This window comes from Haemaphysalis longicornis, unplaced genomic scaffold (assembly GCF_048455015.1).
Source record: "Haemaphysalis longicornis isolate Haplotype H1 unplaced genomic scaffold, Haemaphysalis longicornis Haplotype H1 scaffold_11, whole genome shotgun sequence".
In the NCBI taxonomy this organism is placed as follows: domain Eukaryota; kingdom Metazoa; phylum Arthropoda; class Arachnida; order Ixodida; family Ixodidae; genus Haemaphysalis; species Haemaphysalis longicornis.
In genome coordinates this window covers 45,983,997-46,128,175 of record NW_027526214.1, presented here as the reverse complement: position 1 = coordinate 46,128,175, position 144,179 = coordinate 45,983,997, and positions in this window count along the sequence as shown.

Below are 144,179 nucleotides of genomic sequence, written 5' to 3'. Positions count from 1 at the left end.
CGTGGACACCATGAGCAATAGTGAGCAGAAATAATGTGTGCTGCACGAATAATAAAGGACAAGAAAGAATGTGTTTTGTTTCAGTTATTTATTTCCCATAGAATCATCTGGAAAAAATCTAGACTTCACTGAAAGTAGTCACACACTCACAAACACACGCACACGAACAGCAGTCACAGGAGTAAACTTTTAAAACCGTGGCCCCATCTTTCAAGCCCAATTGAGCACTCAAAACCACAAAGCCACGTAACTGCAAACAAACATTTCTGGCTCTGTGCGCAGTTATTTGCCGTGACTGAGTACGGTGAACAGTAATGTTTTCATAATACATGTTTCAACAACATATCTGTACCAGGCCTTGCACCACAAAAACGAGGAAGTGACAGAGTCCATCCCATGTAAGTGAACATTTTGTGTAACAGCTGTTTCATAAGAGCGCGTCTTTACCTTTTGGGTGTTGGACCTTCCAGCCCAAGGCCTCGGGAAGCTGTTATGTTTAAAAACCTAAGGCGGGAAGCAGGAAACGCACAGTCTTTGACATATAAAAGTGAGACACCGACCATTTATATTACTCCTCGATATAAACGTTGTAAATCCGCATTCAACAACATTATTTGGGCTAAACATGCGCCTTTATATTAGCAATCTACCGTCTGTATTCGAAAAGATAAACCAAGCATGAGCAATTGAGTGAAAATGATTACCTCGCTTACAAAGTGCAACTGGTTTAAGTGTCTTTTTTCGTATGGGTTCGCAGTTACAAATGATACACTACTCAACACTGCATTTTTGGACATCATCATTACCATCTCGCACTTCTTGCCAGATAGTTCTTCCAGTCTTGCCATTTCATGCACAGGTAACTGCTATTTGCAAAGCCTGTTTACAGCCCCTTTGGTTGTAATTAAGTTTGCCATTGGATTTATTCTGGGTAAAAGAGGACACGTGACGTGTGACTGCACACTGTTTGCGCCAGCTTTCATCTTCACCTTCCATTTTACGCACGACAAAGGTACCAGAAGTGCCCCTTAGCTGCCAAACACAACCGAGAATCTGAAGACAAATTTGCATACTGGCAACAAGCACTCTTAATTATTGCCTGGTGGTGCACAAATCCAGCACCGTGAATGCCAGATACCTCCTGGGTTGTTGGGCATTAAAAAGGTAAACAAGGTATCCTGTAAGTTGTTGCACCCCAGCAGCGCCACGTAAACCAAAAAATGTGTACTTGCAAGCTTCTGGCCAACAAAAAGAATAACAAAGTACTTCGTGACTTGTCACACAAGACCAGCACCCCATTACCACCAAAGCGTACTTCCAACCTTCTGAGAATCAGAAAGGTGGACAGGAGGTTCTGTAAGTTGTTGCACACAAACAGCACCACATACACAGACAGAGCGTACTTTCTAGATTCCGGGAACCAGAAACGTAAACAAAGCACCTCGTCACTCACCACACTCTACCACCACCACAGAAATCATCGCACACCGGTTTTATCACAATTACTCTACACCGCTTATTTCGCTGTGACTGCAGCCACTTGAGCTGCAGGTGTAGCAACCTAGCGGAATCACGACGTTGTCGAGTCTGGTGTCGATTACACCATCCCGCTGCTAAGCATCTTTCTCAAGACGCTCCACATGAGCGCAGTCTCGAACCCAGTTTTCACGGGTCATGAAAGCGATGGCTTCGTGGAGAAGTCCTTTATCTTCAGCGAGAGTATGCCCCTTAACATGGCTCTACGCCATTTCAATAGGGTTGAATTCATAGTGGTAAGGTGGAAAACAAACAATGTCAAGACCAGCAACTCTGGCCAGGGCTTCAATCCGGTATCCAAAAAAACTTGTGTTTGTTCTCGCTAACCAGCCGTAGGAGCTCGGGCGTGAACTGGTCATCACACAAAAGGGTGGTTTTGGCAGCCAACCAAGACTGAATGTCGGCCTTGCGCCAAGACGTCGAGGGCAGCTTTCCGATTTGAACGCTGTGGTATGGGTCATTGTCCATGATAATAACACTCCATTGGCTCAGTGTTCGCTAGACGTTCTGCGAACCACTTTTGAAAGCGTGGGCCATCTATTTCACTGTGATAGTCAGTGAAAGCACTCTTTCCCGCACCAAAAATATGATTTTTCCAATCTACAAAGCCCTTCTTACTTTCAGAACGAAGGATGATGAGTCCACCACCTTTGTCGCGTGGTGAGTGAAGCCCAGTACTTAGGCGCTTGCGAAAGGCGTTTTCACGGGATAACACAGCGGTGTGTTACCACACAGTGCCCTAGCTGATCCCAGCTTTGACCCAAGTCTTGTCGACGTAGTATAAGTTTTGCGAAAATAAAAAAAATACGTGCCGGTTTTTCTTTGGGGAGAAGGGTTAGTTAAGACCGAGAAGGCATTTATTGCTTGCACATAACATCACTATACTATGCAGGCAAGTATGTTTAGTTTATTGTGGAAACCGCTAAATATAAAACTAAAAAAATGTATCCGAGCGTACACCGCACACAAGGATAACAAAATCCAGTCAGGGAGTGCTACCCACACAATATTAGAACATCTAGATGGATACTTGCCCCTTGGCTAGCTGAAGCAGAATAGTATGAAAAATACGAACAAGATACAGGGGTCTAGAAAAACGCCAGAAAAAAAAAACGCCAGCTTGTATCCAGAGCGGTGTTAAAAAGTTTTTTTTTGCAAAAAAATATTTGACTGCACGAGAACTTCTGCCTTTATTTTTTTATCTATAAATTACAACTGTCAAATACCCTTACATACAAAATTTGTGTTTTAATCGCCGCAATCGACATTTATCTATTTGCCCACCAAATCGAAACAGTAACCGCACGTACTGGTTCTTCTTTCGCCTTTGTAGATTGGTCCGCAGATAGTTCCACCGCCACACGATGATATCCTCCCATTCCAGAAGCACATAGTTACGTTTTCGCTTCCGAAAACCAAATACAACTTTATTCAAAAACCGCCGCATCTTTCTGACTCTCAGTTTCAGCAACCTGATGCCGGGGTCGCTCTTCACATCGCTGATGATCTGTTCTGCAATTGGCGCCTCGTTGCGAATGAAGTACTGACGCACATTCCGTCGGAGAGCAGCAAAGGTGAAACTGTCCTAACGCTGTGTTTTTTTGTTTCCTATAGCTGTAAGCAGTTTTCCTGTAGCAAAACGAATTTGCTTCCGCATTGGGGACGTCAGGGTGCCAAAAAAAACTCTGTCTTGACCGCTACTACCGAACGCGCGCTAACGGCGTTAAACTAGCTAACCTAACGAAGCGCGGAAACGACGGAGAGGTCGTGGTGGCGTTAATATAACTTGGTCGTACCCGTTGCTACCACTTGCTTGGTTTGTGTTCACAGCTTTTGGTTGTGTTAGCGTATTGAAAATTGTTTGCGGCGAAATAACTGGTGGGCTATCGGACGGAAAAGAAGCGGCTGTGGATGGAGATGCCAAGTTTTTTCTTAAGAGAAGCTTTTCGCCACCAGTTGTGATTTTCGCAACCAAATGAAAACGAAAAAAAGTAATTCGTACTGTTTTCACATTTTGTGGCGAATAATGGGTATTGTCAATGCAAGGCAAGAAAAAATATATATAATTTCGAATTCCCTAGCCTATGCCCATAAAAGAATTTTTGTAGAATTTCAAACTGCGCCGTGAAATGGGGTTCGGCCGGCCACTTCAGCTACCCTCCCGTAGCATTCTCTCCAGTGCCACAGGGAGTTCTTTCCGATTATAGCTTTTTCCTTTGGCTCCCGGCCTACTCACTTTTCGAAAAGGCCTACAGCACCCCTTAAAAGCTACTGCTCGCGGCGGCTGTCGCCGTGAGATGGCTTCGCCCACCTACCCACTGCTTCCATACTCCCGCGCCCCTTCCCTGCAGAATGGCTTTGGCCCCGATGGCTATAGCTACCAGACTGCCCCTGCATATTTTCCGACAACCTCTCAGGCACTCCATTAAAAAAAAGCCGTACTTTCAGCCCAGGAAACAGGCCTACCTGTACCATCGCGTCTCCCCTTAGACTGCACAGCAAAAGGACGCCTCCGAGTGATCACCCCGTAGAGGGCATGAAGAAAGCAGAGTGGAAACTTAACGACCTAATAAGAAGTCGCAAGCCTTTCTGCGGTCATTATTTTATTTATTTATTTACGCATACTGCAGCCCCCAATTTGGGGCTATGGCAGGAGTGAGCATTCACAGAACATAAAATAACAAATGAACAGATCAACAGAGCAATAAAACAAAAGAACAGTTAACGAAAATCCGCAAGGGCAAGTAAAAAATTTTCCAGCGGAAGGGAGCGAGTATCACCGGACAATCCATCCCAGAGTTCGGCAGCGAAAGGAAAAAAACTAAATTTGAATGTGTTGGTTCGACAATAGTAAGGCTTAATATTATGGCGGTGATTACTTGTAGTTATGGATGGCGAGGCAAATGAGATGTAGATATTGTGAGACATGCGATATACCGAATAATAAAACAGTAAAGCAATTTCATAGAATCCTTTAGTCGGCGCATGCGTAATGTGGTGAGTTCAAGAGAAGACATGGCAAGGGAAGGTGAAAAGTAGCAATCATAGCGATTACAAATAATTCTGATAGCTTTTTTTGAATGGCTTCAATACAATCGATTTCACCCTTCTTGTGTGGGTTTCATACGGGGCATGCGTAGTCAAGTACTGGACGAATCAGTGTTTTATACATTAGTAATGTAGTCCTTTTTGGGGATTGGGATAGTGTTCGTCTTAAATAACGCAACTTTTTAATAGATTTTGTGCAGATAAAATTAATATGCTGAGACCAAGATAGATTGCTGGAAAGAACAACACCAAGATATTTGTATTCTGTTACTTTTTTAAGGGGGATCCGTTAAACGAGTACGTGAAGCAGGAAGGGGACTTACTATTCGTGGAAGACATAAGCACAGATTTGTTAAAATTGATACTCATTTGCCAGGTTGCACATCATTCACAAAAGTTAGTAAATGAGTCATTTAGACTATGATGGGCTTCAGGAGAGTCGATGGTTTTATACAAAGCACAATCATCCGCGTACATACGAATTTTAGAGATGGCGTTATTCGGCAAATCATTTATGTACAGTAGAAACAGTAACGGGCCAAGTACAGAACCTTGTGGAACGCCTGAACTAACACTAACAATGTCGGAGTCAGTTGAGTTATAACAAACTTATTGCGAGCGCTCAGAAATAAAATTAGAAATTCAAGTAGCTAGTTGCTTGTTGTTTAATATGGTGTTTAATTTACATAGTAATTTAGAGTGAAGTACAGTGTCGAACGCTTTCGAAAAGTCAATGAATAGTGCATCAACCTGATTACCAATGTTTATGTTACAAGCATTGTCGTGCACGAATTCGGTTAACTGAGTAACAATATTATAACTACGTTTAAATCCATGTTGGAAGCTAGACAACATATTGTTAGATTCGAGAAATGCAATATTTTGTGTGTATATAATATGTTCTAATAGCTTCAGGAATGAGGGGTAAGAGAGATGGGCCTGTAATTGCTCAAAACTTGCTTGTCACCAGATTTATGTAAAGGTACCATCTTGCCGTTTTTCCAAGATTTGGGAATGGTACCAGATTTTATGAATTTATTGGAAATTATTGTACGATATTGAGAGGTCGAAAGAGAGTAGCGAACGAGAAACATGATAGGGATACCATAGGGTTCATTACACTTTTTAATGTTTAAATTAAGTATGAGATTTAACACGCCCTCTTTAGTTATCATTACATCGCTGATTGGAGACGCTGGATTCGAGGTGGAAAAAGAAGGAACAACCACATTGTCGACTGTAAAGACAGATTGAAAGAACGAGTTGAAAGTGTTCGTAATTTCTGCCGGGTCATCAATGATTTTTTCGTTTATTTTGAAAGAATTGCCGGAAGCATCGCAAGGCAGGACTGAGCGCCAGAACTTGCGGAGATTTTCGGACAGCAAACTTTGAAGTTAAACACGAATAAAAAAAATCTTTAGCTATATTTTTCTGCTCTCGAAGTTCCCGCTGGGCCTCGGTAAACCTGATAATACTTTCTGTATTTTTAGATTATTTGCAATTCAGAAGTCTCCGGACTTTACGATATAAGTGTAAAAGATCGCGGTTCATCCATATAGCATCAGCCTTTTTTTTTAGTCTTTGTAGGGATAAACTCTGTAATGCGTGATTTTACTAGCTTTTCAAAAGTGGTAGTTTAGTGTATCAATGTCTCCTGAAGCACTGAGTAGCACAAAATCATCGTACGCATCGGCCAAAGCGTCTAAAACAAGAAGGCCATCCGCAAGTTCAAATCAGTAAACGAAGTGAAAACATATCGCGGTTTATTGATTACGCATGCGAGGGAAGCGAGAACAGGCTAATGGTCAGAGAGGCCATCAATTATTTCGTAGTTAAAGCCTTTATCCGAAAGGGCGGAGCTTAAAAATACGACATCGAGAACAGCATTCAACCTGGTGGCACCATGAACAATTTGAGTTTAGCCGAAATATACTGTAAAGTAGATAGGTTCTCTCTAATTATTAATTTCGCGACAATCCCACGTACGGGAAGATTAGTGGATTCCTGGGGCATTAAAATCACCCATGCGAATGAAGTTCGATGCACTAAAATTGCGCTCGTACATGAAGTTATTAAGAATCTGTAAGGTTTCAAAACTAGAGGCAGGAGGCCGATAGAAAACGCTAACGACAATTGCACATTTTTCGAGGCAAATCTTTCACCAAACAGACTCGGTGTCGGCTGGGCCTGGAATCACAGCAAATGTTAAGTCCAAACGGATGAGGAGAGCAACCCCACCCCCTTTTCCTACGAGTCGATCGGTGCGAACTGCTATGTACTCTGGGGGAGTGAACTCGGATTTGAGGATACCATCATGAAGCCACGTTTAGGTTATGCAGATGAGTGAGGCGAATACGCTGAGACAAGGGAGAGAAGGCTAGGGATTTTTTTATTACGCTCCTAGCATTTAAGTTTAGAAGGACAAAATTTTCATTCCTGCCGGGACGACGTCAACCGGAGACAACATGCTCTGCTTCCGGGGAAGATTCACCAGGAGACGAACGCAGTTCCGAACAGGATGCAGCCGGGGAGGGCATCGCATCGGAATTATTTGGAAAACTAGCGCTTTAACAAGTGAATTTAGTGTTTCATCCCATTTGTACAGATCTTTGTTTATTAGAATATAATCAAACCTCAAACCAGTAGAACACCCTATATCACGAAAAGCAGCTGCGGCGTCCCACATTTTTTTCCGCTGAGCACGAACTCGCGGAGAGAAATTTTCGTTAATATAAATTTTAGTTCCTTTAAGCATTGCAACCTTCTTAAATATGGTCATTTTATCCCGGTAATCAAGGAGCGTAAGTATAAAAGGAATGGAACGCTCTAGTTGCGGTCTGCCGAGTCTGTGACAACGTTCAATCTGGGGACATTCAATCTGCAGCATTTCAGTAAAAAACGACTCAATCTTATTTGCCAGACGATCACCGTCTTCGAAAGCTTTTTTGTCAGCCCATAAATAACAATATTGTTGCGCCGTGACCGATTTTCAAGATCATCAATCTTGGAAGCAAGTTCGGCAATGCATGCGTTAGCCGACCCGACAGAAGCAGAATTGGAATTGGAACCTGTGGAAGCTTTTTCCAAAGCACATACCCGAGCCTCGAGTGCGTCAAATCTGTTGTCGAAACGGAGCTTAATCACGGAGCAATATCACTTGCGATTTGCTGCTGAGTAGCCAGCTGTTGCGAAAGCAAAGCAGCGACATCAGGTTTGTCTGATATAGTACAATCACCTATTTGGGAACGTGCACTGAGCTCAGGGTTCCAAATAAAACTTCCAAATGAACCAGAAGTAGGACGAGCGCTAGGTTGCCGGTTTTTAGTTCCAGGCGCAGGTTTAGGGGGGGGGGGATTAAGTTCGACGTCACCACACAGTAAAAGACTGTTAAAGAAAAACACTGCATCAGAACATGACAAAACAAACACTTGTGGGCAGAGCAGCAGCAATAAAAAACGGTCATCGCTACGGACTACGTACGCGTCAGGAAAGTAACATACCTGCATCAAAAAAGGCATCGTTTTAGCATAGTGTATTCGTTCCTGCCACTATGCCCACTGAAGTTGAAGCTGACGGCCGGTTCCTTTATAGCTTCGCAGCGGGTGTCACATGCCGTGCGTTGGCGATGATTGGATGATCGATGACTGCGTTGAAGTAGGGCGCGGAGTGGAAACTTTGATAAGGCACACGGCTGGACACGTCGCAACTTTCGCGCACGGGGGCGATAGGAAAGTCCAGGTGCGTGCCGCCACCGAAGACCACATGACGCCCCAGGCAGAATTGAACGGCAGAAGGTGATGCATCGCTCAAACCAGGAACGGCACTTGCGCAGAGCGGGGATCTAATCAAGCTGACAAGGATCTACGTCAAAAAAAGGCATCATTTTAGCATAGTGTCGTCGTTGCTGGCACTATGCCCACTCTATATAACTCAGCACAGAACGCTGAACAATGTTCAATTGATCATTGTCCAAAGATCAGTACTGCATTAGGCTGACGCTGATATCCCGAAAGAAATGCACGAGAAGTTTTGTCGCTACCGGTACAATAGGAAAGCTAACTTTCGACGCGACAGGACTCAACAATATTCCATTGTTTCTAAGGCACCGTCTAGTAGAAGGTCGTAATTGTAGAATTTATTTGCTTTCACTTGCCTGTTTACGTACCCTGTCTAGGGTGCGGACGCAAATGGCAATGCTATCAGCAGAGTACAAATTGTTCTTCGGTTAAATTGACCTCTGCCAGTGTAATGAAAACTACTATCCATCTTTCAACTGCGCACTTTTCTACTGTTTAAAACAGAGTAACGCTCACCCTGCGTAATCTGTAGCATGTCGTATGTCTGAATCAAAAAGAAACCCCAATGAAGGCAATGTAAAACTCATTTCTCTCCGCCCAGTTGTTAGAAGTGTAGAATTACGGATGGCCGAGCATTAAGAGTGACTACAGCGAACAGTAGGCCATCAGCCCCGCGAAAGACATGAGAACATGCCGAGCCGTTTGTCCAGAACGAGCTGTCTTTATTTTCCCAAAACGGCCACTCGCTGCTGTGCCAGGCTTGCCTGGCTGAACATAAAACTATCAGCGCCGCGTGGGTGCGCTGCACTTGTGCTAACATTGTAACACTCCTCCCCTCTTTGTAGGAAGACTACGGGGAGTACCTATTCACTGGTTTCCTAGTCCTCGTGCTACGTCGCAACTTCGCTGTGCTAGGTGTAGGCACGACAGAGTAACTGTCCACATGCACACCACTGTTCAGCTCAGTCCCGTCACTGTCCATGGCACAGCTACTCCCAGAGAAGCTATTTCCAGGTGGCTGTTCCTGATGAGGCACTTCCGAAACACCTGGTGCATGGAGAGGTGGCGGCTCCATTGGTGGTGGAGATGCAGCGATAGCAGTTTCAGGAGAAGTCAGATGTGCGTCTGTCTGCGCAAGGCGTCAGTGGTCACTGTGTCGGTTTCCCAAGGTGCCATCTTCAAAACGGACACTGGCTGATGACGGAGTGACGTGCACAACACTGGCAAGCACCCAAGGTGTACCCCTGCGGACGTTTCGCGCATACACATCATCACCTGGCTGCAGTGGTGGAGCCTGCCGGGACCGTCTGTCGGCGTACAACTTCTGCTTGAGTTGTATGAGAAGTACAGATGCCTGCAGGCTTGGCCTCAGGACATCCAGCAGAGTCTTAAACATTCTTCCCGTCAAAAGCTCACATGGTGGCCGTCCTGTAACTTCTTGTGGTGTGGTCCTGTAGTGGAACAGGAACCTGGAGATCTGCATTGGGAAGTTCCCAGAGCCATACTTTTTGAGTTTGTTCTTCACAGTTTGCACAACTCGTTCAGCCGCACCGTTTGAGGAAGGGTGATACGGCGGTACGACCATGCGGCGTATTCTATTTCGAGTTAAGAACTCAAGGTACTGGGCACTGCTGAAGGCAGGACCATTGTCGGACACTATGATGTCAGGCAGGCCATGCTGAGTGAATGCAATTCTTAAGGCAGAAATGGTAGCTTCTGCAGATATGAAAGACACAGGAAAGACTTTTATCCACTTTGAGAACGCATCCACAATAACCAAGAACGTGTGACCTAGGAATGGTCCCCCAGAGTCAATGTGAAGTCTTGACCACGGTCGCTGTGGAAAAGTCCATGGCGTCTGCTGAACCGGCTGTGCAGCTCGGTGTTGAGTCTGGCACGTGGCGCAGCTCTTCACACTGTTGGCAATGTCATTGGCAATGCCTGGCCACCAAGCGTGGCTCCTGGCAATCATCTTGCTCTTCTCGATACCCAGGTGGCTGGCGTGAAGAACGCCAAGAACTTGGGCCTGCAATGATCTTAGAATCACGTCTCGTGAGCCCCAGAGTAGGCAACCCTCGTGGAGACTGAGTTCTCAGCTTCTGGTGTTGAAGGGGTTCCACTCTGGTCCCACTGGGAGGCTTTCTCCTTTTAGAAGAGCAAGAACAACACGACCGAGAACTGGATCATTCCTTGTGGCTTGCCCCACAACACCAGGTGAAAGCAGTCGCGGATATGCCTCACCCAGCAAGTTGTCAGCAGGCCGTGGTAATGCAATGGTGTCAGTTGGCAGAGGCAGTCTACTAAGAGCATCAGCGTGGTCAAGCTCTTTTCCAGGCTTGTATACAAGTTCGTACTTGTACGCAGAAAGCTTGAGAGCCCACCTGACCACTCGAGGCGAAGTTTGCACGGGAACTGGCTTGTTTGCGCCCAGCAGTCCAAGAGTGGCTTGTGGTCAGTGTGTGCTTCGAATGAGATGCCCCACAATTAATGGTGGAACCGATCCAGACCAAACACTAAAGCCAATACCTCCTTGTCGAGTTGACTGTAGTTTTGTTCTGCTTTTGACAAGCTTCTCGAGGCAAAATCAATGGGTTGTTCATTGCAATCAGCCTCTTTGTGTGCCAGGACTGCACCTATACCATAAGGCGATGCGTCGCAGCTGAGGCAAACAGGCCTGGCAGGGTTGAAATGCACAAGGACTGGGGCTGATGTACTCAAGTGCTTGCAGGCAGTAAATGCATCTTGTTGTACTTGCCCCCACTCCAACTTTTTCGCTTCACAAAGAAGCAAGTGCAGTGGACGAAGGAGTGACGAAAGTTTGGATAAGAAGCGCCTAAAGAAGTTGACAAGGCCAAAGAAACTCTGAAGTTTCTTGACATCTTGAGGCACAGCAGCATGCAGAATGGCTGCTACCTTGTCAACGTTCGGGGAAAGGCCTTCCTTGCTGATGATGTGCCCGAGATACTCAACTTGTGGCACGAAGACGTGGCATTTTTCAAGTTTCAGCTTGAGGCCAGATTCCTGAAGCTTGCTAAGCACAACACGGAGGTTGCGAAGGTGCTCAGCATCGTTTGCGCCAGTTACAAGAATGTCGTCGAAATAGACTGCTACGTGTGGCAGTCCCCTGTGCAAGTTCTCCATTTCACGCTGAAATATGGCTGGAGCAGATGAGACGCCAAAAGGCAACTGGGTGTACTGAAACAACCCTATATGCGTCGATATGGTGACGTACTCTATAGAGGCCTCCTCAAGCACAACTTGGTGGTACGCATCTCGCAAATCCAATTTTGTGAATTTCTCACCTCCAGCAAGCACAGTCCACAGGTCCTCTAGCCTTGGAATGGGGTATTGTTCTACTGTTGCCAGTGGGTTTAAGGTGACACCAAAGTCCCCACAGATTCTGATGCGTCCATCCCTTTTGGTCACAGGAACAATAGGTGCAGCCCACTTTGCCATCTCGACTGGAACAAGAATGGAATATCTTCTTAATCTTTGGATTTCTCGAGTGACTCCATCTGTCAAGGCATACAGCAGTGGGTGTGGCTCAAAGAACCGAGGCGGAGCATCTGAAGGAAAATGTAGAGAAGCTTTAGCACCCTTGAACGTACCCAGGCCTTCTTCAAACACTTCGGAATGTCTTGGACTAGGTGTTTGATGTCGGAAAGTGCGTGAACGTTCACTTCAACGTCAGAAACGCCGATGCCCAGCTCACGCATCCAGATGCGTCCAAGAAGAGTGGGCGATCCGTCCCCGATAAGAAAAATAAGTAGGTCGGCCTCCTTGCCATGAAACTTCACGCAGACGTCAGCTTGGCCTTGAACCTTTTTCAGTTCCCCAGAATAGCTTCGCAGAAGCACTTGTGACGGCTGGACAGGAACCGAAGGCAAAAGCTGTAGAAGACGCGACTTGGCCATGACGGAGACACTTGCCCCCGTGTCCACTTCCATGCGGAGCGGCTTGCCGCAAACGTCAACAGTGACGGTGAAAGGCGGAGGCGGCGTGGCGTAGTCAACTTGCCACATGTCGAAAACTTCTGAAGATGAAGTTCTAGCAGCGTCCTCATCGCGGACAGTATTCACACGATGACCATTTCTCGACGACGGTGAACTTCGTGCCGAGAACAATAGTGCCATGGAAGGGCTGTAGCTTTGGGCTTGGCTGTCCTTTCGTCTCGAATTCCAAACCTTCGCCAAGTGACCTCGTTTGTGGCAGTAATCGCAGACTGCCTTCACAAGCTTGCATTTCGATTCGAGGTGTCCGTCCCCGCAGCGGTAGCAGGTGACGCCCCCCGAGCCTGAAGAAACACGGTGAGTCGAGAAAGCGCTGCTCGTGTTAGCTTGGGCTATCTCGTCTGCGTCCTTTTTTGCTGCTTCAATTGCCAGGGCGGTCTACACGGCATCGTCGAAGGTGAGGTCCGGTTTTTTTCAGCAGTCTTGTTTGGACGTCCGCGCTGTCGATGCCACACACGATGCGGTCGCGTAGCAGGTTTTCGAGTTCAGCACCAAAATTGCAGTGCTCGGAAAGGCTCTTTATGCTGCGATGAAGTTGCTGACGGATTCCCCTTCCACGCGAACGCGCGAGTTAAAACGAAAACGCTGCACAACGCCAGACGGCTTCGGACAGTAGTGACTTACAAGAACTAGAAGAATCTCCTCCAGCGTCTTGTCACTGGGCTTGGCAGGATTGACCAAATTTCGGAGCAAAGCATAGGTCTTCTGCCCGCAGCAGCTGATGAATACGGAAGTACGCTTTTCTGGGGTGACATCATTGGCCAAGAAGAATGCTTGGAGCCGGTTCACGTAACAGCGCCAGTCGTTACCTACCTCTCGAACGGTTCGAGGTTGCCGAAACTTGGCATTGTGAACGGATGGCAGAGCAGTGTGGGAACGAAGACTCTGTTAAACTTTCTTTCATCCTCGTCGTCAGTTGTTAGATGTGTAGAATTACGGATGGCCGAGCATTAAGAGTGACTACAGCGAACAGTGGGCCATCAGGCCCGCGAAAGACATGAGAACAAGCCAAGCCGTTTGCCCACAACGAGCTGTCTTTATTTTCTTAAAACGGCCATCTGGTCGGCATCTGGTGAGTTCTGCTATTGGCCGTAAAATGCTTGAGTGGCGCATCCTGGCTCTGACGTCAGCTAGGGACGCGCGCCTCTGTCGTCTGCTATACTCCGCTTGTAAGGGGCAGCAGTGCCTGTGCTATAAAATCCCCACTTTGATGTTCTAGTGCAGTAAAAAGTGTATTTTAAATATTTCACGTATTTTGCCAGCTTCTGACACCTATAAATAGTTCCAAGATGTATCCTGCACAAGTTTGCAACTCATGAGAGAGAGCGACCAACTTTCTTCAAAGCATCGGCCAGATGATCGCGTGCAACCAGTTCTTTCTAGCTTATTTGTGACGTTCAGTTCCCAGAACCCCTGGATATGTAATCAAAAGGCGCAGGCCTCAAAACAGTGTTTTAGAGCTGCTCTTATGAAAGCTGAAAAGTTTAAAGCTACGCACTAAGGAGCGGGTCCCTATACACCGCACGTACCGCAAAACATAAAACGACTATTTCTTTCGTTGTTGTTGAATTGTATCAGATCAAAGTTTTTTCTGTGTCCAAAGCACTCATTTTTCTTTACCCACCAAAATGTCTTAGTAGGAGGTTTTAAATGTTAGAAAAGCTCACAATGTTTGCGTGGATATTTTCTTCAGGCAGTCAGGCATACACTACCTTCTTCATAAATTGGCTTTGTTATGGCTGCGTACAAGAAGGTGCATATCCGCAGCATGCGTTGTTTATTCACATCCAGATGAAATGAGTAGGTTTGGGCTACGCCACAGCAAAACAGCGCAGGCAACGTTGTCCAGAGTACTAGAAGACGGTTTTGCGTCCCCAAATTTCTATTGTAAACATCGTTATCGTAACCAATTGAATCTCAAACCGAACCGTTATGGCTTAGTTACGGTGTTGAAGGCTTGAGGTACGGGCTAAGGAAGGCAATAAACAGTATACGTCCCGGTTTTTAGCATACCATATCGAAACAAAAGAATATGTCCAAGATGCTCTTCATTCTTTTCCAACTCTTTCAGGCGTAAACAACAACTCCCGGCCTACGCCGTATAAAATTTCAATGAATTGAAGACAATTACTGTAACTCCCTTGTCGTAGGTTAAGGAGCCCGCCCCCTAACAAGCTCGACTTTATTGTTAAATAACATTTTCTTCTCCTCACCCTCCTCGTCCTCTTTGGTTCATCTTTACTATACGCATATCTGAATATTGGAATATGGGTGCAAATACGTACCGAAATATCTCTCCAGGTCTGAACAGACCGAGTGTTACTATATTTTGACAGTGGACGTTTATTTTTTTTTACCTATTTATTTATTTATTTAATATGCATTTAGTTATTTCGGTAACTTCAATGTCCAGGGGGGTTACAGAAGGAAGTGGGTTTTGGTACAAATAGTTGGAAAAATAACTACATAAAAGGGAAGTTAGTATCGGAAAAAATGCGAAGCTCTAATTTAAAAAACACGAACAACAAACTGTATGTAAAAATATGCAAATCTTCAGGATTTAATAAAATATTACTGTAAAATAGGAGCCTGAGTGCCGTAAGCTAATGGAAAACAGAACTACACTTTTGAAACGAGATGAAAAAAAATTTTAATGCCAGGAGAAGATAAGATATACAAACACACAAAGCAATAAACACGTGAGAGGTCACTACTATAGCAGAGATAAATATCGTTTAATTGCTGAGTGAAATGCGCACGCATCGGTGGCGGTAGCTATCGCGCTTGGCAGGCGGTTCCAGTCGTCTGATTTTTTAGGTATTGAGTAATGTAAACACGAATTTGTACGACCATGAGGGATGTTCACTATGAAAGGGGGATCTATGCGAGACGATCTGTATGCTGTAACTGAAAAAAGGTCATTTTTTAGCTGTGAGTTGAAGTTGTGGATTTTATAAAACAGGTTAGGCCGTGACAGCTCTCTAGGAAGAGAAAGCGGCGGCAGGTTTATCGATCGTTTCAATTGCAGGTATGCTGTCCTTGCCAGCATAATTAGATACGATGAAGCGTGCACTGCGGTTTTTTACGGATTCTAAGGGGTTAATAAGGTAGTCATGTACTGGGTCGCACACTGAACACGCCTACGCGAGTTTAGGGCAGATTAGTGCCTGGTAAAGAACTGGATTTTAGTTGCATAAAGCCATGAAAAAATTACGCCGTAAATATCCTAATGTTTTGTTAGCATTTCTTATATAATATTTAACATGTGTTTCCCAGGATAAGTTGTTAGATATGTGTACTTCTAGATACTTGTAAGTAGTAGCTATTTCAAATTGCTGTCCCTGAATCGTGTATAATGTCGGTAAGGCTTCAGCTAGATTAGTACGTGGCGAGATTCTCATCATTATACGTTTGTTACAATTTAACCGCAATCGCCACCAAGCTGTGGGTTTCCTCGTGGGCAGGTGGTAGGCTGAAGGCCGTCTTTGACCACGTGACGTCACCGTAGTACGATGGGTTGCAAACTGCAAAATGCGTAGAAATACTGATTGCACCAAAGCGTTCCGGTTGTTATCGCTCGCTGTTCTGGTGAGCCGCGGCTTTCTGCGGCCCAATTTACGTCCTCCGGGAGGTGACTTTCTGTGACGCCGCGTAGGCGGTGACCAGCGAAGTGGGCACCGACCATTAGTAGGTTCCATCCAAGCTTGGGGTTTCCTCGTGGGCAAGCGGTCGGCTGAAGACCGTCCGTGACCACGTGACGTCAACGGAGTACGATGGGCTGCAAACTGCAAAATACGTCGAAATACTGATTGCACCAAAGCGTTCCGGTTGTTATCGCTCGCTGTTCTGGTGTGCAGCGGCTTTCTGCGGCCCAATTTACGTCCTCCGGGAGGTGACTTTCTGTGACGCCGCGTAGGCGGTGACCAGCGAAGTGGGCACCGACCATCAGTAGGTTCCATCCAAGCTGTGGGTTTCCTCGTGGGCAAGCGGTCGGCTGAAGACCGTCCGTGACCACGTGATGTCAACGGAGTACGATGGGCTGCAAACTGCAAAATGCGTCGAAATACTGATTGCACCAAAGCGTTCCGGTTGTTATCGCTCGCTGTTCTGGTGAGCCGCGGCTTTCTGCGGCCCAATTTACGTCCTCCGGGAGGTGACTTTTTGTGACGCCGCGTAGGCGGTGACCAGCGAAGTGGGCACCGACCATTAGTAGGTTCCATCCAAGCTTTGGGTTTTCTCGTGGGCAAGCGGTCGGCTGAAGACCGTCCGTGACCACGTGACGTCAACGGAGTACGATGGGCTGCAAAATGCAAAATGCGTCAAAATTCTGATTGCACCAAAGCGTTCCGGTTGTTATCGCTCGCTGTTCTGGTGAGCCGCGGCTTTCTGCGGCCCAATTTACGTCCTCCGGGAGGTGACTTTCTGTGACGCCGCGTAGGCGGTGACCAGCGAAGTGGGCACCGACCATCAGTAGGTTCTATCCAAGCTTTGGGTTTCCTCGTGGGCAAGCGGTCGGCTAAAGACCGTCCCTGACCACATGACGTCAACGGAGTACGATGGGCTGCAAACTGCAAAATGAGTCGAAATACTGATTGCACCAAACCGTTCCGGTTGTTATCGCTCGCTGTTCTGGTGAGCCGCGGCTTTCTGCGGCCCAATTTACGTCCTCCGGTAGGTGACTTTCTGTGACGCCGCGTAGGCGGTGACCAGCGAAGTGGGCACCGACCATCAGTAAGTTCCATCCAAGCTGTGGGTTTCCTCGTGGGTAAGCGGTCGGCTGAAGACCGTCCGTGACCACGTGACGTCAACGGAGTACGATGGGCTGCAAACTGCAAAATGCGGCGAAATACTGATTGCACCAAAGCGTTCCGGTTGTTATCGCTCGCTGTTCTGGTGAGCCGCGGCTTTCTGTGGCCCAATTTACGTCTTCCGGACGGTTACTTTCTGTGACGCCGCGTAGGCGGCGACCAGCGAAGTGGGCACCGACCATTAGTAGGTTCCATCCAAGCTTTGGGTTTCCTCGTGGGCAAGCGGTCGGCTGAAGACCGTCCGTGACCACGTGACGTGAACGGAGTACGATGGGCTGCAAACTGCAAAATGCGTCGAAATACTGATTGCACCAAAGCGTTCCGGTTGTTATCGCTCGCTGCTCTGGTGAGCCGCGGCTTTCTGCGGCCCAATTTACGTCCTCCGGGAGGTGACTTTCTGTGACGCCGCGTAGGCGGTGACCAGCGAAGTGGGCACCGACCATTAGTAGGTTCCATCCAAGCTTTGGCTTTCCTCGTGGGCAAGCGGTCGGCTGAAGACCGTCCGTGACCACGTGACGTCAACGGAGTACGATGGGCTGCAAACTGCAAAATGCGTCGAAATACTGATTGCACCAAAGCGTTCCGGTTGTTATCGCTCGCTGTTCTGGAGAGCCGCGGCTTTCTGCGGCCCAATTTACGTCCTCCGGGAGGTGACTTTCTGTGACGCCGCGTAGGCGGTGACCAGCGAAGTGGGCACCGACCATCAGTAGGTTCCATCCAAGCTTTGGGTTTCCGCGTGGGCAAGCGGTCGGCTGAAGACCGTCCGTGACCACGTGACGTCAACGGAGTACGATGGGCTGCACACTGCAAAATGCGTCGAAATACTGATTGCACCAAAGCGTTCCAGTTGTTATCGCTCGCTGTTCTGATGAGCCGCGGCTTTCTGCGGCCCAATTTACGTCCTCCGGGAGGTGACTTTCTGTGACGCCGCGTAGGCGGTGACCAGCGAAGTGGGCACCGACCATTAGTAGGTTCCATCCAAGCTTTGGGTTTCCTCGTTGGCAAGCGGTCGGCTGAAGACCGTCCGTGACCACGTGACGTCAACGGAGTACGATGAGCTGCAAACTGCAAAATGCGTTGAATTACTGATTGCACCAAAGCGTTCCGGTTGTTATCGCTCGCTGTTCTGGTGAGCCGCGGCTTTCTGCGGCCCAATTTACGTCCTCCGGGAGGTGGCTTTCTGTGACGCCGCGTAGGCGGCGACCAGCGAAGTGGGCACCGACCATTAGTAGGTTCCATCCAAGCTTTGGGTTTCCTCGTGGGCAAGCGGTCGGCTGAAGACCGTCCGTGACCACGTGACGTGAACGGAGTACGATGGGCTGCAAACTGCAAAATGCGTCGAAATACTGATTGCACCAAAGCGTTCCGGTTGTTATCGCTCGCTGCTCTGGTGAGCCGCGGCTTTCTGCGGCCCAATTTACGTCCTCCGGGAGGTGACTTTCTGTGACGCCGCGTAGGCGGTGACCAGCGAAGTGGGCACCGACCATTAGTAGGTTCCATCCAAGCTTTGGGTTTCCTCGTGGGCAAGCGGTCGGCTGGAGACCGTCCGTGACCACGTGACGTCAACGGAGTACGATGGGCTGCAAACTGCAAAATGCGTCGAAATACTGATTGCACCAAAGCGTTCCGGTTGTTATCGCTCGCTGTTCTGGAGAGCCGCGGCTTTCTGCGGCCCAATTTACGTCCTCCGGGAGGTGACTTTCTGTGACGCCGCGTAGGCGGTGACCAGCGAAGTGGGCACCGACCATCAGTAGGTTCCATCCAAGCTTTGGGTTTCCGCGTGGGCAAGCGGTCGGCTGAAGACCGTCCGTGACCACGTGACGTCAACGGAGTACGATGGGCTGCAAACTGCAAAATGCGTCGAAATACTGATTGCACCAAAGCGTTCCAGTTGTTATCGCTCGCTGTTCTGATGAGCCGCGGCTTTCTGCGGCCCAATTTACGTCCTCCGGGAGGTGACTTTCTGTGACGCCGCGTAGGCGGTGACCAGCGAAGTGGGCACCGACCATTAGTAGGTTCCATCCAAGCTTTGGGTTTCCTCGTTGGCAAGCGGTCGGCTGAAGACCGTCCGTGACCACGTGACGTCAACGGAGTACGATGAGCTGCCAACTGCAAAATGCGTTGAATTACTGATTGCACCCAAGCGTTCCGGTTGTTATCGCTCGCTGTTCTGGTGAGCCGCGGCTTTCTGCGGCCCAATTTACGTCCTCCGGGAGGTGACTTTCTGTGACGCCGCGTAGGCGGTGACCAGCGAGGTGGGCACCGACCATCAGTAGGTTCCATCCAAGCTGTGGGTTTCATCGTGGGCAAGCGGTCGGCTGAAGACCGTCCGTGACCACGTGACGTCAACGGAGTACGATGGGCTGCAAACTGCAGAATGCGTCGAAATACTGATTGCACCAAAGCGTTCCGGTTGTTATCGCTCGCTGTTCTGGTGAGCCGCGGCTTTCTGCGGCCCAATTTACGTCCTCCGGGAGGTGACTTTCTGTGACGCCGCGTAGGCGGTGACCAGCGAAGTGGGCACCGACCATCAGTAGGTTCCTTCCAAGCTGTGGGTTTCCTCGTGGGCAAGCGGTCGGCTGAAGACCGTCCGTGACCACGTGACGTCAACGGAGTACGATGGGCTGCAAACTGCAAAATGCGTGGAAATACTGATTGCACCAAAGCGTTCCGGTTGTTATCGCTCGCTGTTCTGGTGAGCCGCGGCTTTCTGCGGCCCAATTTACGTCCTCCGGGAGGTGACTTTCTGTGACGCCGCGTAGGCGGTGACCAGCGAAGTGGGCACCGACCATTAGTAGGTTCCATCCAAGCTTTGGGTTTCCTCGTGGGCAAGCGGTCAGCTGAAGACCGTCCGTGACCACGTGACGTCAACGGAGTACGATGGGCTGCAAACTGCAAAATGCGTCGAAATACTGATTGCACCAAAGCGTTCCGGTTGTTATCGCTCGCTGTTCTGGTGAGCCGCGGCTTTCTGCGGCCCAATTTACGTCCTCCGGGAGGTGACTTTCTGTGACGCCGCGTAGGCGGTGACCAGCGAAGTGGGCACCGACCATCAGTAGGTTCCATCCAAGCTGTGGGTTTCCTCGTGGGCAAGCGGTCGGCTGAAGACCGTCCGTGACCACGTGACGTCAACGGAGTACGATGGGCTGCAAACTGCAAAATGCGTCGAAATACTGATTGCACCAAAGCGTTCCGGTTGTTATCGCTCGCTGTTCTGGTGAGCCGCGGCTTTCTGCGGCCCAATTTACGTCCTCCGGGAGGTGACTTTCTGTGACGCCGCGTAGGCGGTGACCAGCGAAGTGGGCACCGACCATCAGTAGGTTCCATCCAAGCTGTGGGTTTCCTCGTGGGCAAGCGGTCGGCTGAAGACCGTCCGTGACCACGTGATGTCAACGGAGTACGATGGGCTGCAAACTGCAAAAAGCGTCGAAATACTGATTGCACCAAAGCGTTCCGGTTGTTATCGCTCGCTGTTCTGGTGAGCCGCGGCTTTCTGCGGCCCAATTTACGTCCTCCGGGAGGTGACTTTCTGTGACGCCGCGTAGGCGGTGACCAGCGAAATGGGCACCGACCATTAGTAGGTTCCATCCAAGCTTTGGGTTTCCTCGTGGGCAAGCGGTCGGCTGAAGACCGTCCGTGACCACGTGACGTCAACGGAGTACGATGGGCTGCAAACTGCCAAATGCGTTGAATTACTGATTGCACCAAAGCGTTCGGGTTGTTATCGCTCGCTGTTCTGGTGAGCGGCGGCTTCATGCAGCCCAATTTATGTCCTCCAGGAGATGACCTTCTGTGACGGAGCGTAGGCCGTGACCAGCGAAGTTGGCACCAAATATCAGCTCGTTCCATCCAAGCTGTGGGTTTTCTCGTGGGCAAGCGGTAGGCTGAAAACAATCAGTGACCACCTTTCGTCCCCGGAGTACGATGGGCTGCAACCTGCAAAATGCGTCGAATAACTGATTTCTCCGAAGCGTTCCAGCTGGGATCGCTCGCTGTTGATAGAGTTTAACTTTGCTATTGCATAAGTGTACCTCTATGCTAAAGTACCGGACATGGCGGTCAAAGCATCTACAAATCACTACAAAAAATTATGTTCAATCAGTGTATAAGACTAGCCACCTTACAAACATATTTAAATTGTTCTCCTGAATCAGCAACTTGAATATATATACTTTCTGCTCAAGGGACACATATCTGAAGTTCGTTTTTTATAAATATGTTCCCTGACTATAACATTCCCTAAGCCAGCTTGCGTGAAGGTGCGATACACGAGTCGAGCGAAATTAGAAATTTTCGCGGCCGTAAATATAATTATTGCGGCTGTTTCAGCAGGGTTTTTCTGTAGAGACGTTGCGTGCTTGAAAGGCAGTTCGCAATCTTTTCTTGTTTTCTTGTAGAATTCTTGGAAATAAAATGGCAAATAAACACTACTTAAAAAATTAAAAAATGACAGGCCTTGTTTCTCACCACCTATTCAAGGTACCAGGTTTCTCTTCTGGAAAATTGTTCCCCCATTACTTTTAACACTTCGCTACCATTTTAGTTGGTTCCTTACAAAATACGTTCTTTACAAAAATGCCCCGATTTGCAGGTTAGTCGAGCATTTCGCCAAACTTTGAAACGATAAAAAAGGCCAACTTTGATTGTAATAAAGGTTTCATGAATTAAGGCCAAGATTTGTTTTATTAAAGGCTTAAAACATGTTGCCCTATTTTTATGGTTTACCACCTACAGACCACCTAGTATAACCGTTTAGAGTCATTGTGAAGATATACTAGATTGGTGGGTAGCGAACTTCTCCCAGCAAACGAAGGTGACAAATGGACAGTGCAGCTAAAAGTGCAGTAAAGTGAAATAAAGGCTTCTACAGGGTCCTAAAATAAACACAGAATAAATTACACAGCCTTTTACACGTATTAGAATATCGCAAGCTAGCGCACTGATATATTCTGAATTCATCTCCAAATGCACTTGTCAGCTTTTTTCTGTGTCCCATGTAGGTACACACAGACGATAAGAAAAGACTACCGAAAAGACTACAAACAGTAAATTCTTCTGACACGTAGACAGTCAAGGAAATATTTGTTTTAGCGCACTTAGCTGTTGGGAAGCTGGGGACGTCTGTTTGGAGGAATCCAAAAATGTCTACTGTAAGCTAGCGCCAATTGGAAACAATGTTTTTGGAATTTCTATATTGGCGAGAGCATAAGAACAATATAAAAGGGCTCATGAAAAAAAACCGATACAGTCGGGCTGCACCATATTAGGTACCAATCTAAGCCCAAACATCGAAACAACGACGGGTAACAAATTTTAGGCGAGAACTTCATGCTTGACACTGACATATAAAGCGATGTCACCTGCGACCAGCCTCGTCCGTGCTGGCACCCTTGCAAAAGTATATGAGGTCACAGTTGTATACCTGATGTATACCTGTTGTGAGAAGGATATTTCTAAGCGAAGTTCAGTTCCGTATATGGGAAAACAAATGCCTATAGTGCGAACAGAAAGATCATTTCCGTCATGGTTAATCCAACAACTATTTCATTGGTTCTTCTATATATTGTGTCTTAGCAAATACAATTATTTTCAATCATTTTATTCTCACCAGTCTTGGGAAGGCCATATTTTTAAATGTGCGTATCGGCATGACTAGTAGACTGAGCTACCAATCGTCCGTTTGTGGGCCAGAGATTTTATGCCACATTATGGAACGGTGTAGTGTATACTCGGTTGTTTTAAGAACGCATGGTCACCTCTATTTCTTTTGCATGGTTCTTTAGCTGTACTCCCACGTTTCGCCTTATGTTGCAGTCAATACAGCCACTCTTGCACATCTCTAAAATACTGCTCCCCGATCATATATTTTGTTTCAAAGATAGAAAATCACAAACACATTCCAACTTATGTTTCAAGTCTGTGAAAGAAAACAAATTTTGCTTCAGTGTGTGCAAACTTGAAAGCAATAATGATGGCTTTTTTATATTTCACAGTTCAAAATAGAGTAAAACGCAACACAGACATTCAATTCAGTGCAGTTTTCAAAATAAACCACTTCACCTATATAAACTAAAACCGACACAAAGAATAGTAAAGACGGGTGGAATAATACCTGAAATAAATTTAGCTGCGTATTTTTTACGCAGAGAAATGGGGTCTGACATTTTGGAAATTTTTGAAACAGTGTCGAGTTTGCGGCAGTTTTTTTATTAAGTAATACACTCGAAAATAAAGGTGATACCAGACCAGTCTAAAAGTGTCCGCAAAAACCTCCCTAAAACCGCTGCAATATTTGGTGAGTTATAGACGCAAAGGTTTCCGATTCTGCGCAACTTGTATTACGCACCTACTGCCGAAGTCATATAGCAAATATTTTAGGTAGGCAGAGAATGTAGCTCGGAAAATTGACTCACCAACTGTTTCCCCTTGGGCACGACGGGCTATATATCTAATTTCTGCCATCATTTAGGACATTGGCCGGTCACGCCTGTCTCATCTCTCGTGATAAAAACCCCATCCGGCTGTGACAAAAATGGGTACCGAAAAAAATGTGCAGAAATAAATTGTAGTACAGACCACGGTGTAATAACTGTATTTTGAATAAAAAAATCATGCTGTTTCGACAACATATTCATGGCTGTTAGTAGATCTGAATACGTGCTTTGCAGGGAAGAAATGCCGGATTCTTGAGCAGAATCCAGAAATTTGTACAGCTGCTAGAGCTTTTTCTGAGAAAATGCAGCTCCATTGTTTTTTATCCGTTGACTGGGATAACGCTAGTTAATTTACTAGTAGGGCAGCCAGCAATCGCACTCACTAAACAAATTACCTTGAAAACTTTTCAATATTCCTCATGTTCAGGCACATTTCAACGCGCGTAGAAAGGGCGTTCTTTTTAGGTTTATTTCGCGCACATGTCATTTAGGCGAGAGCGAAATTGTTTAGCGGCCACCACAGCGTCAGTCGACAGAAAGCAAGTCAGCATCACTGTTCTGGTGGTTTTCGCATCGCCGGTAAAAGGTGCGCTGGCAGTTTGAGAGGCCACATGTTGCTTGGGTTTGAATAGGTGTGCGGCTTAAAGAAAGGGTACCGACATGCATCTTGCGGCCTTCTAGAATGCGGAAGACGAAGTGTGTGAGAAAACCAAAGCGAGAAAGACCAATGGCGAGACTACCTGTATATTAGAGAGGGTAGGGCATGGCGCAGTCTGTACGGAGGAAAAGGGACTGATCTCTAAATCGCAGAGACTGGCTCCACACAAGATGGTAAGTTTCAGAGCTCCCGAGTTTCGGCGAACGTTTCTATACGCAATACATCAGCTCAAGTGCCGCAACTACATTTGCAAATAGCAGGCAGCATATCTTCTAAACATTTAAAACAGCCCGAAACATAATGAGATAATTTTCCTTCTGGACTTCACAAAAAAATTGTACAAATCAAGGTGCAGCCTATCGTACAAGAAAAAACAAAGGCTCGCCACAATACACCCCTTCGAAAGTCACGATACACCTTTGAATAATGCTTTTGCTCAGAAGAAAGTGGTGTTTGAGTGCCAAATCATTCAGGATACTTCGACCACGTGAAATGGCTCATGTTCAGGCTGTATGGCGCACGTATTTTAGGCTGTCATGGACGTCCACTTCAAAGGAAGTGAAGGAAGGGCATCATCACAGAACAATAACATATATTATTTTGTAAATTTGCGCTACCAATAAAATTACGTCAACTTATCACCCTGGGCGGAAGGTTGTTGTAACGTCGTAAGCAAACAACACTTGAGGCTAGGTTTGCGTGCACAATCATGAAGCAATTAGCGGTCATGGCCAGTCTCAAGAGATCTTGCGAGGGAGAGATACACGTACGAGCATTTTACATGGTGGGAACGAACGCGAAAGGTACATATTTTCTATTCCAAATTCTTAAGTGCCAAAGCAAGTATGTCACTCACGACAGTGAAATCTGTAAAAAATAAACAGCTGTAAAAAATGTGTGATATGGCCAAAAACGCCAATTTGTTTCCGCGTATACCACTTTTTGACACACCCTAGCAGCTGTGAACATTTCTACAAAGAAAGCGCTATTTTTTAGCAACTACGATTGGTTCGCCATGCTCCGATTAATATTTTATTTCAAAAATGTCTATGGATGCTAGGTTTTGGTCCATACAAGGATGTGAAAATTTCGGAGAGAGAAAAAAGAAAAAACTTGTTACGAACAGAATATAGTAGTGGTTAACTGATTCACCATGACTTTTTAGTGTCGTGAAAAATGGCGGACCGCACGGTGTTAGACGTTTCACTAGGAATGGCCCATCAGAGAAAAAGAAGTTGGATAATGCACGTGGTAGCAACAGTGACTGTGTTACAACTTCTTATTATTTGTGAAGGGAGGCAAAACGGAGCTGATTTAGCAATACAATTCTTAATCCTACTTAGTATGGTTAACTAAGCAATAGATGAGCGTCGCAAGTAAACCACCTATTTTATGCAAGATGGTTTGCAACTGTCAGCCTGAACCTATAGAATCTGCACAATTCACAAGGCAACTGTTTATTTATTCACAGCTGACGGTAAGCTTAATAATTTTTAAGCCATCCTATCAGTAAACGACCTGCTATATTAAGCGTTACTAATGGAGGAATACAAGTATGAACGAAGGAAAAAAGCACACAGCAAGCTTTATTTACAACTGGGTATATTTTCGTTGTATTCTTAACGGAAACTATAGCAAATACGATTATCCCGTCTAAGAGTTAGTGGCAGAGTTTTGGTTCCACGTGCAAGTTTTGCAATAGATTGTTGAATCTAAAAGTTGCTGTTAGTTTTTGTTGCAAACTATACATACCGTATATACAATGACAACTTTCAGTAGATACAGAATTACTCCAACGAATAATGCATATATGTACAGCGGAGCAGAAACAAATTTATAGACGAGCCGCAACAGAAAATTGCAGAAGAGTGACCCAGATTTTTTCCACAACCGTTATTGGAAATGTAGCTGTCGCATTACCTAGAGCGGCAGACAAGACGTTAAAAGGAAACAAAGAAGAGGTAGAGTATAAAAAAAGCATAAACCTTTGTGGAACAACACACAATTTTATACACAAGCCGCTATAAAACACGTGAAGTAAGATGTCCCCATGAAGAAGAAAAGATACAAGAAATGAAAGGAAGAAGAAACACGCCTAGAAAAAAAGTAGAGGGCTGGAGACCAAAATTTGTAATCAAATCATTTCCAAGAAAAATTTCAGAGTCCACAAGGCCAGCAGTTACACCCAATTCCTAAAAAAACAGGTACAGAGATAAAGACAAATTGGTATAGACAGAATTGAACACACTATATGTTGAGAAGAATCAAATTTGTTGAGACGAAATTACAAAAGAAGTGGGCAACAAACACCTATATTTACGCGAAAATATAAGTAATATATAGGTGTGATAAGTGATCAAATGTTTTACAAGTCATTGCAAAAACGAAGCGTGAGAAGACCTCACGGTATTGAGATGCCATCAGAAGAAATTTAGGGCAAGACGGCAAACTAACGCAGCTAAGCCATGACTTAAAATTTCAAGACAAAAAACTTATGCTCATAGAAGTGATTACAAGAAATGTGTTGCGAAGATTATAGATACTCCCTTAAACAAATGAATGGGGACGAGATCACATCCACTAGCGGCTAAAACAGAAGCTTTAGGGGCAAACAAAGATGGTTTCAAGCCAATAAAATTTCTATTCACGAAAAGATCTATTGTAGGAGTCGTAACTTAGGCGCTGAGCGAGTGCTAGGAGCTCTAAAGTAATCAAAACAAAAAAATATGATTGTGTAATACCCTGGAATGTAGACACGTTAAAAGAAAACATTTAGGGGGAAACGAATTATTCTCATGAAAAAGACGTGAGAACATAGGGGAGGAGCAGAGGGATTCTTTAGAAAAGCCAATAAAAAAAGGTTTGATTAGGCAATAGCCCGCTGTATACAGTAGTATTGCAACAGGTTAACACGATGGAGACGCAACATATAGGCTGGTCGTTGTAAAATAATATAACGTTGGGAGAGACAGAATTATTCACATGTGATTACAGCAATGCTGATGTAGTGTAAACTTTAGAGATGTGAAGTTAAGAAGTTATAGTGAAGCCCTCACAACAAATGTTGGTGAGACGACACACACTAGCCATTACAAAAAGTAATCACGGAAGGCCCACAGCTAATATACAAGCCACTACCAATAGGTTTGAGAGAAAAGACCCAAAAATTACGCCTTGAAACAAATCATTGAAAAACAAGACGCAAAGTGAAATACAAGAAATTTTAAATGTGCTGGAGGTTGTGATACAGGCTTTTATACAAGACAACTAAGCAACTAAAGGGGAGAAGTTGGAAAGATATCTCGAAGCTATTATATGGTTACGACGGTGAAGGCCTGAAGTTACTGACCAATCATAACAAGGAATGCACTATCTTGAGGACAATAAGACACTGGCAAGACATGACAAAAAGCTGGCGAAAATACTCTGAGTTATACACGACCTGTTACGAGAAAACTGATTGAAGACTCATAGATTTGCAAAAGGCCTTCCATGAAAGGCGCGGCGAGGAGATGCAGAAATATACATTAGCCATTAAAACAGATATTTGGGAAGAAGTTAACGAGTCCCTTACAAGCCACTTCAAATATCCTAGTTCTGAAATAGCACAGTTATGGCAATGTCATTACAAATACTTTGAGGTGAAGACTGAGATCTACCGATGTGAACTTACATAAAATTTGAAGATAAATTTACAGATCTCCAGGCATCTCATTACAAAAATGTCAGGAGCTAAAGACAAATCTTACAGACAAGCTATCCCAAGAATTAGTAAAGGAAAAGACCCACCTTCAATATGACGCACTTTAAAACTAATTATAAAATGGGTTTAGGCAAGCAAGTAAATAACAGAGGATGAAGAACCAGAAATTATTATTTCGCTTTTAAATCATACAATCTATTAGGCGAACCGATGGTAATAAAGAAGCCATTTAAACTTACGGCGAAAAGACCCTAAGTGATTTCCATAGTATCACAATACAGGTGACGGTCAGAAGACAAATGTTCACACATTTCAATATTTAATGGGTAGGTGAGGAGATCAAAGGTATAGACAAGCAATTGAATATTTACGGAGAGAATTCGTGGTGTTAATGAAGAGTCTTTACTAAGAAGTTCACAGTTACAGAGGTTACAGACAAGCCGCGTTAAAATATATGGTAGAAACAGTCCCAGAGCTATAGTCAGACTACAGAAAACATTTAAGATAAGGGAGATTTAGGCTGATTGAGAACCCTAGTTCTGCAAAAGCTTTTAGAAATTTTTACGTCCTAAAATATTTTTCGCAGAAGACATCTTGCGATGCACGAGCTCTCCAAACAACGTAATACGGATATGGCCATGATATATAACGAGACAATAAAAATGTAAGAAGAGAAATCCCAGAGTGCAGGCAAGCAATTACAAAATGTTTGTTGTAAAACGATAGCGTATAGGCAAGCGTTACAAAAAATTCAAACGCAGAAGGCAGAAATATACTCACAGGTCATCATTTAAAAGTATAAGGGTTTCAGGATCCGGAATTGCACACAAGGAAGTAAAATACGAGAGTTGAATACCTAAACGCTCAGACCATTGATGACAGCAAATGTATTGGTAGGAACGACCATAAATATAGACAAGCCACCACAAAATGTTTGTGAAAATTTGTGACAGTTTGAAGGAGTCACATAAAAACTACGACAAAAAAGGCCCAGGGTTTCTAAAGTCATATTTAAAAATCCGGGTCGTTGTGAGAAATGCAGTAGCAAGTCTTTAGAAAACCTGTAGGGGCGCGAGACCTAGAGATACTGTAGAAATGTTCTAGGGGACAGAAAAGACAAAGTTAATTACTAGACATGCCAACTTTTGTACTCAGAGGAAATCTGTAGTTATTCACTAGGGAAATAATCTTTCTCGGTGGTATCAAGGATTTAAAAACAGACTCAGATATAAAAACAACATATGAGCAATATACGGGAAGGGCACCCATAGTAATAGACAAGACCAACCAAAAGCATATAAGAGAAAATCAGCCACATTGGTAACAAGCCACTACAGACATGTATGGGCAGAAGACACAGTTTTAAATGAAAGCCGAAAATATGCCTCGCGACCAAACATCTAGTTATAAACAAGGTCTTGCAAAAATGCAACGTCTTACCTGCTATAGAAAACTAAATTTATTATCATATATATATATATATATATATATATATATATATATGTATATATATATATATATATATATATGTGTGTGTGTATATATATACATATATATATTGTCCCGAAGCCAAAGACGAAGCAGTTGTCTTGAAGGAGAAACAAACTTTTTGGAGTGAACTTGTGCTCCCCTAACAACTGAAAAGAATACAGAGTTGGGAAAGCAGCGCTCAACAAAGTGACTTGCGACGGGGAGCGTCGCAGAATCGAATACCCCGGCGTCGGCTCTGCAGGCTTTTTATCTTTGGGCGCGCGTGGTTCTCGAACCGTCGATTAACATAGAGAACATAGTAGATCCAAGCAGATCATTCTGGGCTGTTGACGTTAGATCGGAATGCTCTCCCTATGAGAACAGATAACACATCCGGCACAAAAAAAGAATGTAACACGCGCTTCCCTTGATACAGAGATAGCACAGACCTGCGCCGCCGGGCGGTAAAAGCAAAACACAAACAAACCCAATGCATGGTTCGCGGTATTACCCCCCTCTAAGAGTGCATCGACCACCCGATGTAACATAAGCGAAAGTCCCAAAATAAAAATAAAAGTTTGTGATCGTTCGTAGAAAGGTTTTAAGCGAACCATGTGGACGACTTCGGGCCGCGTGTTTCGTCGTGATGTGCCGGAGTCACCATCGGGGATCGCTTCGTAGGTAAGTTGGCCAACACGTCGTATAATCTGGTAGGGTCCCAAATAGCGTCGCAGAAGTTTCTCACTTGTCCGCGTCGTCGGATGGGAGTCGAAACCCACACACGATCTCCAGGATGGTACTCGGCGTCTCGGCGATGGAGATTGTAGCGTCCGGGGTCAACCAGCTTCTTGTCCATTATACGAACTCGGGCGAGGTGGCGGGCCTCCTCCGCACGTTGAAGATATCCTTGGAGGTCGGCGTTGAGGCCATCGTCTTCTATGTGCGGAAGCATGGCGTCGAGCATCGTAGTCGGCCGTCTCCCATAGACAAGCTCGAACGGCGTCAGCTGCGTCGTCTACTGGATAGCGGTGTTGTACGCAAACATAATATACGGGAGCACTTCGTCCCAAGTCTTATGTTCAACGTCAACGTACATTGACAGCTTATCTGCGATTGCCTTGTCCAGATGTTCTGTTACTCTGTTCATTTGGGGGTGGTACGCCGCCGTTCTTCTATGATCCGTATTGCTGTAGTGTAATATTTCTTGCATCACCTCTGGACTAAAGGCCGTTCCAGGCTCCGTGATTAGGACTTCCGTGGCTCCTTGTTGCAGCACAACTTGGCTTATGAAGAACTTTGCGACTTCCTGTGCAGTCCCCATCGGAAGAGTGGCGGTCTGCGTAGCCCGTCATGTAGTCTGTCGCCATGACAATCCACTTATTCGGTGATTGTGACGTAGGGAACGGGCCTAGAAGGTCTATTCCAATCTGTTGAAAGGGTCTTGATTAGACGGCGATTGGTTGCAGAAAGCCGGCGGGTCTTTTTGGAGGCGTTTTTTGTCGCTTGCAGTCACGGCAACTCCGAACAAAAAGGGTGACGTCAAATGTAAGGTGGGGCCAGAAGTACTTCGCCTAGATTTTTGCAATGGTGCGAGGTGTGCCGATATGTCCGGAAGACAGGTCGTCGTCGCACGCTTCCAAAATTTCGTCACGGCACTCTGCAGGGATGACAAGTAAATAATGCGTTCTCGTTCCGGGGCCGAAATTCTTCTTCACGAGGACGGAGTTTTTGCAGCTGAATGCTGACAAGTTCCGCTTGAACGCCCTAGGCACGGCGACACTGCGTCCTTTGAGGTAGTCGATCATGACGCGCAAGTCGGGGTCGGCACGCCACTGGGCGGGTAGGTCGCTCCCCGTAACGACTACGAAGAACGCGCTGTCTTCATCACAGTCTAGTGGTGGCGGGTCGACGGGTGCGCGGGACAGGCAGTCGGCGTCGGAGTGTTTTCTGCCGGATTACTAGACGATTGTAACGCCGAACGCTTGCAGGCGCAAGCTCCACCGCCCAAGACGGCCAGAGGGGTCCTTCAAATTGACGAGCTAACACAGCGCTAGGTGGTCTGTGACAACCTTGAATGGTCTACCATATACGTACGGGCAAAATTTTGAAATGGCCTATATAATTGCGAGACACTCATTTTCAGAGGCTCAGTAATTTTTCTCCTCCTTCGAAAAACCACGGCTGGCAAAGGCGATTACTTTTTTGCTACGACTTTGCTTTTGGATGAGAATGGCACCCAAGCCTATATCGCTGGCGTCGGTGTGCATTTCTCTTTTCGACGTTTTTGTCGAAATGAGCGAGCACGCGCGGGCTTTGCAGGCGTTTTTGCAGCTCGCAGGATGCGTTTTCGTCGTTTTCCCAGCTAAAAGGCGTGCTATCTTCATCAACCTTGTTAGTGGCTCTGCAATGCGGGCGAAGTTGCGACGGAGCGCCGGTAGTATGCACAAAGTCCGTGAACTTTTCGCACGCCCTTCGTGTCTTTCGGCCTTGGGAAGTGCGCAATGGCGGAAGTTTTTGCCTGGTCAGATAGGACTCTGGCGGCGTTGATGACGTGGCCCAAGATCTTCAGCTCCTCATACGCGAAACGACACTTTTCAGGTTTCCGCGTTAACTCCGATGTACGAATGGCCTCGAGTACACACTCTAACCTTGCAAGGTGTTCGTCGAAATTCCGGGCGAATACCACAACGTCGTCGAGGAATACGAGGCAAGTCTGCCACTTCAGGCCAGCTAGCACAGTGTCCATGACACTTTGCAACCTTTCTGGCGCCGCGCACAGCCCTAAAGGCATCACCTTGAACTCGTATATGTCATCTGGGGTTATACATGCAGTCTTCTTTCGGTCTCTCTCGTCCACTTCAATTTACCAGTAGCCGGTCTTCCAATCCATCGATGAGAAGTACTTGGCATGGCAGAGTTGGTCAAGGGCGTCATCGATTCGTGGCAGAGGGTACACGTCCTTTTTGGTGATTTTTTCAGTCCCCGATATTCAACGCACAACCCTAATGTGCTGTCGTTTTCTTTACGAGTATGACCGGCGAAGCCCAGGGGCTTTTCGATGGCTGTTTATTCTCGTCGCTGAGCATGTCGTCGACGTGAGTCCGGATAGCTTTCCGTTCGTGGGAAGAGTCACGATATCGTGACTGTCCGGTAGGTCGGGCTCCCTCTTCGGTTATAATACGGTGCTTCGCTAGGGGTGTCTCACGTAATTTTGAACTCTACGAAAAACACTCGCTGTAGTGATGCAGCAAAGCCAATAATTTGTTCCGTTGTTCTTGCGGTAGTACCGGATTTACATCGAAGGACTGCGGAAGCTTGAAGGTATCATCGGGTGTGCGTTCAAAGTCGGCCCCCGAGACCCCGTCACTTCCTTCTTGCGTTTCTTCGAGGAACACAATTGCATCTCCCTTGTCTAAATGCAGGTACTCTTCGGTGAAACTAGTGACCAAAACGTGAGATTGGCGTTGCTTAAAGTACGCAATGCCTCTTGCGACGGAGACAACACGGTCGAGAAGCAACTATTGATCACTCTCCACGATAGCGTCGATGTCAGAAGCATCATCCTCGCAGTAGACGGCGATCGTCAAGCTTGCGCGGGGTGGCAGGGTGACGTGATCGTCGACTATCCTGACAGCAGCATGCTGATCGGGGTTCGGCTGCGGCGTCGTGGAGTGATTGAGGGAAAAAGTTATCCATTTGGTCTGCAGATCAATTATTGCGCCATTGTCCGTCAAAATGTCCATTCCCAGAATTACGTCGCTGGAGCAGTTAGGCAAAATAACGAACTCAGCAGGGTACGTGGTGCCGCCTATGGTGACACGTGATGTGCACGTTTCACTTGGCGTTACAAGAGGGCCTCCTGCAGTGCGTATATGTGGACCATCCCAGGGTGTCGTAACTTTCTGCAGCTTCAGCGCGAATGGGCCGCTCATTACCGAGTAGTCGGCTCCCGTGTCGATGAGGGCGACTAGGTCAAAGTCGTCGCTGGACAACTGGACGTCGACACCGCTTTCCTCGATTTTCGGGTGGGTCGGGGAGTTGTGTCTCGGCTTTTGAGTGTTGACGGTCGGGCACTATGCGTCGTCATTCTCGTCATCTTCTTAGCGGTAGGCTCTGTCGTTTCGGGTACGCGTCGCGTCGTGTTGTCATCGGGTTCGGGAGTCACGTCCGGGTTAGATCGAGTCATTGGGCTGCAGGTACGGTGTTCGTTGCGGCCATGCGTTGTTGGAGGGTTTTTGTTTTTTCGCCATTCTGCAACTTCACCTCCAGAAGTTGCTGTTTTTAGATTCCCCCGTGTGGGCGGGGGGACCTTCCACGTGAGAAGTCAGCGGTGTTACGGCGGTTCGGCAACTGGTACCGGTAGGGCGACGGCGAACGGTTGAAGCGGGCAGGTCCTCGGTTAGTGTTGGACCGATATTCGTCGATCTCAGTATGGTGCTGGACGGGTAGGGTGCGTGGTGCGTCGACGGATAATCTTCGCAGACCGAGCCTCTTGTAAGGGCAGCGACAGTAGATGTGGTCGGCCTCTCCGCAGTTTTATCACAGCGGGAGATTATCGGGCGTTCGCCACACGTAGCTCTTCCTTGGCGTCTGGTATTTGTCTACAGGGCGTCGGCGGGTGGTATTGGACGGTGGTACGGCTCGGCCTCTTGAAGACTGGTTGGAGCAGGGCGGGGTTCACGAAGAGCTGTGGAGTAGGTCATCACTTGGGGCTGACGTGGTGCTTCTGAAGGCATAGAAGTTCCCATTGCCTGTTGAACCTCTTCATGGAGGACCTCACTCAGAGAAGCCACTTGAGGTTGCGGCGTCGTTGGAATAAGCTTCTGAAGCTCCTCCTTTACCACTGCTCGAATGGTCTCGCGCAATGTATCGGATCTTCCAGTTACGGCACCGATGGTCTCCGAGAACAGCGCGTTGACAGGGCGGTCGTACTGCCTTCGCGGCTACTGCCTTGCGGCCACCTCCATCGCGGCCACCTCAGACGCGAATTCAGCCACCGTCTTCGGTGGGTTACGAACTATACAAGCAAAGAGCTCATGCTTCATCCTCGCATTAAAAACCTGAGCTTCTTTTCTTCGGTCATTTCGAGGCCCGCACGGCGAAAAAGTGGCTTAATCTCCTTAACAAAGATCACGACAACTTCGTTGGGGTGCTGCGTTAGAGTTTCAAGCGAAAGCGCAGCTTGCCCTTTTCTTACAACGGTAGTGAAGGTCTTAAGGAACTCCCTTTTCAACTGAGTCCAGTCGGTCAAAGAACTCTCATGGTTCTCGAACCGATTTCGATCAGCATCTTCTAAAACAAGACGTGCTGGAAAGTTTCTTTGTCATCCCACTAGTTGACGATGCGGACGAGCTCCAGCTTCTCCAACCATTCTTCGGGGTCTTCCGCGGGGATCGTTCCCGGGGCTGCTGCAGGACGAGTGGGGACGTTTTTCCTTGCACCATGGTGTTGGTTGCAGCATTCCTTCTCTTGGGCCCTTCTGGCATGAAACCGAACTACTCGGGTAGCAATCCTTGCAGTCGGCGGCTTTCTCTGGTTGGACTGGCTTGGCGGCTTCCAGATGTCGGTGAGGGCATAAAGGGTGAGTACCCAGCACCTCACCAGATTTCACGAAGCCAAGGACGACAACGTTGTCTTGAAGGAGAAACACGTTTATTGGAGGGAACTTGTGCTCCCCTAACAATTCAAAAGAATACAGAGGCGGCGAAGGAGCCGTCAACAAAGTGAGTTACGTCGGCGAGCGTCGCAGAATCGAATACCACGGTGTTTGCTCTGCAGGCTTTTTATCCTTCGGCGCGCGTGGTTCTCGAACCATCGATTCACATCGAGAACATTGTACATCCAAGTGGATCTTCAAGCGCCGCAGGACGTTCCCGATCTCGCCCAGAAATTGTGCATGTGGTCCGCATGAAACAATACTTCTCGCGGTGATCACGCAATGCATCTAGCAGCGGACTACATTTCCCGCGCATAACCGTAGCATCGAGTCGATGCTTTTGAGGAGAGGGGGTAATGTCACGTGCCAGTCTGTGGGATGAGAGCATTAAGTAGGACAGACATGCTAATCCTCCGCGTGGGTACGTGCCGTGTGATGGGCACAGCAGAGGACGACGAAGGAGCGCGTTAGCTAGCGGTTCGTGTGCTCGGTTCTTGGTCGCCATTTGGCTAGCCACCAACCGGTGCTCTTTGCGTGTTTCCTCTGGCAAGTTAGGCACCTCGCCTAATAAATACTTTGCCCCTGCGTCTTCGCCAAAACAACTTCTCTGCGCCCCTGTTTGACAGGACGCAATTTATGGGGCGAATACCCAAAGGTAAACAAGCCATGCGAAAGCATAGGCGAGGCAAGATAGCCAATATATATTAGCAAAAAACAATATTGATTACGAAATAGCGAAGACAGTAAAAATGCAGCTGGAGAAAAGAGAAATAGACAAGTCGTAACAAGAATGAAGCGGCGCCTTAGAGTTAGAGGCAAGCAGATAATATGACACTTAGAGAAGGGGCAGGAAAAGCCTTACAGACACAACTTTACCGAACTTTGGGCGTAACCCCTATAGTAAAGCAAGCTATCTCAAAACGTAGCAGGGAGAAAAGCCAGACCGAGCAAGAGCAAACAAAAATGCAGCTGGGCGTGAGTGTATTACAACGATATAAAAGAAGAAATGCAAAGTAAACAAAGCAACAAAAATGTACAGGGAGGATTGATTGATTGCTTTATTATGGGTTGTAGCGCTCCAAAAGTACACAGATAATGGGGTGCGCCGTAGTGGAGGGCTGATGAATAATTCTCACCACCTAGGGATCTTCAACGTGCGCCGAAATGTCGAATGCGCCGGCGCCTTTTCTTTTCGCCTCCATCACAATAGCGGCTGCAGCGGCCGGCAAGTGAGCCCCGTCCTGTAAAAGTATTAAAGTAGTTTTGTACCAGTAGTATAAAAACTTTAATACAAACAATACGGTACACGATCAGGACTTATGGACGAACCAATAAAAATGCGTATGGGAATAAAAATCCGGAATCATAAGCAATCACTTACAATAAACAAAATGGGTAGAAGGCACTGAATGGTCTACAAGCCAACGAAGAAACTGTTTGTTGGCGAAGCCACTAAAGCTCAGAGAGAACTATAACTAGGGGGGGGAAGACCAAGCGTTGTTGACAACATATGACGCAAATTGTTAAAAGAAACACCAAGGGTCAGGAATTTCGGAACGGACGCCCACAGAATCCAAAAAATGAATATTAAGAGATTGATTTAAAGGGAAGCCGATACAAAAACATAGGAAGGGAGTGCTTGACAAATATAGAAGTTAATTCAAAACACTTGGCAAGAAAACCTAGCCCTGCGAAAATTTTTTTTTGTGCAGAGAAGGTGCAAAGGTTTACACAACGGAGAAAACTGGTCGAAAGAAGACGGCAAATAATAGTCGAGCTGTGACAAAAATCTGGAAGGAGAAAGTAGGAGTTTTGAGTCATAGACGTTTGCCCTTTATTTTACTGGTGAGGAACAAGCGTTATAGCAAGCATTTAAACAAACTATTAGGAGGACGCAGAGCTAAATTCGAGCGAAAAACAGTGTAAGGATGATGGACTGAGCGTTAAAAACAAGCCATTATGTAAGTGTGGAAGAAAAAAATCTACGTTGCTAGCCAAGCCATGGAAATTAAGAACTGAAGCACAGCTATATACAAACCACATACAGCTGGAAAAATTTCATTGTTATGAAAAACCGTTAGACGGAAGTGGATTCACACGGTCTCGCGCTCAATTTCACGAGCTTTCACGTCATTGTTCCAACTCGCGAGGCCCAGAGACAAGGCCCAACGCAGACTGGTTCAGGTTTTCCAAGGTCTGGCAATGCCAGATACAGTCAAAATCCCATTTAACCAAGCCCAATTTTAAGAATTTCCCGAACGGAGAAACACATTCGTATTCCCAAGCCGGTGCCTCTACTGATCAATAATGCTTTTATGAATTCGATATAGCTAAATAGAATCAGTGCCATTCCCGATATAACGAAGTATTTCGAGAAACAGATAGGTCATAAAAAGAAGCTATTTCGAATGTCTTTTTTCAGAATGCTGAAAAGATATTTGCGCCACTTCATAAAAATAAATGGATGCATCTCGTGTCGTTTTTACGGAGCTCTACGACATAAACTGACCTTTCCCAAGGTTCAATAAATGATAATAAATGGTGTCATTTGTGAAGTGCATTCAAGGAAAATTGATGTATCAATACCCCCGAAAAGGAAATAAAGAACAAAGAAAGAGCCATCTCAGGCAGCACAGCCGATCAGATTCTTGACTGGCCAACCTACGGCTGTTCTCCCGAATGCTTGGCTATCTGCAACGAATTGTCCAGCGCTGAACTTAATATAAACTGTTTGAAACGGCCACCATCCTCTCCACTCGCTTACGGCAGCCAATGTTCAAAAGTTGCTCAACTCTCTCTCGTTAACCGTAAACACAGTTTCACCTGGTCGAACGTTTCTCAGAAGTTATCTGGCGGTTCAACCACCGCCGATGAACGGAGCTCGCTCCAGCAACGTTCAATCAAAAGACATTCGACAGGTTTCCCGCCGCCGAGTACTCGCTTGTTGCTTGAAAGCGGGTTTAAAAAAGATGATCAGCTTGTGCTCGGCCACAAGAAGACCGCTTTGTTTCCGCTCGCCGGGGAACACGTGATGAATGGCTGTTATCAGGTTCTAGAGTACTCGTGTTTCGTCAGCAGCCGTTGTGCAAAAGTTATTTTGTAAACGTACGTTATCCGGTCTACTTATGAATCTTCACGCTCCTGCTCTTCGAAAGGGGAGCGGCTGATGTCTGTCACAAGTCTAGCACTGCCCGTGCCCAATCACTCGAATTCCGATGGTCATGCGTGGGTGGTGTGGGCTCACGCTCAGCCACCTAACGGTGTGCTGTATATACATGTACACTCATGGACGAATGAATGAAAACACAAAAATATTAAACGTAACGCTCTAGATGAAAGAATACCGATAGTGAAAACAAAATAATGGCTTGCTAGTGGTATATTTGGAAAGACACATTTTCAGTCTTTGTTGCTGTTATATAGCGGCGAAATCATTTCACTTGCATAGTAAGAAATCGCGGTATTTGTGTGTTCTGGTTCATATTTTCGTGTTCACGTTTTATTTCTCCATTATACGTTTTAGGCGATTCTTTATTCTTGCAACCTAACATAAATGTCGTTTTTTGGACTAAACAAGAAGCTGCGTAAAAGAACTCGTCCTTTGCGAGCCTGCATAGACACCTACCGCATTGGTGTAGACGCTGACCTTATTGGTATTGTAATTTTTGGTACAAGTTAAGAACCAAAGCTTTGTGACGAACTGCGACGGCGAGGAGGTTAACGAACAATGCTAAGTGCGCACAACACATATTACCTAGAGTAAGAAAGACCGCCCTTTTGGTGGTCTCTTGGCATTCTTTTTTACTTCGGGCGTCTAAATCACTGTACTCAGAACGTTTTTCGGCAAGTTTCTTTGCTAGTACAAGCCACCTTATACTAATTACTATGCCAAAATATGTATTCTATAGTGTCTGTATTTTGTGTTATTCATCGCGAGAGCAGTAACTAGGTGCACCTGGCCCATGTCGTGCCACCAAGCAACTCTTTTTGTCCACTGTCTGTATTGATGGAAAGGGGCAAAAATCGTATGTGCTATTGAACGAGCTCCTGGCTTTAGCACCGAAGTAGCGGTCAAGTCATGCGCTAACATGTGCCCGAACAGCGGCGGAAGCACGTGGGTTCCTGGACTGAGAAAACGCCACCCAACATGTTGTTTTTCTTGTGGTCGGTTTTAGTTAAGTATAGCTTGCACAAAATGTGCCGCTCGGGGGACTCTAAAGATTGCAGCAGATATACGCTCCGATAAGACCTCATTCAGGTTAGAAATACCGTTTTTTTTTCGAGCCTCCAGGAAATGAGAATTTCACCCGCTGAAGCCATATTACCAGTCAAAATATGAAGGCAACGATTCATATATAAACCACGTGGGCACCTTAAATTTTAGTCCCCTCATTGTTTCTGCAGAAGGCGAAGTGTTCCAGAACTTATCTTTACAACCCCTCAGACGTGACCAGTAAGATTGGTGCATAATTTTAGCGTATTTTAATAAAGCCCTGATGAAAAAAATAAACTGGTGTGTAAATATTTGTGATTGGTTTATTTCTTATTGATTAGGTGGGTTAACGCGCCTGCGCTACGAAAGCGATGACCCGCGCTGTAGTGGAGGGCTCCGGAGTAATTTGTCACCTAGTCATCTTCAATGTGCGCCGAATTCTCGAACATACAGGCGTTTTCATTTTTTACCTCCATCATAAGTATAGTTGTATGACGAAATCAGCAATGCAGTTTCAACGTTTCAGAAGAGCTAGCTTTTTTTGTTTGATTTCTAAGACTTTTGCTTGAGAGCATACAACTTCGTTTAAAGAAAACTAGTTTTAACCAAAGGTAATTGCTTAGAGGAACTCGTTCGTTCGGGGGTCTGTTACCTAATATCCGCAATCACCGGAATGTGTAAGCTGTCACGCACACACAAAAAGCCAGAGCAAGTCGCCGGTTCAGCTACAACTGCCAACCGGCAATTACAGAAATGACCCCGCCTGGGCTTCCCGAATGCTGCATAGACCAGTTCCGGTTACTTTAGGGTGGTCTACGGAACCATGAGGAAGCCACAACATCGCTTTCGCCAACGACTACCTGAATGCATAAGACGAGCCGAATATCACATCTCGGGCACTGTTGTAGTATTCGTTAGGACATTGAACCTTTACTGTGTGCTGAAACTCACCGTTATCATAGCTTCACAGCACCCGATTGCAGCAGTGACAAGGGCCGCCAAGGTATGGCGTTTCTCCATGACCGTGCGCTGAGATAATAGTGTGAACGTTTGCACTTATGCGCATTTGTGCGTCTTTCAGGTTTGCGTTTCTAGAACGTACAGTGTACGTGTGCGTTTTTTTGTGCTTATGTACTCTTTCCTTTTCGCCATTTTCATTCATCAAGCCGTCTTCTGTCCAGGCTCACTTCTCCGTATCATAAAGGTATTCCTCCCAGCCAGTTCTCCTCGCAGAAGTTACGAAGCAAACAACACACAAAAAAATGCTAGTGAATAATCCTGTGCGAGTAAAGTAAAGACTCACATAAACGCCCTACCGTTGACGAGAAGTTATAGTTTTACCAACCAAGTCCTTGAAAAAGCGTAAGGCGAGTGACACCTGCGACAAAGGTTTCCCTCAGTAATGATTACACCCCTGAAGTCTCGGATCACACCTTCAAATGATTGATGCAACATCACAATCCCCAAACGCGCCAGCGGAATGATTCAGGACTACCATGCAAGCCTGCGCTGAAGCAGGCCGATCGCAAATTTTGTCCGAGCTCAACAGCATTGGTAGGCACTCGTGATAGACCCTATGCAAAATGCGCCCCGCCATCTCACGTCGACTCCGGTAACTAGGTCCGCCATTTTGGTACGGTCGTTTGAAACCGAAACCAATTAGCAAAACATAGAAGGCGGGCATTGACCGCTCTTGGTGATGCACTACGATGCCGGAGCATTGCTTCGTGCCGCAGAGCGCGCAATGCGGAAATACCGGTTCAAATGGAGAAAAGGTACGTGAAGTTGTACGCTTTTGAACGAACTTTGTGACGCGAACTGTGCCGGCGCGAGCAACCTTTGTGACACGCTGGGCGCGGTGCGCTTGGAGCGAATATTTGTCGTTGGTTCACTAAGCGCGGCGGGGTTCCGTAGTCGCTGTCCGTATAAAAAATACAGCTGTGTTGGAGTTCTGTTGTCCAGCCTTTGTATTCTAAATGAAGCGTGAGCGTGCGCCGCCTATTCACGCTACTGACAGCGGCGCTCGACCGGGAAAACAGAACCCCACGTTGCCAAAATTAGGCTGTTTCTTTACTCGTCCCAGTGGCTCTGCGCCCGCTTCATTTCATTGTTAAATGGTACCGCTTAGCCCCTATACGAGCTTTTATCTTACCTAGGGCTGCAAATAAACTTTTCTTGCGGCACTACGCCGTCACGGCGCGGTTGAAAATTTCCTCTGTGGCGGGCGCACACGGTATGGGAGTGTGTTGTTGATTTCTTTACATTGCATTTAGCCGCGTATCGTTGCAGAAGTGGCGAACGCTGTTTTATGATGCTCTAACGGTGGAAAATTCGAGCTTTCGCACTTGGTTCCCGATTTGCCGGGCTGAAAGGTTTGTTGTTACGTCAAGTTAACTTGGTGCCCATTGTCATTCCAGCAACGATGTACTTACTGTCGAAAATTTTGCGACTAAAATACACTCACACCTCTAGTTTGTCACATGCTGCATGCATGCCTCCGACGTAATGATTGTGGCCATTGATGTAGGTAGCTGAGACAATTTTCAAGTTTTATTCAAAAAAAAAAAAAAAGAAAACGGCCACAGTTGCATCAGGCCGCCGCGCATCAGCTTGAGTGCTTTTGCGCTTTTGTGGATATAACTGTGGATATAAATGGAACAAAAAGAAGCATTCACGCACCCCTGTATGTCGCGGTCTAGTAAACACGACGTTGCCCAGCCTCTGCGTGCTTGCGAGATGACCACGGCGAAATGTGGCATGAATGCTTGCTGGTAGCTCATAGGTGACCATTCAGGTACCATGGCAGTCCTTGTTTCTGTCACTGGGGGGGGGGGGGGGGGAAGGAGCGGGAGGCTAGCACAACTGGGGCAAAAAACTAATTCTCAAAGCTACCAAGTTTTCTCCCAAGCGCCTGCACGGCACTTTGTTGCTGCTCGCATTGCTCCTGTACTCGACGTGCATCGAACAGACGCATTGGCAAGGGAAGGGCGGGGTCATTTTATCGCGGGCTTCTCCAGTTAATGTTTTGGACACTCGCTGGCTTGATGCCCTGCTGTCTCCGACGTCCCCACTGTTGTGGCAGCTCAGTGCACGCAAGCTCCGGTGGCGCCTCTTAAAACCTTCGGCTTGCAAAAGGGCGAGTAGGTGCACAGCAGCCAGGATGTGACTCCATGCTCCACTGCAACCCGCCGGGCACTCGCACGATGCCTCCCCAATCGCACCACTGTCCGTCTCAAAGGTGAGGCACACAACATAGGGCCGGCCACTTTTCTTCTGGGAGCAAAAGCAGCTGCTGAGCACATGGATGAGTCCCAACCTGCAAGAACAGAGAGAGTATCAGTAAATAACACTCAGGGAAGAACAGGACTAGTCCGCTGCAGTTTATGGTAAAGGGACAGAGCAGAAAGAAGTGGCCGCAAGGAACAGACTCAAAATGACCAGATTTTGTGTCTTGCTTAACACTGTTGCAAGGGCAATAATCTACACCTCAAACAGCGATTATGTCAAAATTGTTTGTCAAGTTCGAGCGTGCCAGTATCTCTGCATGCTTTGTTAATGCATTTTTCAAGAGAAGGAAGTTTAACACTTAAAAACCTCAGCGTGGGTAATGATGTATACCAGTACCCGCATAATCGTGTTCGTCATAACTTAAGCAAGCAATAATATGATTATCTGGAACTCACTTCCAGAATCTTTCGAGATAAACAGGTAAACATTCGGGCTATACCGATGACCCATCGAATTAAAAAAAAAATCTTCTAGTTCAGTGAGTTCGAGCTAACGAGGTTTTATTGTATTATCTATTCGTGCACACCAAAAAAATGCGCTTTAGAAACAAACACATCCACCCCACCGCCAAAAAAGGAGAAGAAAGACACACAAACAGATTTTTGCGCAGAGCATGCGCAATAAATAATGAACACACACAAAAAAAGAAAATTCAAGGCGTATGTGCGCTTTTGTAGTTGACTTCGCCGCAAAGCACGATTGCTTTGCGGCAAACACGCGGGCGGACGACCGTCACGGAAAACGGCCGCAAACTTCCCGTAAACATCTTCGCCAAAAATCATCCCGTAAATTCCATGTACAGCATTTGAAAATACCTAATCCACCCACTAGCGGTACGGTCTGGCGATTGTCGCTCTCCTCTTTCAGGGTTACTGCAACAGGGTCGCCGCTACGCATTGGCGTGGTAAACAACGATGAACACAGTGCTCTACAAATGCTCATACCGGTTAACTCGCGTCAAGTAAAAACAAAGAAGGATTTACTTACTGCGAGTCGCACGTGTTTGTCCGCACCGATGAAGGCGAGCAATGCGCCTCGGTGGCTAGGCGGCATGCCCTGCTCCGCTGCCGCTCGGATGGGTCTTTGTCGCGGCACCCAGAGTGGTATGAGTCTTCAGACACAGTCGGCAGCGCAGGCAAGTCCTTTGTTCACAATCCGCGGTCGAGAGCCGGAAAACACCGTCCAGTTTGAGCCATACCGCGTTACCGTCACCTGCTCTTCCACAGTAAACAATACGAGACTTCCCGATCGGCGCCCGTACCAATATGGCCGACGGTCTCGTTTACATCAGTGTTGCTAGATCACCAAGCAATTTCGCATAGGGTCTATTTTTCATTTGTCTGGTTATGACCGAGACAAGTCCAAGAGACCGCGTACGCCGCAGGGAATCAGAGCCAGAAACAGCGGCAGGAAGACAAGTCTGAGGTAAAATAAATAGCTAAGAGAGGTAAAATGGAACAGATCGTAACCCCGATTCAAAGACGTTTACTCTTTATCATCATCCTCGTGCAAGGTTTTTTCTGGGCGCTGCCATTGGCCAAAATAACAGCCTCATTGGCTTAGATCTTCGGGCCAAACTGGCAGCCAATCAAAAAAGGCTGGGATCAAGAAGGCAGCGATCGAGAAAGTTGCAGTTAAGATTCTATTTAAACTGAAATACTTGCGAACACAAAAATCAACGCAAATTTTGAAAGAATGATTCCTTAAAGCTTTGCATGAAAATACAAAGATCGAACTCTGCTGGTGGGTATGGCGCTGTGGTCGTCTCCGATCAGGAATCTATTTAAACCGGAAAGCTTGTGACCACCGAAAACAATGACAATTTTGTATAAATGATTTTTTAGATTCAAAAATTAGGCAATGTTGTGTGATCACTTTGAATAAAAACATTAAGTCGGAACTCTGCTCATGCATTTGGCTGTTTTAGCGCTGTCATCGCTGCAGATGTAATTTTTCCATCAACGAGTGCTGACGACGTGGTCGACGGGGGGGAGGAGGGGGGTTGCGCGGGCAATGGTCTAATTAGTGTCACATCATGGCCGCCACAGGAGCACTTATATTAGATTTTACCCAAACAGACCAACCGCTTCCGCTAACTGAGTAGCCAGAGTCACTGTTAATTATTTATAGTGACGCTGGCTAGTTAGTGAGCGGAAGCGGTTTGGCCGGTGGCGACGAGTCAAGACATACTGCTCCAATCCAGTGCAGAAATCCTCGTGTGTTGTTTCGCAACTGCAAGTGATCAGTCTGCCTTGATTGGAGCAGTATGTCTTGATTCGACGCAACCGGCCAAACCGCTTCCGCTCACTAGCTAGGCAGCGTCACTATAAATAAGAACCAGTGACTCTGGCTACCCAGTGAGAGGAAGCGGTTGGTCCGCTTGGGTAAAATCAACATTGACTGCTCCCGTGGCGGCCATGATGCGACTCTAAATATACCGTTTCCAGCTGCCGCGGTTTCCGTGTTGTTATTCATATTTTTTGTGCTTTATACCGTCGTAAAATGTGTTCGCCCTATGTGGATAAAGCCTGCTTGCCACATTTGAAACACGTGAGGATAAGCATAAACTGAAATACAGCGGGAAACGATCGAAGAACGGCGGCGTTTTCCTGTGCCTGGACAAAGGAGTGGGGGGTAAGTTCTTTTTTGCTGGACCTTTTCTAGCGCGACTAAGGTACCGCGCCAGAAATGTGTTATTGGCATGATTTCTCGTTTTCGCGTCAGTATCACGTTGTCTTTCGGGCTAGCTAAATGCAATTTACTGACGCTGGCACTGCTCGGTATATCTAGCTTTGCTGACGGACAGGTGGTGGGCGTAGTGGAGGGCCTTAGGAAGCTTGAAATAATTGCAGGTGCTCGTGATGACATCGTAAGGAATCGAGATTTTTTCTGCCGTATCCGGTTTTTATTGCATTAAGTCTGTTTCTATATGCGGCCGCGTGGTTTTACCGCACTTTTGTTTTATTTTGATAGCTGTGCCACTTCGAACAAAGCAAAATTATATGTGCCAGTGCTCAACATATCGAACGCCAAACCTCCCTTGAGAAAAAAGGAAACAGGAAATAGTTTGAGAGCCTTAACTTGGCAATAAAACTCTTTTAATATTTTTTTCATTGTCTGATTACTTGCTGAAAACCTTACCTGACCCTTTTTCGCGTTTTCTTTTCTTGTAAACTATTTATGCTTTCTTCAAACACTTGATAGTTCAGGAGCACCTAGGCGGAGTTTATTTTACACTGCTGTAAATGCTATCTACGCTTACATAGCATTGGTTTTAAGCACCTTTCATCAATTCTGTGGTTTGGAATTTTGACATAACCGTCCTGATAATAAAAGTCATTTTATGAGTGTGCCTACTTCTCGGAGTTTGTAGTGTACTGTGAGCTTTTGACTTTGGCAGGTAACGACGTTTCTTCTGATGTAACTTTTTCTTTGGAACCTTTTCATTTAAAAGTAGCTGGAGCTTCAGGACGTAGGCTGTCTGACAAGATGAAAGCATTACAGGGACGTACTGCATTTATGTGACCAATATAGGAACCCAGAAATAGAACTGCACCTCTAACTATGCGTTTTAGTGCTGTAGGGCCTTTACAGAATGAAATAGGCCGACCTAACTTGTGGGAGTTCTTTATTCTTGCACTACCACAGGAAAAATAGTAGTAGGTAGCCCTTTCAGCGGTAGGATGCTCTGGATGTTTAGGACATTTGAATTATGTTGAATGTAGCTTTTTATACGTGCAGAAAGTGAAAACCTGTTTTTTATGTTTTTTGCACATGACGTATTGCCAGTGCAAACCACGTTTTCTGGGTTAAGAGTCCTTCTATGTCTGCTTGAGGCTGGGCTGCTGTTATGTCGTTGTGCTAGTAATGTGAGCAAGCACAGGGTCACGCAGGTGCAGTACCAGTACTGAAGAAGTAATTGGAATGCTGGAGCTGGGGCCAAACTCGTGTCTGTGTAGCTGCACCAGCAGACACTGACAGGAGCATATCATATACGCATGCCTATCGGCCACAATAACCCCTGTATTGCTATGGACCCTACTGTACTACCATAGGACTGAGCATTAGGCATTGGATGTTGGAGGCAGCACCAGTATAGTGATGGTGCTTTGAGCAGACTCTTCTGGCAGCATAGCCTGCATGCTTCCAGTGAGTGTGAGCTACTTATTTGAGTCTCTTGTGGATACAGAAAGGCACTGTTCTTTTCTGTGAATACCGACTCCTGAGATCCTGCGGCGCTATCTATGCACTCAGTTACATGGATTCCTTGTCAGTTGTCAGTTAATCTGCCGGCTGTCTTGCAATGGTTCAAGCAATATAAAAACAATGGGAAGGTTACGCTGGGTGTGTGTACAAGATCCCGAAGTTATTTGTGAAGTTGAGTTGTGAGTTGATCTCTGGATTGAATTTTTTCCTTTGTTTTTTTTTCATTCACACTCACCCACCCCTTTGAAATAAGATCATGTCTATGCTACTGAGCTGCAGTGTTTGTTGCTCCTGGAGTAAGGCATCTTTGAGCTTCATTTATGTCGACTGCATACTGTGGCTGCTCAAAATGGTGTAAGCAAAATGCTTACATTATGAGCACTAGCTCGGTTGTTGTGGCATGAGCACATGAATGAGCTCAAATTCATTTTAACCACATAGATTTTCCTTGAAGGAAAATGAACTGTTACGCTTTCTTTGCCACCTTTTGTTTATTCTTGCTCATACGATTTCATGCCACCTTTTGTTTATTCTTGCTCATTAGTAAAAATATTTTTTTTTCCATCTAAATGAAATATCTTAGTGCCTGTAAATGTGTGCAGACCGAAGTTTACATTTTGGGTTCTGTTTTTAAATGAGGCATAGCCACGTGCTACTCTAGATCACGAGTTCGATTTCTCTATTCATAAGAATTTAAGATTTCATTTTTTCGGGCCAGTAAAGTGACCGCACATGTTCACAGGGGTTGTAATTTTTACGAGGCATGAACCGCCTGGTCATCATAATGAACATATATCTGGTTAGATAATGTACGAAGAATGTAAAAAAAACGAATGGTACCAAAAAACGTAAATTAGGTACAGTCGAAAGTTTGGTTTTTGCACTATAGGGTAATTCTGGTACCTAGGCAGCATTTACTGTATTCGCAAGTTTGAGACAGTGACAGCATAATGTACCCTTAGCTAGGCTCAGTGGCTAAGGTGTGGTGCTGAGCCTTTATATACATGTTTGATCTTGGCCACGGTGGCTGCTTCTCTGATGGAGGCGAAAAGCGGAAACACAATTGTCTCGATATTCAGCATGTTTCCCAGGTGCTCAAACTAATCTTGAGCCCTCCACTAATGCACGCCGCATAGCCCATGTGCAGCTTTAGCGGGTTAATCCCCGCAATCAATTCGACAGCGTAACGTAATCACGTGATTTTTATGAGAGCATTTTGGTTGGATGAGGGGCAAATGTTGCTCACAGTCCTGGCAAAGAAAATGCATCAATTGTACAGATGGGTAGGTTTACGGAAAGTACACCACGCTTGCTTGGGCTCCTGCATGGTCTACTTGAGGTAGATATTGGGGCAGCAAGGCAGTGCCCCATATTCTTTTGGCCGCAACCCCCTGTGTACCAGTTACTTTGTGTGTGCTGATACTGTGCGGTATTTAGTGTCCATTTATTTTGCGGCTAGCATGTGTAGCAGGGGTACCTGGAACAGTGCTTCATCGTTTTTTGATACCTCAAAATCTTTTCCCTCATTGATGCTTTGGCACAAATAAGATTTCGTTTCATGGTTGGTTATAGTCTTGGTCTTCCGATCAAGGTCAGTCTAAAAAAGCACAGACAACGTAGTCTATGCCTATTTTGAATTTTGCCCTTCCAATAATATTGCCAAAGACAACCACGTACCGTGTTTACTGAATTGTGATGTGACCGTGATTTTAGCATGAGCGGTGACTTCATCGCATCCAGAAAGAAAACATAAAACGACAAAAGTAACTGAAGGGGTAAACTTCTCTGTCGCGCCCAAAAAGAAGATCCACCAAAGTACTCACGTGTGGTCATTGGCATTATAGAAAAGCACATTTATTTTCCAAACACTTGGGCTAAATGCCCAACTTTGACACTTATAACTTCGCAGAAAGCCCATCTGTCTAGTGATATCGCTTGTTTTGAGCTGTATCAGTTCAACACTGACCGCAAGAGGCGTCTGCAATGTTTGGTGACGAAGGCAGCAACACCCTTTTGTAATTCGACCGGGCAGCTGTAGCAAGGCCCTCGGAAACTTTTTGGGCAGGGCTCGCATGAAAAAGGCACTCCAGCAGTAGCTGCCTTCCACAGATGGTCGATGTTGAATCTTTTGGGAGCTGCCAAATTGCCGATTTCTTGATCCAGTAAAATAGCATGGGTCATACTGAGTGCTAAACGTTGCTGTAACAATGGGAGCGGAAGAGGTGTTGAAATACTTGGGGGCAATGAAAGCTACAAAAGTACGGCGCAAAAACAAAAAAAAACAGTGCGCACGCTGTCAACCACCACAGAAATAAGCAAGGAAACGAAAAAAGCCGGACTTAGGTTGTAGTAGACCCGAACAGCTCTGACACATCTTGCTGACATGGATTGGGAAATGGTCAAAACTGTAGCCATTGATGACAATTTTGTGTATCATTTTAATTTTTAAGAGACTTGAGTCGTGGTATTCAATTGTAACGCGAGGGTTGACTTCAGGTTGCAAAAAGAAAACGTGTTTTAATCGACTAAATACACTAATATTTGTATTTGCATTTACCTATTTAAATTCAATATAAGAAATGTATGACATTTGTTCACTTCTATTGTTTTGATTGCTCAGCATACTTGAGCATGACAGCATCATATTACGTTTTCAGACTGCCTTTAGATGAATGAACTCATGTTGTTTATGGCAATTTGCTGAAACACTGATTGAAATTTTCAGAAACTACAAAATATCGACGCATCAGTTATGTAGACGCCCTTAATATACACCACAATTTTCCAACCCTCTCAGGGTGGCGCCATTTTCCTGGGATTCGTGTGGAACCGTGCAGACATTTCCCGGGGACCGCGTGAGCAGCCACTGCCCGAGCCACATGCCACCAGCCGCATTAGACTGCGTCTCGTGCGGCTCATTCCGACAACTTATCTTATTTGAAAATTGATAAGTTCATTTTCAACAGTTTGCAACCCACGGTTGAACAGTGCAGTAGAGACTGGGTAAAGGCGAGTGAAATGTAGTTGCATTCGAGGATTGCGTATCATGTACACAAGCTCCAAATGGACCGAGCTGTGCGTAGTCCTCCCCGAAATCGCGGTTTGTGAGCTATATTTCACTGAGACAGGTTTTTTAAAGTCAATTGCTGCACTCGACGCCAATAACTTACGAATTAGACGTGCTCTCATCTTCCCCGCAGAGCTGAGCTGTACCTCTTAAAAAGGGTTTGTTTTCGTTGGTTTCTCGTCTTTAAAATGAACACAGTTAACCGGTAGGGAACAGAAATTAGCGATAAATAATATGATGGGAATCAATAACTTTGCTCTAAAAGCAGCGTACGACAGCGCGTATTGTTGCAAGGGTGCTATGTCCAAATATGTTGAAAGGGGTGGGATGATCTATTGCGGAAGCACTCAGGAACTGAGTGCTTATCATAATCTGAGTTAGGGTTTTTAATACATAACGATCTTGTGTTTGATATTTTTTGTATACTCAACTGTGCAGTGACGCTAAAACAAGTGGCCTTTGCTCCTTGGTAATTTCATCCAAGGCATGCTTACCTGCATTCTGGAGGTAAAAATAGTGAAAATGTGGGCACAGCTGTTATATTCAAGAGGACTGGCATGAGAAAATATACCACTCAGAGGCCATAAATCTGAAAAGACAACATGCGACACAGTGAATTTAGAGCCTATGCACAGCATGGGCAAATCCGCCGTGCAATTCGTTCTCGCTCACAATGAGTGCGCTCTCTAGTGCACTGTTAACCTGTGGGTGCTGACTCGTTGAATAAAATTGTAGTTGCCAAAACCTTAGTGCTAAGACAAATCGTCTGGGATGCAATTGAGTAAGCACTGTTTGATGGTAATGGCAGTATCTAACCTCATCTGTGCTTTGTTTTTGGAAAGTTTATAGCTATATTGAAAACCGCGGAAGATGCAGCTTCTTCAACAAGTTCACGATGTGTGCTTTGAAATCGAGTCTGCGCTTAAAAACTCCCATACTTGGGGCAGTAGGATGAAACATAAATTATTATCATTTAAAGAAATGAATATTGCCGATGTAAATTCAACAGCAATTCGGCTTCATAGTCTTTTAAACAGCATTTAATTATGCCTGCTCAGAAACTTCATTGCAGCTACGAAGCACAAGTTCAGAAGTTCTTTTACTATATAAACAAGGCTTGCTGAGTTTTTCGTAGTATCCTTTCCTGTGCAAGTTTCTAACCTCTGTTGTTGGCTAGAAGCCTACTTTGTTAATAACTATGGGATAGAACAAGCTGACAATGTTCCTGACAGTGCTGCGGCACTAGCTCGAGAGCCAGCTGCTTTTTTCCCATTCACAATGCCAATCTGGAAAAGCCATGTGTGCATTTTCTTTGGCAGGTCCCTGGAGTCAGAGGGTTGCTGAAGTAATAAATCAGTCCTGACATAAATAAAGTTAAGCAATTATCACTATACAGACCTCGATCAAGAGCTTCTAAGTCGTCGAGGTAGTTATCGGTTTGTAAAGACCCAGTTAAGGTAGTAAGAAATTGTACGGCATTTTCTTGCTCGAAAGAAAAAAAAACTATTTTTTTAGATATCATGACATTTCTCAGAACATTTTGCTCCAGGAGGTTCTAGGCATTTTGCTTGCAAACGGTGGTGCTTGCATACTTCCCACCATGGGGTAGTGCATGGGCCGCTGCTGTTCTGTGAGCACCGCAGCAAAGACGTGAGTATTGCCGGCTGTTTCTTTTCATTGCAAACACAGTACACTGCTAGCCTTTAAATGAAGGTTGCAAACCTTTCTTACGAAGCTAATATAAAACACGCAACATTTCAGAAAGCCATATTTCTGCATTACAATGAAACCGTTGTTTTGAAAGTAGTAAACACAATGCTCAGTAAAACAGTGCGGCGAATAGTTTGTTCTTCGAAAAACATTATTTCTGGTAGATAAGTTGTGAATGCAGCCTGGCTGTAATTTTAGAGCAGTCATAGTTATTATTAAAAAGCGGTTTCTTTTAACAGTGCTGTGAATTTCATAAAAATACGTCGTCAGTAAGCTTGGAAAGTGCTGTACTGCTAAACAGTGAGTAGTCAAATGCATTCATGGATTTTGTGGCAGAAAATAGTTTTTCTACCTTCAGTTCTAAGACAACCGCTGGTGGATTTAGTGAGCAAGTACTGGTGGCCCCTCCAATACCCGTAAACACACATACGCACCTTCTTTGGCATCTTACTTTGTCAACTACGACTGCACACTGCAATTTCAGTGGGTGGAAAGCTCGTGCGAGCGTACTGAGCTTGTTCCCTGCCGTATCCGTGGCCTCAACAATATTGAGGCAGCAGAGCATTACAATCTTGGCAACTGACAAATCATAGCCGTTGTGGAAAGAAATTGGGCCTGTTGTTTTCTTATCTCCTGTGCATTTTTTTGTGGGGGAAAGGGGGGGGGGGGTTCAACACTGTGCGGACACCTAAGCGCAGAATTTCTCGGCGTGTGCTTCTTGCAATACCCTTACTTTATTGCACAAGACTAAAAAGGAAATGCGGTACTGTGCCGGAATTTAAACAACTGAAATAAAGCCCATGGTGTGTAGGCTGTAAAAAAGTGCAATAATATAAATACGGGGTCCATGTTTTTATATTTTCATGATACAGGCATTCCTTCGCTGCATTCGCACAAACCTTTTTACTCAGTTGCTGCTATGAGGCTTTTTGATCTTATTGATTATACGAATAAATGCTAATGTACTTAGGTGCACTGCGGCTGAGGTGCGCTGCTTTAATTTGACAAAGCTACATTTGGGGAAATGTAGTATTATGCTTAATAATGACAGAACTGTATGAATAAGTGTTCTCAAAATACACATTTTATTGGCATTGTTTTTTAAACTGCGAGATTGAAATAGCCTATTTTAACACACACTTCAGTTTGTTATGTAATAAGTAAAACTCGCCTGCTAGTTTTCCACAGTGGACTGGGAGCCTTAAAATCTAGTTACACAAGCACAGTTATCCCGCTAACCCTGGTAAACGAAAACTGAGCTTGACCACCTCAGTTCAGTTACGCTAACCGCAGTTGCCGCTGCCGAAGGTTTCAAAAATTGCACAAGTCAATTTCGATACTAGTGGCGGTGCATCAGCGGAGGCGCAGAAATCACCTGGCGTTCCCATGAGACGAAGACCTCAAATACAGGAACACCAAAGCTGCCCCAAGAGGAGCTTGCGCTCTTTGCGTCTCTTTCGCAGTCGGTCCAACCGCCCGTGAGCAGCAGCTCGTTTCCTGGTCCACCCGATCAATTATGAGAAAAACCTTAATTTGTAAATTCCGCTCATCGATTGCCAAAAAATTAGACAAATCAGGTAATTATGAAGCGGTTTCAGCACTCACAAACGATCTTCGCACACGTCGGCCAGTCCCGCAATCACGCCGGTGCGTCTGTCCGCACGGCACTGAAAGCGGCTCGAACCGGCCCACACCACGGCAGCAACAGCTTGTCCCCGCTATTTGAAATCAATCTGATAACAGGAAAGAACTTCCACATGCGAAGAAGTGGATGTGAGTGTGGTTATAAATTGTGCTATGTATTGTAATTCGCAGTTGTAGAGATAGCGCCAGTAAAATATCCGCCGCGATACTAATTTCCCAACACCGAACCGACCCAAGAACAACCTGGTCAGGAGCTGCTAGAGAAGCTCCTTTTTCGCCACGCACGAGTGCGTCGCGTTTGGGTCTGAAGCAACTGTTTAACGATATTTTCTTTTGTCTACACTGCTTCTCCTTTGGGTTTTATTGTAATGCTAAAAGTTTGTAACTTCTTTTTTGTGATGTTCACAACGAAGTGACCGCTCTCGACACACTTGGAATTTTGCATGTAACAGCTAAAACCGTTAAACGTAACTGCGGTTACTTCTGCCGTGTAACTAAGGTATTATTCTCAATTAGGGAAGGTTTGGCGACAACCAAAGTATATGAATATTGAAACAGTTTTGTAGACTTCTTGCCGAAACTTCTTGGGCTCCATAAAAATGTAACAATATTTTCTAATGATAACAAGAAGGACAAACAGCTACAATGCAGTTGCATAAGAAGAGCACCGTGAAATGAAGGAAAGCTGTTTTGCAAATGTTTTGATGTTGCAACATTCTTTGGATGCCTTTACAACAGCATGGCAGCTTTTAAAGTGGAAATAATTATTGGCACATCATGTAAATCATGCCTCGAACTCAACTGGACCTCTTTAAGTGTTCAGGTGAGCTTCAGTTGCCTGCTTCTACTCAGTGAGCACCTAAAGCAAGAACGAACACTCTGGCTATATCATCTTGCCCTTAAGACACTGGTAAGGTCCGCAAGGTTTGATCAGCGATTCCAAAGCTTGGTTTCATCACAATGGTGTTGAATCTACTTTGCTGAGTGCCCATTTTTTTGCGGCTCCCTTCCAGTGTGTCACGGGCCCTTGCAACATTATAGTGTTGGGAATAGTGAAAAATTCAATCTGCCCCTTAAAGGACTGCTGGCACAAAATTTCAAAGCACCGATGACTCCATAAAAAGGTTTCTTTTTCAATGGAGATATCCCTCAGTAAGGTTAACCTGTAACTGTTCGGTAGAACGCATTTTAAGTCATTTTTAATATGTGCATGATCTAAAAAGTTAGGGACGGATTCCCTTTCGACATCGACATCAGTGTGATGCCATGTGTGCCTTTGTCTTAACTGCCTAAGTGAGGGCTCCCATGATGTCTTCAAGGTGGCCTGCTCTGCTTGATCCTTCTGAGAAAACACAGATTCTTCAGTGTTTGTGCCAGTGTTTTCTATTGAACACAATTGTCGAGAGCCATGAGCTACTGGCCAGTCTTTAGAAATGTCTGCTGTCATCTTGGGGGAAAAGCAATGCCCAAAACAAGCAAAACAAAAGACAAAAAATTAAGTACAAACAAAAGAACTTGTGTTTTTCTTGATTTCTTTGTCTTATGTATCTCCCCAATTTGCAATCTCGTCTTTTGCCCCTTAGAATCAACTTGGCCTAGCCCCAACCCTAGAAAGTCTTCATTGGCCCTTCATTCTATGGGTTTGTTTGCTTCCGTGATGCATACAAAGGAGAGATCTTACTTATTTTAATTAACTTCGAATTGAACAAGTAGTGACAGCGACGTTTGCTGAGTATTGGTCATAGCAGGGGTCAGCCAGCTTTTCAGGCAGTCAGCTGGGTTTAATGTAATGGACACGGAGTGGGCTGGAGGGTACATTGTTTGTGAGGGCAGGGGGCTTTGCGGGCAAATAATTTTTTTTTTTGGGGGGGGGAGTGGAGAGCAGTGTACAAAACTATAATAACAATCCTTATCATTTTATTTATTTTCAGTGTATTTTCAGCACTGGTTATTTCAGCCCTTCTTTCAAGCTTAGAAATACGTGTTTGGCGAGTTGGTGCATCTTAACAACATTCAACTTGGCATGAAATATCACAGAGAGTAGCTGGTGAGAACAGGCGATGAAGAGCAGCTAATGTTTATGCAACGGAAAAACACACCTAATTGCAGCCCAAAGGTACGTGGCTCCGCTTGCATGAAAAAGTGTGAAAGTTCACAGGCTAATAAATACGTTCTTTCATATGAAGAACCGTTAAGATGTCACTGACACAGTCAGATCCGTTCTTTCTGGTGTCGTAAGCTTCCTGTATCTTCCTTTTGTCATGTATCACTGCACCTGGACAATTTTCACTTGCTTGAAGAACATCATGCATGCGCTTGCAGAGCTAGGGATGGGGTGATGCGCACTTGTGCAGTTCTCAAATCAGTAGTCATGTTCATGTTCACGCAATTGCACGTCCACGCACCTTCCAGTGTGACCTATGTCAACCTTTCCACATGAAAGAGGTATCTCATAGGCAATGTCCCTACACAGCAACTTGCATAGGCATTGGTGTGCTTTTTCTCGCACCCTTGACTATGAAAGGGACCTGCAGCAGTTACGGTCGACTACTGGGAATGTATTTTGGGGTAAAGTTTATTGTCGCAGCAATCACCTCCCACAAGATTCATAAAAATGTGTACGCTATGATGGAAGGTAGGTGCAATGAGAGATCGCACATAATCATTCCCTCTCAACTCATTGCGGGACAACGCAGTGAAATCGGTACGATCTCTCCTGGAGAAGGGGGTGGCTCACGGTATTCTCTTATTGGGCCTTCGATATAACGCAGGCTGGGGAGTTTTCTCCTTTGTTCCGTAACGTGGAGGGGTGTATTCCCGTTGTAGAGCAATAAAAAAGCAGGCATGGCTACCTGCGCGCAAGCGCACACTCAGGCTTTTTGAAGCAATAAAAGTTTGTTTTCAAGGTCTGATTATAAGGGAAGGAATGAGTTTGCCACTCACACTTCGTGTACACTCCAAACAAAAGAAACGCTGGGACTGTTCGTGCAGGTTCAGGCATAGAAGAGGTTGGTGCACAGCGCCGATGGCGGCAGAGCGTTACGAACAACCAATAGGACAGCCATGGAAGAAATGACGTAATTTCGGAGGTGCCAGTGGTGCATAACTAATGAGGGAAATTGAAGAGATTGAGGTTGGTATTTCGGTGTGTTTTACCGTGATTTGCATGCTTGCTGCTTCATGTGCACGTATAATATTTGGCTCAGGTATTTTTCTCAGTGTAATGGAAACGTCGCATAGGTTGTTTACTGCTCAAAGCAAGTTGCAGATTCCCTTTCGTCTTGCTTGCACTGCGGGGGCACATTCCTGCATGCTTGATGGGTGGTGAAAACAGCACCTCAACTCCGGTCATTCATTACCATTCTTATGGTAAGGGACATATTTTGGAAGCTCTGACACAAATTCACGGTTTTTATTTTCCTGCTCCTTTTGAGTGTTGCTGTTTTCATTTTGGGTTCTCTTTTTTAGTACTCTATGCGCTGCCACTAACGCAATAGACTGGAGGAATTCCAATTCTTTTGTCCTCACAATCTGCACGCCGAAGTGGTCCTTAACTTTGTGGAGGCATGACTTGCACTGGTTGGTGGAGATATGGAGTCCAGTACTCCTTTGTCCAATAAAAATGTTGTGGTATTGCAGCGACACGCATTTGAGGCAAACGCACGAGGCTTACCCCATTAGAAAAAAATCAGAGCTATAAAGCATGCAGAACAGCGTATTCATTAGGCAGAGTGGAAACTTTTTTTATGACATTTCTTTCGTGCATGTGCATCCATGTACCTCGGGTTGTGTTCATCCATCGCATAATAGGTTATACTCTGTGCCAGTCCTTGTCAGCTACTCACTCTCAGCGATTGTCAATATTTTGCCGTGCTTACAGGTGTTGTTTCAATTCACGTTTGCGCTCATTAGCAGACACAGTAATGCGAATAGTCATAGGCAGCATTTTTTAAAAAAGCGTGGTACTAGCAGGAATTTGTGTATATGAAAAGGCAGGATTAGGGCACAGTGAAAGAAATACAGTTTGGTTTCAAATTGAACGTCTCCAAATTTAAAGCTCATGGAAACGTCAAGAGGTCGTGAAGAGAAAATTCATTTGTCTTTGCTTAAATTTGTACTTGAATAACCCTTTAAAAACATAAATCCAAAATATTTTCGCAAGTTATTGCTTCAGGAAATTGGGAGACAACTTAAATTCTTGTTTTGAGGTGCATCGCAAGCGACCATGCGTGCATCGCCAGTTGGCAGCGCAACTAGAAGTGACGTCACATAAAAACAGTCAAAAGTTAATATTTTTGTGTATATTGTTCTGTGCAACTACAAACCCAACATTTTAAATACAGGGCACCCTTTATTTGTTACCAAACAAGTTATCTATTGACGTGACCGGTGTCGCGACCGCTCCTGTCGTGTAGCAACCATTATAACTCAGACTCAGAACTCAGACATAGACACCTGTAGAGGGTATTACTCAGACCTACTGGCTGTTTGTACGATTTGTAGCCAGTTTTACTGCTGAAGTTCACGTTGTGCTGTATTATCTTTGGAATCTTACCTATTTTATATCAAATGGTAAAACATCGTCAAAGCAAAAAACCAGTGCCCCATGTGCGATTGGAACTTAAGGCCGCCAGGCCAGCCCAACGTTACGTCTAGCATGCATTGATGTCAGACACTTTACCCACTGCCTTATCGACGCAAGAACCGCACGTGATAGAAAACTGCAGCATAAAAGCCGTTTCACATTTGTAACCAAGCACTCACGTGTGTTTTCATAAATTCTAGTCAACTTAGAGCTTTCACCGCCAACCTTTGGTAGAGTGTTCCTGCAGTGAGCCAAAGCGGAGCAGACCCAACCTATGAAACAGCGTAACAGCATTGTTTTTTACAGGAAACAGAAAAGGAATCGAACTGCGTGATGGTGGGACTCAGTGCTGTGTCCCTGCTTCTCGCTAGTTATTTTTGTGCTTGATGAGTAAATGACGGGTTGGTTTTAGGTTTCCACTACTCGAAGTTCCTTCTTCGATGAATGTGTAAGGTAGTAAATTCTCATTTTAAGCTTTTGGTGAGTTATCTCCTCAGGTCAGAGGTTTCACGTTCAAGCGACTCACATTACAGGCTACGTCAGACAGACGTCTGCAGTTCAGACTCCTGCGAAGCAGCGTAAATAGTTTACAAATACCCAGTTTACTTTCAACCTGCTTACTTCTGCCTTCGTCACAAGCCGGCATTGTTTATTGAAAGTTCCACCTTGTTGATCTGTCGCATCAGAGATTAGACATCCCCCGTTCACTTGCAAGATGAATTTCATGATGGTGCAGATTTATCTGACCCTTTGCGAGGCCGATGTGTGCCGACATATGCAGACAAGAAGAAACTGTGATTGGCTCCTTAACAAGACGTCCCTTTACGATTACAGGTGGAAAGCCTTAGTTACACATAAACTGCATTTTTTTCCCATTTGCCACTATCAGGCAGCAGAACGGTTATGTATTATTTATTAAGGTTCCACAGGTATAAGTACCCACACCACACAATGTTTAAAAAAAAATCTCTTCGCGACCCCTTTAATGTGCTTTTTCTGTAAGCACTACGCAGTTCTGAACTAAACTAAGCTCTGTTGTTGTTGCTATGTTTGTGTAATTTCAGGACCACAGAATTTAACACTCATAAAACACTGCTTGGTACTAGATCCACTAGGCCTGAATAAAAGTGGAGGACTATGCTGGCAGGTTCTCCAAGTCATCAAGTTACACCTTAGGTTATCCATGTAGGTGGCCATAAACGCATGAAGTACATACGGGGCAAACACAGATATCAAATAATTTAGCCTCTCTAGTAAACTAAATTGAGTAAAGGGGCAGCGTAAATAACTGGGTTTCTCAAAATCTTGGAAATATTGCCACTAAATGAATGAACAACACGGTTTCAGGGCCTTCTCCATCACCTTGAGCAAAAAAATCAAGCTTAACTTCATGTCTGGAAATTGCAGTTGAATATTCTTCCAGCTGCATCACCATACCAGACTTCCCAGTGAACATTTTGCTTTTGCTGTTTCCTTTGCACTGCTCCGCGTCTGAGCCACTTTTGTTCAGAGTGGCCATTTCTTCGCTTTACTTAGTAATTGTATTTTAAATATTCACCACTTCAGATATTTACCTTTTTTTGCTAGCCAAAATCTTTGTGTGCTTCTTTTGAGGCACACTGTAAACGTGAAAAAACAGTCAGCTTGTTTGATGAAGTATTGAGGGAAAAAGGAAAGCGTTTTTATTGTGGCAACACAAACTGGTTTCTTAATGTATAATACAAAATTCAGTGAGTGCAATTCGAAGTGAAGACATTTGATGCAAACCAGCACAAGATTGAGAAAAAATGATTCATTTGCAAAGGTCAGCCTCACTGATTTTGTCATGTGTTCATTTGACACATATATTTGTTGATTTGTAGATGTAATAGTAAAATGAGAGCAAGATAATGCCGTTGTGGGGGTACAGTTGTCCTTAGAGTGAAATAACTTGGACAGGGAAGCTAAAAAAGACAGAAAGAAGTTGAAATATGGAGGCAACTTTTCTCGCTAAAGGATGTTTTAGGTAGTTGTTCACACGCATTCAGTTGTGTCAACAGGGCTGTTGGATTGCCTTGTAGTGGAAAGTTATCTGGATCACTATCAGTATCTGCTATATATACCTTAAAAATGCGGCCTGCGCTTGGCACCTTTGAAAAAAAAAATGAAATTTTCAGCAGTTTAGGTATTAACTCAGGTCATGTCGTTGAATTGAAACAGAAAAAGCTATTCACCATCTCATTTCTTGCTACACATGCGAAGTTGTGGTTACCATCTCCATACGCAAAAAGTGTTGGGTGAGCTTCTGTTACTTAGTTTCAATTTTAAATAGCTTGAGGTGTCTGTCCCCATTCTTGTTCCAACCAAATTTGGAGTCAGTACACTGGCACGTTAGCGTTTGGGAGCATAGTGCCTCTACGGTCAAGAAATTACTTTTACAGCCTTAATTGTACTGGCGCGGAACCAATTGCCCAGCTCTCGTTAATATTGCAAAAAGCTTGCATAGTTCGAATAGCTGATTAAACTTTCTCCCCCAAATCAACAGTCTACAATTTGAAGCTGTAGCATTTCTGCTCACAAAGACGTTTCAAATTTCTTTACAATGAAGTAATGCAGCTTAGCTTTAAATAATTGAGTTGGGGCCTATGCTGCTTTTTGGAGTCTGCCTATGCTGCCTATGCTGAATATGCTGCTTTTTTACCTAGAAATAAGGCAAAATCATTGCAAGCGTAAATTATTCTGTAGCAGTGTCTTGCTTGTTCTTTAGGCCAGCAAACAAGTCATTGTAAGTGAACTCATGTCCGTATGCACTATTTGTGTATCGACTGAAACATTCTGGCAGCAGCCACCGACCTGTGGGAAACAGCCGAGCTGTGCATCATGAGTAATGGTTATGAATGAAGCATAGTTTAGCCGCCACCGAACTGTGGGAAACCGCCTAGCTGTGCATCATGAGTAATGGTTTTTTAAGAAGAAGAAGAAGAAGTTTATTGTAAAAGAGGAAGTTTATTTGTGAAGATATATCCAGACGAGGTTATGAATAAAGCATAGTTTAAATGATAACGATAGTTTAAATTTAGAAACTTTTAGCTTTGTGTTGACTTAGTGAGGCTGGGAGCCAAGTCTGCTAAAACATTGGGAATATTGTCAAAATTCATTGTAACCTGACAAGTACTGGTAACTCAATTTTCATGACAAATGTTCTTTCCGGAATTTTTACATTTCAAAGGGACCCTGCAGCACTTACCATTGACTACTTGGAATGTATTTTGGGTTCGACCAGGAGGGGAATGTATTTTGGGTTCGACCTGGAGGGAGTTTTGACCTGGAAGGTATCTTTTTGTAGGAATGTGGCCCTACGTTATCGTGTGTCCCAGCAATCTACTCCCACAAGAATTATGAAAATATCTTCACTATAACCGAATCTATGTCCGATGGAAAATAGCGGAAAATTTTTCCTTCCCAACTCGACGGCAGAGATTGCGACGAAAGCTGCGCGCTCTCTCCTGGAGTGGGACCAGGTCGCGGCATTTCGTTTGGGTGCCTTCACTATATCACAGGCAGGGGAGTTTTCTTCGTTTCTCCGCAATGTGGAAGGGTATTTCTGGTCTGGTGCCACAAAAAAGCAGGCATAGCAGCCAGGATCCCGAGTACGCGCTCAGGCTAGTATGGCATTTTTAAAGCAATGAACGTTTGTTGTTGAGTTGTGTCATTGAAAGGGGGGTATTTAGTTCATCAGTCAAACTCCGCGCACCCAAAACAAAATAGAAACCCCAAAACTGTGTATACAACTTCAGGCTTAGAAGAGTTTGGTACACAATGTTGACGACGGCGGATCGTCGCAGGAAATGCGAGAAATAAGCAACGAAGTTTACCAGCAGCAGCCAATAGGATAGCCATGGCTGCAATGACGTCGTTTAGGCCATGCCAGGGGTGCATATTGAGGAACATTGAAAGAGCGGTCGGTTTTTCTGCGTGTTTCACAATGATTTCCGCGCCCACTGCTTCACGTGCATGTGTAATATATGGCGAAGGTATCTCTGACACTGTAATGTAAACGTCGCGCTAGTTTAGTTCCACTGCTCAAAGATTGTTGCAGTGTCCCTTTAAAGCAAGATGCACTGCACATCTGCAGTATAAATATCTGTAGGGGCCTCGAATGACCTTGCTGAGTTTGGGGACTGTGGGCTGTGCAGTTTTGTAACTCGTCCTTTTTTTTCTTTTTGTTCACTGCTGCAGGCACTCCTGAGCACGGCAGCTGTGGTTTCCATTGGAGCAAAGCAGTTGTACTCTGTCCATCACCACCATAGCGGTCTCATCAAAGGAAAGCAGCATCACTGTATGGGCAGCAATTAAGGGAACAAATCTGCCCTACATTTTCTCGTAAACACAGTCTTTGTCAGTTGCTGAATTTATTATTTCCTTAAAAGCACGAATGATTGCGGTTTCACGGTTATAAATTCTGCACTTGGCTGTTGAAACAGCTTGGCTATACTTTTTCTAGGGCTGGATGAGAGCTGCAACATCACAATCAAAACCGCTGCTGCAGTGGAACGGCCTGACGAGTAAGTTGGACGTCTAAAGTTCAACCATGACTGAGCAGCTATGGTTGGACAGCTGGCCCACTGGCTAGGATGAATAGCCGTCTACTGTGAAAGTTGAAGGGCTTTGGGTTGTCAAATGTTGAACTGCCATCGGCCAACAAAGGAACGGCAGCACGGCAGCGAAGTCTCGCGGCCGATGGGCGGTTCTAGGCCTTCGGCGATGCGTTGGTCAAAGGTTAGCAGGTGTTCAGCTTACACAAGGGAATCTACAGCACATGGCCAAGGCCCACTTTTGAGTATGGGCTTTACACTCTGATGGAGGAAGGGCCGTGGAAAAATTACCTGGCCGGAGATGGACAGCTTATGCTTCGACGTACATGCGTGTGCTGCTTAGGGTACATAAAGTGCGTGCCAGGAATGCACCGATGAACGAACGCCGCGCGGAAACACAGAGGCACCATGGTCAAGTATGCTAGCGCACTGGTCAGCCAATGAGAGGTGGCCGCGGAGTAGGCAATTGGCTTGATGACCAAACATGGGCAATCGCCGTGGTGGGTCAGTGGCTAAGGCGTTGCGCTGCTCAGTATGATGTCGCGAGTTCTATTCCCGGCCGCGGCGGTCGTTTTTTAGTGGGAGGTGAAAAGCAAAAACGCCAGATTGTAGGAGATTTCGGCGCACGTTAACGATCATCAGGTGGTCACAATAAATTGGGAGCCCTCCACTAAGGCACGCCTCATTGCCTGCGTTGCGTCGGCGCGTTAAACCCTACAATAAATGAACCAAACATAGGACCAAAAAGGCGCGAAGCCAATTACAGTGCACCGCATTCAACCCCTCAGTCGTGAAAGCAGGGCGGACAAGGAGAATCGAGAAGACAATAAACCAGGAGGTGGAAGGAGCACGTAAGCTTCAAGGAACAATCCAGAGGGACGTGGCCAGGCCATCGACCATTCCATCCGAGAATGGGCGGGAGCGAGCCAACTTTGCATGGACTGCGGCATCCTACGCGCACCACGAACTTGTGTCTTCGGGGCCCCAGGCGCAGCGGTTGGGCTCCGGCGGCCAACGTCCACGCTCCGTTGACCTTCGCTTCGATGGCCCGAAGGGCTAAGTTCGAGCCGAGACCTGCCTGGGACCTGCAGCGGCAGCGGCTCCCAGGGGGTGTCTACAAAAGAACCGTTATGACGCTCGGAGCCCGCATAGTCCAAAGAACAAGCGGGCGCATCGCACGCCGGCATCGAAGCAATACGAGAATTTGCCACCATCAGGTCGCGGCTACATAACGGGTTCCACTTGTCAGCGCCGATGACAGCAGGGTAGGCCATTCCAGTATGAACATAGTCGTGTGACACAACTAAGGAGTTTTGGCGACAAAGACATTACCTAGGACTCGATTCAAGGAGTGTATATGAAGTAATTGTGTAGAAGTTTACTGCAGACACGCTTGGTTTTGCTTTAAAGTTCATTTCGGTGTATTGAATTTGAGGTTTGATGGTTAGGGGGTTGTGCAATTGGTTGGTTTACTGGTATGCTTTCGGGGTTTCCTAGTGTGCATTAAATGGATGTTGTTTCAAAAATGTCTACGGCTTTTCTGCGTCCATCTCTCTGAGCTGGTCATGGCAACCCCACAATCGTTGACTTGACATATGATACTAGCACTGCTATCGGTGCCTACTTCACGTCTTGAGAGATGTTTCGAAAACGAAGAAATCGTGTGGTTACTTTCCGGTGGCTCTGAGAGTTCTGACGGCCGGAACGGTTGAAGCCCTGTCCCCGCTTCAGACCAGGTTATGAACCCTACAGACTTGATCAGGCGCTTTTCTGGGGCTTACGAAGGGACCCAGAAGGCGTTAAACGCGTTTGCATGCTCCGTAACTTGTCCGACCAATGCTTACACAGCGCACAGAGGCGAAAATCAAAGCCGTTTTTGCGAGAGAGAGAGAGTGAGAGAGACAAAACTTTAGTAAACTGAGCTTGTCATTAACGTGAAAAGTTGGTGGTCGTTGTTATTAGCTAAACTACGACCGAGGCTGCCCTTGTGATCAGGGAGGTCTGTACCTCCCTGTCGTGGGATGCCAGTGCTTCTCTCCACTGCTGAGCTGTGGTGATTCGGGGATAGGGATTTCGGAGGCAGGCCCACAGAATGTGGGGTATGGTGGCTGGGGTTGTGCACAGTTTGCAGTTCGGGAATGGGACTTGTTTTGGGTGGATTAGGTGCAGGCGGGTTGGCTGTGGGTAAGTGTTTGTATGAGCCTCCAGTCTTCCTCTTGGGCTGTTGTGAGTTCCGGGTGTGGCGCTGCTAGCTTTTGGCGGCAGAGGCGGCAATGTTCCGTAATATCGTTAAAATTAAGGAGACTGCCTCTGGATGACCATGCCCCGTCGAATGGGTCGGGCGCCACTCCAGCTCGGAGGGTAAGATCTCGAGGCTGAGAGTGTGTTGTTTCGTTCCCCTCCTGACCCGCGTGAACCGGTGTCCGGAGTATGTCTACTGGAGTGAGGGGGGATTCTTCTGAAGAATTTTGATTGCCAGGGATGAGATGTTGCCCTGGGCGAAATTTTGAATAGCGGTTTTGGAACCTGAGATAATTGTGGGGGGCGTGGGGCATTGCGTCAATGCTACAGCTATTGCTTCGTCTTCCGCCTCTGCTGGGTTTTTCATGCACTAGTGGTTCGTCTGTGCTATTCGTTACGACAATGGCGAATGCTGTTTTATGTCGGTATTCAGCGGTATCCACGAAGAGGGAGTTTCAACCCGGAAGGTATCTTTTTTGTAGGCATTGTGGCCTATGTTATCCTGTGTATTGGTGATGAATATGCTTCGGCAGTGGTTTTATAATTAGGCTGTCTCTTATTTTGAATGAAACAGGCTCTTTTTTAGCTAATATGGCCGGTGGGTTGATTCTGAGCTGTATATGCCGACCTTTGGGACTTTTGGTGGGACGGACTGATTGATTAGTTAAATGCACTGCTATTAATTCCTCGAAATTATTGTATATGCCTAGATCATCGAGACTAGCGTTAAATGTACTTACAGGTATTCGTAATGCTGTTTTTTATGCTTTATAATTATTGTATTTATTGTTTTTATTTCTTGGGCCTTAAGATGGAGGTAGAGGATAGAGTAGGTAATTCGGCTGATTACAAATGCTTGAATCAGGCGAATTCGGTCTCGCTCCTTGAGTCCTGCTCTTCGATTGGTGATTCTTCTCATGAGGCTAATGGTTTGGTTTACATGTGTTGAGAGATTCTAAATGTGTAATGTGTTTGAGCGATTCGCTTGTATGTGCGATCCTAGTATCCAAAGTGTTTTCGCTATGGGTATCTGAGGTTGAATGTGGAGTAAACCTGTGGAGGTGTTTTCTCTTTCTTTCTTTTGGGCGGGACCAGAAGTAATTCTGACTTGTGAGGTGAGCACGTTCATCCTGCTTCGTTTGCAGCTTTTGAGGCTGTCTCTACTCCTTTTTGAAGGGTGTGTTCTATCCCCAATGTAATATCATCCGCGTATGTGAGTATTTTGTTTAGTTTTTTTTATGTTTAGTTTTGCTAAGCTAAAAAAAAGTGGTGACAGCGCAGCTCCTTGTGGGGTACCTTTAGCTGGTAGTGTTATGTCGTCTGAGTACACATCTCCTACTGATATTATTGCTCTTCGATTTGAGAAGAAATTTTTGTTGTATCTGTAAGTTCTTTGTCCGGGGTTGTTGCTTGTAAGTTGTTTACCGTGCAAGTGTTGCTTGCAAGTGTTTACCGTGTTCGAACGCCGTTTTTGCGAGGACATAAACTCGTTTCCCCCAGAACCTCAAGCCCTTTGTTATTTTTGATGCGGACATTCAGCGCATTGCGTAATTATTACCAGAAAAACCTAGGCCGTACGATGCCACCGTAGATGCTGATATGCCATTCGTATACACATCATATTTTGGAAGCAACTTCTTGTAAAATGGCCGTTCCGATTTAAAGAAGTTCTCGATTTACGGAATTATTTTGTGTTTCCCGGTGACTTCAGTAGATCGGGTTTAACGGTCTTTGCTCTTGCGCCTTCTGTGCGCATCCACTGAACAACGAGAGGACCGCCGGTGCAGACATGGGCTGTGGAGGGCATTCAGGCGACAGGCGGTATCCGCAGCGAGAAAGGTCTGTGCGATAAAGTTGCCTTCCGTCTTATGTATTCTTGTGATTTATTAGCATAGTTCTATAGTTAGCCGAGTAGTTTTTTGCTGTATTCATTACTCTTTGTCACAGCAGCAAAAATACTTCCAGGGAATAATCATTGGTTTGTTGGAAAAATTTTATTTATGTGTTCAGAGCTTTCATCACCCGCTTGGGGGGTGTCGGGGATGATTCTCTTTGCACGTTTAGGGGAGTCGAAAGCCTGCCGCTTCACTGCTGCATATTACTCCTTTGCTACGAGAGGTGACCCCACCAAGTGAGGCCAGATAGGACAGCAGGGAGCAGCGGCGGGAATTTTCCGGAAGTAGCTCCGGGCGGACCTTGCCTTTGGAACAATTCCAGAGCATGCGGGTTAAGGTTGCAACCTTTTTTCGGGAGACTTTACACGTGTTCGGCGTGTATATTTCAGGAATAAATTGTGTGTTGTCGCTTAGCGGAGGTAAGGTCCATGAGGCCAAGCGGAAGGCCCTGGTGATTTTTTGCAGCTCGTCATCGGTCCTTGCTGCTGCACAACTCGCGTGACGTAACTTCGTCACCCTGTCAGCTGGGGGCAAACATGCCCATCCATCCTATTTGTTCATAGTGGGGTATCGATTCTGCTGTGTTTCCTGCGAAGCTTGCATAAAGGTGACGTTGCTTTGCTGCTTGAGTAAATGTTGTGGCTTTAATGTGGGCGGATGACAGTCTTACGTGTCTTTTTAGTAGTACGCTTGGTGGTTTCAATAAGGTTGGCTCATTCAAATGCCCGAATACCTTGTGTGGGTGCTTGCCCTGACCGGCTGCTACACACTAGGGTGCGTATACATAAGCAAACGATATCAATCAAGAATGCGGGGGCATGCGCTGCCCTACCGCTTTGCACGAATGAATATGAAGATGGCAGCAGGACTTTTACTCTAGCCATCCAATAAATGCTTGGGTGGAGACCCATTTTTGCACGCAAGTCTTGTACAAAAAATACAGGGTAAGGCTCAGAGCTTTTTGTAAGTGGTTATGAAATATGTGGAGTGAGAGACAAGCCATTTTTAAAACGCGGTGCAATAATACTGAGTTATAGATTATTTCTTATGAAAACGAAAGTGGAGGAGAGACAGATTTCTAGACCTGACGCTGAATTCTAGGGAACATATAACATGTGAAAGATCCAGGGGGCTCAGCAGTTAATTACAGAAAAGGTGAACGAATATTCGGAGTTGCTGATAACACGCAACGCCAAAACGCTAAGAATGAAGATCTGTAGTTACAGACAAGTCATTTAGAAAAGTCTGTTTCCTCCGACCTGTAAAAAGAGATGACTAGCGGATCTGCGCGCAGAATGAAAGTGCACAAAAGGTGCACACAGAAGAAACTCCGAGAGATAGTAGAGTGGTCCGGCTGCATATTTTAATGTTTTTCAAAACATGTTCATAAAATGAAGCTGCACAGAGCGTTTGCAAGAAGGCTAACGTAGCCGCCAGGTACAATTTTGTTGTAAATATCCCTGATGAATCCTACCAAGACATGAAGCCACTAATTCTGAGTATGCTTCGGATGCATGTTGAACCACAGCGCGCACGACGATACAAAGGACGGTAACAAGAGGACACACAAAGCGCCGACTAACAAGTTGATTTTATTTTCTCAAACTGCGCCAAATAGGAAATTAATTGAACAAAACCGAACGGATGCGCTGGCAGGTACAGTGGGACACGTCAAATCGAAAACAAACTGCATATTACAAAACCACACATAGGACAATACAACACAGAGAAACCGAACAAGCTCATAGAAAAAGCAATATGCAGATTAAGAATAGCTAACACCCACGGCACACTACCATATCTTTAACGTAAGCCCCGCCACCAGCTTTTCAGAAATACGGATGACGACTCACATTTCTCCACATATTGATTGAATTCTTAGCATACCACGATGCAAAGAAACGACACCTCCCCGAAACTATACACATACACAACACCTTTACGCCCATCATTGCTTTTATTTGATCAACGCCCGATCAGAATTGAATGCCTTTTAGCCTACCTCAACGACAATAAATTTTTAGCACTCATCTCATACCATGTGTGACATAAGAGCCACCCGAGCAGTGAGGGTGGCTCTGAGCGTTTTCATACCATGGGCCAGGTATAATATTTCATTTTTGTCCGTCACGTTATATTTGTTGTTTATACAAACTATGTGAACGCAAGAAATGGCGGTTTCACTAAAAAAGCGTGCCTCACTACAGAATAATGACCGAAGAATACTTCAAAAAACTTTAGGATAAAGCTTTATTATCGTGTGGGTATGTATGCAGCTCCCACCTAGACTTTTACATACCAACACAGCATCGCAAAAGGTTGGTTTTCTTTCTCTTACGAGACGTTTTTTGCTGTTATAAAAGCATGCAGTACCACGCGGACTTTTCTAACTAAGGGTATTTTATTTGTCCTGCTGTTCCGTATTCATCTTAACATCCGAACACATTCCTTCTTTTCCCGGCACCAAACGACTACGTTTCGCAATCTATTTTATCCCTCCGAAATTGACAGTCTCTTCACCTTACCGTAGATTCACCCAGCACGATAAACTGGCATACGGTCCAAACGTTTCAACATGCAACACGGGTAACGCATTTTCGTAAGATGTCACACCCACTACTGCGTGTGTATACCGCGGCTCGAAATCTTCAACATGTCGTGGTTCTGCTTTTGCCAATTTTAAGACCTAAAAACAATACAAGCCGTAAAAAGATTCCGCTTGCTTTTCCCACTAGTTTCATGAAAGCCAGGAATACACCACCAGTTATATATTCAAATATTCGCCGGCCTTAGTGCAACGTGCATAGATCTCTACCCGCTGTGTACTTGCCACTATTCCCTTCCTACAGATCGCTTTCATCAAGAGACAAAGCCCATGTGTGGTGGTGGGACTGATGTGGTCTTATTATGTTGTGCACTTTGATAGCACAGTGTACTGAATGGTGGTGCACTTCCCACCGAGCTAATCTACTGTTGTAGCAGCTGTTCAGGAACCTCAGTGCTGTGGAGAAAGGTACACTTTTGCTCAAGAACACTGTGGGTCATAACGTGACATACCAGTAAACGTGATAAAATCGACGTCGAGCCACGATGAATATGGTGCAAAGTTATTGCATGGTTGTCTTTATTTAAAATCGACCGCTTTCCCCTCCAAATACGTATTTCTTTTATTCTTGGGGATAAACACGACGTTTAATTAATTGTAATGCGAATGGTTATATGCGAATGAGGGCGCAAAGGGACACTAAATATTCAACAGTCTTTGTTTAAAACAAGCATAGAGCGTGTGACAGGGATAGTGTATTGCTTTACCAAACGTCCTTTTTCTTGTGCACTCCAGTGCCATGACGTCCTTCAGATAGTTTAGCATAAGATATTTTAGGGAGGCAGCTTAAGAAATGAGCTTTAATCTATGATGTCTTTTTTCCCTGAATGTAGACACTCACTCCTTTGAATGTAGATCATAATTTTGATGTGAACAACAGTTGTCTTTTTGAAAAATACACGTGGCCTTGTTTATTCTGCATTGGAGTACACCTGCGATATCACTGCTTGTGCGCGTCTGCCCTTGTATTCTTTTCTTTACAAATTTTGTGTTGCGCATTGTTCTGACGACCGAGGAAATGCGTTTATTGTAGGAGAAGATCAACAGTTGTGTACACGCCATTACTAAAAAGCAAAACAAAAGTTTCGCATTTTTATACAAATTTTTTTTAAAGAAAAAGGGAATAGGAGAGAGAAGAATAGAGAACCAAACGTAAAACATGGTTTTAGCGTGTGCTTTTCCTTGTTTTTAAATTTTATTTGTTTTGTACACATAAAAGAATTAGCTGCATTTACAAGGGTGATTCATTTACTTTGGTGTTATTGATGACCCGATACATTAGGTAGGTACATGACTCCAGCAGTATAAAAGAAAACAATTATAAAGCATCCTTTTAAAACCATTACCGGCGATGCCTTTGCGCTCATTATCAAATTGTGTTCATACTCAGCCAAGAGGTGGCTAATTATTCAGCCAGCAATGTATAACAATGGTGGCTTTCGCACCGAATAAAATTATTACAAAGAATGAAACAGACGCAAAGAAAAAGCTTCTTCACAGCGCGGCTCATGTTAACGAGTACTATTGTACGTGGTTCAAGAAATAAAAGAGGCTGCAGGTAAATCTATGTTTTTGGATCCAACTATGCCAACTAGTTATACATTCTTCCTTCTAATGCAATAAAAAGCCCTTATTGCGCCAACCCGTGCAATGGGTTTCTTTGGGTTTTGTTTCCACTACCTGGATTCGCCGGGTTGTATTACCTGTGCCCCAAGTGAAGCGCGTGTTCCATTCCTCTTTCTTACGCGGCACAGGTTATTTCTTTTCATAGAAAGAACGTTGCGCCCTAACCTCACTCGCTCAGAATAGTCTTGTTTTATTTAGAGTGTTCTTGATTTAATTCGGTGGCTGGAAAAACAACCGCGCCGTAAGACAAATTACCGCAGAGCGCATATTGCATCATACGAATCGCCGACACTCGCCTGCGGAAGTCACTTTGTTGACAGCTGCTTCGCCACCTGCGTATTCTTTTAAGGATTCGGGGAACACAAGTTCACTTTAAAGAAATTGTTTTTTTTTCTCTTTATGACGTCTTCTGACATCAGGTGAGGTGCTAGGTATGCGCCCCTTATGCTCCCTGCGCACTCTGGAGGATGATAGGCCAGCCCAAGCTGAGCAGGCCGCCGACTTCGAGGTTTTCCCCACCACTTTTATCTTCTACCCGAACCAACGAACAGTACGAAAACCGCAACCGACAACATATTGCATGAAGCTACCCCCCTGTTGTCCTGTAGCAGCCACAGGAACCAGAAGAGTTCCGGGGAACTCCCGGTGAAGAATCTGACGACTGCTTGGAGAACGTGGGGCGTGTTCGGGACTATAACAGGCGGAATGACGAAGAAACTTTGTTTGGAGAACCATGAAAGCTTCCTGACTGACTAGACTCTCGTTTAAGGCAGGTTCTGTAAAGCATTCGCCACCGTCGTGAGAAAGGAATAATCTGCACTTTTGCTAGAAACGCACCCGCAACACCCAAAGGAACAACAGTGATCTTTGTTGAAAAGTTTGAGGTTATTTCCCCGTGCAGGCCCGAACATGAAAGAAGGAGAGAAACGAAGGTTCCGAAGGCGAGCAGTACAGCAAAAGCCCTTTGCTTGCCTTGTTCTTGACCCTCGTAAGACGGTGGCTGATTTCGAGTCTGTAGTGGTCGTGATGGACAAGACGCTTAAAGTTTGAACGAGGCAGTACGACCGCTCAGTCAATGCGCTGTTTTCGGAGATGATCGGTTCCGGGGTTATTAGATTCCAGGCACAACGCGAGACTATCTGTGCAGTGGTGAGGGAAGAGCTGTGTAAAATTTTCCCGACGATGACACAACCCCAAGTTGCTTTTCTAACTGACATGATCATGGAAGAATTTCAACACTCCTTGGCGACTTCCGAAGCACCCCGCGAGCCACAAGCGATGACCTACTCTACTGCTGTTCGTCGACCACCCAGCTCCAACACATCGTGAATAGGAGCTGTCGTACCATCGTTAACTGTCGGCCCCCGACTCCCCGTAGTCCAAACCAAGATGCCGCGATCAACAAACGTTACGTCGTGCAAATATCACGGAAACGTCAGCAATCGACATTGCAGATGTCCAGGAGACGTACCGTTGGGATCAAAGTTACATATTTTCAACGTTGCTACAACTGCAAAAAACCGTCTAAATCACACAAAATATACGGTACAATAGACGCCTCATGATACTTTTCTATGCTGTTTATGCGAAGTTACGTTAGTGGAACTTCTTATGGATATTGTAGTGGTACGCATGCAAGACGTATATAGATGTCTGGTCTACATTGTTTTTCCGTCTTTGGTTCAAGCATTAGTTTGTTATATTCATGACTTGTGTACGTTAGTATGATATTGTTGATATGAACCTGTATGCCTGAAATTTACATTCTTTATACATCATTCGGAAGTTTGGCCAGCCCCCTTTCCAAGGTTGCCTACGAGTTTCGGGCATTTATACTTCAAATACATGTCTTACTAGCTATTCAGCACTGTTTGCTGTTACTTGACACCTGGTTTCTAGATAAATGTGTTCCCACTTTTGAAGTGTTGCATACTGCATGAAGTCTCATATGTGAAGTGTCAAGCATACCACACACTCTCGCAGAAGAACACAAAGCACAGCTCTAAACAAGAAATGTCGCATCGAAAACAAGAAGCAGAAAGTAACAGCAAGCCAGACCTGATCAGCACAAGCGCCAACGACACTAAGGCAACCACAGTAGCGTCATCGGTACCATACAGCGCGGGTGTACAGGCCTTCTGTAATTAAACTATCACAGAAACAATTCAAAATTGAACTAGTTAAAATGACAGTCTCCCATCTATCTGTGAGTACCTGCATCTGGGTAGTAAGAACGCTTTCCACGTACACCTAAAACACTAAAGAGTTCAGGTAAAACAGTTTATATTGACTTCCAAATTATGTAATATGCTTTCGCAACACAACCACTTTAATGTTCGTTCCTATCTGCCCTCACCCACATGGCACACATTGTAAAATTACAAGAAAAGTACAAACATTAAAACTAGAAATGCGTCACACACAGAAGAAAGGTGGACAAAAAATGGGAAGAAAAGCAAACATGTAAACCCAGTTTACAAGCACAAGATAGTTATGCAACTTGAAATATCGCACATTAACATAGGGTGAAAACCAACGCAAGAAAAGTGTGAAAACAAAAAAATAATTGAATGGTGGTTATCAAACCACAGCAAATTTTCGAAACCAAATAGTTCACATGTAGTGAAACGTTTGTGGAGCAGTAAAACAAAAGCACCTAGGAAACACAGAGTGGTGCTGAGTGGTGGTTGAGAGTGCCATACAAATGTTAGCTACTTTAAAAAAACCAACATCTAGGGAAATGGCTATGATCAAAAGAAAATGTCGTAAAAAGGAATGACTCTACGGCGTTTACAAGAGCAGTAGAAATTTATGTGATGAAATCATTCACACTTAGTGAAATTGCAGTACAACAAAAACCAACAAAAAACTTTAGAAACAACCTATTGAATTCTGGTTTGGAAAACAAAAAGTTACACTATAGCAATATTTCACACAAGGTGTTATGAATTGGGAAAAATAAAAAAAACGGGGAACATGGAAATGATTGATTATTAGTGACAAGACAGATTTACTTGACTACGTGATTCACACCAAGTGATACGCTCAAAGAACAATAACACCAAATAAAAACGCATGGACGCACGGAAATGATTCAATAGTGGTTCAGTAATGCATGCCTCCGTCATCAGTTATGGTAGGGATTCTTGAACAGTTTGGGTTCTTCGTTCTGGTGCCAGAAACTTCCAAAAAAGTTGCAGACCGGATCTGTTGGAAAGTGAGTGAAACTTTTATGGTCCAAAGGCTGCAAAAAATTTAATACCGCCTCTACAAATAAAAACTAAGAAGCCGCAGGTTGTCGACAAAGCTGATATTTGCGCAGGATGTGACTGACAATAAAAATCTGGGCCCTATACATTGTGTGCTGAAAGAATTTGATGTCTGTTACTACACGAAGATATCTAGTTACACAGAATGCAGGATGCTACTCGCAGGTGGAAAAAAGCGTGTTCCCTGTTTCCCAAACAAGGAGACGTCCTGCGCCTAGTTGACTGTGAGCAGTAGCTTGAGCAGGCGCCTTGTGCAGACTGTTGCAGTAGCACCTCCTTTGCAAGCCAATCCATCAATCTAGGCAAGGGTACAAGAAAATCAGTGTTGTTAATACAGATTTTTAAGACTTGTATAATACAGAATGGCCGCGTACTATTCTCCCTGAAAAAGACGGTGCATGACAGCTGCATCCTACCGGTACTCGCCTGCAGGGCAGAACCTTCTGGCTTATAAAAGGGTCCAACCTAAATTATGGACAACTTAGCAGGCAATAGAGCGCTGGAAGATGGGTGTAACATTAGGGGCAGGAAGAGAGTGGGGTGGATATAATTTAATGTCAGCATTGGCACTACTAAGTCAACCCTAACACTAACTATGACAGCTAATGTGAGGTACCACTATATATAGGAACTATATTTTGTGAATGGGGACTCTGAGGACATTTTAGCCCTGCTACAGGTCCCGTCTGAACATGCAAATTCTTTTTCTGTGTCTATCCTAAGCGCTTAGTGGATTGAAGTGACAATATACACGGATGAAGCCATGTCCACAAAATGTGCCAAAAGGAAACATGCACAAACCCGGACAGTGTCACTACCACGTGAGTATACTTCCTGCAGCAGAATGGCGAGGTGTGCTAGTTCGTATACAGGGTGTCCCAGCTATCATGCACCAAGATTGAAAAAAAAGAGTAAAGGCGTAACACGGAGGAAACCAGGTGCATAATGTTTTCAGTACTGTGAAGAAGCGGACAGAATTTTTTTCATTTTATCAAAATTAACTAATTGTAAATATTTATCTGACTAGAGAAATACTGTCCTAATCACTAAAGTGTCAATGCGGCAATTCTAGGTAACCACGAAGGGCATCTAACTGCGGTATTTTAGGGATGAACTAATTGCGTACACATTAAGTCTGACTGATAAAAGAAACCCGCGAAATATAAAATATACCACGTTACGGCGCCTCCGCGCGCACCATAAAGCAACGCCCTCAAACAGGCTGCCTCTGAGTTAGCCAGCATGAACTAGACAAAGGAAAGAAAGAAGAAATCGCAACCGAGTTTACTCCTTATCTGCACACGCGTCCTGCAAATCTTGCGGCTGCTCCTCCTTCCATGCATGCTAATATCAAGGAGATGCGCTGTCTCTTCGGGCGGGTAACACGCGAAGCAGTTGCTTTCAACCAGCTTTGTTTGGTGACGCTGCTTTACAAAGCGCGCGTAACCGTCGTCACGTGGTATTTTTCATATTTCGCGGGTTTCCTTTACTGTCAGAATAAATGAGTGGGCAATTACATCGTCGCTGAAAATGACGCAGGTTGATGCCCATCGCGCTTACCTACAAGTGCCTCATTGACACTTTAGTGATTAGGACAGTATTTCCCGAGGTAGATAATTATTACAATGAATAATTGAACTCTCATTAACGAAAAAACTTACTCTCTGCTTCTTCATAGTACTGCAAACATTATGCACTAGGTTTTCTTCGAGTTCCGCAATTTCTCTTTTTTTAAATCTGGGTGCATGATAGCTAGGACGCCCTGTATATGTATAACTAAACCTTCCAAATGCCCATCACTGAAGAACTCGTCATGTGTTCCTGTTGGCTTGTCCTGTTAGGCCTACATTTTTAGTTGAAGTATACGTTTGTACAGTAGGAAGCATCAAAGTAATGCAAGAAATTATTACAGCACAATCCCATTCACACATAGTCTTAGTTGCACCAGTCAGTAGCATGCAACATGTATATTTTAGCAAATGACAGGCTAGACACCAGAATCACACTCGGCCTTGAAATTGCGAAATCCCAAATGCTGTGTTACTCTGATAACCAAGGTGTGTTACACACTAAATTCATTAGGCTGAAAATTTCATAAGTGACAAAATTTAACAGCCATTTTTGAATATTTTTACTAGGTTTTTGAAAGGTTAATTTACGTTTGCGATGCTGCAGTAACAGTACGAAGCACAACCAGCGCTGGTCATACTACTGTACCAGTTACGACATGCGTGTAGTTCTGGCGTTACAAATAAATTCGGGTTGCATACACGTTGTGTATTCCAGCATTTCACGACCAAACTGAGCGTTCGAAAAGATTCAACACTCAATCGAAACGCGAAAAAAAAGCATCCAGATGGCATTTCAATATAATGCTGTACTCTCGGAATCCAGTCGATTTATTATTTTATTTTAATTCTACCCGCACGGCAATCATTGAATTTATTGTGCACGTTTTTTAACCAAGAACTATTATGAAGAGAAAAACGGCATCTGTAGAAACAAAAACCAATATCACGCTAAAAGTACACCAAGTGCGTGTAATGCATACACGAATATATTAACACACGCAATAATATTCGCACTCTCCAGCTTCTCTTATTCCATTTCATATCAAAACATTCGCTCAGCAGACGAGGAGAGAACACAAACACTTCACCACATTCAGGCCTAGAAATTGCGCGAAAATTGATTCTGTTTACCAACGCAGCAGCCAGGTACAGAGGTCTAGGGACACATCTTCGCAACGCACAAAGCGAGTCGCTCAAATGGTACGGGATAACCGCTTACGCGTACTGAAGTCGAGAGCAACTCTGCTACGCTAAATACATATGACCAGAAAACTAGGTCCACTAGTACTCACTTACCTCCACTACTTGGCAGTATTTCTTCGTCCGGCAGATAAATAATTGTAGTCGAATCACCGAAATAACGAAAGTTAAAGTCGTCCACACCCGTGCCGTCACCTGCCTGTAGCACGCGTATCGATACGGAGTTCAGATAAACAACCATCGGACGATCGGACTCACAGCGCTGCGACTTCCTGTGTCGTGTTCGTGCGAGGGAAAAACTCGTTCCTGAAAGACACCCACCTTGATTAAAACGCGTAGCAAAATAGATGCCCAATTTATTGTTAAAACAGATATTAGTTGCCAATTATATACAGGAAAAGCTTTAGAATGGGTATTTTTTTAAGGAAACAGTAATTGTAACGACAATCTAGATTACGGCATTTAAGGCAATTTCCTGCTCTGCGGTGGAAATACAGCTGCCGTGGGGTTGTGGGCACCGTAATTTTACGGTTTGTTCTGAGGCCGCAACAACTAGCCGCGTATTTTCTGCGCTATCGCACATCGACGTCCCCACGCGTTGACTGCGTCTTCAAAATGCACGGCGACGTCAGCTGACGCGGGAGGGGGAGTTGCAGAAGGAGCAAAATTTATTGAACAGGTAGACCGAGATTCGAAGTGGGCGGGTTCCTCAGTCCAGGACCCCGTTGGTGCGTCTGCCGTCTTCGCCCTTTCAGCGAGCCAAATCTGCTCGTATGTAGCTACGCCAATGTATGTATGCTGCTCGCCAAATATCAGCGTCGACGCAGCGCCAAAAAACATTCAAAAGCGGGCCACATCGTCCGGATTCCATGTCCATCTCCAGGTTTGGGGTCATTACATTCGCAGAAAACCATCATTTTGTTAACGCGCGGTAATTTGGTGCCTTCAGGCAAATTACAAGGTATTTCTGTTCGAAAGTTCGCATTCCTCCATGGCTAGCTTGACCTAAATCGGGGAGATCAGGGGTTTGGGAGAGCTGTTTGCGAGGTAAATAAGGAGCTCTGGCTACATCGCATGTAGTGTTAGCATGATGTGCTTGTCTGCAAGATCGATGCATAACGAACAAAGTTCATCAACGCCAGAAATCTGGCGGTGCATTCAATTTCATTCACTGCTAGCGTAGCTGCATAGGGGGAATGATGAAGCCGGATAGCTTTTCTTTGCTCAAATAAGGGAGGTTTGGCTACATAACCTGTAGTATTAGCATAATTGGCCTAGCTTCATGATCAGTGCGGAAGAAATAAGCATTAGCACTGGCGAAATTTGTGAACTACGACCAAAACGGATAACCCGACAACATTCGTTGGCAGCTTCTGTTAGGGTTCCAAATATACGCGTAGGCACAATTAACGTAAGAGGGCGGACCTCGAAGAAAAAACAGTACCAGCTTTCGCGCCTATGCATGAAAAAAAAAACCTGGATATCATCACTGTTCAGGAGACAAAAATAGAAAGTGAGGAAGAAACGAATCGCATGGTGCAACCTTTCCCGAAGCGTTATAGTGTTTATGTCCCTCTTGCTGTGGGTAAATCGGCGGGATGTGTACAATTTCTGCGGAATACAATGGGCATTACTGTGAATGAAGTGATTACGCGTGAAACTGGGCGCATGCTTGTTTGTGACTTTAGGTTTTCAGGTATTGAATGGCGTGTTATCTGTGTTTATGCGCCTAACAAGCAAAGTGAACGACAAACGTTTTTTATCGCCTTGACCGGTACCTCAACAGCGAGAGACATGTTGTTATGTTAGGCGACTTTACTTCCGTATGCTGTCCTTGCGATAGGGCTAGGAAAATATCTGAACGTGACGCAAGTGCGCTACTACTAAACAGAATTGTTCATGAACGCAGTTGGGAAGACGTGGCGCTCATAATAGCGAAAGATAAACCTACCCAGTTCACTCATTTCCAGGGCGGAAGTCATGCTCTTCTCAACTGCGCATATGTAGATGCAGAGCTGCTTATGTTGTGTAGAAATTACCAGGTGGAACATGTTGCGTTTAGTGACCACAGTTTGGTAATGCTTGACATTGGATCTCAACCAAGAGCTGGAAGGTTTCAGTGGGATCAGTGGAAGTTAAATACGAAACATCTGCAGGACGAGGCATTTGTCGATAAAGTAAGTGACAAGATTAAGAACATTCTCAGGCGAAAGGCCGAAGATGCCCCCTTATTATGGGAACGCTTTAAAGAAGAGGTCAAAATCGCAGCAATAGAACGATCCTGCGCAATAATAGTTAAAGAAAGAAACAAAGAGAAAGAACTTAAATGTCACTTAGAGTATTTGTTATTTGCAGACAGCCTACAGCCAGGAACCCACAGGCGCAGTATCAGAGAGGTAACGTCACAACTAGAGACGCTTGAAACAGAAAGATATAATGCAGCGGTAATACGGGCCCGGGCTGAAAGATTGTGGTTAGGCGAAACGCACACGAAACGCGCTCTCGGTGATGAAAAGTTATACGCAGCCAAGAACAATATATTGGCGATTTCATGCTGGTGCTTTCACTCGAGAAGAACAAAAGTTTGAACGTGCATTTGTGGAGCACTATAGACATGTCCTGGGCCAACGTCATATACAAAGATGGATTTAAGGAGCAGTTTTTACCACTCGTGACAAAGAATTTAAAGCAAACTTGGAGGCTCCTATTAGTGTTCGGGAAATAGAACAGGCCATAGATGAGCTAAGTCGAGGAAAAGCGCCTGGGCCTGATGGTCTCAGCGCTTCTTTTTACAAAGCGTTTAAATGTGAACTTGCAGAGGCTCTTTGCGAGGTTATGCGGCTCGCGTATAAGGAAAAGACGTTGCCCCCGTCCTTTCGTAGATCACATGTAATCCTTATCTCCAAAACAGATGATGAAGCAAAATTGTTATCCGTCGAAGCATATAGGCCAAATACACTTGCAAATGTAGATTATAAGGTATTTATGAAAGTTCTGGCAAAACGTTTACAATGTGTTATTTAGTCTCTTGTTGGCCAACACCAAATATGCGGTATAAAAGGTCGCTCAATAACGACAAACCTCAACGTGTTTCGGAGTCTTTTAGAAAACGTGGATTCATTGGGAGGACGAGTTGATATCTTGCAGTTAAATCTGGCTAAGGACTTTGATCGTGTAACACACAATAACCTGTTTGCAGTGCTCGAACAGGCGAATGTCGGCTCGAGTATTTTAGAGAGGGTTAAGATGAGTTATACGAACAGTTTCGCGAGCCTGATAGTAAATAAAATGTTAACGAGAGCTTTGAGGTTGTGACCGGCGTAAAGCAGGGATGTCCTTTAAGTGCCCTGCTGTTTGCTATTTACCTGGAGCCATTTTGTCTGAAATTGTTAAATAGTACCCAAATAAGAGGTTTTACGGTGCACGAGAGTGAGGTAAAGATTCTTTGCTATGCTGATGATGTTGCGGTCGTGTGCTGTGACAAAGAGAGCGTCAATAGAGCGGTTCGAGTAGCGGCGGAATTTTGTGAGCAGACAGGAAGCGCCATCAATTGGAGGAAGTGCATAGACACTTCGCATGGAGACAGGAAGGACACGCCAGAGGAATTTGCAAACGTTAACTGGAACACCTCCCCCACTAGATACATTGGTGTGCCTTTACAATCGTACCAGAAACCCACTGAGTTCTGGTCTGAGGAAACTGAAAGATTCCGGAGTGAAACGTTAAAATGGGGGGAGGGGGTCATGATATGTCTATTTTTGCGCGCTTCTGTCTGTAATGTATTTTTGGTTGCTAAAATATGGTATGTGCTTGAGGTGTTGTGCATGTCAAGGGTCAATGTGCTAAAAAATCACAGCGTTTTTGCTGTGTTTATTTGGCGCTCAATGTGGGAGCGCATGAGTCGCACGAATCTCTTCATTTTCGGTAAAAACGGAGGTCTCAGACGGGTGCACCTATTTCTTAGGCAGGTTGTCTCTAGGTTTATTTTCCTGAGAGACCACATAGACCCTTTTCTACGAAAAGTTGTGCACAAGAGATTGGTGAAATATTTGCCGGATTTTGTTGTGTCTTCCAGTGCACTAAAACCAAGAGCCCCTCGAGGCTACTTGAAAGAAGTCGTAATGGCCTTTCAATTCCTGAAGGCCAGGTATTCCTACGAATACCTTGCTCAAGTACCTTGAAAGAAATTGTACAAGGATGTGGTCGATGTGGCATTACCTGTACTTCTTTATCGCTCTGTATACTGTGCAGGGACGGGGAAAGATGTGTTAAGGAGAGTTAAACAAATGCCTGTGAAGTCAAAGGTCAAAAGTTTCTTCTTTCAATTACATGCCGGAACACTACCCGTCAGTGTTTGGCGGCGGGAGAAAGGAATACTTGTAGCGGGGTCAGTGAATTGTCGACACGGCGGTAAACTGGAAACTCTAGAACATATTTTCATGGACTGTTCTGACGCAGTGCTCCACTGTGACATTCTCAAGCGGACACTGAAGAACGAACTGCTGGTATCTCCGTACGGAATACGTTTCCTTCCAGCGCGTAATGATGGAGGCATGCCACTTGACATGTTTATGGCCCTGAGTCTGCACAGTATCTGGAAACCTCGTATGGCCGTGCGACATGAAGACCCAGATGCACAAGAATACTTTATTCAAAGCATTGCTTATATTAGAGATGTAATGAAAATGCAAGACCAGCAACCTGACTGGGCGAACATATTGGATGAGCTAGTTAACCTGAAACGCTTTTAACAAGCGCTACCTCTATTAGCGGGAGGGTTTTTTTTATTATGTTGTGTGGAGACATGTGTCATTGTTTGAAGGCTTTTTTTATATTATGTTGTGTGGAGGTATGTGTCGCTGTTTTGTTTTTTGTTCACTGTACCAAACCGGTAATAAAGAGAAAAAAATTCTGGCGTGGTTGATTGGATTAGAGCTTAGGTGCTTCTGTTGTTTTTTCAAAGTCTATGGTTCGAATCTTGGCAAAACCTCACAGAATTTTTAGTTTTTTTTTGCAATGAGGGTGTCATCGGCGTTTTTTTTTCAAGGCAAAAAAGGCAGAGTACCTTGCCGTTTAACCTACAAGTAATGTTTTACAGTAACCTCAGTATCAAAGCATCCCCGAAATTTGCTTTGCTCACACTTTGAATTCATGATGCTGCATTCGGTACGTAACATCAACGTTAAATCAAGTAGCAAGTAAAGTTGTGCTAATTGCGTCTTCGTTCATCATCCTGTCTTATTTGGTTCACATTTGACTGCAATCACCCCCGCCCGCCCTCGCCCCCCCCCCTAAGAAAAACCTTACAAGGCTCGTTGGCAACGTCGCTTGTAAACGAATTCTGCACTAAGTCCCTGCCTCTTTCTGTGAGATTCGGTATTGGGCTACTGTTTTGAAGGTCAAAGGTTCAAAGCAGTAGTGGTGGATTACAATACTTGCACAAAACCCCTCCGTACAAAACCCATACAAAACACGTACAAAACCCCTCCGTACCTTAAATACAGTACGCCTGCGGAGAGTTTGAAAACAAAGCATAGCAGGTATAGGTAAAATAAATGTAACTGCGATAGACATGTTCGAAGTAAAAAATGGACATACCAGCAACATCTGAACAACGTCAGCAAAATATGTCTATATATCGTCCCCAAATGAAGCAGCAGCAACATAGAGAGTACATCTTTAGCAAAGTTGAAAGAACGTCCGACGTTAAGGTACCAGCAACGTTATCTCAACATCCACAACTTTTTATTAAAATATCGCACGTTGTACGGATGTCTAATAGAGGTACTGCTGGGACATGGACCTTCGGATCTTTTTGGGACGTCGCAGAGGTGTTAGTGGTTCGCTGGGCGCCTATCCAGAAAACTACGCATATGACTCTGTTGAAGATTATCTACGGAAGACGGCCGGCTACGATGCCTCACGCCATGCTTCCGCACGTGGAAGATGACGACCTCAACGCTGACGTCCAGGGATACATTCAGTCTGCGGAGGGGGCCGCCAGCTCGCTCGAGTTCGTACAACAGACAAGCAGCTGGTGGATGATGGCCGCTACAACCTCCCACGCCGAGACGCGGAATACTATTCTTGGGATCGTGTATGGGCTGCAACACCCAAGCGATGACGAGCTCAGTGTGACTCTTCAGCGGCGCATTTCGAAACCCTACAGGATCTTGCAGCGTGTCGGTGAACTCACCTATTACGTAATCCCCAATGAGTATTCCGGAACATCACGATAAGGCAAGCGAGCCGAAGTCGTCCACGTGGTCCGCTTCAAACCTTACAACGTAAGCTAACAGAGATTTTTTCGTTTTTTTTTGTTTGGACTGTTGTTTTACTTTAGCGTCGGGGTGGTGCACCCATCGGTGGAGGGGCTAATACGGCGACCCATCTATGGGGTTTGCTGGTGTTTTATTTTAACCGCTCGCCTGTGCGGGGTTGTGTGTGCTTGTGTCCCAAGAGAAACGCGTGTTGCATTCGGTCTTTCGAGGCACGAGGTGTTTAATTTGATAGAGAGAATGTTCCGCCGGAACGTCACTAGTCTAGAGTACTCTTATTAATTGTACAGTGTTCACTATGTAATTGGACGGTTCGAGAAACACCCGCTCCAAAGATAAATGCCTGCAGAGCAGACGCAGGGCCATAAGGTCCTGCGACACTCGCCTGCGGATGACGCTTTGTTGACTGCTGGTTCGCCGACGGTGTGTTTTTTCAGTGATTATGGGAGCGCACGTTCGCTCCAATTAACTTGTTTTTCTACTTCAAGACAACTGAATCGTTTTGCTTTGCGACGGAATAAACACATACGGTCATCTGGCATCATTCTCAAAATTCCACCTGCCTTTTTGCGTTTTGCTTGCGTCAAAAGAATGCCATTTTACGTATATCACTATAGATGCAGTATCGCGGTACCTGAAAACCGTTATTTGATTTTTTTTTAAGTTCTCCGGTGGTCCTTTTTGATATCTCTTTTCCTGGTAGTTTTTCGTAGGCCCGGAAAAACTTACTGCAGCTGAAATAATTTTTTTAGTACATAACTGCTTCTACATCCATAACTTTGTGGCTAGAAAACTATTTAACCGCAGTTTGGTACAGTTATGTTGTAGTCCTAACTAGATAATATTAAGGGGCTGCAGTTTATAAAACGTAAAATACGTACTTCAGCAATTCAAAATAGTGTTTCGCATTAAAGCACCAAAACAGCTTTTGTTGCTTATGGTTTTTCCGCACAAGATAGGTTCGTGCTGTGTCGTGAACAATTCTGTTACCCAAACCCGCTTAGGTTCATATTCCCGATTTTTTCAGGATGAGGTAAGCCATGTTATACTCTGTTTTTTTTTTGCAGTGGGTAACGCCCAATAAAGTGCAGGTGTTGCAGAGGTTGGTTGCTTGATCAATAGCCATTTTTAAACATCTGTCCTGATAGAACCGCCGCTCCGTTTGAGCTTAGAGTTTACTCGATGGTCAGACGAGATCAAGAAGTTTTAGTGGTTAAGTTGGTCTAAGTTACCACAGGACCTGGATAATTCGAGATCGGTGGGATCGGCCTTTTTCCAGCTATTGGTTGTAGGGACGCAGCCCCTACGTACGCCCGCGGAGGGTGATTACACTGCAGTGAGTGCCCGTCAAATACCAATAGTGGCGGCAGTTCGTCATTAGCCCGTTCACGCTATGTGATGAACAGTTAGACTCAACGAACACGTATAGTGCGCAAATCCCGGAGCATGCGCAGAGCCACCCGAGTGGCTTAAAAGCGGCGCTCACAAATGGAGCGGGGGAGAGCGCACCGGGCGACACGCGAGAGCAGCTGCGGCCACGGGCGGCGGGAAGCCACGACCATGACGCCCGGACAGTGAAGAGTAACCAGCGTCCGCGGTGGACGCTCCTGAGTGTACAGAACCATGCTGTAACTTTCGGGATGAGCAGGATTTCAACTGCGGGAAACGTTTTCTTTATGCGCTTTCCGTGCTTGCTCGCTGTACTTTCTTTATACTGCTACCCACCTTACTTTGTTTGCATTTTCCTTTCTTGGTTTTCCCTCAATAAACCAGTGATTTGTTCTCATGCGGATCGGCGCAAGGTCGTCGGGCGGGTTCTGCCACGCGAACGCTTCACGCTCGGAGGGGGGTCCTTCACTTGCGCCCAACGTGGTTTCTTAATTGCTTTTTCTGTTATCGTCTTCGAGCCCTATGATCTACACTGCCGCCTGCCTGTGGGAATGCTTGCAAAATGCATCCTAAGTGTGTGCTTTGTTCGGGTCGCTAACTTTTTTTCACGCAGCAGTGACCGGCGTAATTATAGCCCCAACAGCCAGCTCTGCCTACTTTGCGAGCATCACTTAGCCAGCAGGTAATGCTTCCAATCGTCTACCACAAACCAACGCTCAACGACGAAGCTGGCGCAAAAACAGAGCTACCAAAATCTGAGCAAAAAAGCATGCGAGTGAATCGCCCCAGAATCTGCACTTATCGACCACGTGTCACCGCTGATTGACCGTGCGTGCCCACTTCCAATAATTTTTTTTTATTTCTGCGCCTGTCAGAAAGGATAGATTCCAGGTCCGGTCGACAGTCTTTTGCAGCTACAGCTATATCGACAGACGAGAATGCTGTCCTCTATTTAAGCGAAAATGCCTCCGCACTTGTCTTGGGTAGTACTGAACAGACTACCCGCTATCAGACAGCAAAAAGCATATTCCTGACATGATGGCCCCACTGATGGTATCAAAGGCCGAGTTTGAAAAGCAACTGTTGTCGCTTAAGGCCAGCAAGCTTAAGACTGGGCCATTAGGCAGGAATCGGCCGCCACAAGATAATCAATGCAACTGTCACTGCGGTGCGTCGTTGCAGTTAAACTTTGCCATGCCAAAATACACAGGTTACGCAGACAAGAAGTCTGTTTTCGCCTTTCTTGATGAATTGTCAGACTACCAACAAGCCATGGCAATTGCAGATAGCGTGCTGATAAGCAGGATCTAGCCAGCTGGTTTGCGGTCGGCAGCCGGTGTTTAGAGATGTCACCAGAAGCCGTTCGAGAATATGGATTTCAAGGAACGCTTTGGGCTGGAGTTTTCTGCCTCCCGGGTATAAGTACCACATCAAAAACGACCTTCGCGCAAGGACACAGGGAAGAGTTGAAATCCTTAGGAAATATGTGCGTTGTATGCAGGACCTGTACATGCGAGCGGAAGCGAGCGGAAGCGAGCGGAAGCGAGCGGAAGCGGCGGAAAAGGTTTTCCGGGTCACCCGACAGTGCCGCCCGAGGTTCCAGCTCGACTTGCGATCGCGGTGGTTCTCCGACTTCGATGACCTGGAAAAGAAGGCCACAACCATACAAGCTTCGCTGATGGCCGCACAATCCTGCAACCACAGGAGCCTAAAGAGGCATGCTTAGAGTCTTCCAATGTATGCATCCCCCAGGCCACCTCCGGGCGAGACCAGCCGAGATCCCATTGGAAGAGAGCAACGCAGCGAGCCAGGAAAGAAGTGCTGTTCGCAGGCGTGGTGTTCAACAACGGGCAACCACGGGAGAATGGCCAGAGGCAAACAGCAGAGAGCAGCCATGGCAGGGATGCCTGTAGCGCTGGCTCACCCCAGCGGTGCGGCGCCACCATGGGAAGCTGTTGCAGCGCTGACTCCCCCCAGCGGTGCGGAGCCACAATGACAAGCTGGTGCAGCACTCACTCACCCGAGCGGTGAGGCGCCACCGTGGGAAGCTGTTGCAGCGCTGGCTCACCCCAGCTGTGCGGCGCCACCGTGGGAAGCTGTTGTACACTGACGTATCATGGCGGTGCGGCGCCACCGTGAGAAGCTGTTGCAGTGCTGGCTCACCCCAGCTGTGCGACGCCCCCGTGAGAAGCTGTTGCAGCGCTGACGCACCAAGCGTTGCGGCTCCGCCGTGGGAAGCCGTTGCAGCGCTGGCTCACCACAGCGGTGTGGCGCCGCCGTGGGAAGGTCTTGGTTCCGTGGCTTACCCCAGTGGTGCGGCGCCGCCGTGGGAGATGGTTGCAGCGCTGGCTCACCCCAGCGGTGGGGCGCGACGCGAGAGGTGGTTTTCAAGCGCTGACTAACCCCAGCAGTACCGCGCAATCGTGGGAGTGCCCGTTCGGCCGGATTGACCTCAGGCAAATACAGCAAAAAGGAAGGACATTTTCCAAACCATCGCAATCCATCTGTGCAGACATCAGAAAGGTATTCGTGTCCACATCACCCGAGTTTAGCACCAAAGAAAAGCGGCAAGCGGCTTTCCACCAGACAGAGTACTCAAGCTTGGCAAGCCCGGAGGCGCCACCTCGACCTGCTGTAGTGCAGCAACAGAGGTGAACGACACTGCAATGGTATTCTCGTCATCCTACCACCCAGGGGCATCCTCTACTCGGAACCTGGCGCAACCAATCAAGATACGCCAGTCGGAAGTTCGGCGAGACTCGCTGCTTTGCGGTCGGCAGCAGTGGGAAACCGCAGACGCAGCAGTGCACATACCCATTCATACCCATTGCCGCCAAAACGCGCAAAACGTTCGCGGAAAGCTCGGCCAAGACGAGGGACGCAGGAGCAGAGCCAAGATTCCACATCAACGGACTTCGAGCACGGTGCACCCAAAATGAACTGAATCGAAGGTGGGAGCTTGGGGCAGAAGGCAGAAAAAGGGCCTCCTGAGAGCAACGATGAGCGCGTGGTGAATTGTTAGCTGTGGGCTGTTCAAGTACAGGCGGCAAGCGTGGATGATTCACCTTTATTACCGTCAAGATAGCAGGCCTGAGTATACCTGCCCTTCTGGACACTGGATCAACGGTTTCTGTGCTCGGAGATCTTGTCGGAGATCGGTGCTGTCCGAGGAAAATCACATTCCAGCACGTCAGCACCAGTATCAGAAAATCTTCAGGCCAGGTTGTGCCGATCACAGCGGCAGCGAGACTCACGGTAATCGTTGATGGCCACAAACACAGGCAGCGGTTTTTGTACCTTTCCGGTGTTTCCTATCCAGCCATTCTGGGCCGCGATGTTATGGGCAGGACAGGGATAGTGCTCGACGTGAATGAAGAAACCATCAATATGCTCCGGAACGCTGGTAAACTATTTTGCGGCAGGACCATTACAATCGCTGTCAGGGTGTCAGGGTTGCTGACCGCAGAGACCACTTTGGAAAAGGGTGAAATTGGTTTCAAACAATCTTGCTGTCGTTCGCAGGACCAGCGGAGGCACAATCACGCCTCGCAGCAGTACTACAACGCTTTGAAGCCTTGTTCGTGGAAGCCCCGGGTGCGGTGCATTCATGGAACACAACATCGAGATGGGAGATGGATGTCCAGCACGGTTCAACCCAAGGCCCTTGAGCATCCACAAACAACCACAGCTGGACGGAGCCCTGCAGTAGATGGCAAATACAGGAGCGATAAAGCACTCAATTAGCCCTTGGACATTTCAGATTGTATTGGCGGATGAGAAAGATGGTATTGCCCGCATGTGCGTAAACTACAGCCGCCTAATCACGATAACCCTGAGAGACTCGTATTTCTTTCCATCCATTGATGAGGTTATGTACGCGCTAGTTTCAGCTAAGGTTTTCACAACACTCGAATGCAATTCAGGTTTCCTACAGATCCTTGTAGCGGAAAAAGACATAGAGAAATCAGCGTCCACCTGTACCATGGGGATGTTCGAATTTGTCACGCTGCCTTTCGGTTTGTCGAATTCCCCAGAAACTTTCCAGCGCATGATGGACATCATGCAAGGGGACGCGAAGTGGAACTACGCGATGGCCTAAATAGCAGACGTGCTTGTATTTTCAGGCAGCCTTGAGGATAACGTTGTTCATTTAGAGACTGTGTTGCAGCGCATGCAAACAGCAGGCCTCACAGCAAACCCTCGTAAGATACAACTGGCTGCCAGCAGGATCGAGATCCTGGGTTTTGTGGCAGACCAAGGTTCAGCCCGGCCAAATGTGAATAAGGTCAAAGCAATCTTCAAGCAATTCAAGCACAGATTTCAAAAAAAAACAATTTCAAGCGCATTGGCCTTTCGAAAATTGTGCCATGAATTCTGATGCTCCAGCCGCAGGATAGTAACGCTGGGGGTTGAAATTAACTTTAAGAAATTATAAACGCTCTGAAGTAATGATATTCTAAATAACTGTACACCTCAAAGGGCAGCCAATTTTTAAATTCATTCACGTCTTTCTCAAACACGGTATTTCACCTGCCTTCGAGCCTGTAGGTCTGGCTGGGCCACAGTCCTCTTGTACCGAGTTTAAAAGTTTGCACTCGACTATAGCTTTATTCACGTTACTGCAAAACGTAGGTGCCCTAAGGGTTAAGGGGAAAGACTAGAGTACGCTCACGCGCATTAGGCCCTAGCCAATGTGAGCGTCTTATGCTATGTTTTTCACTGGAGAGCGATGTACCACCTGCTATGGTATCGGCGTAACTTTGTTTACAAAAAAACGGGGATATTGGAAGCATATGCGCCTCTCAAATGCGAGTTTATTGTTTTCTACAATCGCGTGCATGTCACGTTCTTCACATTTACGTGCGCGTACTCTCGCGTATTTAACCACTGAACACTGTGAAAAGGCGCCGGCATGCCGATCAGCCGTCGCTCCCGTGAGATTATTAAAAATTGAGGAGGGTGTACTTTTCTGTCTCGCTTCACTCTGGTAGGGTTCCTTCACGAAATAAAAGTGTATTGCAGAAGACTTGTGCTCCAGAAATACCAACAATATACAAGCGAGGTAGTAGCAGTCGACAACGTGATGTACGCAGACTGCTAATGGGGAAATGAATACCGTGGCGTCTTCCCTGCCAGTATTTCTCTTCAAACCATCTGAATAAATGGAGAACACAGAACATCAAAGAACATTATAGGCTGGTGACATTAGGTAAAAAAACTCTTGATAATAAATGGGATAGCTCATGAGGCATTCGAGAGAAAACATGGAATTCACGCATTTAGTTTAAAACAAATAACACAGCAGGGCTCAGCAAGATGGCGAAAATAAGCCACAGAAATAAACGAATGAAATGGAAGGTTCACGACAGATTTTTATAGTGAAAATAGACAAGTCGTCATTACTTTGTTTTTTTTTGTCATCTGACCTTGAGCTGCGTCACAATCGGACTGCAGCCGCTTGCTCTTCAAACATGAATAAAAACATACACGTAGCTAAAGTTAGCTTTTCTCGCGTGTTGGCTGTGCTTCTTAGGTATCGTTAGGAAAAGAATATGATCAATATATTTTCTAGATTCTAATAAAACAATGACAATACATTGTTAAATTGTGCTGACAACACTACAATAAATTGCCTGTCAATTTCAGCCACCAGAATAAAATATGGAGTTCGGTAGTGCAGTGCTGTATCAGGCCAGCCAATTTTTTGAATTGGAAAAGCAAATATTAAAAAAACTCACTACACTTTACAAGCATGCACACTTATATTTTGGAGTAACAAACACATAGTTATTACCGCTAATTTTGTCAATACAAAATCAGCCCACGTATTTTTTACGTAAGAGGGGACGATTTTATGAAGTGTTAAATTTTTGCATTGTTGTGTCTTAATACCCCTAATTTTTTGAACAACGACGTTTGCGGGAAAGTTCATCATATACACTTCTCGTCACCTTCAGATATGGTTGGTTACGAAAGAATTTTTTGCCTGAAATAAACTTTTAAGATGATTTGAATAAGGAATATACCACGAACACTTGAAAATTTTATTCACATTCTTGTTCCTGAATAGGGCCGAAGGGCACGCTATATTTTAAAGGGTTTATAGGGGTCGAATATTATATGGGTTGACAGGTCCGGTGAGATTTCGCAGCTGAACCCGAGGGTCATTCCAAATTACGAAATGATGATGATGGTTGGATGTTTGTGGCGCAAGGCCAGCTGGGGCAAAGAGCGCCAAAACAATAGTCGATGATAGGGGTGAAACCTTAAACACTAAGTAAAATCAGCAAAAACAAAAGTAAAATCACAAAACGACAATGAGCATGGCTGGTGTATAGGGCCAGATTTCATGATGCGTGATAGGAAATGAGGTTTAAAAACTTGACGTCGGACAAACACTCAAACACACGTTTCACAGAAACAATGGCATCATCACCTAGGAAAAACGATGGATGTAGGGGAATATGTTGTCTGTAGAGTTTTCTGAAGTGTTTATGTCGTGTTGTGTGAAGTGCCTTGCATGTGATTAGTATGTGCTCTATGGATAGGGCCTCTCCGCACCTGCTGCACGATGGTCTAGAAGATCCCGTCAGCAGATACGAGTGCGTTGCATGGGTGTGCCCTATCCGCAGCCTACCCAAGGCGACTTCTGTGTGTCTGTTGCGTGTGTCAGTGGTGTATGGTCCCAAGCGTGGTTTTATAACGTGTAACTTGTTGTCTGTCTGTTCACTCCAGTGTGTTTGCCATGTTCTACGCAAGTGTTGTATTATGTGTGGCTTGAGGTCTGTATATGGTACGGTTGTTATGTCTACAGTGTTCCTGAGTGCAGCAGCAGCTGCCCTCTCGTCTGCCAACTCGTTTCCAGCGATCCCAGAGTCTCCTGGGATCCAGCAGAGGAGCAGCTCATGCTTCTGCGCATACACAGACATGACAGTGTTAAATGCAAGATTAACTATGTGGTTTTTGGGGGTGTATGCGATGAAAGTGCGCGAACAACACTCAAGGAATTTGTGTAGATGATAGACTTTGGAATATGATTTTCAAGTATGTGTCGTACAATCAGTACAATTCCATATGCTTCTGCTGAAAAAACTGTTGTGTGGACGCTCATGGTTCTGGCTGCACTGAAATCCGGACCATGAGCAGCGCAGGAGACCATGGTGGAGGTTTTAGACGCGTCACTGTAAAATTCTGCAAGTGGGCATTTAAACTGCAGAGACAGAAAGTGCTGCAGTATTGTAGCTCGCGGTACCCGATTTTTGTCAAGTTTCATAAAAGAAAGGTCGCACGACACAGGACGAACTTGCCAAGGCGGTAAACTGTTTGAAAAGGATGACCTGTACACATCTAAAAACGAAGCACTGAGATCCGAGGCTCGCTCTTTCACCCTAAGTGAAAAGGGCAGAAGAACGGATGGGCGATTTACAAAGAGCAGAGATGTGGATGTGTCGTTAAAGACAGGATAAAAAGGATGATTATTCAGTGATGAAATTTTAAAAGCATAAAGCAAGTCCATGAATGTTTGTTGGTTCTCAAGGCTCCACTTATTACACTCAACATAAAGACTCTTAGCAGGGCTAGTGAGAAAAGCACCCGACGAAAGACGAAGGCCCAGGTGTAGAACTAAGTCAAGAATTCGCAAGGCTGTCTTAGTCGCCGACCCATACACCACACTGCCATAGTCCAAACAAGACCCAACCAAAGAAGTATACAAGCGAAGCAAGAGTTCTTTGTCGGAACCATAGGATTGGTGGGAGAGACCCTAAGTATATTCATTGTTTTGAGACATTTATTTTGAAGTTACTTGATGTGGGGAATGAATGTGAGTTTGTGATCAAACACCACACCTAAGAACTTGTGCTCCTTGTTCACAGGAAGCGACACGCCATTAAGAGTAATGTCTGGGTCCGGATGGACCCCGCGCTTCCTGGAGAACACAACGCAGGAGCTTTTTGCAGGATTCAATTTAAACCCATTCTTGTCTGCCCAGCCGGCAAGTTTCTTGACACCGAGCTGGAATTGACGTTCGCAGATTGACATATTCCATGATTTATAGGATATCTGGACGCCATCCACATATACGGAATAATATATTGTGGGTGTAAGTGCCTTACCAAGAGAGTTCATTTTTACTATGAAGAAAGTGCAGCTTAACACACCACCTTGTGGCACGCCATTTGTTTGCACGTGAACCCTTGAGAGTGCGCCACCGACTCTCACTCGAAACGTTCTTTCTGACAGGTAACTGACAAGAGTGTTTAACATGTTGCCCGAGACACCGAATGACTTCAGGTCACTGAGGATCCCGTAGCGCCAAGTGGTGTCGTAGGCCTTCTCGAGGTCGAAAAACGCAGTTACGCAATACTGTTTATGCACGAAGGCATCTTTAATATACGATTCAAGAGCTACGAGTTGATCATTCGTGGATCGCCCTGCCCTGAAGCCTGCCTGGCAGCTCTCGAGAAGGCCGTTGTACTCAAGGAAGTACACGAGTCTGCGATTTATCATCTTCTCGAAGAGCTTGCAAAGGCAGCTCGTCAGGGCAATAGGACGGTAACTTGAGGGGGACGACGCGTCCTTTCCCTCCTTCAGGAAAGATACAACTATAGCCTCCTTCCAAGAGTTTGGAATGTGCCCCGAAAGCCAAATCTTGTTATATAGGTGTAAGAGTGTTAGAAGAGTGTTTGCGTGCAGGTGTTGTATCATTGTGTATGTGATGTCTGGGCCTCGAGCTGAGGGTTTACACGTGCTCAAAGCAGCCCTCAGCTCATGCAGTGAAAACTCTGAGTTATAAAAAGATGTTGACCTATTGTTATCTAGTATAGGCTTCTTTTCGACCGTTTGTTTGTGTTTCATGAAAGTGTTTGTGTAGTGTGCTGAACTAGAAACGTGTTGGAAGTGTTGTGCGAGTGTGTCAGCCTGGTCTTCGAGTGTGTCCCCTGTAGTGCTGACCAGAGGCAGGCTGTGTGTTTGCTGTCCCTTGAGTTTGCGTATTCGTGTTCATACTTTCCGTGTGTCTGTGTAGGAGTTTATTGATGTTATGAATGTACGCCAACTCTCTCGTTTTGCCTCACGGCGCACACGTTTTCCTAATGCCTTGGCCCGTTTGAACAAAAGGAGGTTTCCCGACGTGGGGTACCGACGAAGGATACCCCACGCCTTGTTCTGGGCCTCTCGCGCCCGCCTACAGTCCTCATTCCACCACGGCCTCCGCTGGTTACGCGGGGCACCAGAGGCGTGGGGAATGGACCTTTCGGTGGCGTCGAGGATGTGCGCCGTGCGCAGTTGGGTAGCTCCTTCAACCTGTAGGTGTCCTATGGATGTGTGGTGTAGTTTGGATGTCTGTGTAAATGTATTCCAGTTAGCTCTTGCTTCATTGAACCTGTTTTGGGAAGATGGACTGCATGGGCCTTTACCAACATACGTTAGTAAGGTGGGAAAGTGGTCACTACCGTATGGGTCAGTGCCCACACCCCACTCGAGAAGAGGAAAGAGAACTGCGGAGCCAATCGCCAAGTCAAGATATGAGTATGTGTTGTGTCCTATGTTATGGTTTGTAGGCTGTTTATTGTTGAAAAGGCATGCTCCTGAAGATGTAAGGAATTTCTCTATCAGGCAACCTCGGGCATCTGTGCGAGAAGAGCCCCAAAGAGAGTTGTGGGCATTAAGGTCGCCTGTCAGGATGTATGGTTCGGGCAGCTGGTCAACCAGCGCCTCAAAGTCAGAGCTTAAAAGTGAAACATCAGGAGGAATGTATATGGAGCGTACCATTATCAACCTATTAAATATTATTGTTCGAATTGCCACAGCCTCAAGGACAGTGTTCAGAGTCACAGGGTGGCATGCTAAAGATTTCCGGTCAATTATGGCACACCCCCAGAACAGTGCGTGCAGCCATCCCTGTCCTTTCTGGATATCAAGTAACTGTTCAAGAAATTTGTGTGGTTAGAATTCAAATGTGTTTCCTGAACACACATTACACTTGGCTGATAAGCATGCAGTATTTCGTATACCTCGTCAAGATTATTCAGAAGGCCTCTGCAGTTGCATTGTATTATGTTTTCTCTACCCATTATTATGTGTTCAGAGCTACTGGAGTGTGACTATTTATGTAGGGTCTTTCGGGGCTTGTACTCTTGGAAGGGGTTTTCTTGCCTTCTCTACTGACCTGGACGTCGGAGCCCGTTCCTTCCGCTGCGAAGAAAGCCGGAAGGGCTCGACGTACATGTCGTCATCTGAAGGCAAAGGGGTGCCCAGCGGACTGGGCCCCCTTGACGTTGAACCCTTTCGGGTGTTCTTCACCTGCGCTGCCAGCGCCGAAGGCGTGGGGTGCACCACAGTTGGCGCAGGCAGTGAGGCGGGGGCGGGGGTCGCTGCGACTGCCTCCGTCTCCATCTCCGTGCCCTTGCGTGTGCTTTGGGCCGGTAGAGGGGAAGCAGTGGATGCAGCGGCGTCCCCAACAGACGTTGCCACCACAGCCGCTGCTGGGTTAGCGAGCGGTGCGGAGGCGGATTGGGCTGCCATAGGCAACCCGGGGGGGGGGGGGGGCGGTGGCGGGACCAAGTCCGACTCGCGGTACTGGGTCCCTGCCGAAACCAGACGCCGCTCCGCCCCCCGGCGAGCTGCGTCGGCGTACCTGTCCAGAGGGAAGGAGGCGAACCTCTTCCGAGCTTCTGGGAAGGTGATGTTTTCGTTGACTTTCAAGGCAATGATCTGTTTTTCTTCTTTGAACTTTTCACAGCTCCTAGAATAGGCAGCGTGTGGTCCCTGGCAGTTCGCACAGGTGAAGTTCTCGGATTTACAATTGTCACTTTGATGATCATGTGCTGCACATTTTGCGCACGTCAATTTACCACGACAAGATGTTGTGCCGTGCTCAAACCGCTGACACTTGAAACAGCGGCGTGGGTTCGGCACGTAGGGTCGGATTGGACATCTCAAGAAGCCTGCGTTGACCGACTCAGGAAGGTTAGAGCGGTCAAGTGTCAAGATTATGTGCTTGATTGGAATTATTTCATCATTTCGGCGTATGGTGATTCGCCTCACTGCTGTCACGCCCTGATCTCGGAGGCCCTCGAGCAGGTCTCCTTCAGTATCGTTCATTAGATCCCGATCAGAGATCACGCCTTGTCAGCTGTTGAGGCTGCGATGGGGTGTGATCTTGATGTCAACATCTACTATGCGCGTTTGCTTGAGGAGGTTAGAGGATTGTTGTTTGTTTTCTACGTCTATCAAAACTTATCCCGTTGTGAGTTTCTTAGTCTTGTACGACTTTCCGATAAGGCTTTCAAGAAACTTGGAGATTAGAAACACAGACTGGGACGGGATGGGCTTTGTCTTGTCAACGGATTCCATGATCAGAAACCGCGAGAAATTATCAGGCTTTGGGGGAGAGATCGATTGCAAAGGAGGAAAAGAAACTTCGGTGCGGCCCCTTTTCGGGGGCCGATCACGTCTGGGAGGGGTTTAGAAAATGCCATATGATACATTGAAAAGCAGGGAGACGGGGGTACTTTCTCCTTTGACCTTACCCTGGTAGTCAAAGAGGTCCCGGAGCTCCCTGCCTGGTAGACATGCAGGGAGCCCATCGGCCGGTGCTTGACCACGGCTCCGACGGCCACCGTTAGAGGTTTCTACCCTTCACCTTAAAAACACATCACCACGGTAGGACACAGCTTATGTTGGGGGGCTCGGGGTCCGCCTTATCGCCAGTACCTTCACCAAGATTACTCACGGTACCCCGTGCGGGGCAAAATACGAAATCATACAACGGTAGACACGGAGAGACACTCGGAATGGAGATATGTTTATTTATGCTTAAGTTTCTTTGTGTTCATGTAAATATTGTAAACCCTTTATATCGTCTACTTAAAACGCAATGAACTGTCATCCAAAGTAAATAAAGAAGGTTAGCACAGAACCTAAAAAGTCCTCTACTATTTTGCTGCCCCGTGGAACACGAAGGCCGGAAAAAACAGTCCAAGTTTTTAGCTATATATTGCGGTGTTGTTGGCTAAGCCGTGGTATAGTTTTACATTGGGTCGTTCTTCTTGACGGCTAAGCACGCAGTTTGCAAAATCGATTTTTCAGCCTTCGAAATATAACGTCCTCTGACGGATTTGAAAGATAAGTAGTAATTTTTCCACTTTAACAAAACCTAACAAAATACCTTCAAGCTAGCTTTCACGGTTTCTCGCTACAAAAAAGCTACATTTAAATAGTTGTAATAATATGGCAACAATAACTGAACTAATATTGCCTAAAGCCGAAAAGTATTTAGAGGAAGTGACACAGCATTTTATTCATTGGCATAAATTACAGTACAAAAATCTTTGAATAATTGTATCGGGGATGTTCTTGTTAGGTAAAGAACTATTTGGTTTTTCAAAATAACTATTAGGGAAAATTCGGCTAGATTCGTTCCGTCGCATACGTTATTCAGTGTTACAAAAAAGCACTTTAAAAAATACCTCCAAAATTATGCATTCTTCGTAGCTAGAACATAGTCATAGAAAGGTGATAACAAAATTTTTCGCACTAAGTACCGGCTTTTCAACGCAAACTAGTGATATTACTTCATCATCGGAGGCTTTTCTAGTCCGAGGTGTCTAGAATAGAGAGAGAAAGGGACGAGCAAGATTTATATTTGGGAAGTTTTGCAGTGCGAACATGGTCAAGTACTTTTATTTACGAAACAACGTGCTTTCTGTTTCAGTTTCCTGTAAGTTTCCTTTATTGATAGCATAGTTATGGTCCAGTTTTATTTATCTGTGAACACGTAGAGCTGGACTATAAGACACCCATATAGAGAAACACATGCTCGAAACCAATATGCAACAAGATTTTAGGGGCATAGTCCCTTACGGCCTGGGCGGGTTGGCGTCTCTTGTCGTCCGTCGTCGTAATTGTCGTTCATCTCTTGTAGTCAAACGTATTAAAAACACACCGGGGCACTCGGATACGCCTCGCACTGGAGCGCTTTGTGACGCTTACTGAAAACAACACCCCGAAACTCGTTCACGGCTTGCGCATCAGACCTTCGTGCTTCAAAAGAAAGACTTTTCCAGCAAAGCTGTATTCCTATATCACCGAACGGTTCCATCTCCGTCGGCAAAAACGCCAAGGCGCAAAAGAATACTTATACACTCCATGCTTCACCCCTCCCCAGATTTCACGTTAGTGGAGATGAGCCGGGATTTGTTTTTTGAAGTGGTCACAAAAGTTTTTATATACACGCACAAAGACAAAGATATAAAAAATCTGCCGTGGCAAATGAAATAGAAAATAATAGAACTAATGAACAGTAGAGGGCCCAATACCGAACCCTGTGGCACCCCGGAAGTGACTGCACACGACGATGACTGCGCATGTCGTCCCTATTTGATAGGGACGACATGCGATATGGGCGACATAAGGAAGGTCGATACGGACATGTCGTCCCTATCGACCATCAGCACAAAGTTCACATTTTTGTGTTGTGCACATTTGTGTCCCCAGCATGTCACTGATATCGACACTGAGATTGCATTTCGTTTAGCCTGAACGAACATCTTTTGTAGCCACCCGTTATTTTTATTGTAGATTGTTCTTTCACTGCTTGTGGTGTGTTGTTTTTTTCCCGCTCCCGTGGGCAATGCCCTCCAGCCCTTATACATGCACGAATGTTTACTTGAGTAATTATTGATTTATTAGGTAGTTGTGGTTCTTTCATTGAAATGCGTAGGTTATTTTGAGTTTGGTTTTATGCTCGTAAGTTGTTCTTCTTTTGAATATACCTTTTAAGATAAGGTAACATTATTTCCATATCTCGTGTATACGTGATAAAATAAAAACGTAGCATTAGTTTCAAGCTGTAGGTAAATTACAAGAGCGAAATTGTACTACGGTGAGAAAGGTACGCTTGCAATCTTTTTTTTTGTTTCTAGAACCATTTTTGTTCCAATGTATAACTGTAAGGGGAAGTGTTAAGATTAATCCCGGATTTTTAGCAAATGTGCACTTTCTGGTGCCGGTAAAATCTTTGTACATTAGAAGAAAGAAGCTCCAGGGCTTTCTTCGTAAAAACAAAACTATTCTTCCTGCTCCAATGTCGAAAACCTTGTTTGCACTGATTTTCTCGTTCATTGTGCTGGAATGAGTACTGTCATTGCTACTGTCATCAAAATAGTACGGTTCTTTGTTTTACATACTCTGTTTCCACGTGCCGACTACTGTCGGCGTTCATGTCAATTGACCTAATTGCAGGCCGTAATTACTGTACCGTGCAAGTAGGTCAATGTTCTTTGTTGTGTGTCATTGATCACCATGTTTGGACATCTCTCAGCGTCCCGCTCGTCATCAGATGGTCAACTTTTTTATTTTCTCACTAAGACACACGTTTCTGGCCTATAAAAACGTTTGTTTTTGTCGAAACATACAAAGGCAATATTTTAGGTCGATGGTTAGGCATTATAGTCTAGAACAACAACAGCGACTGCCTTTTGTGAGGTGTCCGGGTTTGGTTGTATTCTCTGGCATGTTACGGATGCGGGCAACCATCTACGCACGCCGCCATGCTATTCCCGAAGGGAATGTGTTGCTAAGGCGACGACCTAAGGTTATATCGGGCTTCACGTGATGGCAGAACTTGTCCATGCTTGAGGCAGATTAAGCACAACACGTATCAACGAGCTGTTTCATGATGTAAACTATGCCTTACCAAACACGCAATATTGCGCCGACGCCAAATAGGGTTACGTGCCGCGCGTTACCATCTACTTAAAGCCAGACATTTTTGAAATCACCTCACAAATAGGAAGAGCGATCAATAATTCGGAGCCTATGTAGCAGATCAACTGCGTCGTAATAGAGCGAGTCGCGTGCGTATGCAACTGAAAGCCGATTTCCCAAAACGTCTCTCGCCTGTACAAGGACAGCCGCAGTAATATTGTTGCCAATAATGTTGCCGTGCCGAATCGGAACCAAAGTGAGTTTTTAAAGGTAGCTTCGATTGTTTAGTGCTCGTGCCCGCTGGGAAGTGGCAGCACGCCACTGCTCGGTGCACGACCTCACATTCATTACCTTCTACTCTACCAAACTACCTTAATTGACGTAAAAATGAAACATCTTTTTGAAACCGTGATTTGGTTTTTGCGCCAACCGCGGAACAACGAACACGTGTGGCGATATCCGCGCTCGCAGACTACTGCAGCGTCGGGATATTGTGGGCCTCGCCTCTTTCGTTCGCAGCCGCCGGTTTATTCTCCGGGGATGTGAACTTATCGAGGAAAAAAGAACGCTACCAAATAGGATGTGTTCAGTCTATAATAATGTAGCGACAAGACTTTGCACTGCTGGTTTACAATTAGTTTATTGAGGTGAACGTGTGCCCACAACGTAAAACACCGACCGTTTCCAGCGTCTCTCCACGAGCGGCTCCACCAATACTGGCCCGGCCACACGAGAGCGCTTTGCATGTGGCTTCGTGGAACGGCGCCACGAAAGTGTGCTACCAGTGACGTGGGAGGCGCTTTATGGGAAATATTTTTTCACGGAAATATTGACCAAAGAAAACAAGAACGCAGGCCTTAGGCAATGTGAGGTTTTTTCCCGGCGGTGTTTACATATAGCCAACGGAACCATCGAACTCGGACCACAAGGGTCATCGCGCGAGGCAACGGCTGTGATGACGACTGCTTAGGGATGCGTGAGTAAGATGATGCTGATTATAGAATGCTAGGACGCGGTAACGGGAATGACCACTCAAGTATTCAGTGTCAAGATAGCACTTACACTATTTTCCCCGGCAGCTGAAGCGGCCATTCTGGCTGACAAAGGGAGGATTTAACGACCCCCTTCTACCACTCGCGAAAATAGTGAGGCACGACAACCAGTGTTACCAGATTGGGCGCAAAAGCGCCAGAAACGGCGACGTTCACGTTCGTTTGGCTAGAAAAAGCTTTTTTGGTGGTTGGGCGGGTTTTATGCGTTTTAGGTTCGGCCGCGGCTGGAAAATTTCGGCAATATTTTAAGCGCAAGCGAGCTATCTGCTCGCGTTCGGAGCGTCTCTACTGGTGCACCGATTCCACGTTGACCTCATCGATCATTGCAACTGGGCATTATATTCTTATTAAATCAGCAAATCGGTTGGGTCCGTAAGAAGAAAGTTTAAAACCTGTACGCATGAAGCCTTTTTCACACCATTTTGGATGATTTGGCAATAAACGAAAGGAGAATCACTTCTTACCCTGTATGGAGATCGCCTTCTGGAAGCAAATGTTGTTATCCTGTCGTTTAACAATTAAATTCTTGAAAACGTTAAATTATATAAATTCTCGATTAAATTCTTGAAAAACATGAGTGCCAAAGATAGGGCAGAAAATGTTTTGTTTTCTCTCCTCCTTGGTCTTGTCGTCTTCATTTAAATTTGCTGATACTTATGGCTAAGGAATGTCAAAGTTTATTTTTGGTAAATTTTGGATGGTGTTTCTGGAAGGTTTATTGTTTAGCGAAATTTCTATTTTTCAGAGTTTATATTTTGTAAATATCCAATTCTCTGAAATGAGGATTTTATTACGCTCTATAATAAAACTCCACATCATAAATGAAATGATGTCTAAACAAGAACACCAAAACACGTCCTAACGCTCGGAGCGATTTTTTTATTTCGGAGCCTCAAACATTTCACAGGCAGACGCAATCCGAACACTGAAATATGAACCAAAACACGCCAAATCGAAAGCTAAAGTTAGTTCAGGTAACAAAAGGGCGCACTATTGAATATTTTGAAACCCGCATTTCCCAACTTTGGTAGTGTTATCAAGTCATGCATCAATTTGACCTGAATGAAAAACATCCGCGCTATGTGTGTGTTGCAGTTAATATTACCATGCTGGCAATTCTTTTGTTTGTGATATACACAGCCACATCTAGTTGAAGACAAAACTTGTACGTTTCTCCCAATACAATCCTAAAGCATGCTTCCATATTTCACTAACTTCCTGTCGCAGACGCTGGCGCGGTCCGTTCAATTTCGCACTATTAGAATAGGAAATGGCCTTGGAAAGTTTATGGTAGAAATATGTAGATCTAATAGCGTCAGCGCCATGTGAGAGAGCACTGGCCCCTGCACAATGTGAACTCTCCAAAACAAAACTGGAACGACAATGTTATTATTTATAAGCTCTGGAAGTGCGAAAACCTTTGAGGAGTAGGATTAGGTCCTTAGGTTCAAGAAACAATCACTAGAAATGTGGCTAACTTGACGTCTGGCTAGCTTGAACTCCCAGCTTTGTTATTTTCTGCCGCTGCATGGTCTAAAATTGGTGTTATTGAATAAATTTGAATTGCTCAAAACATTACCGGCGAGTGTTTTTTTTTTTCGATGTTTTCGGAATACTCCAAATCGGATCGGCCCCGCACGGGGCACCTTGAGTAATCTTGGTGACGGTACTGGCGATACCGCGGACCCCGAACCCCCCAACATAAGCTATGACCTACCGTGGTGATGTGTTTTTAAGGTGAAGGGTAGAAACCTCTAACGGTGGCCGTCGGAGCCTTGGTCAAGCTCCGGCCGATGGGCTCTCTGCCTGTCTACCAGGCAGGGAGCTCCGGGGCCTCTTTGACTACCAGGGTAAGGTCAAAAAAGAAAGCTATATGGCATTTTCAAACCCCCCCCCCCCACCCAAACGTGATCGGTCCCTGAAAAGGGGCCTCACCGAAGTATCTTTTCCCCCATTGCCATCTTTAACATTTCCTGAACCGGATAATTTTTCTGGATTTCTTGTCATAAAATCCCTCAATCCAACCCACCTGCTTGCATCTCAGTCAGTCTTCTTGATCGCCAAGTATCTTGAAGCAATAGTAGGAAAATCGTATAAGTGCAAAAAACAAAAGTCTGGTGAACTCTTAATTGAAATAAATGACAAGCAGCAGTCTGCAAAACTTCTAGATCAGACTAGACTGGCTGATCTCGACATCAGGGTCACACCCCATCGGAGCCTCAACAGCTCGCAGAGTGTGATATCCGAGACAGACCTCCTGAACGAAACGGATGCGGATCTCCTTGACGGCTTGAAGGATCAGGGCGTCACTGCCGTGAGACGCATCACTATCCGTAGAGACGACAAGGAGATTCCCACCAAGCACATTATCTTGACCTTTGACCGCGCAGTTCTCCCACAACATATATATGCGGGTTTTATCCGGTGCTGAATACGTTCATACATCCCGAACCCGCGGCGTGAAAGCGGTTCGGGCACGGTACGTGAAAGCGGTTCGGGCACGGTACGAACTCTTGCCGTGGCCGAACGACGTGTGCAAAATGTGCGGCGCACGATCATCCTAGTGACAACTGCCAATCCGAAACCCTCACTTGTGTAAACTGCGGGGGGCCGCATGCGGCATACTCCCGCAAGTGCGAAAAATTCCAATTAAAAAAAAGATAATAATCATTAAGGTAACCGAGAACATCACCTTTCCAGAGGCGAGAAAGAGGTTCGCCTCTTTCCCTCTGAGGAGGTACGCTGACGCGGCTCGCCGGGGGGCGGAGCGGCGTCTGGTGTCTACAGGGACCCAGTTCAGCGAGTCTGACGTGGTCCCGCCCCCGCCCCCCGCTGGGTTGCCTCAAGCAGCCCAACCCGGCACCACGCCGCTTGCTGAGGCAGCAGCGGTTGTGGCGCAAACCACTTCTGTTGGGACCGGTGCCGCTCCCGCCTCTGTAGCATTATGTAAGAATACTAGAGGATATCTACAATGGGTCTACAGCTACGATCATCCTCCATAGGGAGAGCAGTAAAATACCTATAGAAAAGGGTGTCAGACAAGGAGACACAATCTCTCCAATGATATTCACAGCATGTTTACAAGAAGTATTCAGAACGTTGGATTGGGAACAGCTGGGAGTAAGGGTTAATGGAGAATACCTCAGTAACCTCAGATTTGCTGATGACGTTGCCTTGCTAAGTAACTCGGGGGACGAATTGCAAAGCATGCTTTCCGCACTGGGCGAACAGAGTAGAACCGTGGGACTGAAAATTAATATGCAGAAAACTAAAGTAATGATCAATAACGTCGGGACAGCACAGCGGTTTGACATAGGTGGCGAGGCAGTGGAAGTGGTAAGCGAATATATCTACTTAGGCCAAGTTTTGACCCCAGATCCAAACCATGAGGCAGAGATAATTAGAAGGATCAGAATGGGGTGCGGTGCATATGGCAGACATTCTCAGATAATGCATAGCAGCCTACCATTGTCGCTGAAGAAGAAAGTGTATGACAGCTGCATCTTACCGGTACTCACCTACGGGGCAGAAACTTGGAGGCTCACTAAGAGGGTTCAACTTAAATTGAGAACGACTCAGCGGGCAATGGAGCGGAAAATGATAGGTGTAACATTAAGGTACAGGAAGAGAGCGGAGTGGGTCAGGGAGCAAACTGGTGTAAAGACATATTAGTAGAAATTAAGAAGAAGAAATGGACGTGGGCAGGACATGTAATGCGAAGGCAAGATAACCGCTGGTCATTAAGGGTAACAGAGTGGATCCCTAGAGAAGGCAAGCGTTGCAGGGGGCGGCAGAAAGTTAGATGGGCAGATGAGATAAAGAAGTTTGCGGGGATAAATTGGTCACAGTTGGCACAGGACCGAGGCAATTGGAGAATATTGGGAGAGGCCTTTGCCCTGCAGTGGGCGTAGATAGGCTGGTGATGATGATGATGATGATGATGATGAATGTGTGTTCAGGAAACACATTTGAATTCCAAGCACACAAATTTCTTTAATAGTTACATTGTCTTCAGAAACGACAGGGATGGCTGCACACACTCTTCAGGCGGTGTGGCCATAATTGCCCGGAAATCCTTAGCTTCCCACCCTGTCACTCTGAACACTGTCCTTGAGGCTGTAGCAATTCGAACAATATTATTTAATAGGTTGATAGCGGTATGCTCAATATATATTCCTCCTGATCATGCACTTTCGAGCTCTGATTTCGAGGCTCTGGTCGACCAGCTGCCCTAACCATACATAGTAACAGGCGACCTTAAGGCGCACAACTCTCTTTGGGGCTCCTCCACAACGGATGCCCGAGGTCCCCTGATAGAGAAATTTCTTACATATTCAGGAGCATGCCGTTTCAACAAAGAGCAGCCTACATACCATAACTTAGGACATAATACATACTCACATCTTGACTTCGCTATTGGTTCTGGAATTCTCTTTCCATGTCTTGAGTGGGGCGTGGGCACTGAGCCATACGGTAGTGACCACTTCCCCACTTTCCTAACATATATAGGTAAAGGCCCATGCAGTCCATCTTCCCATAAAAGGTTTATTGAATCAAAAGCAAACTGGAGCACATTCACAGAAACATCTCAACTGCACCACACATCCATAAAACACCTACAATTGGATTAAGCAGCCCAACTCCTCACGGCGCACATCCTCGACGCTGCCGAAAAGTTCATTCCCCACGCCTCTAGCGCTCCGCGTAACCAAAGGAGGCCGTGGTGGAATGAGGACTGTAGGCGGGCGCGAGACGCCCAGAATAAGGAGTGGGGTGTCCTTCGCCGGTACCCCACGTCAGATAACCTCATTTCTTTTAAACGGGCAAAGGCTTTTGGGAAGCGAGTGCGTCGTGAGGCGAAAAGGGAAATTTGGCGCAGGTTCCTCACTACCATCAACTCATACACAGACAAGCGAAAAGTATGGACACGAATACGTAAACTTAAAGGACAACAGACACACAGCCTGCCCCTGGTTAGTACAACAGGGGACACACTGGAAGACCAGGCTAACACACTCACACAACACTTTCAACATGTGTCCAGTTCAGCGCACTACACCAACACTTTCATAAAACACAAAACATCCTGTGAGAAGAAGTCCTTGCGAGACAGTAATAAGTCGACGTCATCTTATAACACCCCCTTCTCACTGCATGAGCTGAAGATCGCACTTAGTACATGTAAACCTTCAGCTCCAGGCGCAGACAACATTACATACACTATGATTCAACACCTGCACACAGACACACTTGAAACCCTCCTTCACCTCTACAACAAAATATTTCTTTCGGGGCACCTCCCAAGGTCATGGAGGGCGGCCATCGTAGTGGCCTTTCTGAAAGAGGGGAAGAATCCTTCCTCTCCTACAATTTATCATCCCATCGCCCTCACAAGCTGCCTGTGTAAGCTGTTCGAGAAGATGATCAATAGGAGACTCATGTACTTCTTAGAGTACAATGGTCTTCTCGACAGCTGCCAGGCTGGCTTCAGGGCTGGGAGATCCACCAACAACGAACTGGTTGCGTTGGAATCATATGTAAAAGATGCCTTTATCCATAATCAGTTTTGCATAACAGTCTTCTTTGATATGGAGGTATGGCATCTTGAGTGACCTCAAGTCGTTTGGTGTCTCCGGCAACACGCTGAACAGCCTCGCTAGCTACATGACGGAAAGGACCTTTCGAGTGAGGGTTGGCAGTGCACTTTCCAATGTATATGTGCAGGAAAATGGCGTTCCTCAAGGCGGTGTCCTGAGCTGCACACTATTCATTGTTAAGATGAACTCGCTCCGGAAGGCATTGCCACCAACCATTTCCTGTTCTGTTTATGTAGATGACATTCAAATATCTTTTAAGTCGTGTAACTTTTCAATTTGTGAACGCCAAGTCCAGCTTGGGGTGAACAAACTTGCTGGCTGGGCGGACACAAATGGTTTTAAACTGAACTCTGTAAAAAGTACTTGTGTTGTGTTCTCCTGGAAGCGTGGAATTCATGCGGACCCTGATATCTCTAATATTGGTGTAGTTCTCCCTGTCAGAGGGGAACAGAAGTTTTTGGGAATAATATTCGACAGTAAACTCACATTTATCACTCACTTGAAACACCTTAAACACAAATGCTTAAAAACAATAAACATTCTTAAATTTTTGTAACACCAATCTTATGGTGCTGACAAGCAGCTCCTCCTGCGGCTTTATACTGCAGTGGTAGGATCTCGCTTCGATTATGGCAGTGTTGTTTATGGGTCCGCGACGAAGACGGCGCTAAAAATGCTTGACCCGGTGCTTCATTATGGCTTCGTCTTGCCTGTGGTGCCTTTCGCACTAGCCCCGTTGAAAGCCTCTATGCAGAGTGTCACAAATGGTCCCTGTATTACCAGTAGACATACACTAAGTTGTTGTATGCCTCTAAAATCATGTCTATGACAAATCATCCTTTTAATTCAACCATTCATGATGCGTCATCAGAGCAGCTCTTTGCAAATCGTCCATCTATTTCCATGCCGTTCCCTCTCAGAGTGAGAGCAGAAGCTTCTGAGCTGGCTGTGTCATTTTCACACATCCACAACACACCCATTACTGATTTTATTGCGTCGTGGCAACTCCGGGCAGTTTGTTGTGACTTGTCCTTTCTGCAATTTGACAAAAACAGGGCACCAAGGGTAGCCATTATTAAGCATTTCCTCTTCCTGAAGGATAAGTATCAATGCGCAGAGTATTACTGCGACGCATCAAAGACAGCTACGGCTGTGTCTTGTGCTGCGCATGGGCAGAACCTGAACGTGTGTAAAAGAATGAACTCCCACAACAGCATTTTTGTGGCTGAAGCACATGGCATTTTACTTGTTTTACATCACATTGTTCAACATCAAATTTCAAAGTCCATAGTGTTTACAGATTCTCTTAGCGTTGTACGTGCACTTTTGTCAAGAAAACGCTCAAAAAGTTATGTAATCAATCTTGTTTTTAAGGCCCTCATGTCGGCATACGCCTCAAGTCTTGGAATAACAATATGTTGGGTTCCTGGCCACTGTGGAATAGCCGGGAATTAAACCGCAGATCAAATGGCCACTGCTGGTACACTCTTGAATACAGTGGACATAGCAACAGTGCCGTACACAGACATGAAGCCACACATTAGACACCAACTTCGCAACGCATGGTAAATACACTGGAGCCAACACCGGGAAACTTCGAAGAATTTTCCGACGAAGACGCTGTGAAAAATTCAGAATCGCCCTAATTTTGTCAGGATCCAGGCGTATACATTCCTTGCTTGAAAAGGGGCCCAAGACTTTGAATAAGGTACTGGTGAAGCGACATTTCTTGCTGTTCAGCTGGAGATCAGCATTGCTAACCCAGGTGGAGTTTTTATACACATGTTGAAGGGGTTCAGCGTATGTGGATAAAAAAATGGCAATATCGTCGAGGTAATACAGACAAGTCTTCCACATTAAGCAACATAAGATGGTATCGCTCATGAACTCAAAGGTGACCAGAGCTCGAGAACTATTTTGCGCCCTTTAACGTATGTTGGGTGGCGTAAGGTCTGCGAATACTGTACACATCTTTTCATGTTATTTTGTTAAGCGCCCGACATTTCACGCAAAAGCGCACTGAGCCATCTTTATTCCGCCCCACAAAAGCCGGCTATGAGCAGAAACTTCGCGGACGAACGATGCCCCGCTGGAGCATGTCGTCGACATTTTCTTTAATGATTTTCCGTTCTGCGGATTAAACACGATAGGGACGACGGCGGGCGATACAAGAACCATCGGTTTCTATGCTATGAGTCGCTGGTAATGTTCGTCCAAGAGTAAGGGAATGGCTCGCGAACAACGCCTTGTGCTCGTTAAGAAGGGTGTGTAGGGATTTTTATTTTCCTCGTGAGCTCACTGCTGATGGTGGGTGTAAGGCACGAAAACGTAATCTTTTGCACGAAGGTACACTGGACTGATGCAATCTTACAAAGCGCATGAGGGCCAACTTCGTAGTTCAGAATAGAAGCAACCTTACTGCCTATAGGAAGCAGCATCGGCACAGGGGCAATATTTAGTGTGGCAATAGGAGCAGATTTCTGTGAAAACCTAGCGAAGCAAGAAGTTATGCTGGGTAGTTTCCAAGTGAATTTGCCAACTGGTATGGCAAACAAATCTCTTTTGGCGATACTTTCACGCGTAACAAAAAACACCATATATTGGCCGGGAGAAAGACACAATCTTCGGCAGAGACGAACCGCGGTATTGAAGCATCTGATACAGAAGCTATTCCTTTCTCGGTGAGGTGAATCGCAGGGTGGCGGCAGGAAATTACCCCGGACCACGCTGACAAAAAATCCCATCCAAGCACCCAGGGGCAGCAGCGTACTATGAATGTGACGTTGAAGCCCATCTATGGTAACCCGCACTGTGCAGTATCCATAAGGACGAAACGTATCACGATTGGCCCAAAACAAAGACAGCCGGCTGTAAGGCATTTTCACCATTCTCAGGCGTGATTAAAATTCTACCCTATTAAAGGAAACACTGCCCCCTGTATCAAAAAGTGCATCAAAAGAGAAACCTTCCACTTCCACCACCACCAATAAATTCCACAGACGTTCAGGCGGAGTCCTTGTATCTTCAATCAATGCAGTTTCCCTTCTAAAAACTGCCGGTGCTTGGTTTCTGAAGGGTATTTATTAAGAAGTGAGGCAGGAGGAAGAGGTGACAGCGAGCGGCTGCAGGGCGAAGGCGCTCGACGTCCTGCTGAGTATAACGCTGAGAAAGCTCAGTACAATCGTGAGGCGTTGAATAACGGCAAGTAGGAGGGCCAAATGCGGTTCGACAAGTATCGTAAGGAAAGGGGCCTTTTTCCCGGTGATCATGAGCCTACCCTCGGCGGTCATCCTGTGGGCGTTGTCGGCAAAAGCTGGAAATGTGGCCGCAAATTTCGCAGTAGTAAAAAACCGGGTGGCCTCGAAGGAAGCTGACGAGCGGGCCGCACGTGCGCGTTGTACATCAGGAGAGTCGGAGCGGGAGCGATGGCAGTCAAATTCCGGAAGCAGTCGAAAGCGGAGAGGACTCGACGAGCAAGAGGTGTTTTGAAGCGGCCTCTTCGTATGACGAAACGTAATAGGCAGGAAGAAATGAACTTGCGGGTGGATACTCCATCTCGGAGGCCAGATCCTCATTGATTAGACCCCGTTGCAGAGATGGGCTATGGTTCAGTGATCACCTGGGAGAAATGACGAGATACAATTTCCTAGCTCCTCACGAAATACTTTTACCCATCAGAGTGCGCAAGTCCATGTCCCCATCCAGAAAGATGACGCTCTGGCTAGAGGCGACGTAACAGCAGCTGATCGAGCCGTTGGCAGGTCGCAGGCACATCGCGGACGCTCATGGGATTCTGGATAGCTAGGGCATTAAATGCAAACAAATCAACGCCCTTCAATATGTGTAGTACTTTACCTGACTCTGGCGTGCTTTGGTCCACCTGGCGCAGAGGGCGATGATGTCCTGGATGTAAAAATCCTAGGATTCGTCGGTACGTTGGACGCGACAATGAAGCTTTGTTTAGCACCATCGCGGCGGGTTTACAAGGTGCAGAAGATTTGGCGCAGACGATCAGTAAAGATGCTCCAGTCCCTACTGGTTTCGTCATTCCTGAAGGCCCATGTATAGCGACCAGGTACCGGGTGAATGACTCATTGCGCCGCTAAATAGCATCATTCCACCGGTCACATTGGCTGACACGATTATACTGCTCTCGCCAATGTTCAACGCCTTCGCTAACAAGACCACCGAAGGCGGGAGGCAGACGCTGGCGGCCTGTGATCATTTATGCCTAGCGCATCAAGACGCTGGTTTCCGACCCGCTTTCTCGCTGCATCGGTGATTCTCGTAGCGGGCCACGTCTACAGAAACGGAGCTCCGGGGGAGCCACTGGGAGTGGTAGAGAACAGTACGTCGAGCAACTCCACAACTTGAGAGAGGAAAGCAGAAAAGCACGCCAAATGCAGTAGGGCGTGTATTGCGGCTGCCTTTATCAAACAGCCATCAAAACCAACGAATTACGAATACAATGATAATAACGTGAGGCATGGGATGTGATGATGACAGCAAGCGATCCGTGAATAAGACGATGCTGATGATAGTGATTTGATGCAATGGAGGGAATGACTGCTAAAGCATCACAATGTGTCCGCTCACGCCAGGGCCGAGAATCAGGTTGAACCCCAGCAGACAATGCATGCTGGTGTTGATTTCTGCGAGACCGCGTTACAAAGCACATGCGCACGCACAGATGGCACTTTCAATCTTTTTTTCTGTATGACCAAGCGAACAAATTGCCGGCTTAATTTTTTAGTAAATGTCATCTGTACGCAACGTAGAGAAGATGCGCATGGCTGTATGTGATACTCTCTAAAAACAACAAAAATGCTTATTGGTACTAGGTCTACACCATCAGACAAGACACATATGTGATCTTGATGAACTAATCTTATTGGTCACGCTCGGGGATAGTAAAAAGGGTATTGGGGCAAACCTTTGTTTGTTCATCAGTACAGCTTTCATGGCACCAATATTATTCCTGCTCTGGTGTTCGCAATTTGAATTTGAATATTTAAGACTACAAAGAGTGTACTTCAGAGAGTTCGTACTAAGAAAGTTTTTTTGGTTCTACCAGTGAATGGTGCCAGCCAACAACGAAGGGTTGGGTGAGCAGGAACCTTACATTGAAATACGTCTTAATTTGTCGCTTGCCGGCTCAGCTTTGCTCGCCAACCAGCAACAGAGGCATATCCACCCTATATGTTTGCTTTAAAAATATTGTCTTTATTTCAAGCAACCAATATTCGCTTCCACTTTAGATAACTTGACCCCTCCAGCATCCCAAAAAGTGACTCGTAACTATGGATGCCGCACAAAAGCGCTAATACTTCCAAATAAAACACAGCCAAATTTCCTACCTTTAGAACAAAAAGCCACCGTCAGAATCCCGAAAAGAGAAAGCGCTTGTTTCTTGCTTTTTTCTGTGTGAAACGTTTTTTCTGTGTGAAGCAAGAAGAATTGTAAAAAATTCCCAGAAACGGCAGATGTATGAAGCTTCAGAAGAATCGGAAGCATATGGAGAAGTACAACTTCAAGGAGCTCGAAAACATGTTGCAATATTTCACAACCTTAAGTCTGCATATTTTTGTTAAATATGAAGGACAATCAAGCTATACCTTAAACTAACAACACACAATCTTGCAACACTGGAACTCAAGAAAACACAATAATTGTAAACTCGAAAAAAATTTTTAAAATATATAAACCTTTTCATGCGTTAATCTTTCATAAAATCAGGGCATGTCCTGGGCTGTGTTGCGCATGCGCAGTTACATATTCCTGTCGGCTGCGCCAATTATAGGACCACTAGCCCAGTCCGCTGATAAAATGGCAGCTCCCAGGACGAAGAAGTTGAAAAAGGTCTATATTACGGGTATATATATTCAAGCGGCTAAATCAAACCGCTGTGCAAGCGTTACCTCTTTGAGAACATTGGGTCGCACATAAAAAAACAAAGTAAGCTTTCAAACATCAAAAGAATGAAGAATGAAGAGCATAAAATAACCGCAACTGAAACAGCACGGAACAACTACCAGAGTGACACTTACTAGGCGTCTAAGTATGAAACTTTATTTCTAAGCAAGGCAATTGATGGCTGTATGATGCATTACTGAATTTTTAATAAATAAAAGGCTCCAGGGGTCCCGACTGCATGTTTCTTCAATATGAGATATCTGCCTATACCCTGACGATATGTTATTTTCTATGTTTGATTAATAACATGAACCTGAACGGAACTGAACTGAACTGAACCAAATTTTGTTAATTGCTGCTGGTTTTGGTAGGAGTGCGCTTGACACCAACGAAGACATGTGCAGCATTGAGAGGTGCAATCCTCCGAATGGGAGAAACGATTTTATAGTTCAAAGAAAGAAAACGTTTACGCCGCTATCCTAACAATCAAGGAAGGCATAAAGTTTAGACCAGAAAATATTAGCTATAGTCCTCACCAGAAAAACACGAAACATATACAGGAGATTTTGAGTTTTTCCAATTTTTCAGGGATGGTTGAGGGAGCGGCATTGTCCCACAATTAGTGTGGCGCATTGTGGAAAAGAAACCCAATCACCTCAAAATGAATAAAGAAGCGTGTGGTCAGCGTCGACCTATTAACAATCTTAGAGACAATTTCCCACTAACCAAAATATAGAAAATGTTAACGCGTCAGAACAAACCGTTGTGCGTGCACAATTATTTATTTACAAACGGCGCTTTGATGTGTATGTATATATTCACCCGTTAGAATTTCCAAAAGTCTCTCGCTTGGAAACTCAAACTTTCCGGCAGTTTTCAATGTGTACAAAGAGCAGTTCTGCAGTTTAGTGGCGTTAAAACGTCAAAAAATAGAGCGTATATTATTATACTCTCTCCCAATTTTATTCAGACCTTCAAAAATGATTTGTTAGCTTAAGCCGAAAAACAAACTGAATTCTACGGTCTGTTTTCTCCAATTTTAGATTATCTGTCATAGTACCTAAGCAAAATTTTGTGCTTCTGTGAACCTAATATGGCTACGATAAGCATTCTCATGAACGTGTACCACGTGCTAATGCTGTGCTATATGAAGGTTTTAGTGGCGAAGCTCCTCTTGCTCTGGCCCTGTCCCGTCCTTCGTTGCTTCTCCATCCTGAACTATATTGATGATTGTGGCAGGATCCCCCTAAGGATTCGCCAACCAAAGATTGGCCGAAGAGGTCAAAACGTTCAACGCTTTTTTTGCTACCCAAGAAGGAGTAGAGGAAGAAGAAGAGGGTGTCGTTTGTCACCTGCCTGCTCAAGACACGTACCGGGGGTTCGCGATACAAGACGGTCTGTAGAAGGCGACGGGCTAGGTGGCCAAAATGTCACACACCGAATTCCCGAACTTACCAATGCAGATTCTCATCGTCCCAATCAAGCCCTACATAATAACCACAAATATCGACGTCGTCGACGGGCTTGTCAACCGAGCGGTGGTAACCTTGACGTGTAAAGTCATTATATGATGTGCGGGCGAATGTTTCATGGTTTTACCGATAAGCATTTTAGCTTCGCCCCTCTCATCATCATTCACATGGTGGAGATGGCGGGATTTTTTTTGGAGAAATATTATATTTCACGTAGTATGTTAGAAGTCGGTCAAGAATTACACCTGTCTCGTCGGACCCACGGCTAGCCTTGAGTTTTCACGTCGGACCCGCGACAAGCCTATGGTCGTGGGTCCCCACAGAGTTATTCCTATTTCTTTGCTGCTTTTCGCTAAGACATTTAAAAAAAAAACACCTCCGTCTGGACTTTATATGAGGCATCCAGACATTTTCAATTTTACCGCTCGAGTAAAAGCCTTTTGCGCTTAATTTAACGTGGAAAGAGATCAGGAAACCTTATCTCATTTCTCAGTGGTAATACAGGGAAAAACAATACATCTTCCCACGTGGGAAACCTCAGGAGATGCAAAGCCTTGTTGCTGGTTGAAGCCGTGACAGCCAGTTCACTGCCAGAATCGTTGGCGTCCATTGTCAGCTCATCGGACGGCGCAGACCGAGGCAGCAGATGAAGGAAGCAATGGCGCGGACCAGGTTTATCTGAAGTGGCGAGGAGCAGGGAAGAGAAGAAGCCGTGCGCACAGCTGTTGTGGAGAGGAGAGAAAAGAGAGTGGTGTTATTACAGCTAGCGTGTTGAGGGGTTAGATAAGGAGCAGCGCACACAGGTGGTGTGGAGAAGAGGAGGGGAGAGAGTGACGTTGTCACAGCCGGCATGGAAAAGAGGAGAGGTGAGGACGGACGCCAGAAGGACAACGGACATAGCCCCGAGCAAGAGATTGTTTGCATCTAAAATTTGCAAGGTAGTCGTTAATAACCTAGGCACCCTCTCAAGGGAATAGACGAGTAAACACCGTTACAGGCATGTCTAAATCCACTGACTCATCTTAAAACCTATTCCATAGAAAATAAGTATTAACCAAAACAGTACATGTTTGGATGTGAAATATAATATCGGTAAAAACCAACTAGATCGGGTGTCGATAAACAAATATATTTAACACGAACGATGGTTCAAACGCGAAGATTTCGCAGCGCCATTCATGTTCAACTTACAGACGTCCGTCGGAGACTTGTGCACGTTTTCGGCGATTGGCCTGCTCTTTTTCTACACTCTAGTTTTCTGCTCGCGTGGACACGTTGGTGCATACTACACGGCGCGAGTTGTCTTCGTCGACAGGACCTGCTTGACTAGGAACAAGGCCGTCTTTTGCATGTCACTCAGCTCCATTATACACCGCGAGCTTTGGCCGGAGCACGGCGCGGACTTCATGGCCGGGATTTTGGTGTCTAATGGCAATCGCGTAGTGCTTGTGAACGCATTGCACGACCACCTTCAAGTTGATGTTGGAATCCGGAACGGCTGAGACCTACAAAATAAACAAGCTCACCAAATTGTCTTTCATGGTTCAGCTATCTTTTATGAGAGGCACAAACAGCCTCGTGATGAAATAAAATTGACTTGTCGGTGTCTACTACCCAAAATGAGAAGTGTATTATCTCGAGGTCCTTGGAGTGTTGAAAACGTTCTTGATGTAATATGATTTGAATTTTGAAGACGTAGGTTTTCGAGCAGGAAAAGGGGGGCATTCCGACAATCTTTCTCTTCACCCACGATCATCATCCTCGTCAACGAAAGCCGGTTTTCGTGAAGCGCCTCTTTCGGCGACAGTTCCATCACGAAGTTATGGCGAAGCGTCGCCTGTTAAATCTATTACAAAATCCCAAGTAACCTTTCCACTGCCAGTTGGAGTCAGGAGAATAACACATAAAAACAGTCTCCAATCTGTAATAAAGCAATACCAAATCCTATGCACGTCCGGACACAATGGTCTAGGATCGTATTAGCTGCTTAACAGGAAGCCCTGGAACTCACGTAGAGGGCTGTTTCAAACTAGAACACCCACTCTACATTGCGAAAAATTACTGAGACCATCTCGTCTTTTTATGCCTGCAATGCAAATATTTTCTGCCAGATTGTAGTCTCAATTCCGAAGACCCGAAAACCCAGCGCCAAACCCGGTGTACTTATGATGATGATGAAGCTTTGTGTTGGTGAAAATGCGACATTCACAAAATGTGTCCTATTTCGGAAATACATTAGCACAGTGTAAAAACAACAGCGTTGTTCTTAAGTATGCCTAAGAAAATTCAAGCACATTGTATTTGACTGAATCACTATAAGAGCAGGTAGCCTAGACGAGCGCGTGTTTCGGCTAGTCTCACATTATTCGCTGGCATTGAGTGCCTTGAAAGCATTAGGTATTATTACAGCAACTACAGCAAAGATGAATCACAACCTTTTTCATTTAGATTGTTGATTCGTCAAGATCTACCCATTGGGTATTTTATTTTTCGGTGACCTGCATGAATCTGTGTTAAGTTACATCTGTTGGATCTACTGCCTAGGCGCACTTTACGTCACCTGCGGTTAAGAAAAGCCGACAAAGCGGCACTGAGAGAAAAACGAAAGCGCGTTCAATGACTGTAAAAGCTGATGAACCGTGTTAGCTGCATTGGGAGAGCTGGCGATCACCTCCTGCAGATCGGGTTCCGTCCATTCTTGTGAACCAGGACTTGAAAAGAGAGCCGAACTTCAAGGTGTTTAATTAAATATTCACAGTGAGGGTTTCAGGTTAAATGAAGAGTTGTTCCGCCAGCTGCAGCCCACACGTTTTTAGACATCAAACCTGAGGTCACTAGGTTGTGGATCACCAATGCGAACCTTGGTCATGTGGAGTTCCTTGTACAGTAGCACCACTCTTAAAAGGGACATGACATTCACTTTAGCACGCATACACAGACACAACCCTCCCCACTCGGTAGGCATCCGGAGTATGGCAGAACTCGCAAAATAGCGACGAGGCATTCTGATGTTGGTGGCGTCATTGCCTTTGAACAGGTAAGCAGTTATTGAATTCTCGGACCCAACAACACAGGCCAATAAAAGGCGTCGTACTGCCTAGTCCCTTGGGTCTTACAAAAATGTAGTCACCTTTCTGCGGTTAAAGCAGTCATCACTCGGACGCCACCAATTTTTGGGATCTTATCACCAGCTCGGTAGTCTGTTCTTAGCGGCGATGAGAACACACGGGAATTAGCAGAGGGCGGCTGAGGTAGCTGGCTTATTATTACCCTAATGGCAGCTTTCATCGGTCCTCCAAAGCAAATGTTTCTAGATAACCACCGCCGCTTTTTCAAGGGCACTCTGCGTTTCCAGCCAAGGTCGAGAAGTGCTTTATTTTGTTAGCCAACTGCAGTGAGTCCTCTAAATATATTGCTATACTGGCGCAGCCAAGTCTCTTCCTTGGCGGGTGAGGCGGGGAGTGTCAAGTTCCTTCTTAGTGGTGCAAGGGAACTTCTCCTTTGTCTAGAGCAGTGGTATATCGTGGCCTCGGCGCCGTCGCGGCCACCTAACGCAAGGTGGACTCCCTTAAACCGCCCTATACAGCTGTTCGTACCTACTTAAAGACCAGCCATTGTTGTTTTGATAGTTCTTGTATGTAAAATTATGGCGGGACGCAGATGTCTCCCAGTGCCGATATCTTGAAATGGACCGCTGTAGAGGACGTCGCACCAACTATAGATTCTGGGGGGTACCTTTGCCTCTTGTTACAAGGATCGCCTTCACCTAGTATTACAATAGTAATCGCCAGACATTCTGCTCCCTAAGCATATGCCGCCATGCTTAGGGAGTACAGGAACCGCCATGTTTTTTCCGGTCTTTGTCGAATACGCAATGAATTGTTGTAAACGTTACAGTGCGTCGCGGTTTCAACATGCTCGGCGATGAACGAGCACATCTGGATATCTATTCCCCTATTGAAAGATACAGTGCAAACATAATTGAACAGCGCGAAGAATTAGAGCATCTCGTGAATGGAATTAAACAAAGTTTCTAGACGTTTAAAACTTTGTTGTTAAAGCTGGCTGAGCCGTCTGAGTAAGTGCGGGCGCAGCACCCTAAGAAAGACGTTGTAGTATATAGACCAGCCAGTTTTCTTTTTCACCGACTTGACGCTGAAGAACCTGCACGCTCCCTACACCGCGTACTAAAACAAAAGGTTTAGCTATATTATTCCAGAACCCCTTTAAGTGGTCGAACCATTTTCCACCATGAAGAATGTCAACACGTGACACAATAGAGAAGACCCTCAACATGAGATCAAGACAGTACGAATGCTAGGATATCAGGAATGTGGTCACCGTGGTAGCATCTCTGGAGTGACGAACGGCCTCTTACGAAAAAAAAATCCGCGCGGATTTCGCTGACGTATAAAAACACTTTTCCTAAGGAGTCCGCAGACTCTCAGCTTTCCCCAGCAACTTTACAACTTGTAAAATGCAGCAAGATGCGGGGACTGCTGCGTTACCGACCACATATCAGGAGCTAAAGTAAAATCATTCATCTCGCTTTCGCCTTACTTTTAAAAAAATTTGTTCCTGTGAGCCTCCCCTATTTTCACCCAAAGTCCCGCGCCGAGGAACCATCAACGAAACATACTAATTTAAAACAGGCTACCGAGTTGCAAGTTCCACAATGCCGTCCACATTGTTACTAAGGCGTACAGTTACCCTAAAACAAGGAATGCGGTCATCGTTTTTGCTCTACTTTACATTGACATGATGAACTGAATACACTTTCCATTTGAAGGCAAAACAACGGAGTAGAGTGAAACCTTTTCCTATCTGCATCCGCGTCCTTCGTTTACCCAGCGCCAAAGGATTTAAACTACCAGCTGTGCTAAGAAAACCTAGCGCAGCACGCGTGTATCTTTCGCTATCACTTCACCGATACACATAGTCGAGCAACCACACAACCATCAACTTTTCGTGTGAGACGTTGCTCTTAAGTGGGCTTTTCGTATAACAAGAACGAAGACCGTATAACAAGAACGAAGTACTGCGTCATCACTTGTGTACTCCTATGAGATGAAGTATTTTGAGCTAGCCACGAACGTCTAATTTGAGGACACCCGGCATGTTTGCCCGCATATATAATTCACATAGAAATTCAACTTTCATCGGCCCACATACACAGTCCCCAACGATGCCCTGAGCGGCGGCAAGCGCAGGAGCACAAAATCGGCGTCCGTTGTGAGTCAAATACGAAGACTGCAAAAACAGTAGATTTGGTGATTCCCCTTTGCTTTTCTTGGCTTCTCTGAAGTCTGCCAATCTGATGGGTAGATCGGGCACTCATTCCGCTTAGCGCCACTCATCTCCCGCCAAAACGAGGACGGCAAAGCTTATGTCAGTACGCCTATTTTATCCCCGCACTGGTCTTCCCTTCCTTATCGTGTTTTCGGAGTTTTCTGCCACAATTTTTCGCTTAACATACTTTTGTCTGCACTTTTGCGCGCTAATGTTTTATTGATTCCCGGGACAGTCACAAGGTAGGCTAAAACACCTACGCTTTTAGTAAATGTCACTTTACATCACGCCCTACTGACAGACTGGCCCGCTTTCCCAGGGGGTCGGCTGAACACGTCGCAAAATCATTTACCACGTTGTGCTGTGACTCGGAACCCCTTAACTCCTAATCACGTAGCGCCGAAGGGCAATTACTGCAGAGCTCGTCAAGGTGTCCTACATTACAGCGCAATGAACCCGCCGAAGATGATAGGCGTATCGCGCTCACACGAACCGACCAACCTAAGGCGTAAACAAGACACTGGCCGATATGCTGTCTATTTACGTCGAAGCTTAGCATAAAACTTGGGAAGAAACACTCTTTTATGTCACGTTCCTGTACAATACAGCTGTGCCGGAAACTACGCGGATGACTTCAATCTAGCTTGTCCATGGTAGACAGCCAACATCGATGTTCGATGCAATGCTGCGACATGTACAGCCGGTAAAAGGCTTGTCTATAACACAGCTTTCGTACTCTCAGCCCTATCTTGCCCCACCGGAGCGGGATTTGAATTAAATTAATGTGGAATTCTGGAGTATTAGCCCTTCGCAATTCCCTCCGACATGTTTGGAACGAGTATGTTTCGGCAGTTTTCGGATGTAGCTGTTTGAAGTTGAAATCGCTGTTATAGACAAGCGTTTTACCGACTGTACATGACGCAAAACCTCAATGCGGACGGACAAGGATACCTACTGTCATGCTGAGGAGCCCCGCCAGCTTGCTACCGGTGCTCTAAGCTATAGAAAAAATAAACGTGCTTTTCCTTCAAGACAGCTAAAGCTTCATTGGCTACGTCACGGTATCCAGGATCATATACCTAATCAAAAATGTACTCTTTTTGTGAAACAAGGCACTTTAATAAAGCCGCCATTGGGTTTGGCTCTAATAAAGAACCTAAAGTAATTTTAGGCATTCAAAAATGTTGAAAAGGACGACCTTCGCCCGGGTTTGCCACAGTTCCTTACGTCACATATTAGCGGACCCACTTTGGCGCACAAGGCTGCGAATCGCCCAGCCGGACTTTTACACGTTCTGTCTACCCCGAGCGGTATACGTTACGGCAACGACTTGCTCAGGTGTAGATGATTGCGCTTTGTATGCTACGCCAGCTGAACGACGAAACTGGGGCACTGCCGATTGCCTGTGTCACCGTCAATCATCCGCTCACAGAAACAGGAGGAATGAATGTTTCGCTCTTAGAAAGAGTCGCAAATACATCAACTGCGCTTAGTACATTCTAGGCACCGTAGTAAAACTCAAGGCAATGCAGTGAACTGGAAAGTCTACTTACGAAGGAGAAGCGTTTGGGAGGGGTGGTAAGCAAAGCCGACGACTTCTTAAGATTGCGTTGTAGCATTCGGAATTTTACGGGTGCAATTCCGGTGCTTAGCTGTGTGGTGTCTTTGGCCTTTTGTGTGTAACAATGATGGAACCAGACAGTTCGCCACGGAATATAATATACACCACAACATTGTCAGTTGCACACAAGGTATTGCAGTTTTAGCAAATCGGTGCAAATGAGATGTTGTACATCCGTCGGAAAAATGAGCATGGACGAATGCGAACGCCTGGCAAAATCCACTACCCGATCATATAACGTTGCACTTCTGCTCTCGAGACACCGATGTGCTCATGCACGTCCAAACCCTGTACACTATTAACCCGTCTTTTCATTCCCTTCAAGCAACAAAATTGATCTACTGAGCGCTTGGCGCGAAGGGTAAACTTTTATGCTCAACATGTCTCGCTGGCACACGCTTCGCAGGCGAACGGGGGGGTGAAGCGTGCTTTACTTTATCTGTCTGGCTCCGATAAACGAGGCATTGCCACGCCATTTTATTATCTCATTTTGAAGGGCAATAGTGTTTCTTTCGCTGTCTAAACGCAAAATATTTTGTCGGTGTCCGTATGAATCAATTCAACGTGTATTGCAGCGTATTGCTTTTCTTGTTTTTTTTTTTCAAACGCTTGGCCGCGCTGATTATTGAGCCCGTTTTTTTCTGTCAATACCAACTTTAGTACTTCTGCAAGATCAGGTGTCATCACACTGTAATAAAAACCCATTTCTCGCTTCCATTCATTTTCATTTTGCTGTGCTTCTTTTAGTTACTAGCCAGCTGCATGTTTTAGCAAGAGATGCAGTGACGGGATAGGTTATATATGGCACAAGATCGCCAAAAAAGAATGGCAAGATGTGGCAGGTGTTGGATCAGAGCTTTGCTACCAACGCACCCTTCACCCTAGCCATTCGCCTCCGAAGCGTACCCGAGCGAGGCATGTTGGCAAAGAAAGTGCCCTCTATGGCCAAACGCTGAATGTGATAAGCTTTGCTGTTTGGAGTAAAAGAAAAGAGAGGGCACGAGCGTGGGTGTGCGCGCGCACACGCGAATATCATGACATCAGACATGCAATTTAAAAGGTCGCCACGATGCATGTTCCCGCGTTCTCGCGTGCCCCGGCATTGTTTGCCACCCTGTGTACTAAGTTTCTACTCGAAGCAGCAGCTTCCGACAAGAATTCTTTGCCAGAGAAAACGCAAAGGAGACATCTTTCGAACACATTTGACAGGCTTCTGTTTGGCTCAGCACCTGCGGTTAGGCCAAGGGTATACTTCACCATTAACCGAGGTATGGACAATTAGAAGATAGACACGGTAGGCCTGCAGCTTGTCAAAACTATAAAATTTAGTTTCACAGAAACAATTGCCTGGGGCTGAATTTGGTGGTGCACTTCGATTTTTTTTGCCGTGCCTACATGTGTTCCTGCTTGAGAAACCTTACGAGAAGCGCCTCACCACTACCCTGTATTTTATTTTGGGGTCACCATGACTATATTTGCTTGACGGGAAAATCAGCATGCACGAATAGAGCTGCGGGGCTGAAGAAGCAAGAGAAAGGGGTTAGTTCCGCGCTGGTCCGCCCATAGAGATGGGGAAAGTGGCCCTTTTTGCTCCTCCTGCAAACGCCCATAGGTGAGCGGAAAAAGGAGTCAAGCAACTATTGCCTTATGCAGCCTTTCTGAAAAGGCTTGCCTAGACTTCATCCCCCGGAAACAATGGTAACTAATTTAGAAACATTTATTTAGGCGCGGCAGCAAGCACTGGAATAGTTTTGTACGTTAGGGTAAACTGCGTGCAGGAATCACAGCCCCAAACGCTCGGACAAGCCTGCTATATGCAGGAAGGAGTTATATATCACAGTGATATAAATTGCCGCTAATCTAGCACTATTCGGTGGTTCGCTTGATGTGTGATGTCGTAAAGACACGAGGACATATATGTACTCATAGAAATTTGCGCCTGCGTGAAGGGCAAAGTAGCTCTACACAAACCAATATCTACCAAAACTAAATAAAAGCGTAATTTATATAAAACTTCATACAATCAACTCTGTGAAGTGTAATATTCCACGACGCTTTTTTCTCTTGCTATAACACTTTAGCTTTGTCATTGTTTTACATATTGCTATTGCACCTTTATTGAATATACAAGATGCTGTAAACTGATAACTAGTGCTGTATTTCTTTGACTATTTAAAAGTTACGTCGCACACTAATGAATCCTTATAACGGCGTTCGGACACGTTCAACAAACTCGATCCTTGTAACACACTTTGACGTAACACTATGCCTTGACAACCGGCCGCATGCTTACGCTGCTGGACGACACGCATTGTGTTTTACGTGAGTTGGGTCCCCAGGTTCATGGGTCCTATTTAGGTCTCCTCACATATTCTAAATTTTTTCTGCGATCTAACAGAGGATAAACACATAGAACACCTCTTTTCCAGAATTTATTCTGCGATGGGAGTTTTTTCGCGATTGAGAAACATTGTTCCCACGAAACAGAAATTTTATTATATGGCAGATTAGCTGCCTCACTTATTCAATATTGCAATATTGTATGGTGCCCTATTGGAGTTAAAAATTTCAGAAGAATACACCTATTACAAAAAACAGCTATTCGATACACTGCCAATTAACACTTTCTTCACCACACTGCTGACGTTTTCTATAGGTTAACATTCGTGGTATTCTTTTCTTTATACCCCTATAAACAGTTACTAACACGCAAGCGTTTTGTGAAGAGCAACGATAATTTCATCTCAACTTTATCTAACCTAAGAGAAAACCATGCAAACGAGAAACCGGACATACAGAACCCACGATAATATTAATATTTCGAACTTACTAATACAAAATATTCTCTAAAATATACCTTGCCAGTTTGTTTTAGCAAATTATCGAAACAGCACGAACAGCCTTCTGAAAACACTTTTTGGTGTAGTTATGTCCTCTTTATAAGGCCTATGGCGTGTATTATAAGGCCTATGGCGTGTATAAAGAGTTATTATGATATCGTGTCAGGCTTTTCACATGTCATGCGGTCAAATAATTTCTTTACTGGTCTGTTTAAAAGGAAAAATGTGTGAACTGCCATGTTATCAACTTATAGGGGCCCGGGCCCTTTTAAAGCTGTTTTTAAAGCTTTTTGTCTCGCATCCTCCTTTTGAGGATATAAAGAAAAAGAAGAAGAGAAGAAGAAGAAGCAGAAGAAAACGATGATGATGACGTAAAAGCAAACAATCACGCGCCGCCTAAATGATTCTGAATCGCTTGACCAACACGGCCCCTCAAACCACGCAGTCGCGAGGTGAAGTGCTTTGCCGGAAGGCAGCCACATACATTACCTGGATGTTGTGCCTATCCGTGTTTGTAGTCTCCTTGGTTATCGCACTTACGCTCCTTGCCTACGGCCGGATTGTCGCCGTTGATGCCCTTCGCAGCCCTTCACCCTCTCATCGCTTCGGTTCACGACGCCGCCCTTTCGTTTCACAACATGCTGCCGACACATTTCCGGCCGGTACATATCTGCCATGATATACCGAGGCCACATTTCACCTTATGGTAATGCGACACTCAAGCACAATACTATTATGAACCATACTAGTTTTACAATACTTATTAGGACGTGCGTTCTTTGGTGTGATAACACAATCCTCGCAATCAAGAATTGGCCGAAATTAGAAAGTGAGGCCCACAATAATGCCAGCCCTATGTAATTGTACGTAGGAATGACAACCCTACAGCCCAGATTTAGAGAGGCACCGTGAGACCAACATCTGGTAAGAAATACGGGTTTTAAGCAACTGGGCGAAGTTACTCGGTGGGCTAAGGTGAAGAGCAAGATAAGAGAATGGTTTTCTCGCTGCACGGAAGCAAACAACTGGGAATCCCCTGATGACAGCGGCGCTTCAAATTTCTGACATTGTCAACGTTTCCACCTAAACAAAATATTTGTTATAAAATGGGACAATATTGAAGCTCTTTCGTCGGCCAAGGTCTTTGGCCAGTGGATGCATGTGGGGCAGGCACAACAGACAAGCAGTTGGCCATCTATGGCCCGTGAACGAGTGCCATAGGCAGTTGGTTGAGTGGGACCACTTAAAATTACAAAATACCCTCCTGTGTAACGACTACACGAACAATTATTTGCGATCCTCAATATATATAAAAAAGGCCCGATGAAGAACGACGAATAAGAGCTGTGTATGGGGCTTGCCGCATGGGCGAACGCTCTGCGTCAGCGCTTCTCTGTCGTTTTTCATCGGGCCCACTGCGGCGCATACCCCACTGCGCCCTCCTTTGTCTCCTGGTGACAATATGTATTGAACATGTTCCGTTCCACATCCACAAATCGCGTATTATTTGTAGTAGAAACCTACAGAAATTGTGCAGGTGTAAAATACTCAGCCCCACCCGAGGAATTGCAAGGTGAATTCTAGCCCATAGATATGTTAAGTGGCCACCCATTTTTTCTTACTCCAAGAATTTGGGCTTGGTGGATATTCCGGACTTCCCCGAGGAACTGCCAGAAGTCACAGAAGAGTAATGTGTATGAAAGACGGATATTTGCGAGAAAATAAAAGCAAAAGTTCGATTTTTCGGGTAAAGGTTTCCGCTTCAGAGCAAAGGTGCGACTACAGGGCGACATCATTAAAAATCCTAACCACCTGGATTGCTTCGGATTGGATGGGCATTATCTTCACTCCCGCCAGGGTAACCAGCATTTATTTCTCGTGACATTTCGTGAGTTTTCTGCAGTGGAGACCAAGAAAATCTGCGTAGAGCAAGCGGACGACGAGGTCATCCGCAAAGAGAACCCGATGCCGGGAACCGTCTCCTACTGTGACGAACACACTCTAGCCCACTCACAACCATCACCTTAATACATTGCCAACTCTTAGTCGTTGTTGTTTATTGTTTACAAAGAAAACAGATGCTTGAACAGATTCAAACACACGTTCTAACACAAAGCATCAAGTTAAAGCGACCGACAAATCGCGATTTTAAGGTCCCTTTTACTGAAATCAAGTTTATTTTGTGACTCCGGGATTTTTCTGGCTGATGTTTTATTCGGAGTATATTTCGTTCTGCTCCAGGTTCAAAAGATTGGTTGGCTACTGTAGTGTATTGGTAGTTGCTAGAACAAAAGTATCTGCGACCAAAGAGGCCCAAACTTTGTTAAGAGGTCTTTCAACGTCAGGTGTGCCCACAAAATGTGTACGAGATAAACATATGTATGTCACTGCCTTAAAAGCTGTAGATATTTGTATAAATGGCCCGAGCACTAAAACATGAAGATGCTTATAGTGACGGAAGAAGGACAGTATGGTTGAGACACGAAAGTGAGTGGAGCCCCAGGTCGTGCTGGGCATCTGGGATTTCCCTGCGCTCAAAAATATCATCAGACCCTAACAGAAAGATGAAAGGCTGTGAGGTCACGCCCTGTACGATATTAGTTTTAGACAATCGTTATCGACAATATAATTAAATATACATTTGTAAGTGCATATAGCTTCATCATCTAAACGTAGCGAAGATTGTAGTGAATTCTTGTAATGATACATTTTACGGAAGTGTCAGTTTCTCGCATCATTCAACGATGTACACAAGATTACACGCGGAGAACGGAAATCCATTACCTACACTTTTCGCAAACTGATAGGAGGGCGCCATTCCGCCCCATATGGCGGAAGGACGGCCTATTCGCTGTCTACAAATGATACTTCTGTGAATCACCGTGTTCCTCCTTGGGGTTGCTACCTATGTATTCTATTATATCGTGTAGGTTGCTGTTAGATTCTTTTTTCCATTCTTGCTGCCACATATGGCGAAGTATCCGTTATATAGCTGCTTACTTGTTTAGATACGGATCACGAAGTTCCTTCACACCTGCGAAAAATGCTGTATACAGGTCGGATATTTTGTTCTCCCGTATGCTGCTTCGTTTTGAACCGTCTTTGAGGACTTTGAGGCGTCTGTGTATTAAGTAGTGAATATGTACGCAGGTTGTAACTGTAGAACTGCTCTTATTATGTTCCCTTCCTTGCATATCTTTCGGCAATTGGTCTAAAACATCCATCAACCGACATAGACAGACAACCTAGTGAGCAAGGAGATAGGTGGGAGCGGTCTTCCATGTCATAAAGTTAAACCCTGAGTTTCTCAGTTTGCATTACCGTTAGGAACGGAAGTAGCATAGCGATAAATTAACGGTTAAAAAGAAATTGCTAGCGACATGTCCGTGATGGATGATACAAATAATCGAATGATTAAACAGTGATGCTACTTTGACAGCATACATCCTTGCTGTATATGATCGCTGGTGCTTTAAGTTACGGTGGTCACACTGAACGTATAGCCTTTTCACGGAACTTGTCGAAATGGCTCCGAACTAATGGCACAACCTGATATGCAGGAATAGACCCAACATTTGTAACGCAGGTTTAATGTCCGATCCACATAGGACACAATGCGCTGCTGCACACGAGATCGCGGATGTGATTTCCGGCCTCGGCGGCCACTTTTCTGATGGAGGTGAAAAGCAAAAATGGTCGTGTGTACGAGATTTTGGCGCACGTTACAGATCCCCAGCTGGTCAAAATTAAACCGAAGCCCTCCACTGCAGCGTGCCGTGTTGCCTCCATTGTGACGGCGCGTTACACCCGACAATCAATCAATCAATCAATCAATCAATCAATCAATCAATCAATCAATCAATCAATCAATCAATCAATCAATCAATCAATCAATCAATCAATCTGTCAGTCAATCAATAACATAGGACAAAGCAAATAGGCCAACCACGACTAGACCAAGCTGTTGATGAGGCGCCAAAGGCAGGTTTTATCTCTCTTATATGACAGTCGGTTCGAGATTTTCCCAATGTGAATTGCGCTGATGTATTTTTCTTCAGCGTTTTTGTAAGAATGCACGTTTGTGTACGTTTTTACGTTTGTGTTTACGTGTACAATGTTTTTATGTATTGTTGTAAGTATTGGTGATGCATTATGCACAGTTGTTTTTTTACGTATAGAGTGACACCGCAAGCTCGCTAGTACGCGTAGGTTTCACACATTGTAGTATTGTTGCTTTTAGGTTGCAGCGTTCAGTAAAGAAAAATACCAAAGCAAAAATCCAAGTCTTTCTTTAGAGGCCAACTGCACTGAGGTTTTTCTTTGTCCAAATAAGTAGTCTATGCTCTTAAAATCACCATGGCGAAATCCTTAGCTTCGTAATCACCGAAAGCGCTAGTTAACATCGTTCAAAGTACCTCCGAGCAGACGACGTTTCCACAGTCACCGAAACAAGTTCCGAGTTGACTGTGACGGAGGTTGGGAAATCTGTCCTGTGAAGCTCGCGCTTCTCCAGCCACTTGCAAGGTGCTCCGCCCGGTGCAAGGATGCGTTACCCCGGGCTTTCTCTGGTACACCAGCGTAATGTACCTAGGTCACCATCACATGTTTAATCTTAACGCATGGGGTGTAATATCCGCCATTTTTTAAAATGCAAAACAAAGAAGCCTACAAGCTATTAACGCACTTGCGAACATCTTGAAGTTAGCAAAACTTTTTTCACTTGAAAAAATATGTTTTCTTAAAAAAATAGCCCGAAACGAGAACTTGCATTAAACTTGTCATTCCTTTTTAATTTACCAAAGAAAAAAAAGACATTATATAAATTATTGACCACTTGCACTTCCGCTCCCAATATTGCCCATATTTGTGCTGGCCCAACGCCAACCTTCATTCCTTAAACCTTTCCAAAAGTTTGATGACCTAAATAGAGTTTTTGCACACGCGGCTATAACAATTGTGCGACTTTTGCCTTACTCGCCAAGTGAATCAAAATCAGCCTTTCTCGTATCAACCAATACATCCGCTCACATATAGGCCGCGTTCTTCGCCAAGTGTGAAAACTAGCGAAAGTGCTCCTCTCATAAATAACACACTAGGTTTTTGTTAAATTCCAAATTGAAGTATTTTCTTTAGATGTTCGATTTAGTTTATTGAAAGTAACATGTTTTCCACAGCACCTGTATCTGGTTAAACTGCACAACAGTGGTAGATAGGAAATGTTTTCCCGTTTTAGTGCATAATTTAGCTGTGTAAGCTGGCCTACAGTTTTAGACCACTTTTATAATTCGATTCTTGATGTGCACCAAGGCGAAAAATACTGGGCCTATGTTCGCGAAGCTGTTTTTACGTAATGTATAGTAGAAATAGTGATTGATTCGCGCCCGCATGTGGTTTGTTTCCTTCAAAGGAAGCGGTGAGATAGCGGAGGCTTCGGCTCTAAGAAAAGCTGCTTTTCTTAATCGTACAACGAAGTAGGTTTGTAAATCAGGGTCGGCTTTTTTACTACCAACGCCAGAAATTGCAACTGTGGCAGTTATGATGGAATCAAAATTACTGTCGGGTGGTCTACTTCATATCGACTGATAGAAGTGGGATGCCGGAATAGTGCTTACCTCCATTATCATGGGCGAATGTTAGTGGAAGTTCTTCTGTGGAAATAACAAATCGAAACGTGGAGCTACCCCGCGCGTTCTGGCGTGGCCGCTTCCGTTCTCATCATGTACGTCACGTCAGCCAACCGATACGGCCGCCTTTTCTATTCAGTTACGGTACCGGAAACGCCAATGTGGCCGGCCATTCCTGTCATGCGCGTTGATGTTTTAAGCGCAGTATTTTGCATTTCGCACCATTTGTATATGATATATGAGAGAACATTATATATCGGTTGTCAAAAATTTGAGTGCAGTTTGGTTCTAAGGACGCCATCCAGGGCCACAGGCACACCAGGAAGTCGTTGCATGCTCCGGCCAAACACGAGAGCTCACTGCCTGCAAAATGTACGTAAGACTGATTCGCCATAATCAGAGATAACCTGGTTTTACCACTACACTGAAGCCACCATTTAAGATCCCACCGAGCACTGAATGCTGACAGTTCTCTTGTTGATATTGTAACAGTCCGGAATGTCGGCTGCTGAATGAGGCTCGAAAACCGACGTGGAGCTGGTTTGCAGTCTCTTGACAAGTCTCTTTGTTTTCAAAGATGCTAATGCCGAGAGCATCCCCCGACGATGGAAAGAAGGGGAACCCCCGCGTATTTCAAAAAGAGAGGAGAAAGGCCCCTCCAACGAAAACGGTTGAAGAGTGCGGTGGGATGACCTGTGCACTAAGCCGGCGGCGCCGTCACAAAGACGGTTCTTCAACAAAGGCGCCCTGTCGCCAAGCCGGAGAGAAAGGTAAAGGCACGTATGGCGGGCGCCGCTTGCGCTGGGTTTCCAAGAGGCTTCCGCTAAAATATCATAAGGTTGGTGTATTTGCCTGAAATACCAACTTCAGGTCTTAGGCAATTTCCTAGGTGGGTGGGTCAGATTTGATCAAACTACAAGAAGGGAGCTGTTCCTGTTGCAAGCATAAACAAGAAAGGGCAACTAAAGGAAGAGTTTAGTGAGTTGGTACTGACTAATGTTTGCATACTTGTCGCGAACTTCTACGCAGGACGAAATAAGAAAAGAGTTCATTATTTAAACGGAAAAGCATAAACAAGGGAACACCTATAGAAGGAGTAGTAATGTTTTCATTGACGTGGTGTCGAAAATTCATGGCTTAATAATAAATTAAACCTCGGAAATATTACCGGGACTGGGTGGTTTCTGTGGTGTCATTGGTAAGGTCACAGACTTACTGTGTGACAGTGATGTGGGGTGAATGTAAGGTGTGGTGTCATGGTATGGGAAGTGAACGTACAATAACAAAGAGACATGGAAAACGGCCAGACGACTTGACTGAAATAGAGTGTTGGGTTAGTGTCCATTGGGAAATAGGGCGGCCGAGTGCGCACTACGAAAATAAACTTCTCAAACTGTGTGTGTGGCATAGTGCAGGTGGTAATAAAAGACTGGTTGCAGAGGTCTCTTGTGTTTGGGCTTTATTGGGAGACAATCCGAGGTGGCCTCGAGGTGTGAGAGCTTTGAATTCTAGTAATCGGTTTCTTATGATTATGCTGTGTGATTCTGGTTACACGAGCGATCGTCATTTGGGCAGTAAGACCAGGAGTGGTCCAAAGAGGACATTGGTGAAAAGTCGTCGAAGTATTTTGAGAGTTGACCCTGCCGTGCAGACACAGTGTGATTTGCTCCAAGAAGCAGCTGGTGTACTAGGGTGTCGAGTCAGTGCGGAACTGACAGCCTCATATTCGTAGTGCAGTTATTTGATGTATAAGGTGATGGACCGAAAACGGAGTCACCTTCTTTAAAAATCCAAGAACCTCATAGGAGCCATTAAAAATCGTAGGTTTTACAGGACGTGGAAGCGGTGTTCCTAAATAAAGTAGACAAGGGTGCCGTGAATTGTTCTCAGTAACACGTCCTATGAATGCAATTTTTCGGATTGCCTATTTGGCGGACCAGCCATAATATCCACACTTTGCGTTTTCAGAGCCAACGGCTTTATACTGACAATAAAAACAACGTCCAAACTTGCGGAGTTTTTGAACCATTTTTTTCAACATTCTATATTCCAACAATCCAAACAAGAACGCGAACATCAGTGCTGTCTTTTACATTTCCCGCTACCACCTACTAGCCCTGGATGCGTATCCCCAGATTATCCAGCAAGCAGACTGGACAGCAGGCACAGCTCACGGCGGCGTCCCACGAACTGCCCGAAGTGAGAAACTCCGGCCTGACTTGCCGAAATGGCTGTTAGCCTGATCCGGTCAGTTGGGGTGCTTCAGTTGCCGTTTCCACAAGTCAGCATGATTTCATTACTTGTCAAAACGTGAAAAGTGGCAGAAATATAATGACAAGTTGTTATTAGTATATTAGTTTTTTGCTAACACGGCATGTGATCACGCCGCTATAAAAAAGATGCCACTAGCAATCATCAATCATTATCATCACCAGGAGACTGCGATCCCGCTTCGCAAAAAAGGCCAGCCACAGAAGGGTTTCCTGCGTCGCCAACTCGGCCACGCCCCCAGGGAATACATCAAAAGGACAAGCTGTGGCCCGCTCAGCTGCCCGTCACAATAAAGCGCACCGCAGAAGACAGTATTTAGGAAGGGCAAGGATGGTGGTGGCCCATCCTCAGGCGGTGTATTCATCATTGCCCGAAAATCAATGGCGAGCCCAACTGTACAAATACAGACCATTCTAGATGGTGTTTCCATTCGAACGATAAATTAAATAGGCTTATACCACTTCGTTCTCTTTACATTACTTCTGACTTCCACCTTTCGAGCTCAGATTTCGAGGGCCTGGTAGACAAGATGCCCGTACCTTTCATTCTGATAAACGACCTGAATGCAAATAACTCTCTTTGGGACTCTGCTCGCGCGGATGCCGTGGTCGCGTCATTGAGAAATTCTTAACATCGTCGGGAGCACGTATTTTTCACCAGAAACCGCCATCATAACATAATATAGGACATAACGCTTATATACACCCTTACTTGGCTATTGGATGTGCAGTTCTCTTTCCTTGTCTAGAGTTGGGTGTGGGTACTCACCAATACGGCAGTAACCATTTCTCCACCCCACTAACATATATACGTAAAGGCCCACCCATTCCATCTTCCCAGAACAGGTTCAATAAAGCAAGACTGAATGGCAATACATTTACATAGACATCCATACTACAATACACGAACATCAGACCTCTACACATTTAGGAAGCTCTCCAATTACTCGTAGCGCACATACACGACGCTGCCGGAAAGTGCAAAGAGGAGGCAGTGATGAAATGAGGACGGTAGGCGGCCGCGATAGGCCCAGAACTACGCGTGAGGTACCCTTCCTCGGTACCCCACGTCGGGTAACCTCTTTTTGTTGACACGGGCAAAGGTGTTTGGAAAAAATGTGCGCCATGGGGCAAAACGAGAGTTGGCGCACCTTCTTCCCATCCACAAAACCATACACGGGCACACACAGAGTCTGGACGCATATACGTGAGCTCAAAGGACAACCGACACACAGCCTGTCTAAGGTTAGCACAACAGAGGACACACTCAAAATCCGGGCTAACACACATGCACAACACTTTGAACACGTGTCCAGTTCAGCACACTACACGGACGCTTTCATGAAACATAAAAAAACCTCCAGAAAAGAAGTCCCTGCGTGATAGCAACAAGTCCAGAACGTCCTACAATTCTCTTTTTAATGTTCATAAGCTCATGATTTCTCTGACCGCATGTAATCCTTCAGCTCCAAGTGCAGACAAATATACATACGCCGTTATAAGACAGCTACATCTCAGACACCCTTGAAACCCTTTTACACCTATGCAATTAAATATGGCTTTCGGAGCACATTCCACGCTCTTGGAGGGAGGCCATAGTAGTGGCTTTCCTGAAGGAAGGGAAGGACCTTTCCTCTCCTACCAGGTATTGGCACATTGCTTTGACAAGGTGCCTGTGCAAGCTCCTCAAGAAGATGATAAACACGAGACTCATGTATTTTATTGAATACAATGGTCTTCTCGAGAGCAGCCAGGTAGGCGTCAGGCAGGGTGGTCCACTATCGATCAACTCGTAGCGCTTGAGTCCTACATAAAGGATACTGTTATTCATTACAGTTTGGCGCTGCGGTGTTTTTTGATCTGGAAAAGGTGTATGACACCGCTTCGCGCTACGGAATCCTCAGTGACCTGAAGTCACTTGGTGTCTCAGGCAATATGATGAGCACTCTTGCTAGGTATTTGCGCGAAAAACATTTCCTGGTATTGTTAGTAGCGCATTCCTAAAGGATAGAGTGCAAGAAAACGGCGTTCCACAAGGTGAAGTTCAAATCGGCACTGTGTTCATATTTAAGATAAACTTCTTTGGAAAGGCATCGCGAACTACGATTTCTTAACAAATATTTCTAGACGACGTCGAGGTATCTTTTAAATGATGTAATATGTCCATCTCCGAGCGCGATGTCCAGCTCGGTGTCAAAAACTTCCCAGCTTGGCAGGCAAGAACTTTTATAGCTAAAACCAGAAAAAAACACGTGTTGTCGAGGAAGCACGTGATTCATTCGGAACAAGAAATTATTGCGAATGTCGTCCCGATTCCTGTCAAAAACAACACAAGTTTTTAGGTATAGTGTTGGATAAAAACGCACATTCATAACTCACGTCAAACAACTCACACGCAAACGCCTGAACGCAATCAACATTCTTAAAATTCTCTCACATCAATTCTATGGAACTGACAAGCAACTCCTGTTACCTATTTTTGCCACCCTGTAGGTCCTCGATTAGACTATGGAAGTGTTGTTTATAAGTCTGCAACCAAAACGGTCCTAACGATTCTCTGTCCAGTGCTGCTTCTGGAGCTTCGCCTTGCGTGTGGCGTTTTACGCACTGGCCGAGTCGTGAGCCTCTACGCCGAGCGTTATAACTTGTCCCGAAATCACCAGAGGATTTACATGGACTTGTATGTCTCGAAAAGCATGGTCCTGACTAACCACTATTTTATTTCCACAATTTAAATTACGTCTTTACAAAACTCTTTTAGATCATCCTTCAATTTCTCTGCCTTTTTCACTTGGGACGAAAGCGGAAGATTCCTAGCTCAACGTCCCCTTTATAGACATACCCAAGACACCCAGCATTAGTTTATGCCACATTGGAATATTTACCTTGTGTCATGAGACATGCCGTTTATGCAGCTATATAAAAACAGGGCACCAAAGATTGCGATTCTGCAAAATTTCTTGTTTTTACTGAACAAGCACCATTGTGCAGAATTTTAGCGCTTTGCGTCAGACTGCCACCGTTGTTTCCTATGCTCTGCATGGAGAGAATTTTCGAATCTGTAAGATGATGAAGGTCCAAAACAGCATTTTACGCCAGAAGAATATAGAATATAAATTATTTTATTTCGTATTATCCAACACCAAATACCAAAATCTGTTGTGTGCACGAACTCCCTTGGGGTTGTACGTATGTAAACTATATGTATGTAAACTAAAACGTATGTAAACTAAAAACTATTTAAATATTCTTCCTTTTAAGGCCATTATATTTGCATATACCTCAAACCTAGAAATAACTATGTGCTGGATTGCGGGCCGCTCCTGAATTGCTGGTAATGAGATGGAGGTTAAAATGGTTGCCGGTTCTGCACTACAAGACACAGTTGGCGTAACAACAGTACCCTACACTGACATTAGGTCCCACATCAGACAAACCCTTCGCTAAACACGGGAAAGACACTGTAGTGAGAGACAGACCACCAAATACATGTAATAATACCACCGACACACGCCACAGATACACAGAAGTTCCGTTTTCTAGGCTACGGATAAAGCACACACAAGCAACACACTCCTATCTGCTCACGGGATCTTCAAGACCCCTGTGTAGCAGGTGCGCAGAGGCACTATCCGTAGTTCACTTACTCATTCAAAGCAAGTCATTCGACACAACACGTTCAGCAATTCCCCAAACTCTACAGGCTACACATTCCACTCCACCCATCGTTGTTTGTGGGTGACAAGGGTGTGCTTCCATCAAAAGTGTTTTTAAGTAATTGTCAGAAGTCAAATTTTTAAACCACATTTCCTACCATGCATAATCAACACTAGCGTAATGCACTAGACACCGCCATTGTCTTCAACTGATCTTACGTTCCTAATTATAGGATTTTTGTGCTTTGAACTTTACTCCTCACACATAACCAGTGACCTGGAACTCTTTCCTCCAGCTGTCATTGCGCCATAAAAATCCAACCATCGTCATCATCATCATGAAATGTATCTGAGTTCGTTCCACTGCCATGGATAGGTGCTCTCGAGCAGCTGGGGACTCAGGGCCGGGAGTTCAGTTGGTTAGTCATGGAAGGAGGTGGCCAAATGCGCTCGATGAAAGCGGCGTAGCGTCTTGTTTCAGGCGGCCTGTTTAGTCATAAGGAAGTCTTCAAAGTTCTAAGAAACAGCTGGGTAGGGCACAACTGATCCATGTTCTGGAGACTCAGGGACGTCGCCTAAGACTTACTAATGTTGAGGGAATTAGTGTCCAAGAACACCAGCAGATGAACTGTATCCGCTACCATAACATAAAACTGCTGTTTAACAGAAATTCCTTGCGGCATCAACGTAGCATTGTACGTTACATAACACCGCAATTTAGAGCGATGGCCAGCGTAGACAACGGGCCGGCGAAACGAAGTCTCTCCGAGAGCAGCAGGTTCTGCTGTTCCGTAATCGAATACGCGCGGCGGAACTGCGTGAGTGATGTGGGCGCATTCCATCGCGGAGTAGAATACTTGCGGTATGCCGCTTAGAGTGAAAGGAATAAACTCATGTTTGTGCACAAGGTAATGCTTTTGATCTCGGTGGGGCAACGTGATTCTTGTGCCACCATGAAGGTGGCCGCGCGTCCTACTTGCTACAGCCACAAACATTATTGCCGGCATGCACGCCACGCCAATGAATACAAGGTATAGTTCTGAAATTCTGGGAGTTACCTAACTACGTTGCAGCATGCACAGTATTTGAAGTATATTTTGTTTATGTTTTCTTCAGTAGATCTTTTTTTTTGAAGTTATGTCATTCACCATCCCTCACAGCTTCAGCGCTTTGAGCGCTTCCTATTCGCTTTCAACGCTTTCTCTTAGATAAACAACGTAATTTTTAAGTTACCAAGGAGAAAGTGATTTCACAATATAATGTTACCAGTATGGCAAAACGTATAAGGAACGCATTTTCATTATCCTTAATAGGCGCAACATTTGTAATAAAATGGGGCTTGCAAGAGAAAGCGCAATAACAAAGTGTTTTAAAGAGTAAGTGTGAACTAGACAGTCCAACATTGTTTTTGCAGTGTCAAGAGGGGCACAAATGCCACTTGCCGAAACCATTTCTTCATGTCAATGCAACCAAAATTCGCATTGGAATTTACAGTGTGTGTAGTTTCTACCTGTTCTACCTGAAGCGGAGCTAAAACGAGTATGTTTGCACTGAAGTGGCATTCGAAAATCAATTAGGTACATTTACCGTTTCAATGCTTTGCAAACGAAGTCTGTCTTTAAAAAAGTGGTCACAGAGATAGTGAGGTGGGTATTTACACATGTTTGATCATTCACAGGAATTATTGCTTTCTTTTTTTAGTACTCGGTAAGCCTCATCTCTAGAAAAGCCTGCTTATGGGTTAGACGGATTAACATATTTTCGAAAACCCTTCGCTGCTTCAGGTTAGGTTACGGAGACTTTGTTACCAGATGGAATGGCAGAGAAAATTACAACTGAAGCCCTACTTAAAAATTACCTCATTGCATCTGGTACTTCATTGCTTCCTACTTCAAGTGATGGTGGGGCAAAAAAATGCGGTGGAAGAGAACATTACAAACAAACTTTTTTTCTGGCCCTCAAATTTGTACAGCAAACCTTGGAGATAAATAGTAATTGTGTGCTCGTATCAATATTTCAAGCGTAGAGATGCATATTTTTTGGGTTTTTGTTTATTATTGTTTTATCTTGCGCTTTATTTTGCTTCTTCCTACGCACACCCAAAATTTTGTTTAGAGTACAGTATACTCTATTGCTGCTCCAAGTAGAGTGCCGTTCGGCCAGCAGTTGTTTATATTACTTTAAATAATGCCATACGTTTGTAATATTTCTACAACAAATGTCCTCTTCTAGTAACCTCAGAGTTTTAAGCTATATTCCTAATTGGCACTGTTACCTTTAAAAAAATGTTTTAGTGACGCAATATTGGCTACAATCATATAGCACATTTATCGGACACGATTTCTTGACCACATGTTTGTAAGATAATCTCATGGATGTTTAGGCTTATCACCAACAGCATTGTGGTATTACGTGCCGGCGTTAGGTGTATCATAACATGACGGCTAGAAATGTACTGTCGACCTGTAGAATGGTGGTTTTCTGAAAACGTTTCCTTAGCACATCAGAAAAGTGACCAGATAAGATTGTTTAAATAGTGGTCGGGATAATGTATGGCAACCGCACGCCTATATATTAACGACAAATGACAGCATCTGACAGCGCCATTGACTTACGGAGCGATACAGGCAGCCACAAACACCTCGATTACACTAAGCTTGTGCTTTCCCTATTGCAGGTCATCTTTGTCCTACACTGCGGCAGAAGGTTGCCATCTTTGCGTGGCTGGTCTGCGTGTTGGATACTTCTGGCTGCGTGGATCGCCGGCGGCTCACGTCAGCAGCGCAACGATTTCTGCAGCAGCAGAAGAGTTGAGGAGGCACCTCCTGCGCAAAGCGTGGCGGTCCTGTACTGATTGCGGCATCGTGTGGCAGCGTAAATAGATTGACGCAGCCCCACGCAGCACATAACGGGGTGGTCCAGGCAGCCGCAAACACCTCGATGGCACTAAGCGTGTGCTTTCCTTATTGCAGGCCTGTCGTACTCCTACACTGCGGCAGAAGGTTACCATTTGTTCTTGACAAATGTGCGTATTGAAAAGTTCTAGCTGAGCGAATCACCGGCGGCTCGCGTCGACAGAGCAACGATTCCTGCAGCAGCAGAAGAGTTGAGGAGCCATCTCCTGCGCAGAGCGTCACGGTCCTGTACTAATTTCTGCATCGTGTTACAGTGTGAAAGGACTGACGCAGCCCCACACAGCACATAACGGGTTGGTCCAGGCAGCCGCACACGCCTCCGTGCCACTAAGCGTGTGCTTTCCCTTTTGCACGCCCGTCGTCGTTTTACATTGGAGCAGAAGATTATCATCTGTGCGTGACTAATGTGTGTGTCGAAACCTTCGTGTGCCGCTGAGGGCAGATCGTGTGCCGCTGAGGGCAGATAGTCTTTGATCACCCGTAACGTGTTTCCACGACGCTGCTCACCTTCACTATGAATCAAAACAGAAATGGCCAGGATGCAGGCGTCGGAGTTGTGGGCAGAGAAACAAGGTCGATCGACGGGACGGCAGGACAAGCAGTACGCATCTTGGTGTGTACGACTACATTCGTAGGAAACAGTAAAGCCGTATTTTTGTAATGTCAAAGACCAGCGCTTTAAGCCGCCTGTAGGGTCTTTTAATTAGGGAGAGCCAGCAAAGGGCGTGGTGATCGTTGACAATGGTGAACGGCCTCCTCTAGAGGTAGGGACAGAATTTTACTACGGCCCATGCAAGAGCAAGGCAATCGCGCTCCATAAATTCGTAGTTCCGCTCTGATGACGAGCGAAGACGGCTGCAGTAAGCATTGACTCGGTCGCCGTTTGGTCGTCGTTGCCCCACAACAGCTCTAATACGGCGTCCAATTACATCTGTACGTACTTCAGTTGGTGTCGCCGGGCCGAAATGTCCCAGAATTGGAAAACCAGTGAGAAGGTTTTCAGCGTTTTGAAGGCTTGTGTTTGTTCTGATCCCCAAGAGATGGTAGCGTTCTTGCAAAGGAGTTCATTGAGTGGCTGGGCGATGGTAGTGAAATTTCTAATAAAACGGTGAAAGTGTAAACACAGGCCGATGTAGCTTCGGACGTCTTTGGGAGAGCGAGGTTGAGGGAACTCTTTGACAGCCCGAACCATGTCAGGGTTGGGGCAGACTGCTGCGGTGGCAACTAGATTGTCAAATACTGTGATCTCGCAGCGCCCGTAGCGGCACTTCTTGGAATTAAGTGTAGTCGTACTCGTATGAAAATGTCAAGAATCGCCTCAGGGCATTCGAGATGGCTTTAAAATGTGGGCGAGAAAATATTGACGTTATCAAGGTAACAGAGAAAAGTAGACTTTAAAGTGAAGCAGCAGGCAGTTTATCATCCGCTCGAACGTGGTTGGCGCGTCCAAAGGCCGAAGAGCACTACATTAGAAAAGGGGAACCAGTGAGCAGAACGCAGGACAAGATGAGGAGGCACACACACAACCCCTTTTGGTTTCCCCTTTCTGAACATTATGAACTAACTAGCCCAGCAATTCACTCTCTTGAGCATTACATTAAATTGATAAAGACTATCCGGCATTACAAAATCAGTTTTTTTGCGATTGAGCTTATCGACGGCAATCTGCCAATTTCCAGTTCGGAGATCTGCGGAAGAAAACTCAACATGTCGTCAATGCGAGGAACGGGGTACACTTATTTATAGAAACTTTGTTGAGATGACGATAGTCTACGCAAAAGCGCCATGAACCGTCCTTCTTCACCTGGATAACGGGGAAGGTCCATACACCAGTGGAAGGCCGATATGGGCCCTGCAAAGCATCAAGTCCCCTTCCGCTTTAATAGCTTGGCGTTCCGTCATGGACACTGGGCAAGGCTGTCTGCGTACGGGTGTGGCATCCCCTGAGTAGAGGCGATGCTCAACAGCAGTGGTCTGTCCAGAGGGCGATCGTCAAGGTCAAAAATGTCTGTAAACGATAACACTAAATCGCGAACTTGTCTTCCGGGTACAGTTGGCAGATCGGAGGCTATCATGGGTTCGAGAGGTGCAGTAGGCTTGCCCTCACGCTGACATCCTTGGGCGGTGACATTCACCCCGCACTGTGAAATTGTAGATGGTGTAGCTAGCGACATTCGTTTTGGGATAACTTGTGGTGTATAGCCGAAATTGGTTAAAGGCAGTCGGACGCGACCATCCAAAATCGTGAGGACAGCGTGTTGCGTCATCACATTACGCCTGAAGAGTACGTCAGCAAGAGGCGAAGTGAGGTAATCGCCATAAGGAACAAGGGTAGGCAGTTTCAAAGACACGAGGGTAGTGGCCAGGGGCGGTAAAAGAACGTCGGCTGAGGAACACAAGTGCCTCCTCCGGACATCGTCATGTCCGTGATATGAAGGAAGCTCCAAATGGAGGACTCCAGCCGAACCATCGATGAGTGCTGAATGGTCAGTGAGAAAATTTTGGCCAAAAATAACATCGTGAGATCATGTGCCCGCCAACTATTTCCTGTTCAGTTGCTAGCTCCGCTGCATTACTCTTTTGTTTCAGGGCCTTTATATGTCCATCCACAGGGGGACACCTAAAACAATATCTTCATGCATGCGTGCACGGATCCCTCCCAAACACTCTACCTACCCACTGAACACCTAATTGTATGCTTTTTCCTTCCTTTTGAAACACTGATTTTCCAGCCTACCGCAATGTCCGAACATGCAGCCCACGCGTACGTTGACCTTCATTGTGAAACCTCGAAAGCTGCTTTGATAATACGACCCCTACCTGTGTCTCCCTCTCTCACCTTTGTCTTTTTTGTTGTTGATGTTATTGTTTTAACATAAGCAATAGGCATAGCCCGACTGCATGCAAACTCTCCGTTTGCAAAATACCTTCCCCTCCTTCTCACCTTTTTCTGCAAATCTATGTAGGAAATCTGCTTTAAATGTTTGTGACAGCAAAATCACGTAACTGTACTCTGATGAAGGCACGTCTCATTGCCGCTATGTAAGTACACCTTTTTATTATGGTTCTGGGTGTTTATCTGACTTTTTTATACACACACACATATATGTATATAAATTTAATTATATATATATATATATATATATATATATATATATATATATATATATATATATATATATATATATATATATATATATATATATATATATAAATATATATATATATATATAAATTGGAGCCACGACATAAAACATAACAATATTTAATACGACGTTTCGGCTGGGAGCCAGCCTTTTTCAAGTGAGGTACATAGGTCGAATACAGGGTATATGTAGGCTCGCATGGAGCGCTGTGAGCACGTGGGCACATTATTTCAAAAGTGTACAAGAAGAAAGTACAGCAAGAAACAAGTGGAAAGAAACGTATTGCACGACTGGGCGCACAGGTAATCCATCTCAATATACGACGCGGCGAAAAGCAAAAGCGAGGCACTTAGGAAGCGTGTTTCCTTCAGCCACCGCCCACCCACGCACATCAATATTAAGAAAAGTAAACAAATAAGGAAGGGGTACTGGGCATCTTACTCCAAAGGAGCGGAAACAACCTGCCGCATAAGGCGGAAGCGTAGAATCGACAGTTAGTCATTCAGACACTGGGGAACGCAAAATGGCAGAAGGCGACGTTGAATTTTAAGAATGCAGGCTGGAGGATTAGCAATGGGGCTGCGTCCTCAAAGGAAAGTGCCGCCGCTTCGGGAGGAGACCAGATAATAGCCACAAATGGCTTATCCGCGGCCCGCGTCCTGGGCACAAGGCGGACAATGACGACTCATCGAAGGGCGCCGACGCCGAGAGAGCTCTGTGTGAGCCACCCAATAAGAGCGCATGCTGAGCGAGAATTTTGAGAAATGACACACAAAGCAGAAAATAAACAAAGAAACAGCACACAGAAAAAAAGCAGTTGAACGAGCCCCTGGCTTATGACATGAAGGGGATAGATACAACAAATGGTCAGCTTACATTTGATATTTTTGCAAGTAACAAGGGTTTGCACATTATAAAAAAAGTAATAGAAAGATGTGACTCGCGTACGAGACCAAATCTCCAATGATCTAGAAAAAAAATACACTTCGTAGCTAGTCATCAATGGAAGTACAAATTCGCACACAGCATTCTTTCAACAAACTGACAAATGAAAGAATACAAAGAATACACGTGTACAAATCGTAGAGCATGGGGAACCAGAGCAGTGAACAAAAATAACTTACTAAGTGACATTTCGGGCAAAAGAGCAATGAAGCATACGGAGAAAATAAGTTATTCACAACACTACACCGAATAGTGCTTGGAAAGTGTAATGATGGGATACAGCAAGATTTCGTGCAGGAGAAGCAATAGAGCATACCAAAAAGTAACCTGCTGACAACGATAAACCATCCAACGGCTAGAAGTGGTAACATGTGATACGTGCCGCTACAAGGTCTAGGTTTGAAGGCACGACAGCCTTCCCTGAGACTCATTGATACCTCTTGTGAGAGTGTTATATTTGTGGACCAGATAAGATTTGCAGGCTTCCCTGTCGAAATGGGTTTTAAATCCTGATTGGAGCACTGTGGCCTTAAATTGAACGAACGGGTGTTCCAAAGAGTTTATATGTTTTGAAAGGAGGAGATAAGGTTTTGTTTCTGCATCGGATCTGTGAAAGTTCTAAAAGAATTTTCAGTCTGATTAATATATTGTGCACCACAATCACCACATTCTAGGAGGTAAACTATATTTGCAGTGTCACAATTAAAATTGCCCCTCATCTGCATTGAAAAGTCCCGATTACCGGCTCAGAGCGCTTGTTGTTGATGTCATCATTAAACACAATTTGCACCGGGGTTTTCGACATGGTGTGAATCCTTTGAAACTGGTTTCTCTTGATGGAGATGATGCTACAAGGTATCTGATGTTTCTTGCCCGGCGATACACCACGCGTGGTGGGTCTGGAATGACGTGCTTCATTATTTCACTCTGGAGCAAGATGTTGTGGCGTCTTCTTAAAATTTCATTGAAGTTTGGGCCAGATGCCGTATATGTCAGGATCAGATTGGTTTGTAACCTCGAAGTGGAGGTTTTATTGCCACTAATAAGGCTAGAACGCTCCTGTTCTGATGCCTTCCTGATTGAATCTTCAATGAGTGGTAGTGGGTATCAATGCGGAGGTCAATGCGCAGCTAATCACAATTAGAACCGAAGTCATTTTGGTTACAGAAAATTCTGCGGAAGCGTAGGGCTTGGCTGTATGGAACGGTCGTTTTGCAGTGTCTCACATGGCTGCTGTGAAAGTTCAAGTATTGGTGTCGGTCGGTGGGTTTTCTGTACACAGAAGTATCCAGTCTGTGTCCGTTAGTTGTTATCTTCACGTCAAGGAAATTTATTGTACAAGTTGAATACTCATGTGACAATGAGATATCACGGTGAGAACTGTTGAAATCGGATATGAATTGTTTCAGGGCTTCCTCACCATGAGACCAAACCAAGAAAATGTCTTCGATGTACCGCTTGTAAAACAGTGGTTTTAAAGGGATGTTCGCCAAGAACTGTGTCTCAAGAGTTCCCATGAATATGTTCGCGTAATTTTGGCCTTTTTTTGTCCCCTTAGATGTGCACTTATTTGGACGTAGGGCTGGTTATTGAATTCAAAATTGTTTAATTCAAGTATTAAAGTTTGGCCAAAGTGTTGCTGTCAATAGGTTTGTCCTATTGTGAATTTTCGTAGGCTCGCATGACGGATTTTATTCCACCGGCGTGAGGTATGTTTGTATACAAAGAGGCTACATATAATGTTACAAGGAAGGAGTCATCCGGTATCGGGAGGTCTTTTATTTCACTTAGAAAATGAGTAGTATCTTTTATGTACGAGTTGAATAAGGGCGGAATTTCCCTTATAATGTTGTCGACATAGCTAGAAATGCTCTCGTTCACGGTTGCTATTCCAGAGACTATGGGCCTGCCTGGATTGTTGAATTTGTGAATTTTAAGAACGAGGTAAAAACGTCCTGGCGTGCAGTGCAATGAAATAAGAGCTCGCTCAGATTTTTTGTCTATCAGTTTTTCATCTCTTAGTTCAATTATGGTACTGCGGACTCGTTCTTTGTATTCTAATGTCGGATCGGCCACAACGGGCTCGTAGAAAGACGTGTCACCTATTTGACTTTGCGCTTCAGTGTTATAATCCGTTTGGTTCATGTCAACAATGGCTCCTCCCTTGTCAGCGGGCTTTATAATGATGTCAGAGCGGGTGCTAAGGATTTCTAGTGCCCTCTGTTCCTTTCCTGTGACATTCGGTCTGTAGGAGGAGCGCTTTCTATATTCCGCTGAGACATCTTTTTGAACCGCCTTGATGTACGTATCCATATACTTGTCACGTCGTGGTGGTGGCGTCCAATGACAAACTGATGGAAGGCTCGGTCCTGCGTTATCATCTCTGGGGTCATGATGATAGTACTCTTTTAACCAGAGTGAGCGTGAGAAATTTTCAAGTTCCTTGTGCAGTTGCGGCTCATTTAGTTTTCCAGAGGAGGGACAAAAGGATAGCCCCTTAGACAATGCGCTCGATTCATCCTTTGAAAGAGTAACGGTGGAAAGGTTGACTACATTAACAGGAGTGTCCGGCTCGGGTACATCATTATGGGTAGATGATGTGCTAGGTTCGGATAGGGATAAATCAACACCGTCGCGGAGCATTTTTTT